The 143082-nt window shown below is 38.4% G+C and overlaps 2 protein-coding genes across 2 annotated transcripts; both read left to right on the forward strand.

Annotated features, from left to right (window-relative positions):
- The first annotated feature begins 8204 nt into the window (after window positions 1–8204).
- Window positions 8205–117075, forward strand: vil1 (villin 1). The gene is made up of 20 exons (XM_028807317.2): window positions 8205–8346; window positions 36717–36813; window positions 39757–39831; window positions 46744–46940; window positions 52866–52974; window positions 55501–55611; window positions 56375–56577; window positions 56696–56774; window positions 58833–58931; window positions 67419–67572; window positions 79818–79918; window positions 82356–82493; window positions 83084–83242; window positions 96245–96424; window positions 98591–98736; window positions 101593–101737; window positions 102898–103086; window positions 105801–105869; window positions 106954–107088; window positions 116768–117075. Exons 2-20 carry the CDS (start codon window positions 36739–36741, stop codon window positions 116879–116881), a joined length of 2478 nt encoding a protein of 825 aa, XP_028663150.2. The 5' UTR covers window positions 8205–8346; window positions 36717–36738; the 3' UTR covers window positions 116882–117075.
- A 14821-nt stretch (window positions 117076–131896) lies between these two features.
- LOC114655971 (ADP-ribosylation factor-like protein 4C) lies at window positions 131897–134707 on the forward strand. Its single transcript, XM_028807318.2, has 2 exons — window positions 131897–133271; window positions 133384–134707. Exons 1-2 carry the CDS (start codon window positions 132673–132675, stop codon window positions 133436–133438), a joined length of 654 nt encoding a protein of 217 aa, XP_028663151.1. The 5' UTR covers window positions 131897–132672; the 3' UTR covers window positions 133439–134707.
- Window positions 134708–143082: the final 8375 nt, after the last annotated feature.

A 143082-nucleotide genomic window follows, 5' to 3' on the forward strand; every position in this document is an offset into this window, starting at 1 on the left:
AGCTGGTGGCTCTTCCATTTTATACAAATCCGTGACCTTGGCCAATCCTGTACTGTTCTGCAAACAAGTAATGTTTCTAGTATTTGCTGTTTTCACTTGCCATAGAAGTTTCACCAAAATTCTGTTTGTTACCTGGCGTCCTAACAGTGTGGTGTTCCTGGCTGCAGGAGGTTGATGACATGACATGTACGGAGAAGCCGAAGTACTGAGCGCAGTAAAGTGATACTAAAATAACAAATACCTCTGATTAAAGGAGGGTCTCAAACCTGCTTGTCCTGTGTAGTGTTCCTGTATGTGTATGTCATTTTGTCCCATTTCAGTGTGCATTATAATATTTTAATAACGGTGGATGCATATTAAAATGCATGCATATAATAAAGGCTCATTTTAGTTTAGAAAAAAAAAGAAACTACAAAAACAGGGTGGGCCTGGGCCTTTGCGGGCACAATAATGGTGCTGCATCAGCTTACCTACCTAAAAAGAAGTGTTGGAATCAAAAAATTGAACCGTAAGGGACAGCATTGAGTCAGCATTTGAAGATAACGTAAGGGTTAACAGGATGTGGTGGCCACTCGGTCTCCTGCAGTGCTCACCACTCCTCTACCACACTTGCCTAAGAACTGTCTGAGTAAAAGGATCATTCTGTCTCAGCTCATGAGGTGATTTCTGAAAATTTACAGCTTTACAGTCTGACTTACTGAGGTTCAGATTTACATAAAGCCTCCTGTCCAAATGTACTGAAGGGTAATAAATCTAAAAAAGAGAATAAGGAGTAATCTATGACGTCCTCAGTGCTGTTACTTCTGTAAAAGGTGCCATCTCATAATGACATGAAGGACAGCAGAGAGGCATTGACAGTAAATAAAAAGAAATTAAATGCTACAAAAACACTGCGCTGATAGAGATCTTCTAAATGACAAACTCGAGAGGTAACATTGGGAAAATGCTGAAAACGTACACTGAATTGATTTGGCCTTATAGCTTAATCTAAAGTGAGTTTCAGCTTCACAACAGATGATCTTGCATATCAGGGGACAAACGTTAATGTTCAACTAGTATAGTAACATTTTTATGTCTTTATTGCTAATTCCTTATACAGTACTATGAGAAATGCAATGACTGAAACTGCAACAAACGTGAAGCAGAACTAAGCTGTTACGCCTGAACTTTGCTTTGCCCCACATCTATATAGTAGATTAAACAGTAATTCACTTTTTTCTGTTAAATGTAGGCTTACTGAGTTGCCACACCATTGCATAATGTCAGTGGGAGTTAATCTATAAAAATCTGGGTGGGAAAGAAAAAGAAAGAAAACACAAGTGTGTAAAGTAATAATACTTATTGTGTTTATAAAAATGGGCAGCATGGGGGCACAATGCTAAGCTTCAGAAGGTGGACTTCAAATTCCAACTTGGTCACCGTCATTTGATATTTACAAATTCTCAATGTTTTCTTAAGATGTTAGTCAGAGCAAAATTGCTCATTTTAAATTAAATGTTATACTATTAAAGGAACCCTAAAGTGTATTTATATATGATACAGTGCATATAAGATACCTAGACTTGCTTCTACCCTTCGGAGTCTGTAGTTGCCATCGTTCAACATGAGGACAAGAGCTGTGCCAATGAAAGTCAAAGAAGCCATTATTAGGCTGAAAAACAATAATAAAACCATTAGAGAAATTGGTAAAAACTTAGGATTACCTAAATAAACTGTCTGGAATTTCATTAAGAAAGAAAGAATGCACTGGTGTGCTCAGTAATTGCAAAGGGACTTTTGGCCAAGGAAGACCTCCACTGCCTTGATGACAGAATAATCTTCACTGTGGTAAAGAAAAAGACCCAAATACCTGTTTGGCAGATCAAAAACAGTTTTAAGGAGACAGATATGTATGGTATGTGTCAGAGACTAATATCTGCAGGAGAACTTGTGAACAGAAATACAGAGGCCACACTGCAAGATGCAAACCACTAGTTAGCCACAAAAACTGGATGGCCAGGTTTACAGTTTGAATAAAATGTACTTAAAAGACCCTGCAGGATTCTAGAACAAGAGAAACCGAATAGCCGAGCATTAGTATCAGTTTATAAATTAACATATTACTTATATTTTAGTACTAATGGCTAACCACATAGATGCAGTATGCACAGCTCATCAGCAGCTCTAGTCAGGGTGTCCTAAACTAAAGTAGCGAGTCTTCAGCCTGTGAATATCTTCAGAGGGTTCCAAAAATCCTTCTCCTTCGACAGCTCCCACATAGTCTTATCTACTGCCTTCCTATCTCTAACTTCTCATGCAGGAAACCCAACATCTTTTATGCTGTACCCAGGAGTACTACTGGTGCCACAACCTTGTACATTTGAAGCACCCCTGGGTAAGGTGAAAGAATATGCAATGCATTATTCTGCAGCTCCATCTGGTGGTACTCATGGAATCACAACAGGGCTGTCTTACGGGACTGCAATTCCCAGCCTGCCCTGAGGTTATCCATATGAGAGTTCCACCAGTGGCCACCATGTGTTCCAGGGGAACATGTAACCCCGGTGAACATACATACATCTTTCGTCCCTATGACCAAATCTCCCTTCTGGGAAAGGTACTAGCTGCCAAACCGGACGGGATGCCAGTCCATCTCTGTCCTTCCCTTACAAATTCCATTCCTGGCATAAAACCATCCTATTTCTGAGTCAAGATACCAGTCCATCCCATATGGCACTCACACAATCTATTTTGGTTTAGCAGAATGAAGGTTATTCAATGCGACAGATTGTCAGGAAACTGCAGAGATTTCATACAAAGGTGTCTGTTGCTGTCTTGAGAGAATAGTGTAAACTGGATCTAACCAGGGCAGGAAAAGAAGGGGAAGACCCTGATGGGCAACTCCGTAAGAAGATAAGGACATCAGAGTCTGTAGTTTGAGTAACAGAAACCATACAAGTCCCCAGTTGTCTGCTTCCTTAAATACACACCAAATATCAGACAAAAGACAATTTCGGGATGTTGGCCTTAGAGACAAAGTTTCAAAGGAAAATTCACATCTGAAACAGACAAATAAAAAGAAAGGCTAAAATGGGAAAATGTACTCCACCTTCCAATGTCAGTGTTCTTGGCCCACTTTAACCTCTTCCTTTACCTATTGTAGATGCTCTAGAGAAGTTCTTTGTAATTGTGGAAATTTAACATAAACATACCATAACATTTTCAAACCCACGTTATTTTCATATTTGCTTGCTGCTGAGCTGAGGGGTGGATGTTGTTCCCCCAGCAGTTGACAGCTACGCTTTCTTTACTTGACTGTATTTCTAGACTATTGTGCTTGTCCCCATGTAACTTTGCCCATAATAAACTATTGGAGTAACAAACTACCTTAAAAACCTCAGTTTTAAACTTGAATGACAATTATTTATTACAGATAAGGTTCAGCACAGTTAGGTTATTTATAGGGAACATGGCAAGACATTAGCTGACACTCCCTTTTCATAAATCAGCAGCAGCAGCAGCAGCGGTGGACTCTCAGAATGACAATGGCACTGTTGAAAATGTTATCAAAGATGGCCACGCAGTTTGAAACACGTCCAAACCCTGTTGATAAATGAAGGTAGAACTTCACAAAAAAAGATTCTCTTGCAATTGAATTTTGGTTTTGTTTAAAACTTTAAATTTAGTGATTTAACTTGAACTTTGACTACTGCTCTTTTGACCTCTAATGAATCAGATGGCTATGTGTGACTTCCCATCTTTAATGCCCCTTAAATTTCTACCATGCACTTTATTATTAAGATCTGCTGCACCAGATGGTCATGACGACACCCTACCCTAGCTCTCATGTCCTCCTTGAGGATCAGCTTGTCTTCCCCGGAAAATACTGTTTGTCCTGCAACCCGTTTGGAGTAAAACTGATCTTTTAATATCCTCGTCAGCATCTAAAGTTAACACAGAGATGCTGGTGATCAGGACTGACTGAAGGTTGCTCAGCTGAAGATGGAGGTCATTAGGCACTCATTGATGCCAGTGGGAACGGAGGTCATTTGGCTGACAGCAAATTCAGCTCTAGAGATGTGCTGATGTTTGGCCTGTGTTCCATTCCAAATGAAGACATGCCTCATCAGATGGACAGATCTCATTTATGTCAAGATTTCCACATATTAAATGGAATCCATAATATTTCAAGTGTTTTTTGTTTTGGTTTATCCTTTGATGATTGAATGCTGTATGGTGATGGCAGCATTGTTCTACCATCTTAGCGTTTGGTTGTTATAACACCACACATTGTTCAGGATGTGGCTTCATTTAGGGACACAGTCACATGTATGCCTGACATTGTGGCAGCCATCTCCTTTTAGACAAAGCTATATGCTCTGTCACTCTCTGTATTTTGTTTCAAGGGGAAGATCTTCTGTTATCTTGATAATCAAGGATTTCTTTAAGACTATTGTGGCATACGTCTGAGACCCTTGTCCATCTCCTTTTAGACAAAGCTATATGCTCTGTCATTCTCTGTATTTTGTTTCAAGGGGAAGATCTTCTGTTATCTTGATAATCAAGGATTTCTTTAAGACTATTGTGGCATACGTCTGAGACCCTTGTCCGGACGGGACGCCTCTCTACTGGAAGGACCAGGGAAGAAAGCTTATTTAGGACATTATCTCCCTCAGAACACTAGAGGGCAGCCCCCGTGGTTGGCAGTAGGGCCACGGGTTTGAAGCATGAAAACTCAACCCTGCTGGGGCTCCTGTTACAGGTCAAAGTCCCTTGTGAACTGCAGACAAGAAGTTTGCTTAGGTTAGGTGGTCGACAGAAGGAGATCAAGGGATAGTTAGGAAGAAAAAGTTACTGCAATAGGATCAGTGTGAAAAAATTTGGAAATTTTGTATCCTGTATCAATGAAGAAACTCCTCATTTTTGAGTGCTTCATTACGGAAGACACCCTCATCAATGCAGAGGCGGTAGAGTCTGAGAAACTATGAAAGAGGTAGATTGCTCTTCTGAAGGTAACTATGTGAGTCAGTTGGCTTGGAATAGACAAGACAGAAGACTGATACAAATGGTAGAATGGTGGTGGAAATGTCAACTGTAAAATTAAGGGATGGATAGAAATATTTTGTTTGTTTACCATATTTGACCATTTTTTTCACACACGGTTTCTGTTTATTTTTATTGAGATAATTTCAACATCATTAGCTTAAGCATATTGTGTTTTTCTCTACTTGTGGCATACAGGAAGATCAGATCCCATTTTATGACCAATTAATGCAGAAAAACAGGTCATTACAATGGGTTCACAAACTTTTATGCAAGCTGTAAATAAATACTATAGAAAATGTAACAGATTTGTAGGGTGCATAGCAAGGAATAGCAATTTTGCTGCTCAATGCACTCTCTTTCAGAATTTCTGTTGCTTTGGGCATCAGTTTCTGCGATATATTGCTTGCTGATAATGTCACGTACACCACTACCATTTTTTTCCTATCAGATTGTGTAACAGGGATTTATTTAACTTGTTTAATTTCTCCAGAAATCCCTCATTTATTTAATAATATTGACTTTAGTTTTTATTTTTATTCTGGATTTTCCTATATTTGCCCCCATTCATGACTTGCAGACTTTGCGTGCCTCTCCCCATTCACACTCAGTGTCACTGGAAAGTGGTACGTAGAGCCTTAGCTCCCATTCTGATTGTTTTTCTGTTGAAAGTAATGAAATGGGTGATATATACAGTATACCTTTGTTTTTTCTTCTTTATAACACTCATTTGGCCTTCTAGTGTAACTTGTACCCCCTTTTTTCTTTTCTATGTCCTGTGAGTGCAGCGGGGATATAAACTGCTCAAAAACATGAAAGGAACACTTTGAAAACACATCAATAGGAAAAAAAAATCCTACTTGATATCTATACTGATATGGACTGGGTAATGTGTTAGGAACGAAAGGATCATTTGATGGAAATGAAAATTATCAACCTACAGAGGGCTGAATTCAAAGACACCCTGAAAATCAAACTGAAAAAATGATGCGGCAGACTAGTCCATTATACCGAAATTTCATTGCAGCAACTCCAAATCATACTCAGTCATTTATATGGCCCCCACGTGCTTGTATGTATGCTTGACAATGTCAGGGCATGCTCCTAGTGAGACAACAGATGGCGTCCTGGGGGATCTCCTCTCTGATCTGGACCAGGGTATCACTGAGCTCCTGGATGGTTTGAGGTGCAACCTGGCAGCGTTGGATGGACCGAAACATAATGTCCCAAAGGTGTTCTATTAGATTTAGGTCAGGCGAGCGTGGAGACCAGTCAATGGTATCAATTCCTTCATCCTCCATGAACTGCCTGCATATTCTCGCCACATGAGGCTAGGAATTGTCATGCACCAGGAGGAACCCAGTACCCAATTGCAGTCGAGCTCCACGGTGCCAGGCAATGAGCACAGGGCCCACTAGAGGATGTCGGGCCCTCAGGTCACCCTCATGAAGTCTGTTTCTGATTGTTTGGTCAGAGACATTCACACCAGTGGCCTGCTGGAAGTCATTTTGTAGGGCTCTGGCAGTGCTCATCCTGTTCCTCCTTACCCAAAGGAGCAGATACTGGCCCTGCTGATGGGTTAAGGACCTTCTACGGCCCTGTCCAGCTCTCCTAGAGTAACTGTCTGCCTCCTGGAATCTCCTCCATGCCCTTGAGACTGTGCTGGGAGACACAGCAAACCTTCAGGCAATGGCACATATTGATGTGCCATCCTGGAGAACTTGAACTACCTGTGCAGCCTCTGTAGGGTCCAGATATTGCCTCATGCTACCAGTAGTGACACTGACTGTAGACAAATGAAAAACTAGTGAAAAAACAGTCAGAAAAGTTGAGGAGGGAAATATGTCAGTGACCTCCACCTGTTAAACCATTCCTGTTTTAGGGGTCGTCTCATTGTTACCCCTCTAGTGCACCTGTTGTTAATTTCATTAATACCAAAGCAGCTGAAACTGATTAACAGCCCCCTCTGCTACTTAACTGACCCGATCAATATCCAGGAAGTTTCACTGACTTGATGCTATACTCTGATTAAAAAGTGTAATTTAGTTTTTTTGAACGGTATATATTACGGGAGGCTGATGATGTGTTTGTTTATTTTTCTGTATCATCCTATTCAGACCTCTCATTGAATAAAACCTGAACATCACCATGACTTCCGTGCAATCCTTTTGGTTTCCTTTTTCACAGCACAGAGTAGTGGCCATGTCTCAGAAGGAGTGGCAGACCAAGGACCGGCTACACTTGAATGTCATACCGTTGTGTTGGGCAGACACGTGGCAACTAGTTTACACAACTGATCAACTGGGCAGAAGATATAGTAGGTGCGATAAAACTGACGGGGGGTATCCTTCACTAACAATTTATCAATAACTGCTAGCTACAAGAAATTAGTAATGAGATAGGGACAAGGGTTTTAGTTGGAATGTTGTGTGTCTGTGACTGGAACTAAACATCATTTCACTGGTTGCAAAACAATATCGATTTGTGAATTTATTTTTGGGGTTAAAACTCTAAGTTTTGTTGTAAATTCAATTCTGTGCAAATTGCTGGCTTATCACTAATCATCCGGACAACCTTTGGGAAGAACTGCTCAGAAACAAGAAAGTCTTCAGAGTAGAGGCTTAATTCATGGGGATAGACGGGAGCCACTTGATAAAGAAGATGATGCCTTCTGCTAGAGGTGTATCAGATATGGCTGACTAACCAGCTAAAACACACTACTGGGATTTAATGTCATATCTGTGGATATTACTAAAGTGGAGGCCCTCACTGGAAAAAAAAACAATGTAGGCCAACACTGCTTAGCTAGCTGCCAGAATGATACAATCTGTGGAAAAACCACGCCATTGTGATTTAGTAGTCCTAGTTCCATAGATTGTGTAACAGAGCATTTGTCCTTGTCTACTTTATAAGGTGAAGACAGGCTTAAGGGTTACAAGGTCAGGTTGAAAATTTACAGATACTTGAAAGCGGGTATAGTATTTAGAAATTGGTCTATAATAAAGAAGGAAATAGGAAGAGAAACATGGCCAAAGGCTGTGGTTCATGTAGGGGGGTTACAGAGCATGTCTGAGTTCCTTACTTGTTCATTTGAGCAGAGCCTGAGTCAGAATGAGCAAACACCTGTACGCAGACGCAGCCCACACTTCCTTATATGGCAAACCTGCAGAAGGCTGCTTACAGCGTCGGCTCAAACTCAGGAGGCAAAGTTCACTGGCTGCTTGAGGACACGCTGCCAGAAGCTCTCCCCCTGGACTCAAGCAGCAGCAGCAGCAACACCGTCACCAGCAGTCCAGTAGTGCACAACCGGTTCAAAACCAACAGGTATGACAAAACATTTGTGAGATTTCTTTAATGCCGTGGTTGGAGTAGGTTTTACATCCTGTCTTTCCTTCATTAGTGCAGTTAGACCGCAATATTTTCATGTTCATTTGAATTGAGGTGTGTCTACACCTGAGTGGACCTTTGAATATAAGGCTGTGCCTGGCAAAGGCTATAAAAATGAGAAGTCTAACAGGATTATTATCTGTCAGAGTCTGCTGATTGATTTAACTGGTATGGTTCCTTTGTCCCCAAGATCCATAACTGTCTAAAATGGGTTCAGTAATGGATGCTGGGTATGCACTAAGAAATGTGACTGGAGAACACAAACTGAGCTAAGAGTTCTTTTTATTTCAGCATGTTTTGCAAAAGTAATTGCTGACTGCACTGCAGAGATTTAATTCCAGCATCTGTTTCTCCATCAACCTCATGACTGGACTCTAAAAATGCAAGAGATCGAAATGTTTCAGAAGTGTGGACATTTCCGAATATGGCTTCTCAGAATTAGCATGTTTAAAGAAGCTGTAGATAGAATTTAAGCTCTTTCAGATGATAAAGCCAACTGGCAGCCCTGGCCCATTCATCAGTTACGAAGAAATGGGTATAGTAGACCTCACCACAGGCGGCCTTCTACTGCTTGTGAGAAAGATGATGTGACTCCCTGAGATGCACTTGCGTCTTGTTGGTGACAGCATCCTGTCTTGTGGTTTAAAATGACTAGATAAGCTCAGCAACCCCCTGCAACTCTAAATTTGTTTAAGTGGTCTTCAGAATGTATGTATGTATGTATATAAGGCAACGTGTGCCTACACATGAATCATCCTTGTACTGACCTGTAGCAAATATGCATCTCATTTTCATCATTTCCTCCTCTTCTCGGCTTCTAGTGAAAGCCACTGACTTGATCATTTCCTTCAAAGCTATTTACTTTCTTAACAAAATTTGAATGTAACCAGAAAAAGAGAATAACGCATAAAAAAAATTTAGACATGCTAATATTAGGAATCGTGCTGCTCTAGTAACAGAAATTTGCTCAGAGGAGTGATTGCTTTTTTATGGGTATATTTTAAATGAGTGACCATCATCAAAAAGTAAGATAGATAGATAGATAGATAGATAGATAGATAGATAGATAGATAGATAGATAGATAGATAGATAGATAGATAGATAGATAGATAGATAGATAGATAGATAGATAGATAGATAGATAGATAGATAGATAGATAGATAGATAGATAGATAGATAGGAATATGGAGTCACAGAGGTTAACACTGCTACATTACAGATCCAGCTAATTCGATTCCAATTTTTTTCTTTGCAATTATTTTTTTATTGCAAGTAAATTCTTCTGAACGTAATTTTTAGAATATGGTAAAAACAGCTTAATCAAGGAGTAGGGATAGCAATGAAAGAAAGAGATTTGAACCCAATCCGACATGACTACTTTCCCTCCCACGTAACTAATCCTCGAGAATGAACAGGAAAGAAAGAGAGGGAAATGGTGTGTGATTTTGACTGAACTCCATTCCATTACTAGAACAGCCACCATCTGTGTGGAGTTTCTGTGTTCTCCCCATGTCTATGTGTTTATTAGATTCTCCCAACATCGGAAAGACTTACAGATTAGAATGATTCAGGACTGTAAAATGCTGCATGAGAGTGTCAAGCGACAGACTGGTGTCCACTTTTGCCCATTTTTCTGCTTTGTACTTGATGTTGCCAGGGTAGAGGAAAAGAGATTTTCAACAAATAAATGGATGGATCCAACTCTTAATTCTGGTTTCAATTTTAATCACATTCTTGAGTATGAGCTTAGCAGGTGAAAAAATCTGAAGATACTGCTGACATCTAGAAAGTGAGCCTTCACACCCTGTGGTCATTACATTTGTCTTTCTGTTTGGGGTAAAGAAAGAAAGGTCTGCCTTATAAGTCTTTCAAAAGATGTAAAAATAGTCTCCTTCAATCTCTTATTCAAATTAAGAAGAAGTTCCCATTTAGGGATGAATTTTTGAGTTTTCCCTGTAGTGCAGAATTGGAAGCCTTCAAGTTTGTAACCGGTTGTTTCAGTACCACTCTCAGTAGAGACTTCCATCCATCCGTCTACCCATTAAGTGAACCTGCGTGTTTCTTTACAGGGTCTTAAGAAGGCAACGCATATCTTAGCATTATTGGGCACAAGGAAGAACAATCCAGGCAGATTAGCAACATAATATATTGAGGGAGCTGTGAGGACCCATAAAATTATATCTGTGACTTAGATGTCACAATCAGTGGGTGCTACTCTTTAAGATAAAGAACAAATGTCACCACTCTGTTACTGTTTAATTATGGTCAGAGAAAGTTAGGAACGGTTAATGTGTAATTACCTAAATTAATGCCCAAATGCAGGAAGGAATTACTGGGGAAATTTCAAAAAACAAATTCTAAAGTTCTTACTGGACCTGACTTCAGTTTGTACATCGACTGCAATGGTGCTGCTCTCACTTGCCTGCATAAATCTGTGATTCTTATATTCATTTCAACTTGATCATGTTCTTTTTTCAGGACAATTCAGCCTACAAATATCATTGATCTTGCACCATGCACAAAGTCATATTACATTCTCAGCCCCCCTACCCTGCCTTTCCCTAAAATGCTTTCAAAAACTTAGAGTACACCATACAAAAAATCTTTTGCAGTGCTCTAGGATCCATATATCATTTGACAATCAGCACACAGGCAGGTTAAGGGACTTGCTGAGAGTCACACAGTCAGCTGGAGGTCCAGTACCTTACCCACTAGGCCCCACTGTCCATCTGAACGTAAACAGACAAAAATAGAAACTACACTCTTAACATCTTTTAACATTTATGCTTCTAATGCTGAAATCAATAACTGAACTCAAAACGTTGCCTTCGTCCTTAAATACTAATCTGTAAACCATTGTCTTTGTACAGCAAGGCAATGTTAAGTTAATACAGTACAGCAGTGAGTGAGTAACATCACACTACATTCAGAGCCAAATGGCCTCAAAGGTAGAGGGACAATCTCATTTCATTTCACAGGCACTTCCCCTCATGATGTCAAAAGACGGGTGGAATCAGATAAGAAAGGCTGAAGGTCCAAAGGCGACTGTAGAGAAGAAGCTTGCCCTTCATACTCGTCAAGAGTTCATCTTTATTAGACCGCTCTTTGCTATATCTTATCAGTCTCTCATTTACAGCAGCAATGTATGTACAGTATGTCCTTTGGAATTAGCACTTGGCACAGGTCATTTATAATGGAGGAGGAAAAGAAAGAAACATGGTGAAAATCAACTTTGCACATGCATAATTACTTCATTGTAAAAATAGAGGGGTGTCTCCAAGATACGAACGATAGATAGATAGATAGATAGATAGATAGATAGATAGATAGATAGATAGATAGATAGATAGATAGATAGATAGATAGATAGATAGATAGATAGATAGATAGATAGATAGATAGATAGATAGATAGATAGATAGATAGATAGATAGATAGATAGATAGATAGAGCAGACCGTTTGCTGTTGCACTCCAAATTGTGGTCAGGTCCTTCCTGTTTCCTTTAATTATCCTTGAGATGTGTCTAGGACTTATCTGGAGTCCACCTAAGGTAAACCAAATTAATGGGACACTGTATAGAAATAAACACGCCTGTGTAAGTAAGGTCCCACAATCCACACTGCATGTCAGAACAAAACCCAAGCCACAAAGACAGTGTGGCAGGCAGTGGTTTAGGCTTTGGACTTCAAACACTGAGGTTGTGGGTTCTAATCCCACTGCTGACATTGTGATCATGAGTAAGTCACTTGACTTGCCTGTGCTACAATTGGAAAAACCATTAAGAAATGTAACCAGTTTTTTCATAAATGTTGTAAGTAGCCCTGGATAAAGGTGTTAGCCAAATAAGTAAATGTAAAGTCCCAGAAGCTCTTTGTAAATATCCACAATCAAATTGTGGTGAGGCATAGAATAGGGCAAGAGGGCCAAACCATTTCTAAAACTTCAGGTGTTCCCAGATGTGCAACTGGCACAATGATTAAGAAACAAGAGAACTTCCTAGGAGAACCTTCCTAGAGTTGGCTGTCCAGCTAACCTGACAAAATGGGCAAGAAAGGCCTTAGTCAGGGAGGTGACCAAGAACAGGTCAATCTACCAAGTTTCAGAAGTCCATTGCTAAGATGGGAAACCTGTCAAAAGGGTGACAATCGTACTAGCACAGAAACAATTATGATAGAATATCTAGTAAGAGGCCACGCATGAACAGAGGGCATATAATAGTATGCCCAAGGATTCTGAGAACAAGAGGAAAAAGATTCTCTATGTCTGGTGAAGACCAGACACTGGTCATCATCTGTTTAATATCATAACTATGGCAAAGCATATTGGTGGCAGCATCATGCAATGTGGGTGCTTCTCACTAGGCTCAAGGAGACTAGTCAGAACACTCAGTAAAATACAGAAAGGTCTTGAAGAAAACCAGCTCTGTAGTGCACACAAGCTCAGACTGGGGTGACAGTTCACATTTCAGTACAACAAAAACCCGAAGCACACAGTGAAGACAATGACAGAGTGGTTTCAGGACAAGTCTATGACTGTCCTTGAGTGGCCCAGAAAAAGCCCAGAACTAAACCCAATAGAACATCTGGGACAGTCTTGAAGATGGCAGTTTACAGTTTCACTGCCCAAATCCTGGTGTGTAAAGCTTGTACAGACTTACCCAAAGAAAACTCAAAACTGTAATTGTTGCTAAAGAGCTTGTACAAAGTAGTGAATTAAGGGTATGAATACTTACATGAGTAAGAGATTCCAGTTTTTGATTTATAAATAAATGTGTTATCCTTTACGAAAACAAGTTTCAACTGTGTCATTAGGTCAACTAATAAATCTAATGGTTCTATCTATCTATCTATCTATCTATCTATCTATCTATCTATCTATCTATCTATCTATCTATCTATCTATCTATCTATCTATCTATCTATCTATCTATCTATCTATCTATCTATCTATCTATCTATCTATCTATCTACCTTCCTGTAAGCCCTCACACTACCCCTTCTTCTTCTCATCCTACCATCTAACATATAGAATAGCTCAACGGTAGATTTCAACACAATGCCTTCAAAAGTTTCCACTCCTTTTCTGGGCCTGCCTCTTTCACAGCACGTTTACAGGCAGCTTATTAGATGCAAGATAGCAATGCCCCTTTGAGAGGGTGCCAGTCCATTACAGGAATCCAAATTCACACACCCACACTCACTGAAACCAATGAACTAAACCTGTCTATCTTTAAGATGTGAGAGGAAGCCATTGTGTCAGGAGAAAATCCACACAAACACAGGATGAACGCTGAATGTAATCAAATTAAAATGAATGCAAAGTTGAATCAGCAATGATAACTTCTACCCTACATTTCCTCTTATTTAAAAACAATTCAGTAATCTGTAAAGCTCAGTTTTCTGCTGTTTCTCTTTGTTTTCACTCATCTTAATTAAATTCTTTCCCACTGCCTTACCCAGTTCCAGTTGCCAGGTTTCCACTGACCACATAGGGATTTGCCTCTTAAATGCTGTAATAATGACACAACTGGTCATTGTAATGACTTTCAGCTTGAGACATACAGACTTCAGTTATGAAGTACTTTCTACTTAAATATGAAACACTGTCTATTTCGGATTATAATTTTTCATTTTCTGTCCCCACAACATACATTGCCTCAGTATATTGAAGTATTTTTTTAGTTCTTGAGGGGTCTGGTTTCAAATCCTATTCTGGTCATGTTTAGGTTATGTGGACACCAGGGGGCATCTCACACCCCAAATCCAGACACAGCTACTCCAAATTCAAATTGAAGGTATCCAAGACAATTGTATTTGGGAACAATACTTTAACAGGTTTCCTTTTTTCATAGCACAATACAATATTCTTCTTTCTTTTCCTCCTTCATTCCTCTCTAGGTGAGTTTTGCTGCAAAACTTTTGCCCCTACTCCACTGCTAACTCTAATTGAGACAGAGACACTTTGTTTAACGTTGGACCCACAAGTACTTCCAGTACATCAGAAACATACCTCAGAAACAGTTTTGGGTCAGAAGGGGCTCCATGAAAACAGGAAATCCTTCTCCCAGTAGCTTCAAAGCTGCCTGGTCAGATTGCATATCCCATACAGCTCTGTAGGTGTCCAAACAGCAGCAAAGCTAGAGGGTATGCTGCCACCCAGGGTACCGAGGGAACATGTATTCCTAAGAGGCAGCCTCTCACTGCCCTTCCATCATTCTAGTCCCTCAACCAGAGAACATACTACCAGCCATATCAGCTAGGATTCCAGCCTACCCATACATGCATATGAACAGACAGCAATGCAATTTTCACATTTTATTTGCAAACTGGGCAGCTGAAAATCATGTTAAACAAATCTTTTTTAATAATTTCATGCTTCCCATGACACATGTGGTTTTTGTTGTGAGGGCTGGTGAAAGGTTGTACCATTTTTTTTAATAACATGACATAACAAATAAAATTCTATCTATCTATCTATCTATCTATCTATCTATCTATCTATCTATCTATCTATCTATCTATCTATCTATCTATCTATCTATCTATCTATCTATCTATCTATCTATCTATCTATCTATCTATCTATCATATAGTGCCTTTTCTATCTATATGATGATGAGAATTACTGCCTCACAATTCCAGACTGTTATGACTGGCAGTACACAAGATGCTGAAATGGGCGAGAAGGCCTCCGAATGCATTACAACCAGCCAGACCAGGAACTCACTGAGTCTGTTTCTAAAATAGGGCTTACCCCAGAAAGCCTAACCCCAAACTCATAATGCAGGCTTCAAAGGCATGCACAAGCCCAAAATGGGGCTCAGACTTTTAAAAGTTCAAAATATTCACAAATATCGTAAATACTCGCGGATATGTTCTCCTGCGGATAAGTTCGGACTTGATTTTACCATACTGTATAATTTACGGTATTTTATGATGTTGGATTGTATAAGTCGAATGCAGAAAACTATTGGTCCAAGTGATTATGATATGCTAACGCCCACCTGAGAGAGTAACCACAGAGCACACAGCCTTTTTTTTTTCTATGTATTATGTGTACATGACCAAACGGTAATACCCGAACTATTCCGAAGCAACGTTTGCACTGCTTTGTGCTTTTTGTATCTCACACCCTCATACACCTTTATCGTAAGAGAATCCCTTATCTACAATGGAGCATTTGATCAAAAGAAAATATGAAGTTGGTTTTAAATTAAAAGTAATTGAAGCGGCAAAAGAAATTGGTAACTGCGCTGCTGCAACAAAATTTGATGTGTCTGAGAAACTGATGTGAGATTGGAGGAGGCAAGAAGATGTAAAACAAAAAATTAACTGTCTAATTTTTGAATGGGCGTATAAGTCGGGGTCTGATTTTATGATCGATTTTTTGGGTTTCAAGACCCGACTCATACGCGAGTATATACACACACAAAAATGCCCTTCAAAGGAGAAGACAACCCCTAGAGCTTCTTGCTTGAGAAGACAAGGCCAACAACGAATCTTTCTTAATGAAGAATTATGTAAACAAAAGAAGAAAAAAATGCTCAAGCAAGTAAAACAGCCAAAAGAGTAGATGCCTAAAAATGCAACCCAAGGTAAACAAGGTCAATGCATTATATGGAAAGTCAGAATCCAAAAACAAGCAAAAATCTGCAATAACCACAAAATCCAATAACAAATTCAGACATAACAATCCTAGCTCTTCAAAAATGAGTGAGCCTCTGTGGGACTCATCTCCTCCAGCAAAATATAAGTTTGGAGGGTGGTGCCTCAGCAGTTACATTATGGTGGCCCTGCCTCTTAGGGTTCTGCCCATAAAACACAAGGAATGTAGCCTTGAGGCTCATTTACACAGTACATAACAATTAAACAATATGTACATAAAAATATTAACATTCTATACAAAAGCAGAAAACAAATAAAAATAATAACAGCAATAAAAGAAAAGTATACTTAATAAATATAACAAAGAGACAATTCCTAGTCTGGCAACTGTCTATGTGGGTTTTGCACATATCTACATATCTGCCTGGTTATTCCAATTCTTTCCATATTTCAATGCCATTCATGCATTATGACAACTCTCAACTTTGTTGGCAGTGAGTACATGTGGGCGTGTTCAAGAGTGGGTCTGGCATCACATCCAGGGTTGTTTTTTTTTTCTTGGGCATGATCCTACCAGGTTAGGCTTCGGCTCGCCATATACTGTATAAAAAGTAGATTTACAAAATGGTGGCTGAATGGACCTGCTGTGGGTTGGCACCCTGCCCGGGATTGATTCCTGCCTTGTGCCCTGTGTTGGCTGGGATTGGCTCCAGCAGACCCCTGTGACCCTGTGTTCGGATTCAGTGGTTTGGAAAATGGATGGATGGATGGCTGAATGGACTACTGGTAGGCTTATTTCACTAAAGAGTAGTCAGCAGGATACATTTTGCTGTTGTTTATTTTAAAACAATGGTGCTGGAGGTAGTGTACAGTATGTTCTAGACACTCCTGAATACAGCTAACTGTTATACTGTATTCAAAAGGCAAGGATACCGAAACATGGTGGCTAATAATTAATTTCTCTTGAAATTGTTTGCTATAAGCTTAAAACATTTTCTTATCTTATCTCTAGTCATAATTGTGAGGAACATCATAAATGAATGAAGCACTAAGTGTTTTACACAACAGCAGCAAGTTGAAACAAGCGTACTGTACACAGGGCTGTCATTTGGCCATATAAACCATTCTACGGGCTAAGATGCAGTCTTTATTTGCCTTTCAAACTCTTGACCTACACAAAAGCATGATATTTTATTTAGTGCTGTTTTATAGTGAAAATGAATAGTGTATATATTGTGGACTGGGTTGGAGAGTGTGCTCATGAGGTGTTCGTAAATCCAAAAAAGACAAAGGAAGTCAAAAGTGTAAAATTAACAAAGATGGATAACTTTGGCAGCATGGTGGTGCAATCGTAGCACTACTGCCTCACAACAAAGCTCATATCCCAGGTGCCCCATGTGTGGAGTTTCCATGTTCTCCCCATGTCTACATGGGTTTCCTACAACAGTCCAAAGACATGTTGATTTGGTGAATTGGCCCTAGTGTATATTCACAACCGACACCCTGTCCAGGTGTTGTCCCTGCCTTGTGTCCAATGACTGCTCGGATGGGCTCTAGCTGCCTCACAACCCTGCCTGGGACTCGGGTTAGGAAAATGAATGGATGGAAGAATGATAACTGTACAGGGAGACCACAAATAATAATAAAAATAATAATTAAGATCCTATGGACCAGACACCCCTGATTATCACGTGGTGTACCACCACCAGTCCCCCCTCCAAATTGATAACTCACTGCTGGTCTCCTTTAAGACAACTCCACACCATGGCCTTTCTTCCTCCCACCTCACCAAACATTCACATCCTTACTGAAAGCTAACTCCAGCTACTATCATAATGTCATAAAACAATGCACATTTGCAGCACAATAGACTCTTCCCAGAGAAGGATAGACAAGCTGTCCTCACAAGAATGCATGTGAACACGTGGTGTTTCACAACTATATAGTGTCCCTCTAGCGGCTCTGGGAATTTCATATGAATTAATACTTGGATCCCATATCTACACCATGGACCAATATTAATTTCTTTGTAGAAAGCACCACGCTAATCATAAATGATCCAGCATCCCATGCCTCTCTCACAAAGTGTGTTAATGTTTAACAACTGGAGGTCAACAAAGTTCAGAAAATCACTCAGTGAGTCAGAAGTACTGCTTGAAGGAAAAGACTCTTTCACCATTAGGCCATACTGTCTGGACACCATAAGCTTATTAGTGTGCCTACTAACTGTTCGGTAGCTAACCTGTGCAGCTGGGTTTTTTCTCCCCTTATGATCTGTGCCCTAGACAAATGGCTAATAGGCCTTCATGGTGGCACCAGCCCTGGACGGTATTTAAAATTCTGAGGAAGCCACAAACAACACTATATCCGCAGAGCAGCATGTTCAAATGAGCACACTGAAATGGTGTCAATAATAGAAACATACAGGTGTTATGAGAAAGTGTTCTTCCAATTAATTCTTTGGCATTTTATTAATTTACCAATATTTATTATTGTTCTTATTTCTATTACTGTATTTTATTGATGAGATTGTTACTGCACCATTTCGACTAGACACCTCCTTTGTTGTTCTTTTGTTGTTGGAAAAAAAAAGCTCATTGCTGGTCACATGATCTATAGCAGCACTGCATGAGATGTCATCTTTTCTGTGCCTATTTATGGAATTGCTAAGGTACTTTTAGCATCCGAGATTCTGGATAAAAGTCAATTTAAGCTTTGCAATTTTCAGTACTTGTATAGGGACGTTTTTTGCACTGGCTTTTTTAGCTTTGTGTTTTGCGCAGCATTACGTGCTTTTATGATAGGTTCTCCATCCTCCCAGACAGAGATAACTCAGAAAGTATATCTGACCATGTTTTTGTGCTTGACCTTTAGTGTTTTCTGTTCCAAATCTACTTTTTCTTCAGTCTCTCTTGACGAGCATTGTCAGTGCTCATAAACAAATGAATGTGTCTGGAATTATTGGGGATAATCGATATCATTTTTGCACAGATGCTCACTATACTTTCTTTATTTTAACCTGTAATTTTGTAACTGTGTCCTTCACACAGAGGATCAAACCGGTCAGAATGGTAGCATGTGTGAGCACAGAGGACTTATTTTATGGCAATTAAAAATGACAGAGCAGAGGACAAATCACTAATGTCTACAAAATGAGCAACCAAAAACAAAAAGACGTGCTAAACTAGTTCCAAGTTGAAAACAACACTGGGCAAAAACCAAAAGTCAAAAAACAAATGTCTGACAAATTAGTATTCTCAACATAACAGAAGGACTTCCACTTGTGAATAAAGTTTGGACAATGGCAGAATATGTGGCTTCGCCTTGAAAAAGATAGCCACAAAATCCACATGAGCACGCCTCTAGCTGTCATGATTTTAGAGGTTTATCACAGTCAGAATTAATTTCTGTTCATTTTTGTATTATGTTAGTTTTATCGTTGTTGTTAAATTTTAGCATTATTTTGTTGATGCCTTTGTGGCACTGTGAATTTTCCCATGATTAATGCCATTTTGTGTTTTACCTTTGTGGCTGCAGCCAGGCTGTTGTTGGCAACAGACCAAAACTACATCACTTCATCGCCTGTATTTGAGATTGCGGAGGGCTGTCTGTCAATTGTCAGTCTGTGAACACAAATTGAAATGAATGCTGGTATGCTAGTGTAGTTAGGGCTGAAGATTCGGAGCTTTATTTTCTGTCTTTTTGACTTTAATGTTTGGGGTTTGTTTGTGGCTAGGCCTTTTTGATCTTCTGGTTTTGACTTCTGCCTGTGTCTTACTTTGTCCATTTCTTTTATCTCCTGATCCTGTTAAAATGTGTCTTTGCTTAGGACTTTTCCCACCACGGGCTTAAGAACAGTCAATGGGTGACATCACAGTGACCAAAATCCAAAATCAAAACATCATCACACGATGTTGAAACTGCAAAAAATATAAGTAAATAAATAAAATACAACAAGACTTCATTATTTTTTTTATATGTGACAAAAGACTCTAAATAAAATAATTCATTATGATTAATACAGCAAATAATTAAATCATTACAGATATTCACTCAGAAGAATTCCTAACTTGCCAATACAGTAATGTGGTAAATATAATGTGTTGCAGACATTTACAACTAACTGTAAGACACTGCTTGTACTCCCATTGCAATAAATAAATAAATAAAATAATAGGTAGGTAAACAAATGTAGTGTACCCTGATCTTGTAACTCACCTTGGGTAAGGATGTCTGCAATAATGATAGCAATATTACTGAAATATAAAGTTCAACACCTATGATGGTGAACCAAACATAATTGTGTAGATGGATGGTCACAGCTAAAATGTACAGATAATAAAGAATATAGAAATCATAGGTGATGGAAGTAATTCAGTCAGTCAGTCAGTCATTATCCAACCCGCTATATCCTAACACAGGGTCACAGGGGTCTGTTGGAGCCAATCCCAGCTGACACAGGGCGCAAGGCAGGAACAAACCCCAGGCAGGGCGCCAGCCCACCACAGGACACTCACACACATGGGACAATTTAGGATTGCCAATGAACCTAACCTGCATGTCTTTGGACTGTGGGAGGAAACCGGAGCACCCAGAGACACGGGGAAAACATGCAGACTCCACGCAGGGAGGACCTGGGAAGTGAACCCAGGTCTCCTTACTGCGAGGCAGCAGCGCTACCACGATGGAAGTAATTGACATTGTAAATAGAAAGCTGGCTTCTATGGAGTACAGCCTAGTAAATGAGTTATGAAATGTATGAGATGCACAACAACCTCTGAAGAAACATCTGCAGTGTCGTGTCTGCTTATTCCTACAAACACTTAAATCCACCCGACTATGGTGATACAAATTTTGATAGACAACTGAACGGGCTGAATCTTTTCAGACACTAAAAGGAACAATGAAGTTCTATACTTTAGTACATTCCTGCTCTCTGTCCCAAAAAGGTCTTTGATATACTTTTTTTTTTTTTATTAATCCCCAAGGGGAAATTGTCTTTTTGCATGACCTTTGGGTGTCAGAACACTGGGTCAGCCATTTTAAAGCGCCAATGGACCAATTTTCAGGTTAAGAGCTTTGCTCAAGGGCCCAATGGAGTAAGATCCCTTCTGGCAATAATGGGATTTGATTTAGCATCTTTCCAGATACCAGCACATATACTTAGCCTGAGAAATTGCCATTGTGCCTAGTGATGTGAAAATAAAATTTTCTCATAGGGATTAACAAAGTATATCCTATCATATATTCTTATTTATCATGATGCTGGAGAGTGGTGACATGGTGAATGTTGATAAGACATGCAAGTAAGAGCTCTGTACACAAGACAATATTAGCACTACTACTTCCTGGCAGATGCATTAAAAACTGAAGGCCGTGATTGCATTTAACTGGCAGCTTTTTGATAAGACAAGCAGCCTGATCTAAAAGTGACATGAGGAGGCTGGATTAGAAAGCAAAAAGAAAAGATTATGTCATAGTGAAATTCTTGTAGAGGTTTCATAACAAACAGTCATAGTTTCTTGTAAAAAATCCAGAGGCCTAACTCAAAATCGTAATGGTTAGTTTCTAAATGAACAAAGAGAGAGCCCTAACCAAAATAAACCACTGCTCACACAAAAGTATTTGTTGCAGAACACACAAGCTGCGGAACACCATCTTAAATAGCCTCCATGTGACGTCACACGTTACATCGACAGTATTCATGAGAAAGCAACTGCAAAAACACTGGGAAGACAACGAGACTGCAGTTGTTTCAAAATACCACAATATGGCAGTGAAAACAGCAAAAAAAAAGTTGTGAATAATGTATCATGGTTATTTTGGTAGCACACTAGCAAGGGTGATTTATTAAAGGAGATTGAAAAGAGTGTAGTCAAAGCCAGGAAAAAGGGGTCAAATCCAAGACAAACTGCACTGTAACCAAACTAAAATGAGAATCAAAAATCTTCTTCAAGGTTTCAGAAGAGACCAAATATGTAGTACAGAAAAAGATTTGTTTTAAACAAAAGACGATCGTCAAAAAAGGCTTTTGGAATCTACAAACACGAATGAGGAAGTGCCTTTAAACCAGTTCATGACCTCTGAGGACACACCCCTTGACAACACAGAGCTGTCCTAACAAAAGGATGGCCAAAATGATGGCAAAATCAGTATAATTCACAACAAAAATAAGCTTTCAGTCAAAAAACTAATAAGAGATTTGGAATCTAGGTTTCCAATCTGAACCTCATAAATCTGTAAAGAAAACTGCATAAAAATAATAATAATAGTAATAATAATAATACAGGGATATGCCATTTTCTAACCCTATTAATCCAGACCAGGGTCAGTAGGGGGATGCTGGATCAATCCAAGCTAGCTGTGTGTGTCAGTCCAACGTAGGGTGAATACACACACACACACCCAACACACATTAAGGACAATTTAGCATCACCAATTCACCTAACCTGCACCTCTTTGGACAACAAGAGGAAACCCACACAGACACAAGGAGAAAATGCAAACTCTAATACTGGGAGGACCTGAGGTGCAAACCCTGGTTTCCTTACTGCAAGGCAGCAACTCCACCATTATACCACCATGCCTCCCGTAAACAGGGCCATAATAGTCATAAAAACCAAAAATAATGAGTGAAATTTTTACAACTAACAAACATAGTAAGATCCCCAGAAAAATAATACAATGAAGAACAGTTGAAAAGCAAAGTTCTCAACAATTTTACTTCAAAATGAAAATATTAACATGGTCATTTGGAGGCAGTTCACAGAAAGTTGAACATCAATGTAAGAAAGTTATTCTCAAACAAATAGTTGTAAATCAAAGTCAAAGTCAAAGTGAACTTTATTGTCACCTCAACCATATACAAGTATACAGATAGACGAAATTGCGAAGCTCAGGGTCCACAGTGTAACAACATGACGTGCAAATAATAAATTAAAAATAGAATTAAACATTTAAATTTAAAATTAAAACACAAACAAGACAAGACATTGTGCAAAGACAAGACAAAGAAGTAGCAGCAATATTGATGTGTAAGATATGTAATATAATAAATCCATCCATCCATCCATTTTCCAACCCGCTGAATCCGAACACAGGGTCACGGGGGTCTGCTGGAGCCAATCCCAGCCAACACAGGGCACAAGGCAGAGAACCAATCCTGGGCAGGGTGCCAACCCACCGCAGAATATAATAAATAAATAATAAATAATAGATAATACAGAAATTATCAGTGTATGATGATAGTTGTTTAAGACATGTGTAAACAATGACAGGTCAGAATGTTTCACAGCAGAAGAATAACAAGAGTGTCAAAATACTTAAAGGTCAGTAGGAGATTTTCAGTTCTTTTCTACCTGCACACTCGTCTTTGCAGGAAAGTGGCTTACATGTATAAAAGTTCTGTTTTTAGAGGTGGTTGAGGCCGTGAGGAAGGTCACAGGGGGCAGCCTGGTGTTAAGGAGTCTAACAGCTTGGGGGTAAAAACTCTCCTGCAGCCTGGCAGATCTGGCTTTGATGCTGCAGTATCTTCTCTTGGATGGCAGAAGTGTGAGAAGTCCATGTGAGGGGTGTAAGGGGTCCTGCACAAAGCTGCAGGCCCTGCGGACACTGCGTTTGTAAAATATGTCCTGTAGTGAAGGGAGAGGCACCCCAATAATGTTCTCTGTTGTCTTCACTATCCTTTGCAGGCGCTTGCGGTCGGATATGTTGCAATTGCCATACCAAACAGTGATACAGCTGGTCAGAACACTCTTAATTGTGCCTCTGTAGAACATGGTGAGGATGGAAGGGGGAAGACATGCTCGCTTCAGCCGCCTCAGGAAGTGTAGTCTCAGCTGGGCTTTCTTGATTAGTGATCAGGGGCCTCATGTATAAACGGTGCGTACGCACAGAAATGTTGCGTACGAACCTTTCCACGCTCAAATCGCGATGTATAAAACCTAAACTTTGCGTAAAGCCACGCACATTTCCACGGTAACTCATACCTTGGCGTACGCAATTTCTCCGCTCGGTTTTGCAGACTGGCGGCACCCAGCGTCAAAGCAGTGCTACTGTTCCTGTGTGATCACCCTTTCTTAGATCCACATCCATGGCGGCGGCTTTATATATACACTGAAATTAACCGCATATCGTTCATAAATTTAATGCATCTGATTGTAATTAACCTGTAACAATATAATGGTCCACAGAATGGTCAAACTACTGTTCCTGTGTGCTCATCCTTTCTTTCTTAGCTCCACATTCCTGACGCGGCTTTATAAATACACTGAAATTAACTGCATATTGTTTATTAGTGTAATGCATCTGATCGTAATTAACCTGTAGCAATATAATGGGCCAGGGAATAGCCATAGTATTCCAAATACCATAACTGCTTTAGCGTTGTTACGCTCACTGCATCTTGTTCTTCTTTTTGCTGTTCCCGTTAAGGGTTGCCACTGCGGATCATCTTTTTCCATATTACTCTCACTGCACCACTCGGAGTATTTATATCACTGTATCTGAGTGTGAATCACAGCAGCAGATGACCGGAAAGAGAATTATCGGTATATAGTTTCAAGTAGCCTACACACTACCTCAACCACGGCAAAAAGCGTCAAAGCCTTTCCTGTACGGACCTCGCGTTAAGTTAAGTACAATCACCTCACTGTAAACTTACACTACAGTTATAATACTGTATTGCACAACCTGCGCTACTTTATAAAGCGCGTATGATGACAGTATCATTTTTAAGATGAAATGCAGCAAAATATGTTGCTTATAGTATACAGATAAAACTTTAACTTCATTTAAATAATCTGTATTGTTAATAATTAAACATGTGAGGACACGGTGCCGCAGCGTATAGCTAGTTCAAGGATAGCTCCTGCCTTGCGCTGGTGCTGACGCGACACTGGAAGGATAGACGAATAGAATAATTAAACATGTACTACGAAGATATTTTAATGTTCCTTAAAAGTTTTGAAGAATCGGCGTTCTAAGCTTACAAATGGCTTAACGTCTATTACAGAACTGATTGTGTGGCGATTGAAGAAAGAAAAGTATGGACAGGAATTGGAGGTTAGTACGTTTGAAAGAGACAGTACTTCTGTAATAAATTATTTCATCGAAGGTCGCACATGGCGCAGCAAGCCTCTTGCGTGAGATATGAACAAGCACTGCGCCACCGTGTTCCCATGTTTAATAACATGCTTTCATTCCTATCATCATGAAAATGATATCACGTATACATCTCAGTATTTTAATTATTCAGAGAGCTGTAATATCTTGAATGCAATGGATTCTGTGTCCTGTCGGAGAAAGAGAAAGAACGGAAGCACGTAGTGATTCACACACAGAGCACATAGAAGATCAAACACAGAACAAAGCATTTAACATGCTACTTGAGAAACTAGTAAAATAAACGATTTTAAGATGAAGTTTATGATGTTCTACTTTAATGGCAAAATAAACTACGTGATTAAAGTGGAAATTTCGAGATTAAAGTTGACATTTCGTGCTTTTTTCCCCACTGTGTGCCTATGTTTTTTGTTTGTACCCTAATACGCTTTCATATGACACTCAGACGGTGGGCTACGACTTGCCTTTTCACGGCGACTTTGATATGTGATTTCTTTTTTATTTCGGGCACTGTGCGACTTTGTGAATTTGATCTTTCGAGTTTTTCCGACACTCTGTCACTCGATCAACTTTCTTTTGTTGCTTATACCACTGTTTAAACCAACAAATAGTACGTTTTTCCTTTGCCTCCACTTGGTATTTGCTGAAATTCTTATATTTTCCCCTGTGCTTTTCCCATTGTCTTTTCACAGAAGGCTATTTATATTGATTTGCATATTGAAAGAGGCGTAATTCTGGGAGGAGTTGGGGCGGGACAGAAGGCGCGTGCACGTGCGTTACTTTTCACGCCGATCGGGATTTATGTAGTGGAAGAATGTGAAATTTTGCGTGCGCACAGATTCCTGCATCTGGATTTTTCTGTGCGTACGCACAATCCCGCTTTTGTGCTTACGCCATGTTATAGTGTGAGTTCTACGCACGGCGTTATACATGAGGCCCCAGGTGTTATGTGTCCACGTAAGTTCCTCAGTTATGTGCACACCGAGGAACTTGGTACTCCTAACAGTCTTCACATCTAAACCATTGATGCTGAGTGGGATGTGGGCAGGACGTGATTTTCTGAAGTCCACAATTATCTCTTTTGTCTTGTCGACATTGAGAGATAGATTGTTGTCTTCACACCATGCGGACAGCCGTTCCACCTCATCTCTGTATGCTCTTTCATCATCCCTGCTTATGAGTCCCAGCACAGTCGTATCATCCGCAAACTTGATGACGTGGTTGGTGTTGTGCCTGGCTGAGCAGTCGTGAGTCAGCAGGGTGAACAGCAGTGGACTAAGCACGCAGCCCTGCGGTGCTCCAGTGCTCAGTGTGATGATGCTGGAAGTGTTGCAGCCCATCCGAACTGACTGGGGCCTCTCTGTCAAGAAGTCCAGGATCCAATTGCAGAGGGTGGTGTTCAGGCCCAACCTGCTCAGTTTTACAACCAGCTTTTTAGGGATGATTGTGTTGAAGGCAGAGCTAAAGTCTATGAATAGCATCCTGATATATGTGTCTTTTTTATCCAGATGTGTCAGGGAGAGATGAAGGGCAGAGCATATGGCATCCTCAGTTGACCTGTTTGAGCGGTATGCAAACTGAAGAGGGTCAAGGGAGGCAGGGAGATTAGTCTTTATGTGTGACATGACTAACCTTTCGAAGTACTTCATTATGATTGGTGTGAGTGCAACAGGTCGGTAGTCATTCTGGCATGTCACTGATGACTTCTTCGGCACTGGTATGATCGTGGTCAACTGGAAGCATGCTGGGACTGACGACTGGCTCAGACTGGCACCAGCCAGTTGACTGGCACATTCTTTGAGCACACGACCAGGTATGTTGTCAGTTCCTGCAGCCTTGCGTGGATTGACTCTGGATAGAGTCCTCTTCATGTCATTTATGGAAAGACAGAGTGCCTGGTCAGTGGAGGGATGTGTTGCTTTTCTCGCAGGCTCTTTGTTCTGTGCCTCAAACCATGCGAAGAAGTTGTTCAGCTCATCCGGAAGGGAGGCATCATCATCGCTGCTGTGTGGGTTGGGCTTGTAGTTTGTAATTGCCTGAATGCCCTGCCATATACAACGTGTGTTACTGGTGCTGCTGAATTGTTTGTTGATCCTCTGCGCATATGCCCACTTAGCTCGCCTTATAGTGCGATAACTGGACCCTTGTGATGCTATCCAGTCAGGCTCCTGCCACCTTAAACTGGATTAATCAGGCTTGTTGATGGATCCCATTGCCGAATTGTGCTTCTTACCTATAGAAGGTAAAAGTGACCTACTATATTCTATTATTTATAGTATAAAATAAGTGAATAAACATTGCTTGCCAGAATGGTCTTTCATGAATAAAACATTTTTCTTATATTCCTCATTTTTTAAACTAAAATGTTTGAAGTTGTGAAACAGTCTTTTACAGAACAAATGAATAAACACATTTAACAATCACAGATAATTGTGTTAAGTTAAATCGTGGTAATTTAGATAACCCAGCATACGTCTGCCGTTGCTTTCTGTTTTGTGCCTGTAAGTGCAACGATTGATTTTGGTTCTCCACATTGACAGAATTTGAATTTACACATTTTAGCCAAGGATGACTCACAAATAGAACAGATTGACACCTATATAGAGGGGCACATCAAAGCTAAATGAGAAGATCACATCAAATTCTCTGATCCCCTCTGTCTGTCTGTGTTTTAAGCTTTGAAGCTCCAAACAAACTTGAACAAGCAATCCATTTGTAGATGGGCAAAAATGAACTCCAAATATTGAAACAGCACAAGTGGCAGGAATAATGAAAAAGATGTGGACATAGGCTGAATCCACAATAGACAGAGGCACCCTGGAGGACAGCTATCTAATTTAGAGTAAGCATCACAATCCTCTGTTCATCCCTCTAAAAATCCATTAATAAAGTGCAGAGTTAATGGGAACCACAGGCTCTCCCAGGACTTTTGGGTGCAAAGCAAGGAGTGACTCTGGAAGCGTGGAGTGGATAAGTACTCTCCATCATAGGGCACGCTCACACATACTGACATGGGCCATGGGCTTTCTCTGGTTTAAGGGTTACAGGGACAAAGATGCCATCACCAGATGTAGGGCAGCAACTAACCATGGAGAGGAGGCTAACTGTACACCTACATCTATAGACATTATTATTATTTTTTAGATTCTTAAGATACCCCAGGCTTCCACATGACCCCAAATCAGTTTAAGCAAGTTTGACGATGGATGAAAATCCTTAAGACTAAAGTCTACTGGAGACAGAAGAAAACTCACTGGCCATGACTTACAAATAACGTAACGTGTTTCTTTTGTGTTGTTGCGGTCCTGTTGTATTAGTAGGCATCATTCCTGTGATCCACCTGCGCTGGGTGCAATGTGAGTAACTCCATATGCAGATCATAAATTAAAACAGAACAGTACTTTTGGTAGGTGTTCTGACAACTCAAAGAACAACAGTGAGGGCAACAAAAATGACCAAACATTGTGAAAATGTGTTGTGGAATCGAATTTAACATTATCAGCATAAGCATTTGCTTATAATCAAGACACTTGTGCGAGCTACGAGTTAATTTCAGTTATTTAGGAAATGCAGATCAGGCCCAAAATGCTTTACAAGGAGGCAACATCAAGTCCTTCTCATAGTCCCAAACTCTTTTTCCTCACTATTAGTGAAATGGTTGCTTTTTATTTTGGCATTTAAAAGTGGAAATCTATTATAAACTTCTGTATGAGGTCTGAAGATAAATTATTGATTGAGTAGGAGTTAGTAGTATCCGTGGACGTGGGGTTTCTTATTTATTTGACAAAGGAGAAGCTTATGAGAAAGCCCTAAACAAAGTCCAAGACAGGCCCTTTTAGGTTCTCTCACGTCTTTACATTTTAAAGAAAGATACATATAGCACATGATACCTTGAAATTCCTTGCAAACATAAGAAAACTGCTAAAGGTAACAGTTGAGTAATTGCTATGGCAGAAAACGCCTGTCATCGAGATGTCTAAAAAGTGAAAGAGCATTGGAGCACAAAGGCCCAAGGAGTATCTGCGCCTGCTTGATAAAACTATAAAAGACGACCTTAGGCTGCTGCTGACATTGTTTTTGGCATGTTGACTTGGGCCGGCTGTTTAAACGATGATTAACTTCTTAATGCTATCTACAGTCGTGATTTCTTTTTGCCTGTTCTGTCTGAGGTATTTTGAGTTGGATTACACTTCTTAACACATTTCCCCTTACCTGGGTACTAAAATATTATCAAAGACAATAATGCTATTACATAATCTATTTTTTTAAAAAAACAATGGGACACAAAGGAGGTCTAGCTTCTTTTTTGGATTACCTCACAGTACAGACCACTCAGTGAGGCCTCCAGGGTGCGCTCTGACCACTGCAAAGAGAACTCATGTCATTGTTATTTCACAAGCACATATGCTGCATGTAAACAACCTGCAATGCTCTAATAATATTAAAGGAGGTTTTAGAGGAGCATATGAAAGTTATTTTCCTTTTCCTTGTTTTAAAAGTGACCCATCAGTAGCCAACAGGATCGTAGTTGGTTGCGTCTTCTTGTTTCAATGCTTCACTGCACAATTGAATTATAATTACACCCATCTGGTTACAGTTTTCTCCAGATTTATATTCTTCCCCTGTGCCCGCCTGATTGTGTGATTTCGTCTTGGTTGGAAAACATCTTTACCTGGGACTGTTCCAACTTCTACGAATATTCACATATGACAGCATCATGGTAGGACAAAACTTCACATAACTTTTACAAAGCTGTTCGCAAGGGATTTCATTTCATAACTACACCACCATCATCTGCATCTGTGAAACTGGACTGCATCATGAGTGTTTATTGATTTGTGCTTAGTATTTTGTTGGATATCTTTTTTATCTGTGATTTTAATCATTTTTGTTATTTATGACCATAAATATACACACAACTTTATTAAAATCAATTAAATTTTGTAAAAAGTTACAGCTCACTAATGAACTGCTGAACTACGCACTTTGTATGGGGGATACCACGCATCTTAGTCTTGGCAGCCAGCAATCACACACGTGATTTGCTTGCAGAGTGATCATCCTATCTCACATTTCTCACAGCTAATATTATCTTATTTAGTGCAATAAACTTAGAATATATAGTAATTATGGGCCCAAAACGTATTCACACATTTTTGGATTCACAGAGGTCCTAGGCTAGTAACCCCCGTGAATCTTAACCGATAACTCTATATATTATTTGTGTGTTGGATTCAAATTTATAAAAACAAACCCTACATATTGTGTTAGTTACAACATTCTTGCCATTTCTGTTTTGACCATGATTCTGATTCTGAATTTAGCTCAGTTCTTTCTTTGTTTTTGGTTCCTAACTCTCAATTGAGAATTTTACCTCGATTCTGCCTGTTTCTTCCAGGTGCTTCCACTTTGATGACAACCACCAGTCACTTTTCTTTCTTGATATTTTTTTATTGTGGAGGAAGCTAAAAACTACTTCCACAATGTTAAGGACAGACTGAATGTTGAGATTATTTGGAGGTCAATGAAAAGAGATTTAAATGGAAGGCTAAATTGCCAGCCAAAATTCTTATATACCAGAATGCAAAACAGAACCAGTGAACTAAGTCAGAAATTTTGTTTAACAAACTTTTAAGCCAAGAGAAGTTTGTAGAACATTTGCAAATAATAAACACGTTTTTAATTCAAAAGCTAGATTGCTCAGAATGACCCATCCTAAATGGCCAACATGTGTTATGTCAGTGTCGATCAAATGGTGGCAGCTGGCAGTGATAAAAACACAACATGGCCTCCGCCTTAAGAAAACACAACCGAATGGCAGCCATAAACAGCAAAAAGCCTTCCAAAATGGCAATGGAATAATATTGTTATGATGATAAAAATTTGATTATTGCAACAACCGTGCGATACCTTTAAATTTACATAAAGAAAATGCACAAGGACTTTCTGTTTCCCCTTGATTTCATTTCCTGGATGTTATGTTCTTCTTGAACAGAATGCTTGATTTTCTCTGTGATGTTAGTTGAGACGTCACAAGGAATCAGAATGAAATGTGATATAAGTTAACTAACACACACATATTATTATACAGCCACATAGTAAAGCACATCATGTGACATACAGAAAAATTCAAAATAATGGATGGATTTTAAAATAACTTTTGTCTTTTATAATACATTTCAGGATTAATAAAGCTGCATTGCATTGTGTGTTTGCTGCCTCGCAACAAGGAGATCAGGTTTGCATCCTTAATGTCCCATGTGTAGCGTTTGCATGTTCTCCTCGTATCATGTGGGCTCTTCTTGTGTCCATGTGTCTCAGCTTGCTGTAGTTTCCTCCCACACTCTAAGAAAACATGTAGTTTAAGTGAACCGACTTCATTTGTGTGTGTTCACAAAGTAATGGACTGGTGCCCAGTTCAGGTGTTGTTCTTGCCTTACGCTCAATGACTGTTGGGATAAATTTCAACTGCCACACAATCCTGCCCTGAATAGTCTGGTTAGGAAAATGGATGTGTGTATTTTGCAAGTGAAAACATAAAATGTGTTTCTTTGCAAGAAGTACTTTCACTGGGGTAAATCATTAAAAATGTGTGCATCTTCTCATATTAATTTCCACTTTATGCTGTATGTGTTGCTCATGTGTTAATAAATGTTCCAAAAATATCAATTTATCCATTATCTGTGTGCACTTAATCCAATTCACAGTCATGGGGGAGTCAGAGCGTTTTCCCAGCAGCACTAGGTGCAAGGAAGGAGCATCAACACGTTATGAAAGCACGTGATAGTAGTACTACAGCTGTTATATACTGTAGCAGTAGGGGGCGCTAGAGCTCCCTTGAACCCTCAGGTACAACGCTAGCCACGAGGTAAAAGTATAATTATTATTTATTAAATAATAATGGTGTGCACCAAGCACTCTACACTCCACACTACACATACAATAATTCACTAATCAATAATCAAACACAAATACCAATCCTCCTCTCCCAGACACTTCGCCACCCTACCTCCCAGCTCAGCTCAGTGTCTGGGCTTTCCCAGAGTCCTTTTATACCCCCTGACCCGGAGGTGTTCCTGCCCAACAGTCCACAAGTCCTTATTACTTCCGGGTCAGGGTCCTTTTCCTCAACCTGGAAGTACGTAATTTCTCCTGTCCATGTGACCAGGACGTACTTCCAGGTTATAGGGCACGTAAGAGTCCACCAGCCTCCCTACAGTGACTCCCGGTGGTCCCCAAGGTATCCAGGAGGGTTGTGCATAGAAACTACAAAGTCCATGAGGCCCTCCTGGAATTCGGGGTACATCCATGCTGTCGGGAGAGCTCCTCCTGGTGGCCTGGGGGTGAGGGCCGGAAACTTTCGCCGGCCATCCATCACAATACCTATAGAGATGGTAGACATGTGTGTACCCCTCACATTGGTGGGTACCAGCACCCCTTCTTTGTCTACACCCCCATTTTTTACTGAAATGAAAAGCACAGGGTACTATCAAATTTCCCCCTGGAGACAAATAACATACGTACTTACGTACGTAAGACGTACGTCCGTTCTATCTATCTATCTATCTATCTATCTATCTATCTATCTATCTATCTAAGCAATCTTATGCCTGGCCTCTCCAGTAGTAGTGCTTCAATTAAAAATGAGGACAAGGTTTGTAATAGCATACATTTTCAAATTATGGATGGATCATTTTGGTACTTAAGCATCTAAAAGTGTCAGATGAGTGTTCAGCATTAATTACACATCTCCAAGTTTTCTCCAATCAGAAAATAAAAATATGTTGACACTTTTTAAAAGATATTGTTTAGGATTAGACCCCTAAAAATGTGTTTAGCACTTAGCGTGTAGTTAGTCCAATGATGTGAGTACCTCTTATTTATCCATGCTCTCGGGCTTAGCGAATATGTCTGCACTGGATTGCAGCACTCATGTGCTGTTTAGAGCAGTTTACAACTGAGAAAGCTTGATGTCTAATAGAATGGAAGTAGTAAATGGAAGGGCGTAATCATCACTTTTTCATGATTAGTATATACAATTAACTGTGCAGCCTTAAAGCTGGGGATACGATTTTTAAAATTCTTGGTCAAGTGACTACTCACACTGTACATTAGAGTCACCAGTCGTATTTGAACTCAGACTGTACAAGCATATCCAGTCCAATCAACATTCGACAATGAAGGCTTAGACGATACAGTATGTGTAAATGGACCCAACAGACAGATTTATCTGTTGACAATTTGCAGTAAAGCTTTACCCTTTCAAATAAATAAATAAATAATATGCCCACAGGCATATCAAAATTTGCTGAACTGCTCTCTGAAACTTCAAAGGAAAGAAAAAGACATACAGTTAGGTCCATAAATATTTGGACAGAGACAACGTCTTTCTAATTTTGGTTCTGTACATTACCACAATGAATTTTAAATGAAACTTTCAGCTTTAATTCAGTGGGGTGAACAAAACAATTGCTTAAAAATGTGAGTCAACTAAAGCATTTTTTGAACACAATCCCTTCATTTCAGGTGCTCAAAAGTAATTGGACAAATTAAATAACTGGAAATAAAATGTTCATTTCTAATACTTGGTTGAAAACCCTTTGCTGGCAATGACAGCCTGAAGTCTTGAACTCGTGGACATCACCAGATGCTGGGTTTCCTTCTTTTTAATGCTCTGCCGACCTTTACTGCAGCGGCTTTCAGTTGCTGTTTGTTTGTGGGCCTTTCTGTTCGAAGTTTAGTCTTCAACAAGTGAAATGCATGCTCAATTGAGTTAAGATCAGGTGACTGACTTGGCCATTCAAGAATTTTCCACTTCTTTGCTTTAATAAACTCCTGGGTTGCTTTGGCTGTATGTTTTGGGTCATTGTCCATCTGTATCATGAAACGCCGCCAAATCAATTTGACTGCATTTAGCTGGATTTGAGCAGACAGTATGTCTCTGAACACCTCAGAATTCATTCGGCTGCTTCTGTCCTGTGTCACATCATCAATAAACACTAGTGTCCCAGTGCCACTGGCAGCCATGCACGCCCAAGCCATCACACTGCCTCCACCGTGTTTTACAGTTGATGTGGTATGCTTTGGATAATGAGCTGTTCCACACCTTCTCCATTCTTTTTTCTTGCCATCATTCTGGTAGAGGTTGATCTTGGTTTCATCTGTCCAAAGAATGTTTTTCCAGAACTGTGCTGGCTTTTTTAGATGTTCTTTAGCAAAGTCCAATCTAGCCTTTCTATTCTTGAGGCTTATGAGTGGCTTGCACCTTGCAGTGCACCCTCTGTATTTACTTTCATGCTGTCTTCTCTTTATGGTAGACTTGGATATCGATACGCCTACCACCTGGAGAGTGTTGTTCACTTGGTTGGCTGTTGTGAAGGGGTTTCTCTTCACCATGGAAATAATTCTGCAATCATCCACCACTGTTGTCTTCCGTGGACGTCCAGGTCTTTTTGCGTTGCTGAGTTCACCAGTGCTTGCTTTCTTTCTCAGGATGTACCAAACTATAGATTTTGCCACTCGTAATATTGTAGCAATTTCTCGGATGTGTTTTTTCTGTTTTCGCAGCTTAAGGATGGCTTCTTTCACCTGCATGGAGAGCTCCTTTCACCGCGTGTTCTCTGTTCACAGCAAAATCTTCCACATGCAAGCACCACACCTCAAATCAACTCCAGGCCTTTTATCTGCTTAATTGATAATGACATAACGACAGACTTGCCCACACCTGCCCATGAAATAGCCTTTGAGTCAATTGTCCAATTACTTTTGAGCCCCTGAAATGAAGGGATTGTGTTAAAAAAAAGCTTTAGTTGCCTCACATTTTTATGCAATCGTTTTGTTCACCCCACTGAATTAAAGCTGAAAGTCTGCACTTCAACTGCATCTGAGTTGTAGGCTGAAAGCACTAGTGAACAAGTGAGATGGTGTGTTTTATGGTGTTTGTTCATTGAAAAAAACTGATATTTTCAGAAAAAGACAAGCACAGATGGGACCTTCTAATAGTCACCCATCATTAGAGCATGTAGTGATTTGAGGGTTTCCAACGATACTCTCATTGAACTTTCAAAATAATGTTATGTAACCAATATAAGCAATGTCAGTGTCCACAAAAAAATTTTATAAGTCATTATTTCTGTTAACCTAGTATGGGCATTGTAGGCTAAATAAACACAACTACATTTTCATTTTTAATTGAAAATGATTTGCATCTACACTAGCATACTGGGCTTTTGGGCTGTAAAATTTTTTGATGGAATGGTAATGTCTCCATCCATGGGATTAATCACAAAACTGTAGCAACTTGTAATTGTTGGCCTTTTGCTCATGTATGTACCACACCTCAAATCAACTCCAGGTCTTTTATCTGCTTAATTGATAATGACATAATGACAGACTTGCCCACACCTGCCCATGAAATATCCTTTGAGTCAATTGTCCAATTACTTTTGAGCGCCTGAAATGAAGGGATTGTGTTTAAAAAAAGCTTTAGTTGCCTCACATTTTTATGCAATCGTTTTGTTGACCCCACTGAATTAAAGCTGAAAGTCTGCACTTCAACTGCATCTGAGTTGTTTCATTTAAAATTCATTGTGGTAATGTACAGAACCAAAATTAGAGAAAAGTTGTCTCTGTCCAATTATTTATGGACCTAACTGTAACTGGACAAGCAGGTGATTTATTCTTTGTTCATTAGTATTGCATAATCTTATTTTTATATTTTTATTTTTTTTATAAAGTTTTCTTCATCTTGTAAAGCACTTTGAGCTGCATCAATTGTATGAAAATGTACTAAATAAATAAATGTTGTTGTTGGGAAGTCGCAGACAATATGTTCTTTCTGTTTTGTACAGACAATTGGAGGTACGTAATCTATGCAATTTATCGTAATGTGTATTTATTTCTGGTCCTTCTACTAAATGTTTCCTAAGACAACTTTTGTTATTGGCTATTACGTGGTATGTGCGTTGTTATAATGCGTTTAGCAAAAAAGTGAAAAGGAGCATAACAAGGGCAATACCCAATATACAATTTCTAGCAACTATACCACAGCATACAGTATTGAAATACAATACCAATCATTATTCCTTGCTGTTATAATTGTTCTGTTCAAAGTGAAATTGAATATGTCAACAGGCTGACATGGATGGATGGTATGAAAGGGTTTCTTGACCTTCTGCACATGTGGTTATTACTGCTTATTGGCAAGCGGATACTCACCATGGTGGCAAAACAATAAATTTCAGGAAATTTGATGGCAACATCAGAAAATCAGCTTGTGAGACTACTCACTCTACAAGACAGCCAAGTGAAATTTCTGAAATGACAGAAATTCTTCTGATCATACGACAGCCCAATTTAAAGATTTAATTGGGCATTGTAACCCCTCTCATACTGCACATGACATGACAGCCGAAGAAGCTGAAATTCAGGCCAACTAAGAAAATCAGTCACAACTGTAAATCAGGCTTAAAATGCAAAGTGTATGCCAGGCCTTACGGAAAAGGAGCTAAAAGAAGAGAGGGTTTTACTGTTCTAATAATGATATGCATAATTGAGACATTATTTTTTCTTTTCAGGGAGATCACGTAAGCAGACACCATGACTAGTGTCAAAACTGATGTATCCAAAGTACTCAACAAAACCACCCCTGGCATCCAGATATGGAGAATAGAGGTAAGAGATTTGACAGTTACTTATAACTGATGAACTACTTAAATAGTAAGTGTCACGGAATGGCGTGCCGAGAAAGACGTTACATGGGTAGAATGTGTCACAGTTAGACACGTAGATCAAGAAAATCTGTTTAGATTTATAAGAATGATCAGCAACAAGCCAGAGGGTTTGGACAACTTGCTGTGAAGAAGGCTGCAGCAGGCCAGTGTATTTGGGATCAGTATGGAGATTAGTGTGAACTTGGAGCTGAAAGCAGCATGTGGAGTTCAATGTTAGTTTTTTTTGAGATTAATACTGCATTCACGCGTCATAGGAGTGTTCAGAGTTCCCATCCAGGTCCTATTTAACTTTAGTCAAGTGAATTTCCAGTTGGACTTTTGGGAAAAACATGGGTTTACTGTTAAATTGGTGCACACAAGAAGTAACTAAAGGTTAGTAGTAATTATTTTGTGAAAATAAAGTGTAGATTATACTCATTAAGAGTGTATTATGTTGATCTGAATACAATTCAACCACAAACATGCCATTTCTGACTGATCGGGTTATTTTGTATTTTAAATTACTGACCAAGATGAAGGGTCAGTGTTATGTTACAACTCAGAGAATCTGAGTTAATTCCCAACACTTTTGTCAATATAAATGCACAATAAAGGTAGCTAAGTATGTCAGCTGCTAAATTTTGCTAAAATAAACCCAAAAGTAATGCTCCATATTTATATTATCCAACCACTTTATCCATAAAAAGGAGGTGGGTAGCTGCAGTGGACAGGAGGAAACTGTGTATGAGATGCCAATAAATCACAGGGCACACCAACACACATGGTAGGACAGTTCAGAGACAACGATAATCCTATCATAGACCAGTGCGGGAAGTTTTGTGTGAGCCAGAAAAAAGCCACGTGGACACAGCGAGAATATGTGAATTGCACACAGGTGGCAAGTAGGTTCGGAGTCAAACCTCAGGACTTTGGAGCTGTGATGTAAATCGGTAGGCTGAAAGCACTAGTGAACAAGTGAGATGGTGTATTTTATGGTGTTTGTTCATTGAAAAAAACTGATATTTTCAGAAAAAGACAAGCACAGATGGGACCTTCTAATAGTCACCCATCATTTGAGCATGTAGTGATTTGAGGGTTTCCAACGATACTCTCATTGAACTTTCAAAATAATGTTATGTAGCCAATATAAGCAATGTCAGTGTCCACAAAAAATGTTTATAAGTCATTATTGCTGTTAACCAAGCATGGACATTGTAGGCTAAATAAACACAACTACATTTTCATTTTTAATTGAAAATGATCTGCATCTACACTAGCATACTGGGCTTTTGGGCTGTAAGATTTTTGATGGAATGGTAATGTCTCCAGCCATGGGATTAATCACAAAACTGCAGCAACTTGTAATTTTTGGCCTTTTGCTCATGTATGCAGCATTCAGACTGTACAAAACTCAATTGAGATACATACAGGTAAGCAACACAACAATGGAAAGTAACTCCTTTATGTCCTTTACATTGGAATATGGCTTTCTTTTGTGATGGGTGATCAGTCAGGGAATGAAATGCAAATATAAGCAGGATCCAGTCAGGGATGGGCTACCTATTAACCTCCTCAGCATTACATTTTTTCTTGAAAAAACATGTAAAAGGTGTTGCATCTTTTGGCTTGAAAAATTAAATTTTTATTAAATCTCATCTCTCTACTGTAAAACGTGCACAATAGTCAGGTCAAGCAGGTTTGCTTTCTAGACAGATCAGCTTTTGAACAGCCCACTGGGCAGGTACAAGTGACACAAGCATCACTTTTAGATTCATCAGAGTCGTTTACGATTTCACTGTCTGTTTCAAGTTCACTGCCTGAAGACAGATTCACTTCATCATCATTGCTGATAAAAGGCTCCTCAACAGCACTGCTTGTATCACTTTCAAGGGCGTGGGCTGCTGAAAAACGCCATTATGAGACTAGAGGAAAACGCACCTACACCATTGCTCGGTTAACACTCGGGCCTGATGCTGTTAGCACTTTTATAGCCCGAGTAATCCTCAGGTATAATGCTTATGTGAGATGCATCTATACTGTTTTGGCACTGTTTTTATGGCCCAAGTGATGCTCAGGTCTAATGCTAAGGAGGTTAAGCACAAACAGATCAGAGTGTGATTAAAGTCTTCATATTCAAATGTCTACATTTTCACTAAACCACATTGCAATGCCATTTTTTGGGTATAAAAATTATGGGGTAGTGTGGACAAAAGGTGAAAATGAGCACCAATGTCTGCATTTTTGAACGAAAATGGTAAATGATCATAGTTGTAGGAAATCTGTTAAATGAAGGGTCATGTAAATTTTAAGATCTTTACTCCAATTAGCATCAATTTACCAGTAATCTCATGTTCTGCCAGTGACTTACTATTTGGTACCACCACAGAACATATTTTAAGGCAGGGATGCTTGTATTAACATCATCCATTTATAATAACCACACACAGCGGAGTTAACAAAACCTGCAAAGTGGAGGGGTCTAGAAACAACAGGGTGGGCAAACCATAAGCCATTTTCAAATTCAAAACGGTTTTGTGGACTAGAGGCAAGTTCCCACGTTCCCTTGAATTTTAGAGTGGCTTGATTTAATTGCGATTGATATCTGCACAGGGGCTTTTTTTGTCCTATAGGTCTTTAATGTGCATAGCGGAAAAAAGGTTCTGTGTTTTCTTTTTATTAAATGGATTGCTTTCTACATGTTTTTTTTTTGTTTCTTCTTTTATTGAAATATAACATTTGTTTGGCAACATTTCCCATGTGGGTGAATCTTTAACTGTATTATATGTTACTGTATCTCTTTTGTTCTCTTAAATAAAATAAAATTTAAAAGTAAGCAAATATGTTATTGACACATTGTAAATGTTTTATTGGAGTAATGATTTTTTTAATTATATTTGGCTCCTAGAAAATGGAAATGGTTCCAGTTCCCCCCAAATCCTTTGGAAGTTTCTTTGAGGGGGACTCCTATGTGATTTTATCAGTAAGTCAAATTTATTTTACATTTCACATAGATAAGAGAATAATTAGAATAAAATCTGAAAGTATACCATAAAGCCTTTACAATATCACATTTGTATCTGCATGGCAACTGCTGTAAGTGTTTTATTTTTGCTGAAATTAGGTTGGCTTTATCAGAATAAAACTCAGTGGGCCTTTTGCAGCTCACTTCAAACAAGCAAAGGAACAACAAAAACATCTGAATGTCAAAATCTTACAAGCCGACAAACACTGTGTGCAGCTCTGGGCCTCAGCAGATGTCACTGTTGTTACAGGACACAGAAAGAGACGGGCTAAGGGGTATTCTTTACATTAAGTCTGCAGTTTTATTGTATTCCATTTTGTTTCTCTTGACACTCTGCAATTGCATTGCTTACTAAATTTTTTATGTGCTTCAGGTTATTTTATTAGTGTTTAAGTACGTACAATATGAAATGATGAGGAGAAGATGCAAACTGCACACACACACAGTGATCAGGAGGTGATTCAAGAGCATTCTCGAGGAGTTGTGAGGCACCACTGAACCACCGTGTTAACCCGGGTGTATTTTAGGAAGCACGACAGGGGGTAACTTTAGTATATGATTTATTTTGGGAAAATATATGATTATGATCCTGCATTTTTTGCATCATTCTGACCAGCTACCACATATTTTAAAAAATCATTAAAAATCAAAATACTGTATATACAGAAAGAGAACAAAAATTTGGAATATTAAAAAAAAGAAATGAAATGAAGCTAAAAATGTAGAACATTAAAAAAATGAAATGAAATGAAGCAGATCTCTTCCTGATTCATTCTAGATATCTGTGTTAACAGGATATCCATATTTAAGTCATGGCTGATTGCAGCTTCAGAAGTCAATTCTATGGTTTACTGTCTTTAGTATATTTACTAAACTATTAGTATATTAGTATATACTGTCTTTAGTATATTTACTAAACTTTATATATAATATGCTACCGTGGCTGTTTGTTCATCTGTCCAGGATTTTAAATTACCTGTAGCTCGCAAACTGTTTCACCTATTGACCTTAAATTTGGAACACAAATACTACGTGATGTCTATTATCCACTTTCGGGGTGATGATTTTTATTACTCTTTTTATTTTTATTTTATTTCATTGTAGAATCAACTCTCTGCACCGCGCAGCAGGGCGGCCGTGTGGCGCATGCATATGTGCATCGTTATCATTCCCTACCACCTTCGCGGTCACTTCCCCTACCTCTTCATATCTTTAATCATTCTTGAGGCAGATTGAACACTTAAATGCCAGCTTAAGTGAAAAATTAAGAAAAACATACTAAGTAATTGCAACTTAATCATGAAAAGATGCCGATGAAAGATGAGAAGCAGTGGGCCATTAGGGTGGAGAACAGAAGAGCTGCTCAGGAAGCAGCAAGTGCATCAACCTCTGAGCAAACGAATGCTAAACATATAGAGAGAGAGTATGAAAACTATGAATGCTCAAGTCAAGTGTATTCACTGCACATTATCGTGCAGTACGCCGTTACTGGTATATTATATAACACATCGTGTTTGATCTTCTTTAATCTGAAATTAATTTAGTAGCTACTGTATCTATGTAACTGGCTCCCTGCCCGGGGTTTGTTTCCTGCCTTGTGCCCTGTGTTGGCTGGGATTGGCTCCAGCAGACCCCCATGACCCTGTAGTTAGGATATAGCGGGTTGGATAATGGATGGATGGATGGATGTATCTATGTAGTAACATCAACAGATACATAGTGAACATATAGACACATTATATACTTTTAAATTTATAAATCTTTTAAAGAAAAAAAGATAAAAAAATGGCAAAAGGGGTTTATCAATTTCAGTACATGTGCAACTAACAAAGGAAATTTCTTTTACGTTTCTGTCCAACCCAGAGATCAGGAACACAGAACCGATAGTGAAAGTGCCCAGCATCGTGACAGCTGTCATTGTAGAGGTGTGCCATTTGTGAATATTTCAGCATTACCTGTGAATCAGGTGATAACAGCACAGAACACGACTTAGTGCCAGTACACTACAGCCCAAGCTACTTGACACTAAACCACCAATACCAAGTGGTCACTGGCCAGCATCATCATTAGAATCAGGGAATTAAAAGGGAGTTATTAAATTGCAGTCAGAGATTTTAGCAGGTGGCGAGTGGAGAGTGCTATATCTCTGTAGTTGTCTGGAAAACATAAGCACTGGACCTGTGAAGACATGTTGCCGGATCCTTCAGTGGGCTTTTTCCTCTGAGAGTGATCTCGGAGGCATTTCTATACCTGTCATCATTAACATTTCACCATCATATCCCATCATAAAGAGAGATGACCTCTGCCGCATGTTCTAGAAAAAGTACAAGTATCCTGAAGGCACCTTGATCTGGCTCTGTCTGGTTGCCTCTTTGTTTTGGTGATCACAATGCTCAGCCATGCCACCTTAATACAGATGCAAGTGTAACAGAAATTTAAACCTAATCCTTTCCATACCTGGTCAAATCAATCTCCTACCCTGGTTTTCATACAAAATGGTCCACGGCTTCTAGGTGCAAGTTTTTTGTCATTAATTTACATTTATTTATTTTATTTGTATTTAGTAATTTGTATCCATGATGTTGCAAATTAACCAAAGAAATGCAGCCCTTGCATTCTGTAAGCAGTTATATCACCTTAAAATTAAGTTTACCTTCTTTTACCGTTTGTCAACAAAAATCATTTTGCCTACTTTACAGGCACGTGCATATTTTCAAGAACAGCTGCATAACATTGTGAAAAAGATTTAAACCACTGGATTTAACCTCCTAAAGCAAGGAAAGGAAAAAATGAATAGAACTTTGTGTCAGGGTCAATGTCCACATGGCGCCCTAGTAGTTTCTAACCAAGATGGGCATAGCAGAATGTGAAAGACAACAACTAGATCCAAATAGCCAAAGTGCAGGTTTATTACATCTCAGTTCAAACAGTAACGTGCAGACAAGATATAATAAAGTCAATAAATAATCCAGTTAAAAGCATTGATACTGTGAAGATTACAAATGAAAAAGTGACACTTTAAAACCACAAACTGAAAAATTCCAAGACTTTAGGTTGTGCTCCTCGGCATGTCTATCATGGCTTTCTCCCCCTCCATCTCCCCAGTTCACCCAAGCGAGACATCTGTGGTCTCAATTACCCAATTCTATTCCCATCTTCCCTCTTCGGCAGCGGCACCTAGCCGGCCCTCCGACCTCCCATATGCTACATTGCGCTTCCTTGATCCATGTAAGTGTCAATCCAAGTCCCCACTCTTATACAACTGCTCAGCAGGGACACCCTTTGTAGCACCAATGACTATGCTCCCTTACATGGGCTCAAACACACTGCCTTCTCTCTCCACCGCACTTACTTACTCTCCTGCAAAAGCCTTGCTGTTTCTTTTTGGCCACTGTGCTCCAACCATTCTGTTCTTCCTTCATGCTGCCCAAACCCTCCTTTTTAAATATTAACGGGTGTAGGTGTATAATTATGCACCCCGGAGTGCTGACAAGGCAATAAGCCTGACCATGTGCATCTGCATGTGAATGCATGAACTACTACTAGCACACGCCTGCACCCCGAGCTTGACCAGACTATTTAAATGAAAACAACTTGTGTCACCTCACTTCATGACACATTGCACACTGACTGATGTGTATTAGTTTTATTGTATACTGTATGTGTTGTAGGGGTGATCACAAGCAGTCCCTGAAACCAAAGAGAACCTAAAAAGGCCAAAAGTGTAATAACAGGAAGGGTTTTAATAATGCTAGAACACAAAATACAAATCACTGGTCTATAAAAAAATATTTTTTGTTTGCTACTGGGAACTTCAGGGCAGCTCTTTATTAAGTTTTTTACACTGATTTCATATATGAAATCGGAATTAAGCTAGCATGTCAGGTTTTTGAAATACATATCATTGATGTTTTGACACTTTTGAATATCAATATTATATATCAACACAATATCTGGAGTTTGGACTATGTCCCACCAAAATTTTTTGATGTGTTTATTCTCAAAACAAACCAAAATACACGTTAAAGCATATTTATGTCAATTTACCTCCATGTAAAAGTGAGGTCAGTTTGCCCAAAAATGTTGGAGGCACTCGTTTTTGCGCTTGTACTGCACATCCGTCTCTATTTGCAAGAACCAACAGTAGTCACCCATCATGCACGGAGTGAATTTTCCCCGATTTCAGTTTTCCATTTCCTTTATATCTTGATGAAATCTTTCCCTATACTCATCACTGACATCGCCCGGATTTGGTGGAAAAAAGTCAAGATGAGAATGTAAAAAATGCATCTTCAGTGACATTCTGGCTCCCGTAAGCTGATATGCTTTCAGCAGGTTCTCCACAAGCTCAGCATTATTCTCTGCTCTGTGACTGACAAGAAAATTCCGGACAACCCGCACGAATGCTTCCCATGCTGCTGATTCAGTGGGCTTCAGTTTCCTTTTAAACTCATCGTCAGGCATCAGTTCATGGATTTCAGGAACTACAAAAAACATCTTCCTTAATTTTGGCTTCACTTTTCTCGAGACCAAACTTATTTCTTAAATGCTGAAAACCATCGCCGTTTCTGTCCATCGCCTTGACAAAATTTTCAAAGTAATGGTGAATCTAACGAACAAAATGTCCTGAAATGCAATGTTATGATTAACATTAAAACCACTACCTACTGCAGTGTCATGTCTGAGTTGTGTCATTATGCTTTAGAGCCCTACAAGATCAGTAACAAATATTTTTTCTGCTAATTAAAAATGAATAATGACAAGGTAAACAACTAACTGCTTTTAGTAACGTGTGGCAAATTCTTTTATCTCAATGGCATGCCTAGTAAAATTACCGGTATTTATCAAAATGGTTATCCACCTTTACTGTCCAGTCACCCTAACTGTCCAAGACCTGGAATATCATAACTAAAAAACGGGACGTGCTAGACGAAAACGATTTTCATATTTGGAGTCAGCAAGTGAAACCTGTTAAAGTAAAGGTGAAAGACTCTCAGTAGCAAAATGCTTATTGACCAGTGAATTAGTAACATTTCAAAAGCCTATTGTCTGATGGGCTTATGTAGAAACCAACAGTTCCTGCCTTCTTCATGTGAAGGCTGATGCACTAGTCACAACACTGCATCAATACCACTTCCTCACCTTTTTTATATACCTTCTCCATATTGACCTTCTACTTCTTCCTGCCAGTTGATCCCTTGTAAAATGCTCACCTCCAGACTCTAAGCTCATACATAGTCTTGTGAGCAGAAGGGGTCTTAACGCTATGGCAAATTATTACTTCAAAGAAAGCCTTTGGAATTACTTAAGGGGTCTGGGAGAGTGTGTAGAAGCCAGCCGTGGGGCTGTCTGTAATGAACAATCTTTAGCAACCTCAGATGCTCCTGCTTGGAGAGCAGTGACATGTTGCTTGTTGGTTGGGCAAACAGCTAAGCACTTCACTGTATTTAGCACACATGACAATACTACTACTACTACTACTACAGCTGCTCTGTAGGTGAGCTGCAAACAGAGGGACCGAGACATATTGTACAACAAAACTATAATGCTCACTATTAACATGGGCAGACTCCAACATGCTAATGAGGGTTCCCCACTGTATTCATTTATCTAGTTCAGGAACGTAACTGACCCTTCTTCTGTCCAGTAGTGTCCCCCTATTAGTCACTGGAATTATCTGGGAACCATCCAAAGGTATCAAATTAAACTTTTTCATTATTTTGCAGTTAATTAGTTTTCTTCTCTGTATTTAAATGAATGAGACGAGAATAAAACAGAGGAAGCAATACTGTACACTTCTTTTTGACATTTGCAGGAACAGAGGATGACAACATATCATTTATAACTAAAGCACCACACACACTCTGTAGACATAACCCATGCAGACATGGGGGGGAATGTGCAGACATTACATGGGCAATAACTGGTTATGGGATTTGAACCCATGATGCTAAATCCATGAACTTGTAGTGGTACATACTGTACCCACATCCACTGAAGTTAAATAAAATATTAAATTTCACACTGTCTCAGTTGTCCTAGTCCAGCTGTTTTGTGCCTTTTTCCCCCAATAACCCATAGCATAGAATAATGCATATTTCTACGTTGCATAAATATTTAATTTCCCTGAACCGTAAATGATACTTAATTACTTAATTAATTATATAACACTTTTCTCACTACTCAAAATGCTCTATAAAGAGGACACTTGGCAATAGATATTATAATCTTGTTCCATGATCTTATTTTTAAATAATACATGGAGTTCTGCATTTTAATATATTCTTGCTTATTATGGATCTGGAGAGGGGTGACACATTGCCTGTTGTTTGGACGTGTAATTATGAGTTTTGCTTTACTCTGTACACGTGATAATACCACTGTTATTATTACAACTATATAAAGTCAACTATTGGCCTTTTAGAGTGTTCGTCTGCAGTGTTCTAGTTTCCTAAAGCTACTGTACATAACGGATTGTCTACTGGCAACTCAACTTTCCTTTGCATGTTCTTCTTCAAGACTAGAATATACTGTGAATCTATTGTCATAGTGAAATGAGGCAGAAGAGGATCAGATACAAGATGAATAACAGAGGAATGTAAATGAAATACACAGTAGTTAAAAGGAAGGACAACAGAAGACAGCAAGACCACCTAGTACATGTGTGATCCAGGACTGCTTTATCATTATCATTCAATGCTGCTCCTCACAAAAAGCTGTGATGGACAGACCCTGGAATTTGCCCAATTTAAATACATAAATGTAATGTAGACATACAGTAAGTGTAAGTGTACAATGGTTCTTTAGTATTCTGTTAGAAAAATGGAATGATTAGGATTATTAACTTTCACATATTTTTTTCTTTTTTAGACTCATAAAGTTAACAACAATTTCACCTATGATATTCACTATTGGATTGGAAAATGTTCCTCACAAGATGAGCAAGGAGCAGCTGCCATCTACACCACACAAATGGATGACCATTTAGGAGGAGTGGCAGTGCAGCACCGCGAGTGCCAAGGATATGAGAGTGAGGCGTTCAGGGCATACTTCAAGCAAGGACTCATGTAACTATATCTTTTCTTCTGTCATACATGAGCTCTGATCTTATATTATCTGCATGGTGAATCTCCAGCCTTATGACAGGAAATCAATAAAATGACAATTCTACCATTAGGTGTTTTGCCTGCTTATGGTGTATATAGCAGTTTCCAGTGCATTGACCTCATTGCTGATGATCACAGTTTGGGTTTGTATATTGCATACCTTGTTTGGGATGCCAGTAGCTCTGTGGCAAATCCTGCTTGTTTCTTTTCTTATGTGTGCTATCTAACATCTCTCTATATATATATATAAAATCCAACGTCTGTCTGTCTGTCTGTCTGTCTGACTTAACAAATTTAGATCAGGTTTTTTTCTATAATTTGCTTGAACATTCCGGTTGATTTCATCACGACAAGTATTATATTTCTGTTGCAGCACTAATTTTTTCACACTGTGACCTGTGAGTCCCTGTCTTGCACCCCTAAAGATGAGGGTGAGTCTCAGTACTTTAGCAAAACCAGCTTTTTTCCGATTTACTGTTACAAAATAACAAAAAAGGGTAACTGATATACAAAAAAGGGTAACTGATAAAAAATATACATATATCAGCCAAAAGAATTGCAGGCTGTTTTCTAAACATTATTTATTGTAGCAGGATCTACCACTCTTCTATACACAGACACAGAAATCAGGCAGGGTCATGGACAAGTAATAGTGTTCCCTGCATTTATGATGTTCCTTGCATCACCCATCAATGACAGGTGCTTATAGCAAGACTGCGGTCGGCTTGAATTTGCTTTCGTGGTGAGCCGCTGCCGCGCTGGGAGCCTGCAGTTGCTCTGGCAATGGAGAAGCTGTCTTCCACAGACATGGCGGTCGTGCTTTTGGAAAACTCTTCGGCGTGTCGTCCTGTTGGTGGGAGTCGCTGAGGGGAGGGGGAGGTGGAACCTCAGGAGTAGGGAGCCGTGCACGGCCATTCTCATTCACGAGCCAGCCTCCGTTCGAGTCGCTCCACCTCTCACCATGTGTTGAAGCAAACCTTGCCTCTGCTTAACTAGCGATACCTGTATCTACAGAAGACATTGTTATCTACAGAGGAGACAAGCTGCGAGCCAAGGGGAGGGGGAAGCTGGACCTCAGGAGTAGGGAGGGGCCATCCTCACTCAGGCACCAGCCTCCATTCGAGTCACTCTACTTCTCGCCTCTTGGAACGTACCTTGCCTCCTCTTAGTTAGCGATACCTGTTTGTTCAGCGGACATTATCATCTAGAGATTGTTAAAGAGTAACGTTTGACATTTTTGAGAGAGAGATCACAGCTATGTGTGTTTTAGAGGGTACCTGCTCATTGGCAGAGATATCACGGCCATGCGATCTTCTCCCCACGCGGGGGACGCTCTCCCATCAGAGCTGAACATGATCAGATACAGTGGCAATGTTTGACGTTGGGACGTACCTACCTTCTGCTTGGCCCGAGATACAAGGCCAACTTTTTAAAATTTTTGGCAAAGAGATAACAGCTACATTCTCGCCCCTGATAGCAAAACCAAAAATATTATGTATCATGAGGCCCTCGGATACGAAAGCTATCAATATAAATTCTTCTCAAAATAAATTAATTTTTTTTTTTAAATGTTTCACCACTATGCGGGCGGAGCCACAGAGGACAGCTAGTACTGCATAAAGCTCAACGTGGGTGGATGTGTTGCTTTTTTATACAAATCCACACCCTTGGTCCAATCTCAACAAAATGTTGCAGACATATCCTACTTTGTAAGGAAGAGACAACAGACTACTTTGTGAGCTGAAATTTTGAATCTGGAGGTACTCTGTTTTTTTTTACCACTTTACTAGATTGAATTTTATGGACATTGCCTTTTTATAGCATCTGCTATCTCACAGTCAGTATCTTTAAATTCCCCTTTACTATTCCTGATGCACTTCACCTTCTACTTGACTGTTCTTTTACTACTAAAATACTGAAATAATCTATGGGTCATCTTTCACCTCATCTGCTACATTCCTCTCTAACCTCCTTTTAGCCTCCCTAATATCCTTCTTAATGGTTGCCCTCATGTTCTCATTGGACTTATTAGTCTTATACGCCCGCATACAGCTGTTTATTCCTTTGCAGCTTCTTTTTGAACTCTTTATTATCTCACTATCAAAGGAAGGAAAGTGCAGTAAGTCCACAGGTCAAAGAGTAATTTAACCCTCCTATGTGGTGTGCTATAAGACACCTAACAAAGTTTCTTATACATATATTTAAAACTAATTTTTTAATAGTAATAATACATTTTATTTATAAAAGCCTTCACAACCTCTATGATGTTGTACATAAATATAATTTAAACAGAAACACATAATAATAATAATAATAATAATAATAATAATAATAATAATAATAATAAAACAAATGAATAAATAAGATAAAAATAATCAAATTACAATCAGCAAATAAACCACAACCTGGGAGCTACAGAACTAAATGTCTACTCACTCAGTGACTTTTGTTTAATGTGGAGACAATAAGTGATTCTTCATTAGAAGACTGTCAATTGTGTTAATAATGATATAATATTGGCGGCACGGTGGCGCAGTGGGAGATCTGGGGACCTGGGTTCGCTTCCCGGGTCCTCCCTGCGTGGAGTTTGCATGTTCTCCCCGTGTCTGCGTGGGTTTCCTCCGGGCGCTCCGGTTTCCTCCCACAGTCCAAAGACATGCAGGTTAGGTGGATTGGCGATTCTAAATTGGCCCTAGTGTGTGCTTGGTGTGTGGGTGTGTTTGTGTGTGTCCTGCGGTGGGTTGGCACCCTGCCCAGGATTGTTTCCTGCCTTGTGCCCTGTGTTGGCTGGGATTGGCTCCAGCAGACCCCCGTGACCCTGTGTTCGGATTCAGCGGGTTGGAAAATGGATGGATGGATGATATAATATTATAAAGGCAGATGGGACCTCAATCATAGAGAAATTAATATGTAAGCAAAAAGAAGTTAATTAGATATATAGTATTTAACAGGAAATCAGTGCAAAGATGTGAGTGAGGCAGCTATATGTTCCCAAGACTTTAGGTGAGTTAAAATATCTATCTGCAGAGTGTTTAACATGCTGTTTGTTATCTGTTCAGTACTTTGCTTGAAGTAAAAAAAGCAAAAAAGCAGAACATCTTCAAAAATCAGAACACTGAAATAGTTAAAATGAGAAGTGTCAAAACCATGAATAAGTAAGTTTCTCTGAGGTATAATCAATAAGACAAGGCCCAACTCACAAAATGTTCTTCGAACTGCCAAATATCCCCCGAGGATAAATAAAGTTCTATCATCTATCTATCTATCTATCTATCTATCTATCTATCTATCTATCTATCTATCTATCTATCTATCTATCTATCTATCTATCTATCTATCTATCTATCTATCTATCTATCTAAACAAAGATCTGGTTAAATAATTCATATGGCAATTTAGAGTCTAAAACGACTGCATGGTTCTGGACTTAATAGCAATACTAAAGTTATCAACAGATTTAACAAGCATTTTAGAGCTTATGACCAGTGTTTGTGAGCAAAGTTTTCTTAACTAAAAATTATTTTCACAAAATCATGTTTTTCATTATAGTGGATCACAATAATTGAGTGGTTTATGCTGATGTTAATAATGAATAAAATATTCATATTTATGAAATAACTATTTTTGCCCTTACAATTTCCTTCTCTTCATCTAACCACCCATGATGGATATTACACTGTGACCAATTTTTCAAGTAAACAAAGGTCACCAAAGAAAATTTGGCTGTGGACATTGTGCTCCAACTTGAATATGTTTCCTTTCCTTTGTTTATTTAATCTTTTTCTTATTTCTGAAATATTATTTTGTATGCTATGTTATTCTGTCTTTGGTTGTGTTCCATCTGTATTCTATTTGTTTAATAAGGTGTTCATTAATTATTTTTCAATTCTGTACTATGTTAAGACTATATTAGCTTTCTTTGCTTTTTGCCCTGCTTCCTGTGTGTGGAGCCTAAGGAGGTAGTGCTACCTAATATTGCAGATACTGGAAGGTTCTGGCCCTTGCTGTTTGTAACCTGAAGATGGAGATGGAGTAGCAGTTTTGGCCTGGTGTCTTTCTTTTGGATTCCTATTTTTGCTCTAGCTTCTTTTGGCATTTGGATTTACTGTCTTTGATCCCTGCTTCAAAGGTGCTGCTTATAGATTCTGTGTTTCGATTTGTTTGCTCCATATTTTCCCTGATAAAACCTATTTTTGCTCTTTTTCCTCTAACTTGATATTTGTGTTCCCTTTTTGAATTCTTAAGAAACTGTCCTAGGAACAATGGTTTCCTTCTCCTATTTTTAAAATTTGCTATTTTAATGTCCTTGTTCCATTTTCGAGTCTGTGCAGGCCAGATGGCTGCCTTTGAGTCTGAGGTTAGGCTACCTGAGGTGAGGACCAGCCAGAGAATTTAAACCTGTGAACAAGGCATTTCTGGCTTTTAGTTGTTCTGAGGCCTGCATCCCTTTTTTGAGATGTTCCTAGTGGAAGGTATTGTGATTGGGGTCTTTTATTTTTTGAGAATTACTAAAAAGGACATAGCAGCACTAGAACTAGTCCAGAGAAGAGCAAGCAGGCTGATTTCAGGACAGAGAGGGAAAGCTCGGAAAAGTTGAATGTTTTCAGTTTAAGCAAACTAATGTAAGAGAAGACAGAACCGATATGTTTAAATTCATAAAAGGAATTAGTACAGTGGATCCAGGCTGTTACTTTAAAATGAGTTCAACAAGAACATGGGGGTGAATTTGGAAACTTCTTAAGGGTAAATTTCTTACAAGCATTAGGAAATTTCCTTCCCACAGAGAACTACAGTCATGTGTAATAAGATACCAAGTAGGGTGGTGGACAGCAGGACTTTAGGTACATTCAAAAATAGACTTGATGTTTATTTTGGAGGAATTAGGTGGATAGGATTGTTCATCTTTGTTGGGCCTATTCTCCTCAAAAGTGTTTCTAATGTTCTTTTTTGTAACCTCTAGCCTTCTGTTTCAGTCTTTAATTCAGTTCCTTCCTATAAATTCAATCCTCTGCATCATATTTTCCAGCAGATTTGTATCTTCCTTGGCTGTATTTTGCATGTGTGCACCATTTAACAGCTAGTTTAGTGATGTTACTTTTTTCCTTCCATGGGTGTGCTTTATCAAACTCTATTTATTCCTCCTCCTCACTTTCTCTTCTCTTCTTTGTGACCTAGCTTTCATTGTCAGTTGCAGATTTTAAGGAAATTTATTAATTCAATTTCTTAATGTTCTCCAAGTCTCCAAACATAGAAATGAACTGCTTGATATTTGATCTGAAAATTATGAGCTTCATTTATAGTGAAATGTTTCTTGAGCCTCAGACATCTTTTTTTGATATTAAAAGATGTTTTGTACTGAAAATACTCGCTTTTGCCTTGTTACCCTCATCTGTTTCATTGTGTAATCCATGTTCACTATACTTCCCAGGTAGTTGAAGTTTGACTGCTGTTTTCTACTGTTATTAGAATAAAGGCTCTACTTTTGATTCTCTTGGCCTTGTTTTCATGTTTATGTGTGATCCTGTTTTGGCTGACATTGTTGTTAGATTATGTCTTTTGTTTTAGCTGTATCTGTTGATATTGTTTCACTTGATTCCACTGAAGAGTCGTTTTCTCCATAATGAGGATGTGTTTGCATTTCACGAATATATTTTTAATTTTGATTTAGCGGCTGCATAAGTGATTGACGCACGTAGTTTAACTTGGCCACCATCAGTCACCATTATATCATTATACCTCCCACAAGAAGGCCACAGACATGGATTGTAAACTTTAAAATCAGGATAAAAAGGCAATTTAATGCACTTCTTATCTGCCACTTTTCAAACTGATATTCTTTGACTGATATTTCGTGACATTTGGTATTGTTTTCTTTTTTTTCCCTAGATACAAGCAAGGTGGCGTTGCCTCAGGACTGAAACAAGTGGAGACCAACGTTTATAAAATCATGAGGTTGTTACATGTGAAAGGAAAAAAGCATGTGGTAGCTGGGGAGGCAAGTTATTTTCTTTGTGTGCAATATACAAAAAAGGGTAACTGATAAAAAATATACATATATGAGCCAAAAGAATTGCAGGCTGTTTCCTAAAGTTATTTACTTTGAGTAATTCTCTGTGCCTTGGAGGCAGTGAGGGAGACAGTAGTAATTGTAGTGTTATGAATTCAGCAAGATGAAGAAAAGAAATGACAGGGAAATAAGATGATCCAATTGAAGGAATATGCAGAACTGTTTAAACCTAAAATCATATTCAAGACAGAAAATGGGTGAAAACCTAAAACAATACAAACTGACTTGACATAGAATTCTTATTCCTAACTAACATTGACAAGCTTTTAGACTTTTTGTACAATAATCAGATAACTTGAAATGCCCACCAACATTTTTAAATAGAAAATGCATGCCAATGGATGTCCTTTAATTGAACCAATAGACGGAGCCCCATGTGCTCTTGCTCAATGCAACATGAAAGTCTGAAGGAATTTAACAGAAAAGCTTCCTTTATCAGATACATTTACACACAGTATAATACAGGTAGCTAGAAAATATACCAATTAGCACACAGATAAATGGTATATTCTAATAACACCCCCCACTGTCATTAAGCCTGATCCTAAGATCCCAAAATAGTTAATTGTTAAAAGACTTGGGCAAATATATATGGTTCTTAGAAATGAGAATTCTTATATGTACTGTAAATGTAAAGTTAAAATGTTATGATCTCATCTATATTTATAAATGTTCTGGTATAAATAAAGTCAGGATGTCCCAGTTTAACAGACTTGTAGTTTCAAGCAACAACAAAAAAAGGTACAAAAACTGTACAGATAATATTACCATGTGCAATGTAACTTGATGGTGCTGCTGTCTCACACATCACCCGGGATTTGGGCTTGATTTCCAGCTCAGTAAATGTCAGTGCGGATTTTGCATGCTGCCCATGTCTATGTAGCTTTTCTCTGGGCACTCTCTGACTACTCCTTCTATCTTTTGAAATACATTCCCACCTTACCTCTTACTTATTTTGATCAAATTGGTCATGATCTATTACAGTTTTGACCAAAAAGGCAGTTAGTAGCTTTCCTCCATTAAAATGTTTGTTTAATGTGAAAAGCACTGGAATGAAAATGCATGAACTAGAAGCAATAGTATTAACTTTGGACTATGATGTTGTAGGAATTATGCAGTCATGGCTAATTGAGAGTGATTGAGCGGAATATAATTTTAGTGGCTATATATGCTTCAGGAGAGACAGACAGGGAAGGAAAGGAGGACGAATTGCATTATGTGTGAAAAATAATCTTCAGGCCTATGAATTTAAAATGGAAAAAGGGAACACACCAAAATCACTGCGGGGTTAAGCTATGTAAGGAAGAAAGCCAGAGATTTAGTTATTGGAGTGTTCTACAGGCCGTCAAATTTGCATATTTTAGGCAATAGCATATTATTTATTGAAATAAGACATGAGTGAGGACATAGTGGTGAAGATTGATTTTAATTTTACAAACATTGACTGGGAAACTGCAATCAGTAATACAAAAGAGGAAACTCAAATGATGCTAATGGCAAACAACTGTCTTGGCACTCAGTTTGCTTCAAGCCTAACACGTGGTGATGTCAGTCTAGGTCTCACCTCTTCAACCAATAAAGACAGATTAGTAAAAGAAAAAAAAAAGTTATTGATACTGTAAGCAACAATGATTACAACATGGTGCAATTTGAGATAATCTTTGAGAACAAACAAATGTATACCAAAACAATGACATCATTCGTGGAAAGCAGATCTGGCAGAATTCTTTCAACTTAAGGGTAAATCACATAATCGAGGACACCAGTGGAAACTGAAGGGAACAGCATTTATGACTGAAGTCAGGAAGCACTTTTTTACTTAAAAACTTGTAGGAGTATGGAACAAACTACTGAGGCATGTAGTTGAAGCAGAAACCTGGACAACCTTTAAGAATAATCTGGATGATATAGTGGGACAGCTTAACAAGCTTGATGGCCTGAATGGTCATCTTGTCTGTCAAATTCCTTATGTTCTATGTGTGATGTTCCTTATTTATGATTATGAAATTCCTTATGTATGATCTATCTGTTCTTGACTACTCCATGCACTCTTCAATTTCAAGTTCAAATTCAGCTTCTAGTTTACTGTCACCTAATGTATTGAACTTAATGTTTTATATGTTATATAAGGTGTTGTTTTTCTTCCTTTTGAATAAAGTTCTTTGAGTTAAGTAATTCAGTCTCACTATGAAGAGTCTTATTATCATGTGATACTTTCAGCTGGATTCCCTGTTTATTTATACATAGAATATCCCTCAGGCGACAAACCAAATCTTACTATACATAGCAGTCGAACATTTCTAAGCCAACGGAGGTTTGTGCCTCTGCCTCAGGGACAGACCAAGCCTTAGATCAACACTGCTGTCAAAAACAAAATGGCTAGAAAGCTTTTTTTATTTGAAATAATTGCTGTTTCCACTTGTATCACATGTCACACTTTTTACTTTTCAAAAGGTTGAACTGCACTGGAAAAGCTTCAACAAAGGGGACGTGTTTCTGCTTGATTTGGGGAATCTGATAGTCCAATGGAATGGACCTGAAAGCAATCGCATGGAAAGGTTGAAGGTACACTATGTCTCTAATAAATAATATATACTGAACTAAAATGAATTGTGTGACCTTTTTATGTAACAGACTGTTTACAAGCAAATAGGCTTACAGTAAGTTGGGTTCCGATACTGAAACTGTGCCCGAAGCATTCCTTTCATATTAGGTATATGCTGCAGGCAAGGTAGGAGCAGGAATGAAGAGGGGATTTCAAATTTCATTTTATAGCATATGAATAACAGAGTTGCGCAATAATAAAGTGAAATAGCATGTAAAATGTGTAATTAAGTGCAGCCTTTAGCATGAGTAATACAGTATAAATATTCTCTGCACCTCCTTTTATAGTATATTCAAAGTAACTTTCACAAGTAACAGCAAATCACTGACGTAGGCAGCATTTTATCCTGCTGTTGATTACACCCTCTCGCCCCCTCCAAACTATGGCTTCCTTCTCACTCATTTCCAACACGTATATTCAGCTGTTGAAGTGCTCCCAAGCTTGACGCCCTTCTTGTCTGAACTTGTCCTCCTTAGTGATTCAGTTGCTTGTTTCTGTGACAGGAAGCAGCCAACACAGTTCAAACGTCTCTAAATGTACAGATTCACTGAACACAAAATTAATCCCAGAACCCAAAGTGTCAACAAAAAATATTTCCTTCAGCTGGATTATTTCTTTCAGTATCAGTTGGCCTCATGTTTTTAACCACTTCCTCTTCTTTGCCCACATTAATGATTCTACAACCTTTGTGCCTGCTGCTATCTTTGCACTTGGCTTTTGTAGGGGACTACACTGGCCAAGGACATCCGTGACCGAGAACGAGGGGGGCGGGCCCACCTGGGAATTATTGAAGGTGATGATGAAAATGCATCTCCTGAACTCATGAAGCTTATGAACCACATCCTAGGAGAGCGAAAGGAACTTAAGCCTTCCATTTCTGATGATGTAGTTGACAGCAAACTAAAAACATCCATCAAACTTTTTCAGTAAGTGTTGACTTTCTTTTCTGATGAAATGCATAACAAAAGTTTATTTTGTTTCTTGAATTAGTGATGACATCAATACTCAAATTACTGGAAAACATTCTAATTCTGTCTTTTCTAGTGTTTCAGATGAGCAAGGAAATCTGGTAATGCAGGAGGTGGCAGTTCAGCCTCTGACGCAAGACTTGTTGAATCATGATGTACGTAAAAGAACTGGGTTAGAAATGAATGAAGCAGCTTAGCTACTCTGTCCCTGACTTTGCTCTACGGATATAAATAGTGACAGACAGAAACAGGCATCCATGAATTTAATAATATTTTCAAAAATCTTTCCACATGAAAAACTACTTGAAAGAGTGATCTAAAAAATCCTCATCACGGGCATATTACACATATCCCTGTTAAGCAATCGATTTGCTATACAGCATCAGAATGTGTTGAAGCCAAATAACAGTAAGCCAAATACAAGAACAAGGAGTGTCTTACTAATTCTATGAGTCCTCCACTTTATTTTATCTTAAATGATTTCAACTCCATACAGTGCCTACAAAACTATTAATTTTATTGTTATTTAACATTAAGTCATAGTGAATTTACATTTTTGATAATGATCAGAAAAGACTCTGAATTTTGCAAAGTGGTCTAAATGAAATACAAATATAAAAAAACATAAAGTAATTGATCTCATAAGTATTCACCCCCTTTAATATGACACCCCTAAATCACCACTGGTTCAGCCAGTTAGTTTTAGAAGTCTCAAAACTAGTTCAATGGAGATCATCTGTCTGTAGCCAAGATACTTCATTTGATCATAGTGTGGATGCACCTTATCTAGAAGGTCTGACTTCTGGTGAGTCAGTATGGTGGCCTAACATACACAATGAAGACAAAAGAATACGTCAAGCATCTCCATGAATAGGTGACTGAAATACACAAGTCAGGGGATGGAGAGAAGAAAATAGACAAGTCACTGAATACCCCTCCAGTCCAGATTAATCAATCATGAAGAAATGGAAAGAGTATGGCACAGCTGTGAATCTGCAAAGTGCAGGCCATCCAAAAACGGAGTGATCATACAAGAAGAAGATAAGAGTGAGGGTGGCCACCAAGAGACCTATGAGAACTCCAAAACTGTTTCAGTAGCTGAAATTGAAAAGACTATGCATACAACACCCATTGCCCAGGTGTTTCTCCAGTCATAGTAGAGTGCCATTGTTTAAAAAAAAAAATTTAGCTAGAGTATGCCAGAAAGCACATGATAAATTCTGAAATCAGTTGAAAGTAAGTTCTACAGTCTAATGAGGCCAAAATTGAGCTTTTTAGCCATCTGACCAAACGATGTGTTTGCCATAAAACAATACACATGATCAAAAACACACCATCCCCATCATAAAGCAAAAAGCATCGCGCTGTGAGGATGCTTCCCTGCAGCAGGCCGTGAATGGCTTGTGAGGTAGCGGGGCAAAATGAATGCAGTAAAATACAGGGAAATCCTGGAGGAATTCAGTCTGCAAGTAACCTGCACCTTAGGATAAGATTTTTGTTTTCAGGAAGTCAATGACCCCAAGCATAAAGCCAAAGTAACACAGGAATGATTTAAAAACAACGTCAATGTCCTGGAGTGACTGAGTAAGAGTACAGATTTCAATCCAAATGGAACTTTGTGACTGGTGTTAAAATAGTTTTTCACTCACCATCACCAGGCAGCCTCACAGAGCAGTTGAGCAGTTTGGCAAAGAAGGAGGGGGAAAACTGCACAGTCCAGATGTGCAGAGCTGATTGAGTCCTGGGCACAAACACTCAAGGCTGTCATGGCTGCCAAAGGTGCATCTGCTAAATACTGAATTGAAGACAGTGAATATTCATGCAAGCAATTATTTTGTGTTTTATATTTGTAATTAATTGAGATCACTTAGCAGAGATCTGTTTTCACTTTGGCATTAGATGATCTTTATCTGCTGATCAATGTCGAAAACATCAAAATAGATCCACTGTGATTCATTGTTTTATAAAAATAAAATGTGAAAACTTGCAAGGGGGTGAATACTTTTTACATGCACTGTATAATGGAATACATAGGCCAACAAACAGTAAATGTAAAGAAATTGTTTAGAATTTGCATAAGGCAAAACTGATCTCAAGGAAAAACAACATGCTCTTCTGAACTTAACTGACTTCAGCTAACATACTGTACTTACTGTGATAACAGATTTCAAATGTATAAAACTCTTTTTGAAAAGTTTACAATTGCTCCACAGGACTGCTACATTTTGGATCAAGGTGGCATCAAGATTTTTGTATGGAAGGGCAAAACTTCTTCCAAATTGGAGAGGTCTGCAGCCTTTGAAAGGGCAAATGTAAGTTAAAAAAATTATAATAAAAATAACTTGGAATAAATAAATTAGAAAGCGCACAGATTTCTAAACAGAAAAACTAAAAATGGCTATTAAGATGAATAAATGGTCTGACTTCCTGCAAAACTCATCAAACTGATAGATAGATAGATAGATAGATAGATAGATAGATAGATAGATAGATAGATAGATAGATAGATAGATAGATAGATAGATAGATAGATAACTTTATTGATTCCAGATGTGCAATTCACATACTCCAGCCGAAACATAGAATTTAAAGTTCACAGACAGTAACCATCCATCCATCCATCCATTTTCCAACTCGCTGAATCCGAACACAGGGTCACGGGGGTCTGCTGGAGCCAATCCCAGCCAACACAGGGCACAAGGCAGGAACCAATCCCGGGCAGGGTGCCAACCCACCGCAGCAGACAGTAACCACAAAATGCAAACCAATACACAAATGATGTACACACAATGTCCTCAGTGTACATACAGTATACACTATATATGTCTCAGAACAGAAACTGAAAAATATGTAATGCCTGCAAATAATTATTGTCCCTACTCCAATGTGAGTGGTAGGATGATACATAGGGTAGCACTGCTGCCTCATACATCTAGGGTCTTAGATTTGAACCTACTTAACAGCCTTTGTCTATGTGGCCATTGCACCTTCTCTACTTGTGTTTTGGGGTTTTTCCATTTTGCCATTTTCCTCCCACATCTCCGGAGAGTTGCAGCTTACGTTATTTGACCCTGTGCGTGTGTGCATAAGTGGGCCCCTGTGATAGACTGGTGCCCCATCCAGTATGCTTCATGCCTTGTGACAAGTACTGCTGGAGAGGTCTTCATTCGCCAGTGAAATGGAACTGATTTAAGCAAGCTTGATAATGTTAAGTTATGCTGTTTCAATGTGTCAGATATGACTTGCAAGAATGGCATAATGGGCTTGAAAATGGTTATGATGCATTATAACTGTCTCTTAATGATTATCACACCCCTTTGCCCAGTATGATGCATTAGCTCTACAGATTCAATGCTAAAAATCAGGATGTGGACAGGTTGTTTTACTTACAACACTGCCTCAAAGCCACAACACAAATCCCTCACAATACAAATAATAATAATATACTTAGCTTGCATTAAAGAATCTTTCAGTGTACTAATCCATAAAGAGCATCTGCCAGGAGACCTCCAATAAAACTTGACAGAGATGAACAAATCAGTTAGCTGAGGTGCTGTCATTGTTCCGGCCATTACATTCCTCAGGTGCAGTTGAGGCGTGCAGATGTTAAGTGTGTGGTAGGTTATGGAGGGCCGCAATTCAGAAGTCCTAGGGTTGAAGTGTTCAGCATCTGAGGTTCAGCAGTTTTTAATGCCAGGTTGTGGTAACACTTTTTATAACTTTAAGAAAATACTGTTTTGGAACAATAAACCAATCAAACTATACAAGAATAGGACTATATAATGAAGTGAAAGCAAGCAATGCAACATAATAATAAAAATACATAAAAATAAAATTTATGCTGGATAGTACATGAAAGAATAATATGTCATAAGCAAATTATATGAGTGCAAAGCTTACGGAAAAAGCAGACCACAGCGACCGATTTAATATTGGTTGACATTCATTCCTATGGTAGCTACAATCACTATTGTGTAATAAGATGTAGCAGAAGAAAAAGTATGATTTCTTTTGGAGAAGCAACACAACTTTTATGATCCATCATGGAACGAGTATATGTGCTGATTATAGTCTGACCTGACCCGTGGCAAACAATGCATTCATGCACTTATTTCCAGCCAGACTGAGCTTCTGTTTACCATGCTGAGAATTTAGGCAGTGATCAGTTTAGCTCAGATTAGAAGCATTTTGGAAAGTGTAACTACAATTTTTGTAATTTTTATATCACTTAATGATGAAGAAATGGCTGTTGCTAATTACCTATGCTTACCACCTACTGTACATACGTGGCTAGAGCATCGCTAAAAATTCTTGAAAAACTACCATATATACTCGTGTATAAGACGGTTCTTGAAACCCAAAAAATCGATCATAAAATCAAATCCCGACTTATACGCCCATTCAAAAATACGACACTTGATTTTTTTTTTACATCTTCTTGCTTCCTCCAATCTCGCACCAGTTTCTCAGGCACATTGAATTTTGTTGCAGCAGCACAGTTACCAATTTCTTTCAGCACTTCAACGACTTTTAATTTAAAACCAGCTTCATATTTTCTTCTGATCAAACACTCCATCGTAAATAAGGGATGCTCTTATGATAAAGGTGTATGAGGGTATGAGATACAAAAAACACAAATCAGTGCCAACGTCATTTTGGAATAGTTTGGGTATTACTGCATGGTCACGTAGGCACAATACATAGAAAAAAAGGCAGTGTGCTCCGTGGTTACTCTCTCAGGTGGGCCTTAGCATATCATAATCTCTTGGATCAATAGCATGAGTTTTCCGCATTCGACTTATACGACCGACTTTATACGGTAAAATCAAGCCCCGATTTATCTGTGGGAGAACTTAAACATGAGTATATACAGTAAGTACTGGTTAAAAGTCATCATTAACTTCATACTTAAAATACTAAAATAGTAGAAAAATGTCAAAAAGAGAATATCATAGCGTGAAAAAACTATGATCATTCCATTAATTGACAAAATGTTGGTATTTTGCCATTTATCATGAAAGCCTACAACATACAGCGCCAATAGGACATATACATTATCTGTATTTTTAATATTAAGTAAACTGGATGGAAAACACAGTTATGCATCAGTTATGGGATGCATTATGGACTCCCTGGAGGTAGTAGCAAAGGAGAGAATTAAAACAAAACTGAGTGCCATTATAAACAATATTGTGCATTGTTTTTCTGACACATTAACTAAGGACTTTCAGCTAATGAATTATTCATCAGAAGTGTGTTAAGAAACACTACTGGGGGCTCCTTTATATCAACAGCAATATGCCTGCATAATGCATCATTGTGACAGGGACAGTCAAGTCAGAAGTTTTATTTCTTTACACAATTTTTTTCGTTGTATTCTTTCTGGTGTGTGTGCCATATATGTTTATTTTCCTACCTAAGCATTTATCGAGTAGATAACCTCCCAGCAGTAAATGGGACTACTAAGGAGGTACCGAGGGATTTAGAAATTGTGGAAGGAGAAGTACTGCCTAGAGTAAATAAGCTGAAATCAAACAAATCACCAGGACCAGATAATATTTACTCTTGAGTTCTTAAGGAGGTTACCAAGTACATATATATATACAGTATGCTTGATGCATAGTTTTAGGAAGTCACTATGCACTGGGAAAATTCCGAAGGATTGGAAAATGGCAAATATTATCACATTATATAAAAAGAGTGACCAGGCAGATCCAAGCAACTTTAAGCCAATATGCTTAACGTGCATCACAGGAAATTAATGGAAAGAATTATTAAGGATAAGATTGAACAACACATGACAAGAACAGGAGTTTTACTGAATAGTTAGAATGGGTTCAGAAGTTTAACTACGATGCTGGAATTCTATAAAGAAGCAACATAAGGTTAAAGTGCAGCTTATGATATTATTTATCTTGACTTTCAGAAAGCATTTAATAAGGTGGCACATGAGAGGTTGGGCATCCAACTTAAAGAAGATGGGAATTTAGGGTGATGTTTGTAGATGGGTGCAAAATTGACTCAGACACAGGAAGCAGGTGTGTGGAACCTTAACAGTTCCACAGGGGTCAGTGCTAGGGCCGCTGCTATTTTTAATATATATAAATGAAATTTGGATACAAATATAAGCAACCAGCTGCTTAAGTTTGCAAATGATACCAAGCTAGGTTGATTGGCAGATAATCGGGACTCCATTAAATCATTACAGAAGGACCTGGACAGCATACAGGCTTGGGCAGATTTGTGCCTGATGAAATTTAATGTCAGTAAATGTAAAGTATTACACATAGGATGTAAAAATGTTAGGTTTGATTATACAATGGGAGGTCTGAAAATCAAAAGTTTTCCTTATGAGAAGGATTTAGGAGTCGTGGTGGACTCTACACTATTAACTTCCTGTCAGTGTTCAGAAGCCATTAAGAAGGCAAACAGAATGTTCGGTTATATAGCACGATGTGTGCAGTACAAGTCCAAGGAGGTTATGCTCAGGCTCTATAATGCACTGATGAAGCCTCATCTGGAGTACTGTGTGCAGTTTTGGTCTCCAGGCCACAAAAAGGACAATGCAGCACAGAAAAAGGTCCAGAAAAGAGCGACTAGGCTGATTCCAGGACTACAGGGGATGAATTATGAGGAAAGATTAGAAGAGCTGAGCCTTTTCAGTTTAAGCAAAAGAAGATTAAGAGGAGACATGATTAAAGTGTTTAAAATTATGAAGGGAATTAGTCCAGTGGATCAAGAATGTTATTTTAACACGAGTTCATCAAGAACACATGGACACAGCTGGAAACTTGTTAAGGGTGAATTTCGCACAGACATTAGGACGTGTTCTTTACAAGCAGAACCACATACACTTGGAATAAGCTACCAAGTAGCATGGTAGACAGTAAGACTTTAAGGGCTTTCAAAACTCGACTTGATGTGTTTTAAAATAATTAAGTGCATAGGACTGGTGGGCTTTGTTGGGCGGAATGGCCTGTTCTCATCTAGACTGTTCATCTAGAATGTTCTATCTAAACAGCTTCAATAAAAAGCCAAATATCTCCCTGAGGATGAAGGAAGCTCTGCCTATCTAACTACTAAGGTTTTTTTGATGACAAATGTTATTATTTATACTAACTGTGACCATTTTCATGTATTTTACTGTTATTATTTCAACAAATGGGGGTAATTTTGCTGGGCCAGAGAACACTTCAAGACTTGTTCTATTTAAGTTAATGGTGGTTATGTATTCACACTATGAAAATTCACCTTCTGAAGAGGTTTACAGAAATGAGTTAGCGTCACAAGGCAGAGTAATCCTTTAATGGAAAGTGAATTAATTTGCCAGTTCATATTGAAGTATTGTTAAGGAGTTTATTCCTCTCCTACCATTTTAGCTACTTGACATTAAATATCTCCCTACCATTGTAGTAAATAAAAGTTAATACTAGAAGACACCCACAGTCACACCTTTAGCCACATCTCCCCATATATTTTCTTTCTAGACACAACCAACAGCATGTTCTTTGCCACTCACATAGCTATTGCAATTATCTGGCAGCCATATGAAACTTGGGATGCCTTCACTCTTTGCTCAGTCTCCTTTTTTCACTTCCTTTGTAACGTTTTTGTACTTTTATAGATTTTAATCTTAGTTGTGTTCTTCAACTATGCTTTTTTGAACAATTTTACTTGATTTCACCTCCTTAGTATCATACCTTTATAAATTAGTTTTTGCAAGTGTCTTAATCTGCTCTTTCTGCTCTTGTTGCCTATTTATTTTTACTAACTGCCGACTACTAAATGATGCATTCCTGTTATGAATATGTCTCCTTGTTTTCTGGCTGTCAGTCTCACTGAACTGATTCAATCCTTTAATTATGCTGCTAGCTGCTCTTGCTTGCTCAAGCAGAGCCAAGTGGCTCACAATTTACTGCAGCTTTAAAGAGGGGCTAATCATGAATAAGATCCATTTTTTGCTGGATGTGCAGTGACATGACTGTAATTGCCTGTAAGAGCTGAATATCCATTTTTAAATCTACTCAGTTCTAAAACCTGAATATACTCAATCTATCCACCATTTGTGCTTACCTTTATTAGTTTTACAAAATTACAATTTAATAAGAATGGTACAGGACAATCGAGTCTGCTATAAGTGAAATCATCTTCATCATCATCATCATTTTCTGAAACTGCTTTCTCTGGTGAGGGCTGCAGTGGCAGCAGACCAAGCAGGTCAGCCCAGACTTCTCTGTCTCCAGCCACAAATCCCAGCTCTTCTTGGGTAATCCCTAAACATTTCCACAGCCAGCCAACAAATATAATCTCTCGAGTTCTATGTCTCCCGCAGGGTTTCCACAAAGTGAGACTTGCCCAGAGTAACTTTAGGAAGAGACGCCAGGGGGGCATCCTTACGACATGCCCAAACTACCTCATCTAGCTCTTCTTGATCTTCTGGAGGAGCAGCGACTCTGCTCTGAGGCTCTGCAGAATCACTGAGCTTCTCGCGCCCTATCATGGAATGTCACCCCAGCCACCCTGCAAAAAAACTAATTTCTGCCACTTATACATGTGATGTAATTTTATTGGTCATTATCCACAGCTCATGACAATAGGTGAGGACAGGGATGTAGATCAACCAGTAAACCGAGAGCTTGGTCTTTAAGACTAGTACAGCACCCACAGAACATCTGCTGCCACTTCAATTTGCTTGCTTGTCTCATGCTCCGTTTTTCATTACTTAGTAGAGGAGTTCAAATATTCTGGGATCTTGTTTTATAAGTGATATAATTTTAATTGTACATTCAAGACAGTCTATTCATCCATTATTTTTTAACCAATTTTAGGGTCACAGTATCATGCCCTTAACTTGAATTTAGGGCTTTGAAGCTGTGAAGAAGCAGCATGAAGCACTGAACCAGCATTAAATTAGTTAATGTCAAATAAAACTAAACAATAAGAAGCAGAGTAACATTATGGTATGTAGGACTAATGAAAGAAATTCTTAAAATGATCTGTCTACATTCAAGGTAATCATTTATTATGAATTAGGTTGCCTGACTCCTGTATTTAAGGATGCCTTTGCTTGCTACCTATTGATATTGACTAATAAATTAAAGTTGTGTACAACCTAAATGATAATCACACAACCCAGGATTGCCTACCTGTTTAAAACAATCAAACCCTTCACCGTTCATGCAGTTGTCAGTAACTGCAGTACATTTGGCACACCTATATCATATTCTGATGATTTATATTTTTGTTGCTAGCAAAAGCAATTTTGTAAATAACTCCTCATCTAAAAATGTCACATCCACTGGCTTCCTTATATTAAAAGAACAGAAACCCTTTCATGTGGCCTTTGGTTTCTTTAGGCAATTTCAATACAAACAGCCATTCAAAATCATTCAGAGGGACTCAGTTAAACATAAAGTTACTCTTGGAAACCCAAAATAAGTAATCATTTCAGTCACTCATGAACTAAGGCTACCCATGCTTAAAACAACAGCTTTGATCATTACCCTGTAAAAATATCCTAGAATCTTTGAATGACCAAACAACCACAAATAAAGTGTTGCTGCCAAAATACATAAATCAAAAGATACAGTATATATTTTTTTGGTTTATTTCATTTTGATGCCGAAGTTCACACAGAAAGCAGCCTGAGACTGAGGTGACAGTCCAAACTCAAGTGCAGTACTCTGAAAGTGCCACATTGGCTCCAGACTTTCATTGCAGCTCACACCGTAATGTCCCCTTAGTCTATGATTCAAAATAAATCTGCAGTATGAAAAATAGAAAATATGTGCATTATTGTCAAGACTTTTAGTGCATAGGATTCTAATTCTTTGCATCTTTAATATTTAATATACGGTTTCATTTTGTCCTAGCAGGCTTTATAAAGTAGGTAGTTTGCAATAAACAATGCCATGACTGAGCTGCTCTGTTTTTACTACTGGAAATTTTTGAGTGTTACATTTTTTATAGCAGTACTTCTCATTTATTTTTTTTTGTGCATTTCTGGTACAAAAGTAAGGTGCTGTTGTTTTACTGATCAATCCACAGAAAAAACAACTAAGGATTAGCTTGATTTTTTGGGGGGAAAATAAAGAGCAAAGAAAACACATTATGGGACAATTTACTGCTCTGAATAGAAATCTAAAAACGCCTTCTGGCTAAGCTGATTATTATTTTTTTTAATTGTAACAAAAATTGATGAGAGGTCTGCATTATGTTATAACTTGGAAAATTCAAGGTTATCTCCAAAATGTTTCTATTGGAGGCTGCCTCTTCCAGTTTGTATGAAACCTGCCATTGGGGAACTAATGGTGTCTGTTCGTCCAAAAGCACTAAAACACGTTAGAAATGATTTTTTTTGCTCTTGTGTCTGTTCATTAGAATTAGTTATCATTTTATAGAAAAACCATGTCAGGAAGATGGCTTTGAAAACAAAGTGACTGGAACACTAATCACATTAAAAAGAAAACCAATTTTAAATTGAAAAAAGAAGTGTGCAGACATCATATCACCAATTAGGAATGCTAAGGAGTTAGAACACACAAGGACTTTAAAAAGAAAATCTAAAGACCACCTAAGACAAGTGAGCCATTTAAGCAGGGTCACACAGGCATGTTGTCCTCAAAAGAAATTAAAAAAAAATGCAAAGTTTGAAAATTTCAAGCCTTCAAACATTCTAGGTAATGTGAAAATTATGTGTATGAAGACTATGTCATTACATCTCATTGTTTTGTTGCTAGTCACAATTCAGTTATCTGGCTGCTGTGGCTGGTACTTACCTTCACTGTTTTATTTAACAGGGATTCATAAAAGCCAAGGGATATCCAGCATCAACCTACGTGGAAACAGTAAATGACGGAGCAGAATCAGCGGTATTCAAACAACTCTTCCAAAAATGGGTTGTGAAGGATCAAACTGTGGGTGTTGGAAAAACACACACTGTAGGGAAAGTGGGTAAGCAGCTTGAGTATTTTTCAAATTCATCTATATAAAACAGCATACTTATTTTAATTTGTTATATTTAGTAAAAGCACATTTGGTGAAGCCAAATATAATCACAGCATTATGGGGAAGCCATTCTTCTGAGTTCTTGACAGTTATAGACATCTTCCCCTGTTCTTTTTAAAAGTAGCTGACTTATTATTGTCATTTCTTCTGTTCAGTCACTGTTCCTATTGCAGTAACTGCCATGTTCTAGCAGACTGTTGCAGCAGAAACGAGGGAAGTGCCATGCTTGGTGTTATGATAAGAACATAGGAAAAGCAAAACATTTTCAAAAGCATTTACAAAGAGGATCTTACGAGCTGGATCACCCTCAGGGAAACGCACCACATGGCCTTAGAGCCATAAGTGATGCTCCCTCACAATGCAGGTACTGTGCCTCATTCGGGACTCCATGAGCAACCGCTCATTCGGTACCCAAGAATTTTCCGGAGAGACACAGTACCAAAGGAGTCCAGTCTTCATCTCAGGTCACTGGATAGCGTCCATGTCTCGCAACCATATAGCAAAACAGGAAGCACCAGGGTCCTCATGTATAAACGGTGCGTACCCACAAAAATGTTGCGTAAGAACGTTTCCACATTCAAATCACGATGTATAAAAGCTAAACTTGACGTAAAGCCACGCACATTTCCACGGTAGCTCATACCCTGGCTTATGCAAGTTCTCTGCTCGGTTTTGCAGACTGGCAGCACCCAGCATCAAAGCAGTGCTACTGTTCCTGTGTGGTTACCCTTTCTTTTTTAGATCCACATCCCTGACACAGCTTTATAAATACACTGAAATTAACCGCATATTGTTTATTAATTTAATGCATCTGATTGTAATTAACCTGTAACAATATAATGGTCCACAGAATGGTCAAACTATTCCAAATACCATAACTGCTTTAGCATTGTCACTGCACCTTCTTCTTTCAGCTGCTCCCGTTAGGTGTTGCCACATCGGATCATCTTTTTCCATATTACTCTCACTGCACCACTCGGAGTATTTATATCACTGTATCTGAGCGTGAATCACAGCTGTACAGCAGTTGATCGGAAAGAAAATTATTGGTATACAGCATCAAGCACACGCTGCCTCAGCCATGCTGTCTATTGAACTGCTCTCATATGACAAACGCTTCAGAGCCTTTTCTGTACTGACCTTGCAGTTCAGAAACAGTTTCATCCCAAGAACTCTAAACGCACTCAATCAGTCTCAATCAAGTGCTCCTTGTAGAACTGTTTGTACTTATAAGTACAATTACCTCACTGTAAACTTGCGATACAGTTATAATATTGCACAACCTGAGCCACTTTATAAAGCGTGTATTTACATACAGTGGTGTGAAAAACTATTTGCCCCCAAGGGGGCAATTACTTTTTCACACAGGGCCATGTAGGTTTGGATTTTTTTTTCTCCCTAAATAATAAAAACCACCATTTACAAACTGCATTTTGTGTTTACTTGTGTTATATTTGACTAATGGTTAAATGTGTTTGATGATCAGAAACATTTTGTGTGACAAACATGCAAAAGAATAAGAAATCAGGAAGGGGGCAAATAGTTTTTCACACCACTGTATGATGACGATATAATTTTTAAGATGAAATGCAGCAAAATATGTTTATTATATTATACAGATAAAACTTTAACTTTAACTACACGGTGCCGCAGCACTAGCGAGCCTCTAGCGCTCCGTTCAATGATTGTTCCTGCCTCGCTCTGTATTCTTGCTGGTACTGACGCGACACTGGAAGGATAGATGGATAGAATAATTAAACATGTACTACGAAGATATTTCGATGTTCCTTTAAAGTTTTGAGGAATCGGCATTCTAAGCTTACAGATGGCTTAACGTCTATTACAGAGCTGATTGTGTGGCGATTGGGTATTTAGAGAAAGAAAAGTATGGACAGGAATTGGGTTTTAGTACGTTTGAAAGAGACAGTACTGCTACAATAAAGTATTTCATCGAATGTCGCGCATGGCGCAGCAAGCATCTTGCGTGAGTCATGAACAATCACTGCACCACCGTGTTCCCATGTTTAATAACATGCTTTACCTCCTATCATCATGAAAATGATATCTCGTATACATCTCAGTATTTTAATTATTCACTGTAATAATTATTTAATTATTACCTTGCCCAACGCCCAGTCCATACAAGCTTTAATATCACGAATGTAATGGATTCTGTGTCCTGTCGGAGGAAGAGAAAGCCTGGAAGCACGTAGTGATTCACACACAGAGCACATAGAAGATCAAATACAAAACAAAGCATTTAACGTGCTAGTTACGATGGGATTGAGAAACTAGTAAATTAAACGATTTTAATGACAAAATAAACTATGTGATTAAAGTGGAAATTTAGAGATTAAAGTTGATATTTCGTGCTTTTTTCCCACTGTGTGTCTTTTTTTTTCTCTGTACCCTAATAAGCTTTCATATGACACTCAGACGGTGGGCTATGACTCGCCTTTTCACGGTGACTTTGATATCTGACAACTTCTTTTTTATTTCGGGCACTGCGTGACTTTGTGATCTTAAGCTTTCAAGTTTCTCCGACACGCTATGTCACTCAATCAACTTCCTTTTGTTGTTTATACCACTGTTTAAACCAACAAATAGTAAGTTTTTCCTTGCCTCTACTTGGTATTCACTGAAATTCTTCTATTTTCCTTCTTGCTTTTGCCATTGCCTTTTCACAGAAGGCTGAGGTTAAGGGCTATTTATATTGATTTGCATATTCAAAGAGGCAGAATTCTGGGAGGAGTTGGGGCGGGACAGAAGGCGCGTGCATGTGCGTTACTTTTCACGCTGACTGGGATTTATGAAGAACATGGAAGTTGCCGTTCGCATAGATTTATGCATCTAGAAAATTATTGTCCTGATAAAATTTATAAGAGCTGAGAGCGCAGGAAGTGTGTCTGCCAAAAGCATTCATACAACTGAGATGTTAGATGTCTTGCTTCTAAAGGTTGTAAGTATGACGTGACTTGAAAGAATCTCATAAAAGTCTCTTCAGAAAGTCACGTCTTGTCCCAAGATTTTTTTATTATAATATAGAGATTTATTATTTAAAAAAATCTCAATATTCAATACATCAAATGTAGGTCCACAAAATGGGTGTTGACTTCAAAAGGTCAAAAATAACTTAAATCTCCCAAAATATATCAAAAATGCCTCTTTGTGTTATAATTTGACTGTCCTTCTATATGGGGATTTAAGGCACCCTAAAAGCTCCACATGCCTTCCCAGCCTGACTAGAATAGGCCCTACGCCATGCAGTTTTATCTCAGCACTCCACAGGAAGGATTTGGCTCACTGGATGCAAATCAAGGAACTGACTTTAAAGTTCCAAACAAACTCTATTTATAAATTCCAAAAATCTATAAAATACACAAAAAATGCCTTTTAAGGGAAAGGAACCATAAAACCTTTGGATAGAAAGGACAAGTTTCAGAGCAGAATCCTTATTAATGAAAATATTTATTCAGAAATTCTCAAAAAGGACAAAAATGATAAAAAGTTGCCTAAAAGGCAACCTTAGGTGAACAAGTCCCAATAAACAAATCCAGCTGTCAAAACCCAGAATAAACCAGAATATCCAATACTCATTGTAATACACTCAATGAACTTCAATGGACCACTGAAGGATATGCTCTCAGCCTCCTGATGTTAAAGGCTGAGGGTGACATCAGGGTGGTCCTGCCTCTTGAGGCTTCACTTACAAAATACAACAAATATAGTTGAACAAATCGTAACACATAGATATTAAACAAGCAATTTTAAAGGATCAGAACATAATATGTAATAAACAAAACCTAGAGAAATAACAACCATTAAAAATAATAATTCAAATTTAATAAAAACAAAAGAAAAACTGAAAATAAATGCAAGCCAAAGAATAAACCTTGGTTGTAGTATAACACTTTGGGGAAAGAAAAACATAAACCTATGGCTAGAGAGACAAATCCAAGGAATCTTTATTTGTATTTGAAATGTGCCAAAGGAGAACAAAAATGGCAAAAAGATTAAAATTTATGTTTAAAAAGACTACCCCCAGAATACAAGTCTAAATCCAAAATAAAAAAAAGAAGCCATAAATCCAAAAAAGAAAAGAATACAATGAATGAAGTGCTCCTTGAAAGGCAATAAACCACTAAATAATCCACTCCCCTGCCTCACAATATATAAACTGAGGGTGGTCCTTCAGTCGTAACATCAGGGTGGCCCATCTCTTGGAAAACAAAAGAACATGTCACACATAGATAATGAATGATAAATAAACAGAACTATGTTTACAAATAATTCATACATACAACAAATATCTGAAAAATAGCACTTTACAACAAACAAAGAAGACGCAGAAAAGGAAAATAAATGTAAGCCAGTGAACACACCCTGGCTGAAACATGACAACACTTAGAAAATATTGCTCACTATTTAATGCATTTCACCAAATCACAATAAAGACACAGCAGCCACTAAGTTTCAAATGTTAAACATGGCTGTAGAGCTTCTTGTAGGCATTCAGCGCCATCCTTTTCAGTCCCAGAGGACATCAGTAACCTGAACAGAATATTAAACAAGCCTCACAACGAATCCCAAAAACCTCAGCAGCCAGCAGTCACAGTAAGGAGCAGTGAGATTCACATATCTATGACAGATACACTATTTGGCTTGGCTGAAATGATATGCATGCGACAAATGCGATTGTGGATTGGCCAAAAGCAACTCACATACTTATAGACATTGTGTCAGTCAAAGCAAGGTGTTTAAAACTGTTTTTTAGTGGCCAAATACAATAACCGGGAAATGGTAACAATGCAAACGCATGGTGTTTTAACAAAACTGTAAGGAGGCAGTCAAAAACAGTCATCACAGTACAAAACACAATGCAAAGGTTAAAATCAAGTAAACAGGCAAAATGTCCTCACACTAACTTGGACACATGTCCCTAACGATCTCAAATGTTCTTTATTGTTTTCTAGAATTTATCCAATGCACGGATAGAATAATATAATGTGCAATCATTTTAAATAGAGTGACATGATGGCATCCAGTCATGTAACTTTCAGAAAACACCATAGTAGTGTGATGATTATGGCATAATCACCCCTAAGATAGTTCTACGGTGAAATCACAATTATAATGATCAAGAAAACAAACAAATGTCAAAGGATGCTCCAGACTTCCACCAACAGACAGTTAAATCTAGTTGCCAAAATGAACATTTAACACAAATGTTTTATATTATTAAGAAAAAAAGAAATCTGCATGGGGATAAAATGTAAGTTTTGGCTTCAGTATACATTTTAACTGAGGAACCACAAAGCTAAAACAGCATTAAACCCAGCTTTGGAACTGTGGAAAGACTACCACTAGAAAAAGGTATCTGCTAAAGAAAGTTAACTGGAAACCTGATCTTTAGTATGTCAGTAGCACAAATTTGAAGATAGCCAGTTTATGTAAAACACTTGAAACTCCCATGTTAAGCACTTAAGTTATTTGGTAGAAATCGGTGGCTTACGCATGTCAAGACAATTCAGCAATTTCCTGGGTCAACAGTGTTTACACATGACAGCCACAAGTGTGAGGGTGGGGATTTTGAATGGTACACAAAAGGTCAAAGAGCACTGGCGTCAATGTCACTGCTTTTTGTCTAAAAGAAATATGCTGTTGTGCATCAGTGCGTAGCTATGGTGTCTGTTTTACTTTCCAGACTTTTCTTTTCATGCACATTAATAAAACTATCCATCCATCATCCAACCTGCTATATCCTAACTACAGGGTCACGGCAGTCCGCTGGAGCTAATCCCAGCTAACACAGGGTGCATGGCAGAAAACAAACCCTTGTGCAGGGTGCCAGCCCACCGCAGGGCACACACACACACACACACCAAGCACACACTAGGGACAATTTAGGATCACCAATGCACCTAACCTGCATGTCTTTGGACTGTGGGAGGAAACCCACGTAGACACGGGGAGAACATGCAAACTCCACGCAGGGAGGACACGGGAAGCGAGCCCAAGTCTCCTAACTGCGAGGCAGCAGCACTACCACTGCACCGCCGTGCCGCCCTTAATAAAACTAATGGTACAGAAAAATAGTATAAGCAAATGCAAAGTGGCAAGGATGCAAAGATATTATTTAAAGCTCAGTGTCAACTGGGCAAGCGCTGTACACCATCCCTTTATTTCCCCGCTTCACTGCTCCTTAAATGGATGACTACACTGCTTCATTTGTTGTGAATGTCAAGTATTATGTCCGTGTTATTTAATATTCGCAATCTATGATTTGCATTGCATTTTGGGATCCCAAACAGTATATACAGTTTGAGAAAGTAGTGGGTCATTAAAAGAAATTGTTGTACTTAAAATTGGTCCCTTCAGCAATTTATTTGTATTTTTTTGGTGATGGAAGAAACACAATAAAAAAGTGGTGACAAGAAAGTCCGAATTCATGCAAATTGTGTTAAAAATAATGAAAAAAAAAGAGGCCGCAAGTATTTGTATAGTAGAATAATTCATTGCAGGGCTAAAAAATGATCAGAACAATAAGAATTCAATGAGATCCTAAATGACACAATATGAGATGGGTTTGTTTGTTTGTATCTGAAAAGTGGGATGATCCTCTCAAAGGGCAATTTAATTAGGGTGTATGTGGAGTGTGGATCCAAGTTTGAGTCTCGGGGAGTCCATTTTGAAGGTACTCTGAAGGCAAAGCTGCCCAAGCAAAGAAAAACAGATTACAAGGACTTTCATGAACTGCCTCCTAACTGTGTCAGTCAGTGTCCTCTTGTGAAGTGCCACCCATGGAAGTGTCTGAGCCTATGTGGGCAAGAGATCAATGATAGCACCTTTTTCATCTCCGTCACCTGTTTCCTGTTCCATGAACATATGCCTGGCTGTCATCGACAGACAACATACTGTACATGTCTAGATTTATAGTTACAGCCACCTCAAGAATGACGAGGTTGGTAGCATGCGCCAGTAGCGCATTGCCTCACCCACCACACGATGAGTCACCTGGATTGGGACTTGAGTGCAGCGAGTGACACCTCAGCACCACACTGTGTGAGTGGGACAGAATAATTACTTGAATCAAGGGATATAGTTTAATTTTGTCCTTTAGCAACATAAATAACAACAAAAAAGAAAATGGGAATAGGATATTTGGTATTAGTTCAATTGATTGTATTCTTAGCAAAATGTGCCTGTCTTTGTTAATAAGGGAGGAGAATGCTATATATGGTGTTCTGTTGTTTAATATTCGCAGATGTTTTACATTGTATTGTGGCATACAGGAAAGTATACTGTATAGAAAGAGTTGGTAATTAAAAGAAAGTGTTGTGCTTAAGCATGGACCCTGTAGTTATTTATTTGTTGCAATTGGAAGGAATACAGCATTGGAAAATGGCAAATGCAAAGTGAAAAGAACCTTGTCATATCTGATAGTATCAAAGCTTATCTTTTTCATCATTAAAAGTAAATCACCTAACGTATTTCAGAATTCTTCCACTTTCCAGACACATTTTAAACAGAGTAAATAAAATTTTGCTATTGCTTCTGAAAGCTACTGAGTTAGTGATAAATTTTAATACATTATTTCTTAAATTTTATATTACTGGCATTAATGTATCTAACATGAGGCCCCTGGTTACAGCAGTACTCACAAATAAGTAAATTCACAGGAATTTTCCTAGTTTTTGCAAAATTGGTTGGGTTGGGATGCTCCCTAAGATGCTCATCTCTGGCCTTCTTCACGCAAATCCCTGACCAAACAGCTTAGCATGAAAATTTCTCACATAGTCTCCATGTGCTCGGAAAGTCACTGGACAAATCCTAATCTATCAATAAGTAAGTCTCGTTTGAAACCCCAACAATATCAATAGCTCAGCAGATACAATGTAATTAAAGGTGAGAAGCAGTTCATGAGCCCTGACAGATATGTTAATGATTTTGGATCTAAAATCTTAAAACTGAGGATGGCAGACAAACCATGAGATGAGCAGAAAACTGCATAAAGCATAGACATCATTACTGCTTATGTTAATGAATGGTGTCTGTTCTGAACTGGCAATAAATATGATTATAAATAGCTTTGTAAGGAATGACAGTAAAATGTGTACTTATGGTCAGTCTTTGTATGGAATAAGAGACTACCCTGTCAAAAAGGAAGACCACTGCAGATGCCAGCAGCGCCAATGCCATGGCAATCTCACTATTGAAAGTTTTCATTCTTAATTGTACTAGGGGGCTTTGCCCCCTGCTCGCTTCGCTCGGCCAACCAGGGGGCACGCTGCACACCGGCCACTTCGCGTCTCTGCTGCTCGCGTTGTGAAGGTGGGGGACAGAACGCACGGTAAGGAGATGCAGATGGATCAGCTGCTGTCTTGCTGCTGCTGAGCTGTGTGTTCTGCTTGTTGCACTGTGCATCGATCATTGAAAAGCGTATACAGCAGCTGTCCTTTTGTCTCACTGCATTGTCTCGCGGGACGTTAAAGTGTCTTCCAATAAGATCACGTCTCGACCCAAGATTTTTTATTATAATACAGAGATGTTACAAGGCAGTTACCAGGGTAATTCAAACTGTATTCCAAAAAATGTATTAGCAATAGCAACAGACTTCCAATATGTGAGGTAAAGATTGAATAACTATGCATAAGTGTGTATTCAACTGATTAATAATTAAGCTTAGATGTACGTGAGAATGTGCAGAAGGTGCATTCTTGCTTTGTGGGAACAACTAACAGGATAAACTTCTAAAGAATTGCAATATAAGTGTTAAAAGTTAAAATAAAACAAAAGAAATGTCAATTTACTGACTAAAACAGATCAATAATATCAGCAACTCGATTAACTTCTCAATAAAATTAATATTTACACATTAACAGAAACTGTTTCTTTCCTTCCATTGTTCCTAACAGTAGAAGTAAGTTGTTTATAGGAATAAATCACATTTTTACTTTCACTTTTTTTAAAAAAAACCTCTGTTTATATTGTGGAAATAAGCAGATAAATCACTTTATTTCCATTCTCATTCTCTGCGGAAACCTTTTTTTTTTTTTAATATTGCGTATATGTATGTGTGTAAAAAGTTAAAATAAAACAAGAGAAATGTCAATATACTGATTAGAACAGATCAATAATATCAGCAACTTGATTAACTTCTCAATAAAATGAATATTTACACATTAACAGAAACTGTTTCTTTCCTTCCATTGTTCCTAACAGTAGAAGTAAGTTGTTTATAGGAATAAATCACACTTTTACTTTCACATTTAAAAAAAAAACCTCTGTTTATATTGTGGAAATAAGTAGATAAATCAAACACTTTATTTCCATTCTCATTCTCTGTGGAATCTTTTTTTTTTTAATATTGCGTATATGTATGTGGAAAGAGCTATTCTATAACACTAAGGCTAAGGTTATTTTTCAATTTAAAAATGCAGTCTTTTTTAGGCATACATGCTGCAGTTATTTCAAATTTATCTTGAAACTGTAGACCAGTGTATGAGGTTCCCTCATTAACATATTTCAGAAATTATGTCATTTTATTCCAGCATGTTCACACCCTCTGGTAATAAAAGTGCCTGAGGTACATTACAATTAAAATAAAACACCAAAAAGTCCCAGCGCTTACCACGTTTACATTCTACTGTAGTCATACTGTCTTCTAACTTGTCAGTGCATGAGTGAAATGTTTTTATTTATAACAATACGTAAACACTAGACAGTCTAGTAAATTTATCATCAGTCATACTTTTTTAATCAGAATTTTAATTAATTCCCTTTATTTTTGTACAAACGTAGACAAATACAGGGCTTTGGTTTGGACTATTCTAGACGTATCTGGCATGATTCAGCCGTAGACAGAGTACCAGCTCATCAAAGGGCACATTCAAGTACACACTCACACAAGGTCTATTTAGGGATACCAATAAAGCTATCAAATACACAAAATGAACACACAGTCTCTGAATGTATCCTGTTTGGGATATGTGAAGGAACATCACTGATCATCATACAAGCTTGAGGAAGTAACCAGAATAATTATAAATGAAAACACAAAAAGTGATTCTAAATGAGTATGGACTGTCTACACTTAACTTGAAATACTTACATTTCTTTCACTTTTATAATAAATTTATTGTGTTAATGTACACATTTTCACTTCTTTATCTGTTATCAAAGCTCAGACAGAGTAATACTGCCTACCTTGCTTGTAAAAAGAAAAAAATGCTTCCCTTGACTTTAGCAGTGCATATATGCTTGTAGATGGTATGATGATCTAGTATATAATTTTTTTTTTCAGTTGTTTTTTGGCCTCAGTTGTTTTAACATTGTCAAAAATGATTGGGGTGCTGTCTTGATTTCCTTGTGGATGTACCCGTGTTGGAGGCTGATTTCTAGGACGTGAGGCCCCGTTGCTGGTAAGCAGTTACCAGAGGTCAAAGTCATGACATCACTAGTGTGATGTTTTACAAAACTGGCACCACATGTACCTAATCATCCAATATTTGAAACTATGAACGAAACACATTTGTATTACAATTATACGTTGAATTTACTGGCTACAATTTTTTTTAAAAGTTATCGGATTTGATTTACATCTCATGTTTCTTGGCTCTGGTTACGTGTATTCTTTTCAGCTTACGACTTACTCCTCTGTTCTCTGACCATTATTCGGAATACACGTCCTGAGCTTTGTTATTTAATTATTGTCTTGACAGTTACAACCCTGCGTGAATTCTATCTTCTCCATACCATCAACTAAATTTCATTTTCTCTCAAAACTGCTGTCACCTTGAGCAAGTCGTATACCTAGCAATAATAATAATGGTAGAGGAAAACTATTTTCATAATGAAAGTTATTATCAGTGCCTCAAAATTATTAAATAAATATATTCATAAAAACAACTAATTCCAATGCATAAATAATGCAGAAAAAGTGCAAAATCATGTTGGAATGGTAGGCTCAATTGCATATATTCTATGGTATATTTTGTTGTGAAGTTCTTTTATGTTAATATAATTCTGACAGCCGGGGCTAAGTTATAAGAACCTGCTTAATATCCATCCATCCATCCATTTTCCAACCTGCTGAATCCAAATACAGGGTCAAGGGGGTCTGCTGGAGCCAATCCCAGCCAACACGGAACAAGGCAGGAACCAATCCTGGGCAGGGTGCCAACCCACCGCAGGACACACACAAACATACCCACTTGGGCTAATTCAGAATCGCCAATCCACCTAACCTGCATGTCTTTGGACTATGGGAGGAAACTGGAGTGCCCGGAGGAAACCCACGCAGACACGGGGAGAACATGCAAACTCCACGCAGGGAGGACCCGGGAAGCGAACCCAGGTCCCCAGATCTCCCAACTGCGAGGCAGCAGCGCTACCCACTGCACCACCGTGCCGACCCCTGCTTAATATGCAAACATTTAAAGCCTACTATAAACCCTTTGAGGACAACAGAAGTGCCTGGAGATTATTGTGATCTTAGAAAAATATCAGATGATAATAAGTACAGTATGATACATGGTCAGGCAAAGCAAGGGTCTGAACTGTGAGAGGTCCTACCAAGAACAAAAGAAGAAGACAATACCCAAGAGTCAAAGGCAAAACTATCTTCTTCTTCTTCTTTCAGCTGCTCCCATTAGGAGTTGCCACAGTGGATCATCTTCTTCCATATATTTCTGTCCTAAGCATCTTGTTCTGTTACACCCATCATCTGCATGTCCTCTCTCACCACATCCATAAACCTTCGCTTAGGCCTTCCTCTTCCCTGGCAGCTCTATCCTTTATATCCTTCTCCCAATAAACTCAGCATCTCTCCTCTGTACATGTCCAAACCAACGTAATCTCGCCTCTCTGACTTTGTCTCCCAACCATCCAACTTGAGCTGACCCTCTAATATACTCATTTCTAATCCTGTCCATCCTCGTCACACCCAATGCAAATCTTAGCATCTTTAACTCTGCCACCTCCAGCTCTGTCTCCTGCTTTCTGGTCAGTGCCACCGTCTCCAACCCATATAACATAGCTGGTCTCACTACTGTCCTGTAGACCTTCTTGCTGATAGAGAAAAAGATAAAGTAATGCTTCTCTTTCCATTACACTAGCAAAGCAAAGGAGTGAATACAGTCTGCACTGAACATAAGGCACAACTATCATGTCTTTTCATTTTTTTTCCACAGCTAAAGTCGAACAGGTTAAGTTTGATGCTGTATCTATGCACGCAAGGCCAGATATAGCCGCACAACAAAAGATGGTTGATGATGGAACAGGTGAAGTAGAGGTAAAAGTTCTATGGGACCTTATTTCAATGATGTAATGATGTAATAATGAAATTTTGTAAGGTGTATATATTTTAATTGTGGGTTTGGACACAAACAGAACAAAGCTGTCTGAAGTTGTGAGTAACTTAGGAAAGCTGAGTTATGTAAAATTAAAACTGTACCAACTACAGTGTATATACAGGCTTTTGGAACAATGTCTATTATGTTTCCCAGATAGCCGAAACAAAGAAAAAAATAAAAGCTTCTAAGAAAAACTTATGTGTTATACATTTGCTAAAAAAAACTGAAGGTAGAAAGTCAATGACAAATTATCCTCTTTCACTTTAGCACATAGTCTTCTTATATAATATGCCCTCGTGGCTATAGCTTGCAAAACGTTTGACCTATTGACCTGAAATTTGGTACACATATAGTACGTGACATCTACTGTCCGCTTTCGGGGTGATGATTTTTATTACTCTTTTTATTTTAATTTAATTTTATTGTACAATCAACTCTCGGCCAGCTGGGCGGCCATGCGGCGCATGCGTACGGGTGCCGTTCTCATTTCCTACAACCTTCACCATCACTTCCCCTACTTCTTCATATCTTAAATCAGTCTTGAGGCAGATTGAAGACTTGAGTGCCAGCTTAAGTGAAAAATTAAGAAAAACATACTAAGTAATTGCAACACAAAAACTGACTTAATCAGTTTTAACGCGAAAAAATGCCGATGGAAGAAGAGAAGAAGCAGGCAGCTAGGGTGGAGAAAACAAGAGCTGCTCTGGAAGCAGCCAACACATCAACCTCTGAGCAAACGAAAGCTAAACGTACAGAGAAAGAGAATGAAAACTATAAGTCAAATGTATTCACTACACATTATCGTGCATTATGATGTTACTGGTATGTGATATTTAAATTAAAATGCAGAGGTCACTGAGGATGCAACTTTGACTATCAGATATGTCTTGGTCAGAGTTATGCCTTTACTCTACTATGTGAGATGATAAACATCTGTAAAGTGTGACCATACATCTTAATCTTATATGTACAAATATTCTGCATTCTTTTATTATTTCCCAAATTGATCGGTGCAGTTATTTTCTTGCAAAAAGAAATCAGCTTTGTGAAAATGCTGCTACTGAAATCCCAACATGCTCAATACCTTGGCTGCCATTCCATTTCAGGATAATGTTCACAAACCTCTTTAACATACACCCATATATCATTTTGAACACTTTTATATTAAAGTCTCTGCTGTTAAATCCTTGCAAACCTTCTGATGCAAGAATTCATACTGTTGCATAGTCTCAGTTTACCACCCTTGAAATCAACTTTCTACTCTTGTCTACCATTAAAATGACTCAATTTCTATCATTCAAATCCATAATAAAGGCTCAAGTTTTCTGTATTGCATTCCCAAGAGTTACTTATGAATGCTTTGAAATCACTTCATTTTTTTTTTGCCCAGCACTTCCTGACTCACTGGTATAAGAAAAGCCCCACATATGACACACCATGCAACTCATTGTAATGTCTAGCTATGCAAGATGTTGAGCTTTTTAGAGTTACCGCTATGTTTGGCTCTCTGGACCCAAAAAATCCTCATTTTAGGCCATTTTCTGACCATATATTATGCAGGAAATTACACCTTTATGATAAAGAGTAACCTAATGGGTGTTTATAAGAAAAAATTATCAAAAGAACTTGAAGTTGTCAATGCCACGTCAACTGGCCCAGGGAGTTCATCTCCTAATGGGAAGCAATAAGTCAAAGTTATTCCTTTTTTCACAAAGTTTTAAAAAAAGTGGTATCTGTAATATAAAAAGTAGAATGTCACTTTATGCTATTTTGAGGTTGCCGATCGGGAATGTAATATTTTTGACATTACTGGTGGTCCTAGAACCTCTAAGAGCCACACCCAGAAGGTTAACAATGACAAATTTCAAACAAACAGTAAGCATGTTGGGTATTGTTTCAGACTATTTCAAGGTCAATGATTATGAATATTAGGTTATTTTTGATTTTTGATCCTCTACTGGGGATCTATCCCTCTATAGATATCTATCAGAGGGTAAAAATGAGAAATGTCATTTAAACTGAAGCACACATTTAAATATTTCAAATAGTTGATGCAATTATTCTTGTTTATTATGTACGCATACCTCATTAAGTGAATTATTACATTTCTTACGAGCACCCAGAATTAGGGGGACATATGCTTATTCAGACTTTTTACATTCAGAAACTGAACAGAATTTATATTTAATCTGCCATACCTAATTGTTTAATGTTGCCTTATCCTGTCTTTTCCTGCTCCATCTTTTCTCTCTGGATTTGTACATTTTTTACTGTAATGCTAATAGCAATGCAAATCACTCTGTAACAGTAAGCCTTTTTAAGATTGATTATGGATCTTAAGAAAATCTTTGTTAATGCTTTTTGATTTCATAATAGGTATGGAGAATAGAAAATCTAGAACTAGTCCCAGTTGATAAGAGGTGGATTGGCCATTTTTATGGTGGAGACTGTTATCTCATTCTGTACAATTACTTGGTCAACAACAAATTAAATTATCTACTTTACATCTGGCAGGTGAGTGGACTGCAATTAGTGTGCTGTAAGTAAGATTTGCTTTAATATACGGAAATTTTATTGACTTTTATGGAAAAATTCAATGATGCAACTGCTTTAAACAAAAAGAACACAAAACCATTTAGACAGATTTGTAAATTGAAAAATACACGCATTTTGCATGTTGCAAGTATATGATTGGATGACTTGACATGTTGATTATGTGACAAAACCAATCTGAATTTTTTTCCATGGACATTTTTATATTATTTTGGTGGGCCACTTTAGGCTCACATTCAGAAACTTTGCTATCTCCTATCTCTACAAAAACATGACTTTTACATTTTTTCTAGACCATCACTACAGAAGACTAAAGGGTAGGTAGCATAAACAAAATTACTATTTGTGTGTAAAGTGTTCCTTTAACACACTCACACTTACTTTGGATTGGCTTCACCATTTAAGAGGCATTTGGTTTATTTTGCATTGTGAGAAAATCTGAGCTGCGATAATCATAATTATAATATATAAATTAATTTGGAAAGTCAGAAGGAGAGAATGAATATAGAAGTGTTTTTAAAAAAATCACTCAGATTAATAAACATTTTTAGGGTCGCCATGCCAGTAAGGACGAAATCACAGCTTCTGCATATCAAGCTGTGATTCTTGATCAGAAGTATGATGGGCAACCTGTACAGATCAGAGTGTCAATGGGCAAGGAACCTCCTCACTTCATGGCCATCTTTAAGGGGAAAATGGTAGTTTATGAGGTAAGTGCTATTGTTTTTAGTTTGTAAAACAACTGTTAATGCTAGTCCAAGGCAAAGAAAACTGCAGTTTCAATATTATTTAGTTTCTATTAAAATGTATTTTTTGCCTTTTGTTTTTTTTCCAGTCATTTATGCATTAAATGGTAATATTTATGTTCATTAATTTTTGTGATTTATTAATTTCATTACTAAAAAATACAGAGTGAGTTAAAATTATGTTAACACTAATGGTACTGCTGTGTATATACTTGTTTTGTCTTGGTAGAGTAATATATTACTCTACTTCCCCCTTTTGTATTATTAATATGTAGCCTTTGTCAGAATGATTCACATCTCACAGACTTACCACTGTTCATAAGATATTGTAGTATATAACTTCTCCCCACCTTCCCTTCTACATTTATAACCTCAGGCAATTAGGTGTAGTAAAAGACAAGCAGGGGTTAAGTTACAATTTAAATAGTGTATTATTGATAATATTCATAAATAATAACAATATGATAGATAGATAGATAGATAGATAGATAGATAGATAGATAGATAGATAGATAGATAGATAGATAGATAGATAGATAGATAGATAGATAGATCTTTATTATCATTGTCACTTTTACAAAGGAACAACAAACTTGAAGGTGCAGTCAACTCAGTGTGAGTCATAAGAGTTTAAAAGAGAAGAAGAGAGAAAATAATAACAAACCTAATAGTAATAAAAGTACTTTACAAAATATACGAATTGCACTTGTTATATATATAAATTGCACTTGTTGACTTAAGGTCTATTTTGCACATTGGGAGAATGATATGGAGCAGTTTTATTCTGAGTTCAGGGCCATGATTGCTTTTGGATAAAAGCTGTTGTTAAGGCGGTTTGTCCTGGTTTTCATTGCTTTGTATCTCTTGCCCGATGGCAAAAGCTGGAAGAGGCAATGACCAGGATGTGATGAATCCTGTGAAATGTCTATTGCTTTTTTTCAGCATTGGGAGGTGTTGATTTGTTCCAGAGTGGGGAGGGTACAACTAATTGTTCTCTCCGCTGTCCTGATGACCCTGTGGAGAGCTTTCCTTTCTGAGGAAGTGCAGCTGCCGTACCACACACACAGTCCATACGTGAGCACACTCTCAATGGAACAGTGATAAAAGGAAAGGAGCAGATTTTGGGGAGATGGTTCTTTCTGAGGATTCTCAGAAAATACAGTCTCTGCTGCACCTTCTTCAGCAGCTCCTTGGTGTTGGCGCTCCAGGTCAGGTCATCCTCCAGCTCAATACCCTGAACACCAGGACCCTCTCCACACAGGCCCCGCCAATGATGGGTGGCTGGATGTCAGTTTTGTTTTTTCTAAAGTCAATAAAAAGCTCCTTCGTTTTTGTGGTGTTGAGGAGCAGGTTATTGACTCTGCACCACTCTGACAGCTGCTCCACCTCGTCCCTGTATGCCAGCTCACCCTCTTTGCCCAAGATCAGTCCAACCACCATCGCGTCATCCGCAAACTTTATGATCTTGTTGCTATAGTGAGTGGGGACACAGTCATATGTGTAGAAGGTGTAGAGGAGCGGGCTGAGCACACAACCCTTCGGCATCCCGGTGTTGAGGCTGAGAGCAGTGGAGGTGTGGGGACCCAGTCTGACCCTCTGAGAGCAGTGGAGGTGTGGGGACCCAGTCTGACCCTCTGGTAGTGACCAGGCAGGAAGTCCAGTATCCAACTGCACGTGAGTGATGAAAGTCCCAGTTTTACCAGTTTGGACACCAGTCGTTGTGGGAGGATAGTGTTAAACGCCGAGCTGAAGTCCACAAAGAGCAGTCTGGCGTAACTCCCCTGCTGCTCCAGGTGGGTCAGGGCAGCATGAAGGGCTGTGGCCACAGCGTCCTCCGTGGATCTCTTTGATTTGTAAGCAAATTGAAATGGAGTCCAGGTCTGCTGGGAGGCAGTTGATGATATGACTCCACATCAGTTTCTCAAAGCCCTTCATGATGACAGATGTGAGTGCCACTGGGCAGAAATCATTCAGACTGTTCGTGATGGATTTTTACAGCAGCGGAACAATGATTGAGGACTTGAGGCAGGATGGGACAGTGGCCTGGGACAGGGACTGGTTGAAAATCCTAGTGAAGATTCCGGCCACTTGATCCGCACAGTCTTTCAGCACCCATCCAGCCACAGGTACTGCAGCCTTCCTCGGGTTCACTTTCCTCATCACCCGCCTCACCTCACACTCTTTCACTATGAGTATGTTGCTGTTGTGAACAGGCGGCTGTGATGGAGCTGCTGTTGGTGTCTCCTCAAAGCAGGCAAAGAAGATGTTCAGCTCCTCTGCCAGAGAAGCGTCTCCCTCAGCAGCTGAGGAGTTGCTGGATTTGTAGCCGGTGATGTGCTGAACACCCTGCCACACCTGCCTGGTGTTGTTGCTCCTCATATTGTCCTCTATCCTCCTTCTGTACGCTGCCTTGGCCTCTCAGATGCTTCTCTTTAGGTTTGCTCTGGCTACACTGTAAAGAGCCCCATCCCCAGACCTGAAAGCAGTATTCCTGGCTTTCAGCAGACTCTGGACATTCCTCATCATGCAGGGCTTCCTGTTAGGATAAATCCCTATGCATCTGTCCCTGGTGACATTGTCCGTGCAGAACCTGATGTAATCCAGGACTGCCCTAATGTGGTTCTCCAAGTCCTGGTGATCGAAAACCTCCCAATCGGTTCTCTGGAAGCAGTCCTGCAACTGTTGGGAGGCCTCCTCGGGCCATATGGTAACAGTCCTGGTCATAGTGGGAGCTTGTTTCCTGAGGGGGGTATATGCAGCGATCAGAAGCAAGGATGTGTGATCAGACTGGCCAAGGTGTGTTAGGGGTTTAGACCTATAGGTCTGTCTGATGTTTGTGTACAGCTTGTCCAGTGTTTTTACTCCCCTGGTTGCACATTTTATGTGTTGATGTTATTTGGGGAGAACTGCTTTCAGATCTGCATGATTAAAATCCCCAGAAATGATATGAACAGCCTCAGGATACTTGCTCTGTTTACTGCTGATGTTCATTTGAAGTTCATTTGAATGTTGGCAACCATACAACCTGATAAATGGTGATGTGTTGTTTCACACGGCACACAGACTTGTTAGTTACTTAAAATGTCTCTAGTTAAGGCATCATTTGTGGTCAGCTTTCTTCAGAACAGGCCACATGCCATCTCAACATGGCTTCCAAGCTGTGCTCTTTATTGTGTTGTCCTTTTCAGTTCATGTTGTGAGATGCTCCTTTATCTGTTGGTAAGAGAGAAAGAGGGGTAAAGCAAGCAAATTTATAGATTTTCTGTCCAACCCCTACAGCCAATAGGGCATCATGGTGCTTCTGATGCAAGCCAATTCCAAGCAGTCATACTTCAGACCAATCGGGCATAGAATACCTTTCACACCTGCCCCCAAAACCATGTGTTAAGGTGAAGCTTGCCAGTTTGGCACTCTGGCTTTCCTGTGGGGGTTGACTGTCAGAGTCCAGCAGAGAATCACTTGCCAAACTTGTTTGAGGCACTTCTCCCAACCCTGTTGTAAAATTCACTGTCCTGACTTAGTCCTAGGGAGTAAACACGAATGCTTCTCACTGATGTAAAACTAATTACATTGCTTTGCCTAAGTTACAAATAAAGACATACAAAATATTTACCAACATGTATGCAAAGTTTCACACCACAACAATACTTATGTACAATTTTTGTGGACAATTTATGTGCCACATGTGGTTCAAGTGTTGAACGTGATAGCAAACAGGTTAAGACATTCCTCTTAAATAATCTTGCACATATGAAGTATGTTTTGTGAATAAATTGTTTCTGCCATTCAAATGTTAACATAATTTTGACTCACCCTGTATATTCAAGAACAACAACAAGCATATGATAAAATAACTATGGCTTCATAGTAACACCCCTGGCACCTTCCTACACTCAACCACATAGACATCAGTCCCCTATCATTAACCCACCCCAAAATCTACGTACTCCCACCTACAGCTCTCAACATTCCAGAGCCTCTGATGAGTGCCTGAAGAAAATGAAAAGAGATTTGAGTTGAAGGAAAAGTCAAGAAAAGAAATATCAGCACTTGATTTCTATAACAAGATAGTGACCTGCTGCTAAAACATATTAACGAATTTGCTTAATTTATCTAGAGATCAATGGATTTCATGGGTGAATTATTGATTTTAGCAGTTCAGTGCTTAAAGTGGTTTAAATTATTTAAATATTGGCACCTAGCCCCTGAGCTCACCAATTTTGATGGTTAGCATCTTGAACTAAGCTAAGCTTTTTTAGATACAGACAATTTGGAAACTTAAAATAACTTAAAGGTCATCGGCTACGAAAAAACAAGCACAGGAGCAAAGTGACGGTAAGTGTTAGGGGCAAGGTGGGAGAAAGTGATGTAGTAAACAAACAGAGAAGACCTAAGGGCATTACCAGAACAGAAAAGATGCAGAGAGAGCAAACATGAGCAAAGGGATTATGGCCAAAGTGAACCTTATAATGCTCCTTGGGGATAAGGTCTAATCGGTATGAATTACAGGTCAATTAGTATGGTCTTACAGCATATACGAACATTGCATAATATTGTGTGCCAGTAGTTTTTCCTGTTTTGCAGGAGGATATATAGGAAGTCAGGATTCATATGATTTTCCAAGTGTAAGGAGTGGAGACAGCAATCTAGCTGTCTCAAGGAGATATCAGTGGTGAAACAACACCACTTTATAATAACTTTCATTAGTTTCATTAATATTTTTAATAATATCAGAACAAAATAATAACACTCTAAATTGGCTTTAATGTTAGCCAAATAACAGTGAACGGCAAAAAGGAATAAAAGATTAACATACAGTGGGACAAAAACAAACACAAAAATTAATCAGCCACACATTCCTGGCAAAGACCAGTAGTGCAAATTAGAGAAAACTGTTTCAGCTGGGATGTCTGAACACTCACAATGAATTAGAATGAGCAGTTTTGCCAATAAACTGGTGCAGATGAGTGGATAGAATGTTAATTTGTTAAGGGGCAGCTAGCAAATTTGTTAAAATGTGGGAGTATTTTCATTATAATCTCAGAAATACAGTAGAGTCTCACTTATCCTACCTTCGCCTATCCAACATTCTGTATTATCCGACGTCCCACTGCAAAAAAAACCCAAAATCGGCAACAAGAACTGCAAGTTGCGAGTGTGAGCGTAGTCTATTTTTTGTTGCTCCCGACTCTAATTACAGTGGAACCTCGGTTTGCGAGCATAATCCGTTCCGGAAATGTGCTCGCAGTCCAAAGCACTCGTATATCAAAGCGAATTTCCCCATAAGAAATAATGGAAACTCAGATGATTCGTTCCACAACCCAAAACTACTCATATGAAAATGATTAATACAAAATATAAAGTAAAAATAAATAAAACAAATTAACCTGCACTTTACCTTTGAAAAAATCATGGCTGGTGTGAGTGAGTTTCTAAACTCTTGTGGGATTCCATCCAACGGGACGACCAGCGGAAGAGTGTCCCAAAGCAATCGCATTCTCTCAGCGCTGTAGCAGTTCGCCGTAAAAGCGAATCCAAAAAGATCGCGGACATGCTATAAGCGCCTGTCGTCGATGGGTGATACAAGGAACAAGGAACATTATAAATGCGCAGGGCACAGTATTACTTCGCCACGACCCTGCCTGACTGCTGTGTCTGTGTATAGGCAGATCCCGCTACAATAAATAACCGCGCTGTTGCTGTTTCAAGCTGAATAAAGCTGGTGTTGCTAAAGTACTGAGACTCAGCTTTGTGTTTTCGGGTGCAAGATGGGGACTCGCACGTCACAGCACGCACGTCACAGCACAAACACACATACACACACACACAGTCACAATGCTGTAGTAAACAGTATACGCTTGTACGGATGTTGACTATATGAGTGACGGAGTTAAGGCTCTAGAAACTGAAATTAAATACATTGAGCAACAAGAAGAAGCTACAGGAATAGACATTATGATGCTGCAAAGATGGCAGGACTTTGCAGCGAAGAAACGGCACTCATCAGGAAAGCAGACTACGATCAAAAATTTCTTTAAATCATCACAGGACTGAACTTTTTAAGTACAGTAATACTGTATTTAACTTCAGACAATTCTGTAACTGTAAGTTCATTTTTTCAATTAATTTTTTCTGTTGTTTTGTTGTAAAACATGATTATTAGGTTCGTAATGTGTAAAATTATAACATAGTTTGACATTTAATAGGCTTTTTCTTAACACCTCCCATTATCCAACATTTTCGCTTATCCTACGTTCTGCCGGCCCATTTATGTTGGATAAGTGAGACTCTACTGTACTGTTGTTCTTGCCATATAACTGAAGCCTGGTTCACCAATAGTGATATTTAGTGAATTATCTACATATTTATAGTAGAGCCATTTCCATTAATTTTCTGAAGCTGTTTAATCCAGTTTTAGTTACTTTCAATTTTTCTGTCAATGTACTGGCAAATACATTTTTCTGACCACTATTGGAAGATGCCCGACATAAAATGAAAAAGGAATTGAGAAGAAAGGAAATCAAAGTCAAAACAAGAGAAAAGATTTGAGGTAAACGCAAGTAGAGTTTTGCACAAGGTTTTTTTTGAGAATTATGGTATTCACAGAACAGAAAAGAAAATTACTTTCTAGCTGTTCTTTTATCCCATCATGTTGATTAAGCACAGGTCACAACCTCAAAGGATACAGCCCTAAAAAAGCGTGGAAGTGGACCTAACAACAGGATAACAAGATGGTGGGGACTAAGGACCTAAAATGGAGTCCAAGACATTGCAAAACAAAACACAACAACTGAATCATTGTGAAATTCAAACAAATAATAAAAGGAATAGAATCCTCAACCTCAATAACCCCCAATACAAGTACAATATTATAATAAGTAGCATAAACCTAATCATGACATTAATGATTCAAGTTCAAATCATCCACCCATTTTCTTAAAGCTGTTTAATCCAATTTTTAAGCGATGGTCAAAAGCCTAATCTTGAAAATATTGTGCAGATTGTGCAACTCTTAAAGGTTTACCAGCCCAGTACAAGGTAAATCCATGCACATACCCACAATCTCTCTAGCCAGGCCGACTGATGTAATTCACAAGTCTTTGGATATGGGAGGGAATCCTGGAATATCTAAAGATTACCCACACACTGACAACATCCAGTATTCAGAAGATGTGAGGCAGTAGCCTTAATTACCATGCCACCACTTCCTAGTTAATAAACCCATAAACAAGTTGCTTATCATTCAGGGAATAAACTCTTATTGGTAGTTTACATAGAATGAACTGAGTCGGGAAGGTCATTTACATTTTAAAGTAGTTCCAGTACAAGAAAACCCTTTTGCAATTTTTTTTGCTCACACTAATGTTAATCCAGAGCATACTTACCGACAGAAGTGATAATTTTAAACTCCACTGAGGTATAATTTAACCTTTTCCATGTGACACCTTTTCCTTGTTGCTCTGAATACAACTGTTTTCAGAAATGGTAAATGTAGGGCTTTTGGAAGGACACCTTTGAATTTTTAGGCCAGCCGGTAGCCAAAGGCACCGCTTCAAATTACAGACAAGGAGCAGGTAATGCAGGTCTTCTGGTCGGATGTGTTAAACAAATGTCATTTATCTGAATACACATTTGAATGGCCATTTCAATTAAATTGTCAAAACTGTTTTCCTTATAACAACACAGACTTTACCTATTAGCACATGCAAGTAACAATTTTACTCAAGTCTGCACATATGACAATATTGACCCTATGAATTTATCAACCTATACACACCAATGTGAAACACAAAACTTAATACTTCATTGCTTACTTAGTATTTATTTCATAAACAATTTCAAATTGATAAACTTCCCCCTGTTTATACTCATTGCTTTAAATCAAGCATCTTAAGTTCTATAATAGGGAACCACAGTACAAGAGAAAAATGGAACAAAAAAAGAGAGTACCAAAAATAATTTCATAAGTTATAGCATAAATATCAGTACCAAATAATTACATCATTTTGCAAAAGGAAACAAATGTATTGAAAAGGTTGAAATTTAAAATGAGTAATGTTGACTTTATCTACTTGATTTTTATAGTTAGATATATTTTTAAAAGAGGTCAAACAATTTTAAACTATAGTATATACAGAAACCGAAAAGTGCCATTTATGCAACTCTAGCAGAACAAGCTCTGGAAATTCCCCAATCCCGCAACCCTATGGACACCAAGGGATGCCGTTTTGACATCTGAAGGGATGCGTACTCCATACACCGAGATGAACCCACTCCTTCAGTCCTCAAAAACAAATAATAACAAATGTGCGCTATTGACAGCAAAAGGCACCATTTTGGTAGCTCAAGGGGCATGTGCTCTGGACACTGAAGGGGACACAAACCTAAGGCTCCATATGGACTGAAAGTATGTTAATTACAATATAACAAAAGAATATAATCAGTATAAAATGAGAAGGTACCAAGTATAGTCAGAAACTATCAAAAAATGTCTCATCTTGTTTAAACTCCAAAAGCCTTTGTGCAGAAACTCAGATGAGCCAGTAAACAAAGGTGTGGGTAGAGGAGTACACTGGTAGGCATCACTCCGCATGTAGGATTAGGACATTGTTGACAGGAAAAGTTATCATTGTCCAAGGACAGGGCAAGGCCTTCAAAAGCAGAGGGAATCTTATACTGGCAGGGCTGACCCACTTCACTATACTAGTGCAGGAGGAAAGGCGCTACCCTATGTGTTTACTGAGCTCCTACAAGGCCTAATGATGCAGCACCGGAGAGGTGGAGAGTGAAAGGTGGCCTTTGTGGAAATATGAAATGTTTCTCAAGGACACTTGATGACAAGCAACCCAGCAGTTGCCAGGAATGCACAGCGTATTCTAAGTAAAAGGTCAAGGGGAGCTGGGAGAAGTTTAAAAGATTACCAGGCAGACAGAGGGGAACACATGGTCCCATGCAGGAAGAACAAGGACCTAATTGCTCCTTTAAGTGGTGAGGCAATGAAAAGGCTATCCTAGAGCCTTGGTCATCTTATAGTAACTAATAACTAGAAGGTATAGGGTACCTGAACCTGGAAAGAAGTCCAGGGCTTGGCAGAGATGCAGTGTGTGGGAATGTTTTGTGTCATTTTGTGATAGACAAGTAAGCAAGTTATTCTGACTTATACACCCAGTTTTGGGATTTATTAGACCCTTAGAAGCTGCTTGTTTTACTGTTTTGTCTTGCTGTTTTGATTTCTCTTAATTTTTAATGCATACCATATAATTTTCTAAGCCTGCTCAATTGTTGTGGGGGGCTGGAGCTTATTCCAGTATACATAAGGTGCAAGGCAGGACCAGTCTCTGGACAAGACGCCAGTCCATCTCAGGTTGAACACACAGACACACACCCTCACATTATGGCCAATTTAGTGTCACAAATCCACCCAACTTGCATCTCTTTGGAAATCGGAGCACCCGGAAGAAACCCACACAGACTTGGGGAGAATAAGCAAACTCCACCTAGGCAGGACCTGTGCCGCAAACCCTGGTTCCTTTACTGTGAGTCAGCAAAGCTGCCCCTGCACCATTGTGGTACCCCCATTTTCAATCCTCTCATCAGTTTAGATAATCCAAAAAATTAATCTACTTTTTTGTATTTAATTCCATTGCCCATTTTATGGGTTACTACAACAGTGACAGGGTATTTAATATTATGAACATTTTTATAAATAATGTGAATCTGATATTATCTGGGTTTCTGTTGTATACCTCATTGATTATCAACCAACCACCTTTAAACTCAGCTTCTGACATCATAAACCAAGATGTGCCTTTAAAAAAAAAAAAATATTATTATTATATATATTATTTCTCCGCTGGCGCCCTGCCCGGGGTTTGTTTCCTGCCTTGCGCCCTGTGTTGGCTGGGATTGGCTCCAGCAGACCCCCGTGACCCTGTAGTTAGGATATAGCGGGTTGGATAATGGATGGATTGATATTATTTCTCATTCACAAAAATGCATACAATTTTCTTTGGGACAAAAATAAAATCATCACATGATTTAAATTCCTCAAGAAACTAGTTTTTAGCATGAAGTTAACCTTCCATAACAACTCATATTTTAATAATAATAATAGTTTGCATTTATATAGCGCTTTTCTCACTACTCAAAGCGCTCAGCAATTGCAGGTTAAGGGCCTTGCTGAAGGGCCCAACAGAGCAGAATCCCTTTTGGCATTTATGGGATTTGAACCGGCAACCTTCCGATTGCCAGTGCAGATCCCTAGCCTCAGAGCCACCACTCTTTCTTTACAACAGAATAGAAATGTGCAGGTGGAGTTTTGAGCGATGAACAGGTATGAATAGCACATGGGAAAATATGTACACATTCAACACAAAACAACCAGTTGAACCAGTTGGATCAGGATTAACTTTATTGGATTGTAATTATTTGAATTTTAAGAATTCTAGCTAACAAAATAAGAATATCTGCGCTCATATGTTAAAAAGACCTCTAATTCTGACCAAGAATGGGTTCTTTACAGTGTCTTTAAGTACACAGTAATTAATAACAACTACCACTATAAACACAGCACCTCATAGAAACTCAGGGCAATCAGAGAGTTTATCTTTTCCATTGCTGAAAGTGATGTAGTTAGTTTTTCCTCATAAACTGTAGCATCTAATAAAGCTGCCTTGCAATGGATAAGATGAGTCAATATCACTTTAAAGAGCATATTTCATTAAAATGCCTTAAGGTTGTCATTGAATATGTTCACCCTTTTGTTGCTATTTTAGTCAAATGAAAAAATTCCGGCAGTAAAGTAAACTCCAGTTCAGATTTTGTCTAATTTTAATTCTGTCTATTTTTTAAATAAGGTAGACCTTCCATTTTCACTATAGAAATTTTATTTTTATAAGGCTTGTCAACCACGAGAAGCTGAATATTTCCCAAGCTTACCTACTACCTACAGTACCTACTTTCTCAGAAATTTTGATTCTGTAAGTGTGGTTGCCTGGCCACTGAATTATTTGTAAAGGAAACTAATTGATAAAGGATTGCGAAACTGCACTTTTTCAGGAAAGTGTTATTGAACTACATGTTGAAGCCTGGCTTTAGACTAGAAAGACATGCAGCGTGGTTAAGTAACTTTTAAAACCAGAAATTTACATTATTGATAGTTTAGAGCCAGAATCAAATCTGAAGAATAACTGATAATTACACATATTGATATTAGAACACTGGGTTGTATGTCTATAAGGCAAGACAGAACATTATTTGAAAAAAACGTTAGTAGAAGATGAGCAGTCAATCAAATTAAGGTTAGCGAGAAAATGTCTTTGCAAACCTGAGATATTAGAAGAGGATAGGAGTCAATACAGGAGAAAATAAACATAAACTGGAACTACTGTATTGTGTTAACCAGCCCATCCTCCTACCCATACCATCTATATCCAAACCCAAGAGAACTGAAATGATTGAGTTTCTCCAAAAGGCATACAGGGTACCTTATTCTGTACCTGACAGCACAGGAAAATGGCAAAGGAAAAAGTAATCACATAAAATAAAACTGCCTCCTCTAAACAGACAGAACCAATGGCATTTTATTAGTCTGAGCTTAACGTACACCATAAAAAATCCTTATAGTATTTATAATGCCAGAATAGCACCAGTCATGCAAAAATCTTCTAATTTCTGTGAACAGAACTGAGAGGAGTTGAAGACCTGATGAGATGTTAAAGTTAAACTTTAAAAAAAATTGAGTAGTTGTGCAATACTTTTTTAGTCTTGAAGCTTCAGTCATGTGGGGTAAACACTTTGATCTTCTAGGGTTTATGGCTGTGGAAGTCAGGGGGATGTGAAATCATGATATTTAATCATTTCAAGTTTGCCTTTGGTAAATTAGTATAGCTGAGTAAACTGACATGTTTGATCTCAGTGGATTGTAAATATTGAAAGACCACATAATCTCAAAGTCTCTGCAAAAAACTAATGGAAGATACTAAGGCAGTTTGAAGCTGGTGGTCTACAGGGTTATATACTGTACATTGGTCATCTTTTCTTTGTACTGACTGGATCAGTTTTTATTTTAACAATCTCCGCAAAGATCAAACTAGTCACATTTAGGATGGTGTTACAGAAGACTGAAGTTTGTTCCAAGATTTGGTTTCTTAACTCCATCTCAGCATCTGCATCTTGGTGATTACTACCAAGCATGAGCCTCAAAGTCTTTTTTGGCAAGACAAACATTGTAGTATCATCTATTATCCAATGCTTCTTAAAAACACTACATAACATTATTTTGCTTTTGCTTGTAAATTTCAAAACATGCTGCAATAGGGATTAACCTGTATATCAAAATGAATTTAGTAAAACATGTACAAGTAGCCATTTGAAATCTTGATGGTGTTGTTATAATTATTATTATCATTGTTAACAATAATATTAATAATAGTAATAATTAATTTAGTGTATGTCATTATTTAAGGTGGGTTACAAAATCAAACCACAATTGCACGTACAATTGGAGAGACAAGAAATTTAAAACAGAACAAAAGTAGAGTACAAGCATGTGAAGTGTAATTCTACAATAGTCCTAAAGCTATACGAAAAACCTGAACTCAAACAAAACCAAAGTTCCTAGATGGTTGACTGGGTCAGTACAACAACATATATCCAAGAGGAGAACACAGGGATTAAAAGACTAAGCAGTTCTAAGTCACATAAATAAGGAACAGAGGTCAAATGAAAGTCACTTTACAGCTTTGGACAAAACCATTCTGCAATTTTAGCTTATCTGGTGAGAAAACTATGTCTTTAGACAGGATCGCAGTAACTCGTGGCTAAGTGTGAGTTTAGTTATGAATCATGGTTCATCTTTAGTTGCACCTTTTCTTTGAGTGCTTCTACATCATTTGTTATTTTCACCATTTCCATATAAAAATAATTGTTTTTGAATTAATAAACTTTCCAACATTTTTTTCTTAGGGTGGTACTTCCCGGAGTGGATCTCAGGAACCACAGCCTTCTGTGCGTCTCTTCCATGTCCATGGAACCAGTGAATTTAACACAAGGGCAACTGAAGTACCAGCTCGGGCTGCTTCTCTCAACTCAAATGATGTGTTTGTGCTAGCATCAGAGACATGCTGCTTCCTCTGGTATGGAAAGGTAGGTTGACTAAATGTATGCCAGTATTACATAGAAACATGTAATGTATCTCTACTTTTGCATTTGGTTATCCAGGGCACCAAATGGTTAAACATTGCTCCTGTATTAACCAATGTCAGTGTTTCCCCTAACTAAAAATGATGATAAAGATTTACCAAAAGAATGAAGTAAAACTTTTCAGAAATCGAGTACTTAACATGTAGTCTGCATCTCTGATGAAATAATCGCTTAATGTACACTTCATCATGCAGTATATGTGGAAAAGTTAGGTGAAGCATGAAGAAGGTTGTCTGATTTCCTCTCCAGCCTCCTGGCTCAGGCCGACTCCTCATAGGTGTTTGTACAGTGACACAATTCTCTTAATTTTGGCTCTATACGCCACCACAGTGGATTTGAAACGAAGAAATATTTACATGATTGAGGTGTAGGCTTTCAGCATTAATTCAAAGGGTTTAACAGAGATATCATATGAGCCATTTAGGAATGACAGACATTTTTATTCATTGCCCCCACATTTTCAGGGGCTCAAACAACTGACTGGCAAGCACCGGGCTATGGAACAGCTTGCCAGTCTGTTCCATAGCCCGGTGTAAGCAGGCCCCTCACTGGTGTTTATTAATGATAGGACTACGGACAGAAGTTGCAGGATGATTTCTAAAGTGTACAGTGCTATACTGTCTCCTCACATTCAGAAAAATGCTGCAAAACTGATAGGACAATGCACCATAGTACAGATGGTCAATGAGCCAAAACAAACTGTGACAGCAAACCAAGTGCTTTTCAAGGCAAAGAAGTGTAATATTCTTCAATGACCAAGTCAATCAACTGACTTCAAACCAATAGGACATGCATTTCACTTGCAGAATACAAAATTGAAGGCAGAAAGTCCAACAAACTAGCAGCATCTAAAGACAGCTGCAGTAAAGGCCTGGCAAAGAATCAGCAGGGTAAAACTCAATGTTTGGAGAAGGCCATGGGATCCAGACTTCAGACAGTCATTGACTGCAAAGGATTTTCAACCAAGGATTGAAAATTATTGTTACATTCATGATTATGTTAATTTGTCTAAATACTTTTCGAGCCCCTGAAAATGCCCCCCCCCCCCCCCCATGTATAAAAATGATGGTCATTTCTAAATGGCTCATACAATGTTTTTTGAATCAAATCTTGATTACTTCATTTCAAGTCCATCATAGTGGTAAACAGAGCCAAAATTATGAAAATTGTATCCACTGTCCAAATACTTATAGACCTACTGGTATATCCTGTTTTCCTCTCTGGGTCATATCCCTACTAATGCACTTTTTGCATAATTTACATATTTCCCATTGGGATTAATAAAGTATCTATCTATCTATCTATCTATCTATTAAATGGGGTAACAAATTGACTCCAGACAGTCACAATGGTTTGGGGCAGCCACTCCTATAATATGATCCTGGCTGCAAAAGGTTTGAAAAAGTGAGTTGTTTAACAAGACAGAGTCCAAAACGGAACTGATTAAGTGGAGGTAAGATGGCAGTTTTAAGGGCTAGAGGAGGAAATTATGTCATCCATGCCGGAAACTGGAAGTGGTGTCTTTGGGTCCTGAAGTGACATCTTCCTGGGCGCCTGGACCGGACGTGATGTCATCAGTGGCACCAGAACCGGAAGTGACATCATCAGTGGTGCCGGAACCTGATGGGATTTCCCAGGAATGGTCTGCTAGAGACTGAGAGAGACAGTCAGCACACTTCACCACCCCCTGGTCTAACATGGTATTACAGTTACTCACGCCCTTTAGCTGCCTCCTAATCGCACATGTGTGACGATGGTTATCATTGTTTCAAATGTTAGGCTTACTAAAATGAGATTAAATTATTCCAAAATCTTTAAATGTATATATTTTGAGTCACTCACTTACAAGAAGGCATTTTGTCTCAAATTAATCTTTTCTCAAAGGAACATATTCTGTGTAAATAGTGAGTATATACTGTACTTATTTATCAATTACTGGATTAAGCAAGGTCAGACAATGGATGGATGTATTTATGAATAATACCATTGATCCAAAACTACAACTGTTTGGTTTCTGTTCATATTTATTAACCATACAAAAGACAATTTGTGACTATTAAGTAAAATCAAAACATGTAGGTTTATTTGATAATATCTTCCTATTCATAGGGTTGTAGTGGCGATGAACGTGAAATGGGGAAGATGGTAGCTGACATCATTTCAAAAAGAGAGAAAATAGTAATTGCTGAAGGACAGGAGCCAGCAGAATTTTGGGCAGTGTTGGGAGGAAAATCGCAGTATGCCAACGACAAAAGGTACTGTCTTCAATCACCAGCTAGAAAAATAAATGAATATGGCTTTGGCTGTTTTTATTACATTTCATTTGAATCATGTCTACTCTTCTCTTTGTACATATGATAGGAGATTTTTTGGCATTCATGCACCTTTCCATTTTTGTGAATACACCATTTCCTGTATATAAGTTCAGGACCATTCTAATATCAGTGTTCACAAAGTGGGAATTATCCCATCATCACAGAATGCCAGTCCAATAGTGGCCACTTCACCACTTGTGACCAATTTGTACAGTATGTTTTAATTAAATATATTTTAATGTTTACTTAAGGTGGAAATTCTCCATTTTAACTCACTGATGAGTTATGATGAACCAGTAAAAACAATTCCAACTACATAAAGCATGTAATATTTAAAAAATACCACAAAGTATATAGCATACCATTAGTAAACCCACCTAATTCAATTCAGAGTCACTGAAGCTTATCTAGCAGCATCACATTAACATAGGAGCCAGACTTGGGTGGTGCAACAAACCAATATAATACTCTAATGCAACTCATATATTATTTAAATGTTGCAAAAAAATGAAGGATTCCAAACAATATTCCTTATAACTTCTGTTTCCATTTTAAACATATTGCTGACAAATCTCCTGAACATATCTATTCATTAAGAACATCAGTAATGCCACATGTTACATGATAAAATAATTGTAAGGTATAATACAAGGCATATTTTTAAACAACTATGTTACTGTAGCTAGCACAGGTGTTTTCTTATCAGTCACCAGCATTAAGCCAATGTTGACAAAGGAGTGTTTGCTTAAGGGTTTACAGTGTAGTTGTACTATAGTTTTCTGAGTATGCACTAGTAAAGATGTAGCCATTTATTTCAGATTTACTTTATGTTGCACTCTTCAATGTTTTCAGTGTGTTAGTGGAGATGTTAGTAATGTTGCTTTAATAATGGCAGTCTGATCTGCTATATACAGTTTCCAAAGTCAAAAATACTCGGTTTTCTACTTAATCTTTAATCTGTTGCTTTTCCACTATTTGAGTAAAAGCCTTCAGTTGTAGCGCCAGACACTTTGGTCAATATTATAATTAGTTTGAGAATCATCACAGTCACCACAGTATACTTTTTTCTGCATTCATATTTTTGTTGTAATATTTTTTAAATATTTTCCTGACATCATTGTGGTGCTTTTAGAAAGTTGATTCAGTTCATCTGGACATAGTTCTTTTCCAGGGAGATATGTTACATCACTCATCCAAGTGACTTCCTCAGTCTCAGTTGACTGCAGGTTTCTCCAACCTTATAAACAGTACCTTTGCATAATGACCGAAACTAGCACCACTGACTAACAATGGGCCGTGTGATCAATGATATGCAAATTGTCCATTGATCAATGACCATGAGTACCATTCACAGAGAGTTGGGGAATGGCTGGAATCACAGCATTGTAAGATGGTGCAAGATGTACCCTTAGGTCCCCTCCTCGGTTCAGAGATGGTTGTTCCTTTTTCATGTAAATGGCCTCCTTGACTCCTCGCTCAAACCAGAGTTCCTCCCTGTCCAGGATATGCACACCTTCATCACTGAAAGAGTGACCACTGTCCTGTAGGTGTAAATAGACTGCGGAGTCCTCGCCTGACGAGGTAGCTCTTCTGTGTTGTGCCCCAGCACAGACAGAGTAATATAGTTTACACAGTTAAATGCCAAGAGGATTACCGTGAATTATACAGTACATTGGGGAAACCAAACAACCACTGGCAAAGCGGATGGCACAACACAGATAAGATTCGTGATATTAGTCCTGATGGACCAGTTTATTTAATCAAGTATCTAAGAATTTATGGTTAATAATAAAGAGAAGTCACACATAGCTAAAGTCAAACACAGTAGCACAAGAGATCATTGAAACAATGAAGGAAATGTAAGTGTTTAGAAGAAAAATGCACCACAAATTGCATTGTGGGTGGCACGGTGGCACAGTGGGTAGCACTGCTGCCTCGCAGTTAGGAGACCCGGGTTCGCTTCCTGGGTCCTCCCTGCATGGAGTTCGTATGTTCTCCCCGTGTCTGCATGGGTTTCCTCTGGGTACTCCGGTTTCCTCCTACAGTCCAAAGACATGCAGTTTAGGTGCACTGGCGATTCTAAATTGTCCCTAGTGTGTGCTTGGTGTGTGGATGTGTGTGTGTGTGTATGCCCTGCGGTGGGCTGACGCCCTGCCCCGGCCCTGTGTTGGCTGGGATTGGCTTCAGCAGACCCCCATGACCCTGTAGTTAGGATATAGTGGGTTGGATAATGGATGGATGGATGGATGGACAAATTGCATTGATGTCACAAAAAAAAACATTAAAAAAAATTACAAACTCAAAATAACTTCTGAAAATAAAAATACTAAAAGAGAAATAATCACCACAGTTCCAAAATATGTTCATGACAGTTTGAATTGGGTGAATGGACAAATCTAATACAACTGGAATCCTGTCAAAGTTGGTTTACTGTTTGGTGCAATGATTTCATTTGAGAGCCTGGAGGATTATTTTGTGTTCTTATTTTGACTAGAAATTGTTATTTTCTTATTTTTTACCTTTATTTTGTTTACATCATGCTAGAGTTCAATTTTTATAGCAACATCTATATTGTTTATGGCATTCACTTTCTGACCAAGTAATGATTAACATTTGCAACACATAGCATCATCTTGACTGTTTAAGATGGTGGGGTGATAATGTTTTGATTGAGTCAGAAAATTAATACAAATCACATTGAACCTTTATTGCCTTAGGAATTTTCAACTCGTTGCCACTAACCATTTATGTGTTCCTCACTCTTTCCTTCTCAAATTATCCACACCCCACTTGAAGGCTACAGGAAGAGCACTTGGACATCACACCCCGTCTGTTTGAATGCTCGAATCAAACTGGAAGGTTCATTGCCACAGAGATTGCAGATTTTAATCAGGATGACCTGGATGAAGATGACATAATGCTTCTTGATGTGTGGGATCAGGTAGATCTGTTTGCCTTTTCATTAGCAGAACAAATACAAAATATCCACAAAAGCATGAATTCAGAAAAGGTCTTTATATCTAGATAAACATCTAAAAAAAGAGTTAGCCCTTCAATAGCAAAGTGGCAAGTCTCTATGTCTGAAATAGGGTTTCTTAATTTTTTTTGTTTACATTCTCTTGGCCCAAAAACATTAGCATAAATGGCAAATCTAAACAGACCTGAGCCAGTGTGTTACTAAGTGTAATTAAAGTTTACGCCCAGAAACGTAAAATTTATTTAAAGTAGCCTCTTCATATTACAGTATTCAACAATATTGGGTTTGATGTGGATTTCATCGCATAAACAAGTATCCTAACAAACAACCCTGGCAAGAAGGCAATGAGTCACTAGTTGTAACTTGAAACTGACAAAAGCCCCGATAGGATTAGCAGTTGTAAAACATTAGGAGGAACAAATTCAAGCAATGGGCAAGAAAGAAAGAAAGAAAGAAAGAAAGAAAGAAAGAAAGAAAGAAAGAAAGAAAGAAAGAAAGAAAGAAAGAAAGAAAGAAAGAAAGAAAGAAAGAAAGAAAGAAAGAAAGAAAGAAAGAAAGAAAGAAAGAAAGAAAGAAGTTTTCCCTTAGTCATTTGAACTGTGCACTTATACATTTGCTTCACAACTACCACAGTCGTCTGTAGGTCACACATAATGAATAACAGTAGAGGCTGTATTTGGTTTATGCTTTTAAATTCCTTCTTAACAAGGTCTCATTATCAGTCTAAATAACCCCCTGAAAACAACTGATAATATTCATATATTCAACAGCTATAATAGATGTAGAATGAGTGTAATAACTAACAATGATGGTAGGGGCACCATGATCTTAATTGGTGTCAGCTTTTCTATAAAAAAAAAAGTCATTTTACAGGTGACTGCTTGGTTAATAATGTTGCAAAAATGATTGTTTTATACCTGTAACTGCATTCAAATAAAATTATTCAAAACATTACATCTGTCCCTTGGCAACAATGTTACAAAGGACTCTTGCCCCCTTTGGGTTAGTGCTAAACAAAATTAAAATGGCAATGGATTTTTTTTTGTGGCCTAAGGATTTGGTTGCATTGTGAATGTTGCTAATACTTAAATGTTTAAAAAGTGGTTAATCATTGTTTTACACAGATATTCCTGTGGGTGGGCAAAGGAGCCAATGAGTCAGAAAAAAAGGAGGCAATGAACACATCCCAAGACTATCTGAACACTCACCCAGGAGGCCGGGACCCAGGCACACCCATTTTCTTAATCAAACAGGGCTTTGAACCTCCTATCTTTACTGGCTGGTTTAAGGCCTGGGATCCACACAAGTGGAGCGTAAGTCGAATTACATTTCATACCTTCCACTTAACAACTTTGCTTGTGTATGAGTAGTGAGTAGTACTTTAATATGCAGTTATAAATATATCACAGAATACTCTGCGACAAAATACTTGAAAAAAGGCAGAGGGTCAGAGATGAAAACAGAACTAATTTCAACTTAACAGATGGTTAATGTTTCTTGAAGCATTATCATACAGTAGGTACAGCTGCAAGGTATAGGCTGAGCTGACTGCAAACTCTCTGTTTGCTATAACCCTGTTAGACAGATCTAAAGGCTTTTTTTCTGCCAGTGGTCTCATCTATCTATCTATCTATCTTCCTAATGCTATATGTTTTTAAGAGAAAAAATACATTTAAAGCCAATTCACAAAATGCTCAAAGAGAAATGTTTTTAATTGTGTCAGGTCCAACAAAGCCCAATGTTAAAATGTATACATCAGGGAGAAGTAAATCCTTGTCTGATCCCACAATTTTTAATGTGTATTATATTTGAGAAATGGAAATTGAAAGATATTTAAATGACTAATGATTGCCATGCCTTTAGTCCATAACAGTACTTAATTCTGTTTATTAATGAATTCTAAGAAACAATGTTTCAAAAGAATGAAAGTATCAGATTATTGATAAAAAATAAACAGATATTTAAAGCTAAATCCATATAATAGAAAAATAATGAACACAGCCTTCCAAAATCCTTGCCATTAAGGTTCTTCCAACCTATTATATTAACATAACAAATCTGGTGGGATCCTGTCGGCATCTCCACTGCTTTCAAATACCCTATAGAGTATTTCACACCAGTAACATCCAATCCTGCCAGCCAAGTTTTCATTCATATTAGTATCACTGCAATGTGTTTAAAAAACACCCTTCCTACCCTCTGGCAGCCAATTTCTCAATGTCTGTCTGTGAACCTCTTTCATTCAGAATATTTCAAGGTAAGACATTGTCTGCCTTCCTTTGAAGTACTTTCTTGTCAGCTTTCTTCTGCTGTATATATTGTATCAGCACAGGCCTACTGGCATAAGAATATCTGACACGTCTTGTGATAAGGCCTCCCCATGGGTGGTGATTTATAAAATTAAGACTGATATTCATCTACCAATAAAAGAAATCATGACCAAATTAGAAGATAACTTGTAAAAACAACCCATGTACAGCCCTGTAAATATATTATGGAGTTAAATGTATATTTTTAAAGAAGATATTTGTAATAATAAACAAATACAAGCATGATGAATGGGCTACTTGAATCTTGTTGCTAGTTACTGTGTATTGATTTAGCGGGTTGGAAAATGGATGGATGGAAGACAGTGGTTCTCAATCTGTGGGGCGGGGCCCCCTAGGGGGGCGCGAAGATGTGAAAAAAAGAAAACAAGAATGGAAAATATGAAAAATACATCTATTAAAGCCAAAACAACTTAACTTAAACTACATTTTGATGCTAGAAAAATAAATACAGAGTTAGATAAATGTCGATAAAAGTTAAGTAGGTATAACAAAATATCCATCCATCCATCCATTTTCCAACCTGCTGAATCTGAACACAGGGTCACGGGGGTCTGCTGGAGCCAATCCCAGCCAACACAGGGCACAAGGCAGGAACCAATCCCGGGCAGGGTGCCAAACACACAAACACACCCAGCACACACTAGGGCCAATTTAGAATCGCCAGTCCACCTAACCTGCATGTCTTTGGACTGTAGGAGGAAACTGGAGCGCCCGGAGGAAACCCACGCAGACACGGGGAGAACATGCAAACTCTATGCAGAGAGGACCCGGGAAGCGAACCCAGGTCCCCAGGTCTAACAACTGCGAGGCAGCAGCGCTACCCACTGCGCCACCGTGCCGCCCCATAACAAAATATGCATCTATGATATATCATTAATTAAAAAAGTACAAATTGGTATTAGTGGGCTCCTTTCAAAAAACCTTAGGGGGGGCGCGATTAAAACTGTTATGAAAACTCAGGTCCCAAATACTTAAAGGTTGAGAAGCGCTGCTCTAAAATTAGATTAGATTAGATTAGATTAGAGATTAAAGATCTTTATTGTTACATATACTGCAAAAGCATGTTGAAATTCTTGTGCCACAGTTGCAGGGAGAGGAGATGGGAGGAAGGGAAGTGTGTACAGGCAGTAATATAAAATAAGACAATAGGATGATGATGTATAAATAAATGCAGAAAATAAATAAGAGTAGCAGAAGATACACTTACTAAATAAGAGAAAAAAGGTGAAGTTGTTTGTTGGATTTACTAAATTAAACTTTTTGCACATTTTACATATTCCGAAAATTTTAATTATTCAGTCATAACCCTGACAGGGTTGTATAATTATATTTCAATAAATAAACCTCTTTCTATTTGGTATTAGATAATATGGTGGATTCAGAGAGAGGCACAAGCTAATACATTCATGTAGGAACTGAGTTTTTTCAAGAACAAAACTTCTTATAATGCTCCTTAGGGTTCTGATTTCTTTTAGGAGACCTAACATGCTGAGGTTTGGGGACCATCTTCAACAATGGAGTCCTGTTTATTTATTTGTTTGTTTTACTGTTTATTTATTTTTCTGATTAAAAAAAAAGTTTTATACAAAATATTGAATTTCTGTTTATTTTCAATTTTTTAATTTGTTTACCTTTTTTCCGATGTTTGTACATAGCTTTAAAAATGAAATATCACAAATATCTCTCTAACTTTACAGAATGGCAAGTCTTATGAAGAACTGAAAGCTGAACTTGGAGATTCCTCTGCCATTGCTCAATTAACAGAAGTAAGTCCGTATACAATTAAAGGCATTAAATTTGATTTTATATTTATTAGAAGAGCAGCCATAGTTAGTGCTGCTGCATCTCAGCACCAAAAACCTGGGCCCTCATTCTGTGACTTTACAGAATTTGTTCATATGAATTTTTCTCCAGTTACTCTGTCTCCTCAGACATCCCCAACAAACACAGATCAGATTGATTGGTGACTCTAACCTGGCTAAAAAGGAGTGAGTGCAGGTGTCTGCCAGTGGTCTTTGATGGTCCTACTTAGGGTTTGTTTGAATCTTGCAAAGACGTTACCAGGATAGGTACTGTTTTAAGAGATTTCATAGAAGCAGAAATGTATTCTCCATGTATAAATTGAGAAAAATTCACACATTTCAAACATTTGGACAATCACTGAAAACAAATGTATACCAAGTAATAAAATACAACTATATCCACCTGGATGTAAGACACACAAGAAGAATACTTCCTCACAATACAGGTAATAGAATGTGAAGTAAAACAACATTTTTCATAATGATTATTTCTGTCATTGTCAAAGTTCCAATACAAGGCTTTATAACTTACTGTGTTGGATGAGCACTGGGCATACAGTGCATCATATTAGTCAATATAATGTTGTCAGTATCTAGCGAAATGCAACTGAAGTCTGTGCCACGAATGTGGGAAACCAAGCATGGTTCTTTCCTGAACTTGTATTTTGTACCTCATTGGTCATTGTTAGTTGCCAGACAGTAAGGCATAGAACTTCACAAACTAAAAAATAAAAATCACTGTGAAAGATAAATGGAGTGGAATGGAGGATACTGCTGATGATTTTTACATGTTTTTTTTTTTTATATCAATAGCAGTTTTAGAAAACATTTATTGTCTTATAAAGTATAATTTACTTATAATAACATGTAACTTTAATTCATGTTGAGTATTATTAGCAGGAAAATAACATAAAACCTTTAAACTCATGCTGTAATTTGAGTTTTCCACCTGAATGGAAAATAGACAATAGATTTTATTTAAAGTGCTTTGAGATAATGTTCGCCCTAAAATGAAAAATGAAAATTAATGAACATCCTTTTTTTCAAGGAAATGATGAAACCTGATTTTAAAATGATTAACGCAAATGAGACAATGGGTCCACTGCCAGTAATTCCTGCAGATCAGTTAGTCAATCGACAAGCTGATGAGCTGCCTGAAGGAGTAGATCCTACCAGGAAGGAGGTAAAAACATTCAATTAATTTTAGTACTATTTCATTTATGATTTTCTAAATGGCAATCTCAAAAATGCAAGTGAAACAATGAAGCTTTATTAGTAAGGAAAGTATCCTCATCAGTTTCGTTCTTGCACAAATGCTTGTGTTTAAACCCTGGTTTCTCTTAACTGCTTTATATAAGTGGCAGCTAACTGAGCTTCATGGATGTGGTGTCCTGGTTTTGAACCTAAGTGAGGTCATTGTCTCAGTGATCTTTGCATGTCCTCAACTCAGTCTTCATTGGAGTCTTCTGGATACTCCATTTTTTTTCCCACATCAATAAAGATGTACATATTAATAGGCATCTCTGAACTGGTTTGCCCTGTGATGGACTGGTGCCCTATCAAGGGTAGCTTCTTGCCTTGTTCCTAATGACAAGGAGGTAGGCCCTGGCCACAACAACTGTAAACTGGACAAAGACTGTTTGAAAAAGTGTGTACATTTGTACCTTCTGTGTGTTACACCTGACTAAAAAAGCAAAATATTGAGTATATTCCTGATTTGTGCCATAATTTCATCCAAAAACATTGTATTGCCATATCTAACATATCCACTACAGCAGTGTTTCTAAACCACTGTCTCTGGACTACCACCAATGGGTCGCAGGTTGTTGTTGTTAGGTGTGCGAGTTTGTCGCCTAAGGGATTGACAGTGTTTCACGATATTTATCTCTTTTTCATCTGTGACCTACTCCCCCAATGCTCTTTCATTTGTAGTTGGTTTACCAAGGGTGAAATTAGGTAAAATAGTGTCATTAAGATGGTAAAGGTTGAGAAACACTGCACTAGAGGAAAGAGTTTGCTTTAGGGTTGCTTTAGGATTAAGCCTTTCTTTCAAGAGAGTAGGCAAATGGCACCAGTGGCTAAGGTTTTGGACCTCAGACCCTGAGGTTGTTGTTACAAATCCTGCTACTGACACTGTGTAGCCAAGAGCAAGGCAGTTCATTGGCCTCTGTACCAACTGGAAAAACAAAAGAGATGTAACGAATTGTGTCTCTCAAATGTTGTATGTCGCCTTAAAAAGAGGGAAGCCAACTAGTAAGTAATAAAGTAAGTATTCAAGACTGTATATTTCACAGTGGAGATGGGAAGGCAGAGGAAGACCATGCTGCTCAGACCAAGTTGGTGTGGACTCTATCACGTTTTAAGGATATTGTACATGTACCATGTGCCGGACAAGTTATTATAATCCAAAGTAAACTGTAATAAGTAATTTCAGATGCAATACTTTTAGTCATAACTTTGTAAATTCTTTCAGTCATCCTCCTGCTGTGTGAACAAAGTTAGAGCTGCAAATCATTAATACTTAGAGGGCTTTTTATCAACTAAAATAAGTCTAAAATTCTCTATAATGTGACTTTCCTTATCACCACTATTTAGAAATGCTTTAACTTTGTAACAGTTTACAGCGTGATCAAACTCATATGTTGTGTCTGACAAATTAATATGCAGAAGTAACTTATCTGGGGCATTTGGTACTAAAGAAAAACAGTCACATGTGCTAAACTTACAATAAAAATACAAGTTGAGTATCCCTAATCTGAAATTACAAAATCCAAAATGCTCCAAAACGTTTTGAGGACTGACATGATGCCACCTATGCTGCCTCTAATTTTTTTTTTTTTTACTGCTGAGTGAATCTGTTCAACAAATCTACAAATTCAAAATGGATTTATTCCGAATTTGATCCCCTGTGAAGCATCAAGCTCCACAAAGCAACAACACACAATCAATGACCAGGTTGGGGACGGTTGTCCTCTGCGATGCACTATGAAGCTAGAACACATGATTGACTATCGGGGTTGGGGTCTTCTGTAAAACAGTGAGCACCGCAAAGCACGATGACTTGACTATCTGTCCCCCATTAAGTGATGCAATGTGGGTTAGATGCTGCATGCCAGTTTCAATATGCTGCATGGCACCTGTAAAAAAAAAAAAAAATTCCACACCAGGGGTCTCATTTATAAAACTTTATATCAGGAGAAATGGAAATTGCTGAAAATTGCCTTTTTATGTTCGCAAAAACATGCTATGTTTTATGTACAGTATGTATAACCATTCCCTAAGAAAACTCATATGTAGCACCTTGTTCAGTTAATGGCTTCCAGGACAGTGGGTACAACATAGTGAAGGTTGGCTGAGGTATTCCTGACCTGTCAGCCAGTTCCCTGAGAAATGACAACAGGTAGCCAATATAAACTAACGAAAATCAAAAAAAAATCCTTCAATGCAAACACGCAGCTTTATTCCTTTTAAAAGGGAACTACAATATGGTCTGTGAAACATATTAATCACTTTTGAGATTTAATATGTCTGTTACATCCGAGCACATTATAATAATGGCTCGGTGATATGAATTATTATACGTGTGAATCATCATTAATCTGGTTTGTCTGCATTTCCTTACTTAATCACATGTGTCAAGATCTCTCATTTTAGATTAGGGAAACTCATTCATAATATATTACATAGGAAAAAATTATATATAGTGCACTGGAGAAGCACATACACAAACAGAAGATGAAGCTGAGTAATATAACAAACAGACCACTTTAGCACTGTGTGTATATTTAAAACAAATATTTATAATTTTCCAAATGAATAAATAATAATATCATACAAAGTTATTGAAGGAAGAATGTAAATGACTTTTTGTATGATCTGAGTGCTAAAAGACAAAGGTAGCAATAATACTTATTTTATCTAATGATTTTTTTAACAGATATTTTACAAACAAAGAGTGGTTTGAGCAAGCTTTTCCATAGGCATAGGTTACACTGCAACAGACAAGTCTTTCTTTTAAAATGAAAATATTGTGAAAGCTCTTGGTTTGGATTTTTTTTTTTAACTTTTGACTCAACATTGACCTTGTTTTGTCACATTTGTATACTAAACAGTGTTTTTATTTCTGAACTGATTCATTGCATCTTGATTCTAGGCTGAATTATGATATGATCCCTAATGACAATCAACCTTAATACAAGGACAAGTGTCATCTGTTGGGGGCTATGCATCTGTTATATGCCATTTGGTATGGGATTCGTAAAAGCAGTGCTAATGTTTGTGATATGCCACCTATAGGAATGAAAAAAGCAATGCATTTTATTACTACATGCATTACAAAATGCATTCCAATGGATGGTGCACTGTATATGTTATATGAATATGCTGAGGTCTGTGTTGATTAATTAGATTTCAATGTATCTTAGACAGGTAGCACAGCTAGCACCATTTAGGCTGATAAAAATATGTAGTGGATTTTTTTTAATTCATTCTAATTTCTTAAGAGAAGGTCCCACGCATGCTATATGAAGTACAAGAAAATATTATTGTTTTTTTTAATCATCGCAGTATTTTTCGGTGTTAATTTAGTTATCAAGATTACTTAGTCCCTTTACATTATATAAATTCAGAAACTGCAGAAAAAGTCGAAATTATGTTGTCAGCGTCCTCTGACTGTTCTGCTCAATTGCAACATTCAGGACAATTTGAACATGGTTGTATTATCGGATTCATTTTAAACAAATAAATTTAGTATAAAGACCAGCGCCCTGCATCACTGATCATATATGTAACCTTAGAATAGAATGTAGAACGACTGGCCGTATTTGAAATAGCTTTAATTATAAATATACAATGATGTTATGCAAGATTTGTTCATTAAATTTAACAATATTGTTAAGTTTGAAAGAGTGGACAAATTCTGTGAGTACAAGTGAAGCATATGAGAAGGTTTAATTTTATGCAAATTAAATTGCCACAAATGGCTTGCTTCACTTAATAATGTTGCATGTTAGGTAATACTTTAGATTAGGAATTACCTACAATGCATTTATCAGTCTAATAATGTTAGATAACAAAGACTTCTTTTTGTCTCAAAAACAGAAAGAATCATAAAAGTGCTAAATAATCTCTGTGCATTGTGACATATTAAGCTTCGCTACACTGGTAAAATTACTTGTGAGCATTTCATTTTGATCTTAAAAAGCATTAATAAGTGATGCACTTGTCTTATACTTAAGTATTTCAATGCCTAGGAATTTGTACTGTATAATATTCAAATATGTTTCCGGGTAAGCAGTCACCTTTCTGGCGTGTTAAGGAAGAGGGAAGCAAAAAAGAGTGTGTGAGGAGTGGTGTTTAGTACATAGAAGTCTGATTCTCTTTTTTGCTTCTTTTGAAAATTAATCAAGAAAAAGAGATTCCTGCCAATGGCCCACTCTGTGTGTATTTCTTCTTCCCCTACACTTTGGAATAAATAAAGAACCCTAAATGTGAGTAGCACTATTATTAGTGTACACTGGTGGCAGCGGTGGTTTTGAATAAACACAAGATAGAAAAAACAGGAATCATTGTACATCGTCTTGAGCTGTGTCTAGTAATTAGGGCCTTAAGTACAGTTTTATTCAAAGTCTGCAAATAATATTTGAAATGACAACAATCAAACCATGATCGCTGATGAACAGCAGTGCGGTGAAAACTCACAGCTAGCAGCAGTAGATGCTGTACCGCAAGGACTCCATTTCTCTGTTGATCTTCCTACTCCATTTACAGGCAAAAGGGTTGAATTGTTTATCTTGTGAATTATGAGGCTAGAACTAGGGTTAGATGCATCTTCATTTAGTTTTGGTACAGCAAGATTATATTGGGCTGTGTTTTCCTATTAGAAAAGTAAAGAATGACTATGGGATGAAAGCCTGTTTTGCCTCCATTTTCAGACATACACAGTATATTGAAACATTACCAACCAACGTGATTGCTCGACTTCGAAAAGTTAGCAAACCATTGGAGATCTTATTAATTCTATGGTTAAGTCACAGTCCTTAAAATCATTTGTCTTTGCATATTCAGTGAGTGGACACCTTCTTGATAGGTTTAGCATCCTGAAAGCGCAACTATATGTGGCCAATTAAATTATTCATTTGATGTTCCCTGTTGCATGCACTGCAAGGTTTCCAGTTGTTTTGGGCTGGGATTTCCTTCTGGAGCACCAAGTATTAAATGAATAGCTGTTGCTAAAGCACTAACAGCCTGCAACAATTTGCCTTCCGTCCAAGTGATCAATACTTTTTCATCTCCTATAAATATAACTAAAGGACATTGTTTTGGATATTTTCACTCCCATCACAGACTGCTCTGATGAGAAATTTTAAATTGTTTCATCAGTTGCTGAGTGGCTATCCCCAAAGTGCTACACCTTCACTAAATGTTGACACTTCATGTCTAAACTTTGAAGAAAAAAATCATCAGCTAAATCCTTCTCCTTGAAGAATGTTCTGATATCATTGGCAGGCATGATTGTGATTACGATAAGACATACATGAACAGAACATCAGATTCAAACAGGCTCTGGTCTCTCAATCAAGTTATGCATATATCACACCTCAGCAACTAAACAATTTGTTTTGCAGGCAGAATGAACTATTGGATAGTGGCATTTTTGGAAGAATAAAAAGACATGGGATGCGCTGCTTTTGCATCAATTACAGAAAACTAAATGATGTAACAATTAAGGACTCACATCCTCTTCCATGTATTGATGATACTATAAACAGACTTTCAGGGGCAGTTATTCTCACCACCAATGGTCTTACATCTTGACACTGGGAAGTCCATCTTAATCTGAGTGACAAGGGAAAAAAATTCAGACGTGAGCATCAATAGGCTTTGCACCCTAGGATCCAAGCTACACAAACTATTCTATAACATTTCAGTAATTATTTTATGCTCTGATGCTGATCTTTCTGATCATACAATTAGGTCATTACGATAGCAATTGACAAGAAGAATTCATAATTAATTGCACAATTACGGAATTTGAGGTTTCTTCTAGAGTGCCTCTTTCTCTGGCACAGTTTGGTTCAAAAACTAATCAGCACATCTTCATGTCATAACTGGCTTAAGGTTTGACTCTTTTGGTATTAATATGGTATTTTTCTGTCCAGCCATTTTAGCTCTGGACCATTATGAAGAAACTGTGATACACAGACACACACCCATCAATGAGATATCTATGTTTTTGGTGACAGGGAACCCTAAAACATCGAGATCTGTTGAAAACATGAGATCGAAATTTTGGACAAATCCAAACCTTTCACTCCCCCTCCCATAGATGATAGGTTATGGTGGAGGAGGGTACAAAGCAAAAACACCTTTTCTATAGGTCTGGCTTGCATCAATTTTGTGTCACGCCAATGAGCATCTGCAATGCACCACCAAGTTTTCAGCGCCTCATGGAGCTTGTTTTGAGTGGATTTCATTGGAGCTTTTGCCTAATATATTGGGAGGACGTAATCATTCACAGTGTTGATTTTGCACAACATCAACAAACACCTAAGTGAAGTTTTTCAAAGTTTTCGTTCTGAAGGATTAAAGCTTAAACCATTTAATTACCACAGTGCACAGTCCACAATGACATTCCTAGGTCATCTGATTTTAAAAGATGTAACACAGACAGACCTGAACATGGTGCATATTCAGTCTACATGGGATATTGCCACATTGCAACATTCTGATCCCAATTTGCAAATTGTTTTAAATGGATGCAATGCCAGACTAAACCACAATGGTGCAGATTATGGCATTCATCATGATACCTCAGGAAAATGTGGACTTAGTTTAATCGTCTAACTATAAAGGATAGCCTTTTGTGCCATACAAGTTACCATACACTCCCTAAAAGTGAGATATTATAAATTCTCATTCTAAAGACATTGATTCAAGAGATTTTACAGAATGTTCATGTTCATCGCCATCCTACATCTGGACATTATTCCTTTTCAAAGACACTGGTACAGGGGACTAATATATTTTTTTTTTTACTCACCCTTTATGTCTTCTGCCATTTTCCATTTTTGCTAAAGTGTCCAGCTTGTCAGTCTTGCAGTTCTCCTGTTCCTCGACGCCAGGCACCTTTAGTGCCAATGACACCATTAAATCCTTTGCACATCTTTGAAAGGTAATTGCTATGTTTTAGTGGTAATGGACCTTTATACAAACTTTGTTAACCTATATCCACTTAAACATCAAAATGACTAATCTGTGGCATGGAGTATTCATTGAATGATAAATTAAACAAACATTACATTCAGACCAGTAATCTGAATCTGAATCTGAATCTGATCAATAACTTTTGACATTTCTTATCAATCCATAAATTTTGCACATCTCCATATCTTGCACAATGTGATGGAGTTGTTGAGCATTTTAATTGGACATTAAAAGATGAAGTTGCCAAGTAGTTATTCAATAAATGCGAGATGATAACCTCCATCTCATTGAAATGGCCTATAATACCAGTAAACATGGAAGTACTGGTTTTACCTCATTTTATTTGACCAATGGCAGAAAAGCAAGGATAACACTTCATATCCTCTCCCAGGACATCAGCTCTGTAGGTTCACCATGTCCTGGTACTCCAGTTCCATATGCAGCATCTGTAAAACAGAGGTTGCAACAGGCTTTCTAGTAAGTTTCCAGATTTAGTGAAAGAGTCGGGTCTGAACAAAATGCTTATTATGATAGATACGAAAAGTCATTTCTTTATACAGCAAGGGATCTGGTACTTATTGATGAGCCAACACAAAAGCACAATAAACTTGCTCACCGATAAAAGGACCCTTTAGTATTACATGTCATGTGAACTTTAAAATTTGTCACAAATAAACTCCAAAACCAAAAATTATTCATTACAAGCATTGTCTAAAGCCACATTTCCTCTTCATGGGACTATTTAAATCAAATAAGAGTCCATATCCTTTAGATTCTGTACAACCTCCTTCCACTGCTTTATCTGGATTTTTACCCCCACCTTCATTATATCATTGGGTCAGGTGACAGTCAAAGACAGGAAGCACCAACACACCACCTCATGGGCCCTACAGAGCAAAGTTCACAACAGCTGCCATTGAAATCAATGCATACATGCGAGAGCCAAGATCTTCAACCTTGTATGCTGCAACAGCAGGCATTGCTGGGAGAACTTATTTCTCTTTCAGCTTCTGCTCGACCTATCAAATAATTTGGCTCAATATTTCTTTCCATAATTAATAACATAATTAATATTACAGTGTTTAGTTTTCTAGTTCTGAAATATTAATTTCATAAATGAGGATATTTCTTTGGGGCAAAGGAAATGACAATGTAAGGTTAAATGTCTGAATACAGGTTTGTACTGTATAATATTCAAATATGTTTCTGGGTAAACAGTCACCTTTTTAGCACATTAAGGAAGTGTGAAAGAGTGTGTGAGCAGTGACGTTCCATACGCAGAAGTCTGGGTCTGTTTTTTATTCATTTTCAAAAGAAAAAAAAAAGAAAGAGGTTCCTGTCAATGGTCTACTCGTGTTTATTCTGAAGTGTAAAGGAAGAAGAAATAAAGAAACATAGATGTGGGTAGTACTATCATTAGAATACACCAGCACAATACAGAAACAAACCAGAATTTGCATTATCTTCACCAATTTAGGCACAACTCAAGTATAAATCAACACAATGAATCCATCCTAGCCATATGTTATTGCAGAATAAAATTAGCTATGCTGAATTACACAGACATTGATAGTGTTGTGTTTGTCAGCTTTTATTTTTCTGTGGTTTCAAAAATGATTTCTTGAGATTTCAAAATATTCTGTCTTTAAATAAATTATAACATTAGGTTGTCTTTTCAAAATACAAAATATACAGAAGGTCTCAACATTTCATTCTATATGTTAATACTGTATACCACAACGCAAGGAATCAATATCTTAAAGAATGGCAATACATGCTTCTGCACATTTTCAAAAATAGCTGTAGAGACCTTCCTATGATGTCCACAAAAATATTATGATAGATCATTGGCCAAATTGTCTCATTTAGAGTACAACAGGTTAAATTTATTTGACTAAATAAAGAAAATGTGATACAAATACCATATTCCCTTAATGCTATGCATAAGGCAGGAAACTAAAAATGTTCACATTTATTGTCTTAGAATTATATGATACATATTTCATTAAATCTGATATATGATGGTGTGGGTGGCACGGTGGCGCAGTGATAGTGCTGCTGCCTTGCAGTTAGGAGACCTGGGATCGCTTCCCGGGACCTCCCTGCATGGAGTTTGCATGTTCTCCCCATGTCTGCATGGGTTTCCTCCGGGTGCTCCGGTTTCCTCCCAGAGTCCAAAGACATGCAGGTTAGGTGCATTGGTAATCCTAAATTGTTCTGTGTGTGTGTCCTGTGGTGGGTTGGCGCCCTGCCTGGGATTGGTTCCTGCCTTGCACCCTGTGCTGGCTGGGATTGGCTCCAGCAGACCCCCGTAACCCTGTGTTTGGATTCAGCGGGTTGGACAATGGATGGAAGGATGGATATGATGGTGTATTTACTGATTATTAAGAAGAACAGGTCTATTCAAGAATAACATTCTTGACAAACAGTGCACTGCTGAGCATATTGTTATGCATTTCTGATTAATTTTATTAAATGAACTTCAAATTATTTACTCTTTAAAAATGTTTATAATGGACACTGCAACCTAAAGTTTTAAGGAAACTTTTTTTTTCTGGAATTGTTCTCATCATTTTTTAGTGAATAAACCCATAATAGAAATGAAATATGGGTTATCTGATGATATCTAAAATAATTTCATTTTTATCTTATTTCAGGAGTATCTATCAAATGAAGATTTCGTGGAAACTTTGGGAATGACTCGCTCCAATTTCTATGCTTTACCTCTTTGGAGACAGCAAAATTTGAAAAAAGCGAATGGTCTTTTCTAGAAGAATGTTTGTTTTTTCTTGCTCTTTCTGTCTTTACATCTTGAAACAGTTTGCAGACTCACAATAAATGGAAGAATATTATTACGTGGCTAAATTTTGTAACATATTTGACTCTGAATTAATATCCATCTGCTTACTTTTAAAGAAGGTTGAACATAATAAAAATAGAAAGTTTCATACAACTATTAAAACAAGTGATTATCCTTTTGTGCTTTTCACAAGATATTCTAATAATTAAGTTACAATTACATTGTAATTGGAATTTTATATCATTATGATTATATTGAAACTAAAAAAAAAACAACAGATTAAATTTTATATATTCAGTCCTGAGTGAATATTTATCAAATATAGCTTCAAGACTTGAGTCATTACAGTTCGGTCTACAGTAGCTCTTCATGTCACTTCTTCTTTCGTTTGCTTATTCTGGTGAGTATTACTCTGGGTAGACCAGTTCATCCTATCTTAAGCAAAAGCCTCAAGCTTCTTCCAAGTGTGAGACATAATATTTCCAGCACACAACAAATCTGCACCTGTATCTGCTCTTAGTGGGCCATGCCCGATTCATCTCTGTGTGAGACAGTAAAGTAAGTGGGCATTATCACTATGTGGCCAAACCAACTCAGCAGGCTCTGCTCAATCCAGAGAAGCAGCACTCCAACTCTACTGCTGAGCTCCTCAACCTGTCACAGGGAGTTAGCCTTGCAGAAGAACATGATTTTTTGTCACTTGTACCAAGAATGTAATTGTTTCAGTCACTATATAGCTTATAACCAGGGTTGAGGATGGAAATGTACACCGAAAGCTTTATTTAAGAATATAACTCCAACGTTACCACCAAAGTTGAGTACAATGTTTGCAAGACTGCTATCACTGCACTTGACTGTTGGTAAAACTTACAACCAAAAATCATTGGTGCATTTACAATTTCTGATGTCACAGCTGTGGAGATAGTTATTTCCTTATTGTAGCGACAAAGTCTTCAGGACCTCTCTAACTATAGACTCATTTTTAAAGGCTATAACATAATAAAAGAATAGAACATAATCCCAATATTAATACAATTGTCTCATCTTTTCTCTACTTCAGTATTATTGACTTTACTATGCTTTGGTAGATTTTTCATGTCTTTTAATCACCTTATTTCAGATTTCAACATTTCTGTGTCACCTTATTTCAGATTTCAACATTTCTGTGTTTTGATTATTGCATTTTTGTTAGAACCTATGCTAAACCCTGAGTGGGACTCACCAGAACTGGTGAAGTAGCTGCATTCAGCCTAAATCATTTGAAACATCTTAATTACACAAGTAAACTCTGCTCAGCCACGTACCTTCTGAAGCAATTGGTTTATTTAGTTGTTTAAATAGGATAATTCATAAGGAACCGCTAATTGGTTGTTTTATATTTATGAATAGTTTGAAAAGATACGAAGAACCATGTTTTCCATTTCTCATTGCCAAATTTTTTGCTATTGATAAATTAAAAAAATAATCAATGCTTAATTTCATCCATCCATTATCCAACCCGCTATATCCTAACTACAGGGTCATGGGGGCGTCTGCTGGAGCCAATCCCAGCCAACGCAGGACGCAAGGCAGGAAAACAAACCCCGGGCAGGGCGCCAGCCCACCGCAAGGCACACACACACCTACACACCAAGCACACACTAGGGACAATTAAGAATCACCAATGCACCTAACCTGCATGTCTTTGGACTGTGGGAGGAAATCGAAGTACCCAGAGGAAACCCACACAGACACGGGGAGAACATGCAAACTCCACTCAGGGAGGACCCGGGAAACGAACCCAGGTCTCCTTACTGCGAGGCAGCAGCGCTACCACTGCGCCATTGTGCCGCCCAATGCTTAATTTTTTTAAACAAAATAAAAGTTAAAAAGTTCAAGTTGAAGGATATTTATTCGAAAAATTTAAAACGTTACATTAAACATTTAGAGAACGCTAGCCAAACAAATTGTTCAAGCCACAACAATAAAGATTGTTTAAATTTTCTAAAAACATCTTTATAATAATAATGTTTGATTATTTCTTCATGAGTTTTATATTTTGGCAGCTCTTTGTTTAAAATGTATTAGTGATCAGGTTTTAAATGATCAACTTATGCCCTAGATATAATTAAAGAATGCAATAATTAAAATTTATATTTTAAAAACCATTACAGCTAAAGTAAAGGTTCACTTACTTTTGTAAATATTTTTAACTACATGCACCAATTCATCTGTGATACAATAATTTGTAAAAAGATAAAAAAGACACAGTGGAACACTAAAAAGGATACAGATGATGACACTAATAATTGGTTTCATCTGTGAAAAAAAAATATAAATAAAGACACAGCACAGCAGCCTTCACAAAATATGTTGTATGAGTACAAGCAAAGTTCTCATCACTACATTTTAGAACCAATAGTACAATGAAACAAATTAAAAATTGAATTTGTGACATTGATCAAAGTATGGATAGGCACAAGCAGTATTTTCTCAAAGTTTAAATAAAATAACTTTGATCTATTACGGCTTCAAAGGACTTCTTCACAAACCTTGAATTTCCTGGAGTAAATGGGTCAGGGGAGATGTGCCATTCACACCTCAGACAATTCCCGCCTTGACAATCAAGGTCTCAAGGCAAGAATTGTCTTCCCAGTTAATATTGATCACAAGGTGTAGCTAAAGATTTCTACTTACATCTGAGTCTTCATAATTCAAAAATATTGATGAGTTAAAAAATAAGATAATTGTATCTGGCAGAACTTTGTATATGAGCATTTCACATTTTGCAGAGCCTTATGTCATTATACACCCATCTCAAATCCATCATGGTTCTCTGGTTTAACACCCACTTTAGACACAGAACTAAAATGGTGTAAAGAATCATTCAGCCAATTTCACACAACAAGTAAAACTAATTTCTTACAACACAAAGGGACCACTCAAAGGAATGAAAGAGGAGAGATGATGCTGCCTTATCTTGACTGATTTTGCACTTCTCTCCCTTTTTGTTCACTTGGCATCCATGCGACATGTTCTATGTTTTTACCTATTGCTCCTCAATAACCTGATAAAAGAATGAGCAGGTTGAGAAAAGACAAATGAAAACACGGGGCATATTTAAAGTATAGAACAAGCATATTTTCCATTTTAATATATTTATATCAAAATTACTTAGTATTTCATTTAGAAGCGTGTAATGTAGAATCATACTCATCTTATAACATTATATTGCATATCATATAGGAGAATTTATAAACAGAAACCAATCAATTGTTGCATTCAAAAAATAAATAATGTTTAAAAGGATGTTTGAGTTAATCTATGAGTTCAAGTGTGTAACCAAAGCAGGTAAAAGGCAGATATGAATCATTTGCAAGTGCATCCAAAGCATTAATTGCTGAAATAGCTGGGCAATACATGTGAAACCTACAATACAATACAATACAATACAATTTATTTTGTATAGCCCAAAATCACACAAGAAGTGCCGCAATGGGCTTGAACAGGCCCTGCCTCTTGACAGCCCCCCCCCCCCCAGCCTTGACTCTCTAAGAAGACAAGGAAACCCCCCCCCCCCCCAAAAAAAAAAACCTTATAGGGAAAAAATGGAAGAAACCTTGGGAAAGGCGGTTCAAAGAGAGACCCCTTTCCAGGTAAGTTGGGTGTGCAGTGGGTGTCAAAAAGAAGGCGGTCAATACAATACAATACAATACACAGAACAGAACAAATCTTCAATACAGTATAAAGATTAAAATTTTATAAGTACGGAGTAGAATTTAACAGTAGATGATATCACATAATATGATTTGGATTTGTTTAGAGTCCTGGAGACCTCATCCATCAAGCTGCCTCCCCCATTTGGCCATTCCACGGCTGAAACAGCGCTGGGCTAGCCAATCCAATGAAAGGACCCCTCTTTCCCACAATTCCTGCGATCCTCAATCAGGGATGACTTTACCTTAGGCAGACAAAACAACTTGGCAGGTGGGCCTTGGCATCAAGTGCCACATTTGAGTACCGAGAAGAGAAACAGAATAGGTGAGGGTTAGTATCCAATTATAACTATCATGTTACTTATGTTTTAGTGCTAATGACTAACAACAGAGATGCAGTATGTACAGTTAATCAGCAGCTCTAGTCAGGATATGCTAAACTGAAGTAGCGAGTCTTCAGCCGGGATTTAAAAGCTGAGACCGAAGGGGCATCTCTTATAGTAGCAGGCAGACCATTCCACAGTTTAGGGGCCCTGTAACTAAAAGCTTGACTTCCCACTGTTATTTTATTAATCCTTGGAACCATAAGCAGACTGGCATCTTGAGATCTTAATGTGCGCTCTGGTTTGTAAGTCATGATAAGTTCAGACAAGTAAGCTGGACGTTGGCCATTTAATGCTTTATATGCTAAAAGGAGGATTTTGAAATATGCCCTAAACTTAACCGGGAGCCAGTGTAAGGATTTAAGAACTGGAGTTATGTGTTCATATTTTCGTATTTGCAGCATTTTGGATTAACTGGAGGCTATATAAAGAACAGTTTGAACATCCAGTGAACACCACATTGCAGTAGTCAATCCTACTAGAAATAAATGCATGAGTTAATTTCTCAGAATCTTGCTTATTTAGAAAGCGCCTTAATTTCCTAACATTTTTAAGATGGAAGAAACATGATTTGGTCAACTTTGTAATATGCGCTTTAAATGACATGCTAGAGTCAAAGATAACTCCTAGATTGCGGGCTGATTCAGTGAAATTAATGGGGATTCCAACTGAATTAAATGATGACAAAATATTGTTGTGATCAGCGTCATTCTCTCCAACAATTAACATCTCTGTTTTATCTGTATTTAAAGACAAGTAGTTCTCATCCATCCACTACTTTAAATTACTAATACAACTAATTAAAGACAACATTGGAGAAACGTCATTTGATTTAAATGAAAGGTTTAACTGGGTGTCATCTGCATACGAGTGAAAATTAACATTATGTTTCCTAATGAGAGATCCCAGTGGAAGCATGTAAAGTGAAAACAGTAAAGGTCCCAGTACTGAGCCCTGCAGGACACCATATTGAACTTCTGTGCATAATGATGGAGTACTGTCAGCACATTTCTGTACATATTGGAATTGATTTGATAAATAAGAACTAAATCAAGCGAGCATGGTGCCTGTAAGCCCAACATCATTTTCTAGCCTGTGCAGTAAAATAGAATGGTCAATGGTGTTAAATGCTGCACTTAAGTCCAACAACATAATTACAGTGGAGTTTCCTTCATAAGAGGATATCAGAATGTCATTTACAACCCGCATTGATGCTGTTTCTGTACTATGACCAGTGTGGAAACCAAACTGGAATTTCTCAAATAAATTGTAATGCGTAAGGTGTGACTCAAGCTGATTGGTGACTACTTTTTCTAATATTTTAGAGAAAGGGGGTAAATTTGAAATAGGCCTATAATTATTTAGTATGTGTGGGTCTAGGTCTGACTTTTTAAGTAATGGTTTAATGACTGACACTTTTAGTGCTTCAGGTACTGCGCCATGCAATAATGAACTATTGATAATGTTTAGAATAGGCGCTGCAACCTACACATGAACCTTTTATCCTTACTAATACGGTATATTCTAAATGTAGCACAATACTGTAAATCCATGCATTTCAAAGGTTGTTACTAACACTAACAATTTTGACAAATTCATATCTTTTGTTTTGCCTAACTGTATGTGTGTAATATTTTCTAATGAGGAAAAGAAAAAAATTTTGAATGAAAGTCATTGACATCCCGAAAGTAATGTGAGAATACATTGTGCACAGCTCTTTAGCCCCTTACCTACTGCTACAAAGGCTTTTAATTGGATGTTAGTCATGTGGCATTTAAAATCCATAGGACATCTAGATTCAACTCTGGAGTCAACATACTGAGAGCAGGTATTAACTTGATCACAATGAAGAATTCTGCTAATGTAGAAAGTTAAAAAAGTCTGATAATGACACAAATTTGCATACTACTAGAAGGGCATGAACACGTGTGTAAGGTTTTATGGGCTTACGTAGTGTATGCAATTCTGAAATGTGATGTAATGAACCTACTGTCTTCCTCAATGTTACTGTATGTTTACCTTTATTTTGGGAGCATTATATATTATGCAGTAAGGCAAAGCTCTCAGTTTACCAGTCGATCTATGTTCCTACCCTCACCTATGGTCATGAGCTATGAGTAGTGACCGAAAGAACGAGATCGCGAATACAAGCGGCTGAAATGAGTTTCCTCCGCAGGGTGTCTGGGCTCTCCCTTAAAGATAGAGTGAGAAACTCAGTCATCCGGGAGGGGCTCAGAGTAGAGCCACTGCTCCTCCGCATCGAGAGGAGTCAGATGAGGTGGCTCGGGCATCTGATCAGGATGCCTCCTGGACGCCTCCCTGTTGAGGTGTTCCGGGCACATCCAACCGAGAGGAGGCCCCAGGGAAGACCCAGGACACGCTGGAGGGATTATGTCTCCCGGCTGGCCTGGGAACGCCTCGGGATTCTCCCGTAAGAGCTAGAAGAAGTGACCGGGGAGAGGGAAGTCTAGATATCTCTGCTCAAGCTACTGCCCCCGTGACCTAACCTCGGATAAGCGGAAGAGGATGGATGAATATATATTATGGGTATATATATATATATATATATATATATATATATATATATATATATATATATATCTTATTTTTCCCTATGCTGTGTCCTTCTGTCAATTTCATTTGGTAAAACTCATAATACAAAACATCAGTGGAAGGACACAATATAAAAACACCAACAATCAACATTCCTTAATTTCCATCAAAAATCCAATTTTACAGCAATACTTGGACTTACAGTTTATCAAAACTAATTCAGATGATGCTATACTCAAGTTGTTAAACTCCTTATGCCCTTGAATAAGATAATAGAGATGGTATAAGAAACAAAATATCACCTGGAAAATGTAAAATAATGGGGACTTACAAAGCCCCAATTTAAATTCTGTTTATTTTGCAACAGAATAAAATAAGGATGGCAGGGGTGAAGTTGGATCTAGATAGCACTACAATAGAAGAAGGTGAAAAACAACCGTTATTTGAGCTTTTAAATGCTGTAATTGTGGATTGGTGATAGCAAGGGTTGCTAGACAAGCACCATTAGGTCCACTCAGGTAATGTTTCATATGTTTTCAGGAAGGATAATGAATGTCTGTCACTTGCAAATGTTCTCAGGTGTAAGTAAAAGGAGGAAGTATTTAGAGCTTTGAGTAGTGAGAAATAATGTTCATAATTAGGAAGGTGCTGTGTGGTAGAGAATAAAGTCTGTAATTGCTTAAGAGTTTCATGGTACTTGCTGTTACATGTCTTCTTGTATACTTTCTAGTTCACCTGCTATCTTAAAGAGCTATATTTTTTTGTTTGTATTTGTACATGTTGTTTTGGTGTCAAAGTGGTTAACACTACTGCTCCACAGATCCAGAGTTCAAGGTTCAAATCCTGGCTCAGGTACTGTGTGTGTGGCATATGTATATCAATCCAACCCAATAAACCTAGATAAAAATGTACCCAGAAGGATAACACTAATTGCTTTATTTATATTGGCTCTGTGCTTGCTTGTTCTCTCAGGGATGCTTTAACCACAAGTCAATTAAAGAAATCATGTAGGGCATGAAAAAGCTTAATGAATATAAATCTGAAAGGCATACAGTGGTGTCACGTTAACATATTTGGTGCTAAGAAATTTTTCTCAGTCTTTGCTTCCTTTTAGAAAGGATGACACATCTCTGGATGACTTCTTAAATAATTATCTTTTTATTATTTTATTTTCAAACTACATACATTTTCATGTGATGGCAAGTAATACAGTATGTTATTTATTACAATAAAAAGTTAGTGAAGGCATTCAATGTGCACTTTTTAAATGTTTTTTCATAGATTCACATTACTTGTGCTCTTATATCTTAAGAAGACAACCCCAAATTAATATAAATTAAGAATTTTGTTATTACTACAATATTAACATTTAAAAGTAAATTTTGCTTGTGCACTAAATCCCCTTGTGCCAGCTCCCAGTATATTTATCCCCTATTCGGGTGAGTATTGACCGACTCACTGAAAAATAAACAAGATGTTTAATTCCCATGCTGTTTGCTTTCCAGCATTTTTTGAACTGCAGTGATGGCATTCATGTCAAACTAATGGACTGCAAGTCAAAAATTTGCTTTTTTGCCCATCAATCTACACTCATAAGCCCATAATGATGAATTAAAACATGTTTTCAGAAAGATTTGCAAATTTACAAAAGATCAAAAATAGATAGATAGATAGATAGATAGATAGATAGATAGATAGATAGATAGATAGATAGATAGATAGATAGATAGATAGATAGATAGATAGATAGATAGATAGATAGATAGATAGATAGATAGATAGATAGATAGATAGATAGATCTCATTAATCGTATTCCCCTCCTCGAACCGCCACCTTATTGTGGTGGAGGGGTTTGCGTGTCCCAATGATCCTAGGAGCTCTGTTGTCCGGGGCTATATGCACCTGGTAGGGCCACCCAAGGCAAACTGGTCCTAGGTGAGGGATGAGACAAAGTGCGGTTCAAAAGACCTTCTATGATGAATAAAAAATTTGGACGGCGTTTTCCCTCGCCCAGACGCGGGTCACCGGGGCCCCCCTCTGGAGCCATGCCTGGAGGTGGGGCTTGATGGCGAGCGCCTGGTGGCCGGGCTTGCACCCATGGGGCTCGGCCAGGTACAGCCCGAAGAGGCAATGTTGGTCCCCCTTCCCATGGGCTCACCACCTATGGGAGGGACCAAGGAGGTCGGGTGCAGTGTGAGTTGGGTGGTGACCGAAGGCGGGGACCTTGGCGATCCGATCCTCGGCTACAGAAGCTGGCTCTTGGGACATGGAATGTCACCTCTCTGAAGGGGAAGGAGCCTGAGCTAGTGCGTGAGGTCGAGAGGTTCTGGCTAGATATAGTCGGGCTCACCTTGATGCACAGCTTGGACTCTGGAACCAATCTCCTTGAGAGGGGCTGGACTCTCTACCACTCTGGAGTTGCCCCCGGTGAGAGGCTCCGAGCGGGTGTGGGCATACTTATTGCCCCCTGACTTGGAGCCTGTACATTGGGGTTTACCCCGGTGGACGAGAGGGTAGCCTCCCTCTGCCTTCGGGGTGGGGGGACGGGTCCAAACTGTTGTTTGTGCGTATGCACCGAACAGCAGTTTGGAGTACCCACCCTTTTTGGAGTCCCTGGAGGGGGTTCTAGAGGGCACACCTTCTGGGGACTCCCTCGTTCTGCTGGGAGACTTCAATGCTCACGTGGGCAATGACAGTGAGACCTGGAAGGATGTGATTGGGAAGAATGGCCCCCCCGATCTGAACCCGAGCGGTGTTTTGTTATTGGACTTTTGTGCTCGTCACGGATTGTCCATAACAAACACCATGTTCAAGCATAGGGGGGTTCATATGTGCACTTGGCACCAGGACACCCTAGGCCTCAGTTCGATGATTGACTTTGTGGTTGTGTCGTCGGACTTGCGGCCACATGTCTTGGACACTCGAGTAAAGAGAGGGGCGGAACTGTTAACTTATCACCACCTGGTGGTGAGTTGGCTTCGATGGTGGGGGAGGATGCCGGTCAGGCCTGGTAGGCCCAAACGTGTTGTAAGGGTCTGCTGGGAACGTATTGCAGAGCCCCCTGTCAGAAATAGCTTCAACTCCCACCTCTGGCAGAACTTTGACCACGTCCCGAGGGAGGTGGGGTACATTGAGTCTGAATGGGCCATGTTCCGTGCCTCTATTGTTGATTCGGCTGACCGGAGCTGTGGCCGTAAGGTGGTCAGTGCCTGTCGTGGCGGCAATCCCCAAACCCGTTGGTGGACACCAGTGGTGAGGGATGCTGTCAAGCTGAAGAAGGAGTCCTACCGGTCCCTTTTGTCCTGTGGGACTCTAGAAGCAGCTAATAGGTACCGGCAGGCCAAGCGGAATGCGGCTTCAGTGGTTGCTGAGGCAAAAACTCGGGCATGGGTGGAGTTTGGGGAGGCCATGGAGAATGACCTTCGGACGGCTTCGAGGAGGTTCTGGTCCACCGTCCGGTGTGTCGGGAGGGGGAAGCAGCGCAGTGTCAACACTGTATATGGTGGGGATGGTGCGCTGCTGACCTCGACTCGGGACGTTATGGGTCGGTGGGGGGAGTACTTCGAAGACCTCCTCCCACTAACATGCCTTCCAATGAGGAAGCAGAGCCTGGGGACTCGGAGGTGGGCTCCCCCATCTCTGGGACTGAGGTCACCGAGGTGGTCAAAAAACTCATTGGTGGCAGGGCCCCGGGGGTGGATGAGATACGCCCAGAGTTCCTCAAGGTTCTGGATGTTGTAGGGCTGTCTTGGTTGACATGTCTCTGCAACATCGCATGGACATCAGGGACAGTGCCTCTGGATTGGCAGACCGGGGTGGTGGTCCCCCTCTTTAAGAAAGGGGACCGGAGGGTGTGTTCCAACTACAGAGGGATCATACTCCTCAGCCTCCCTGGAAAAGTCTATTCGGGGGTTCTGGAGAGGAGGGTCCGTCGGATAGTCGAACCTCGGATTCAGGAGGAACAGTGTGGTTTTCGTCCTGGTCGCGGAACAGTGGACCAGCTCTACACCCTTAGCAGAGTCCTGGAGGGTGCATGGGAGTTCGCCCAACCAGTCTACATGTGTTTTGTGGACTTGGAAAAGGCGTTCGACCGTGTCCCTTGGGGAATCCTGTGGGGGGTGCTCCGGGAGTATGGGGGTACCGGACCCCCTGATAAGGGCTGTTCGGTCTCTGTACAACCGGTGTCAGAACTTGGTCCGCATTGCCGGCAATAAGTCGAACCCGTTTTCAGTGAGAGTTGGACTCCGCCAGGGCTGCCCTTTGTCACCGATTCTGTTCATAACTTTTATGGACAGAATTTCTAGGCGCAGCCAGGGCGTTGAGGGGGTCCGGTTTGGTGGACTCAGGATTGGGTCACTGCTTTTTGCAGATGATGTTGTCCTGTTTGCTTCATCAGGCCGTGATCTTCAGCTCTCTCTGGATCGGTTCGCAGCTGAGTGTGAAGTGGCTGGGATGGGAATCAGCACCTCCAAATCCGAGACCATGGTCCTCACCCAGAAAAGGGTGGAGTGCCCTCTCAGGGTTGGGAGCGAGATCCTGCCTCAAGTGGAGGAGTTCAAGTATTTCGGGGTCTTGTTCACGAGTGAGGGAAGAATGGAGCGTGAGATCAACAGGCGGATCGGTGTGGCGTCCGCAGTGATGCGGGCTCTGCATCAGTCTGTCGTGGTGAAAAAGGAGCTGAGCAGTAAGGCAAAGCTCTCAATTTACCAGTCGATCTATGTTCCTACCCTCACCTATGGTCATGAGCTATGGGTAGTGACTGAAAGAAAGAGATTGCGAATACAAGCGGCTGAAATGAGTTTCCTCCGCAGGGTGTCTGGGCTCTCCCTTAAAGATAGGGTGAGAAGCTCAGTCATCCAGGAGGGGCTCAGAGTAGAGCCACTGCTCCTCCGCATCGAGAGGAGTCAGATGAGGTGGCTCGGGCATCTGATCAGGTTGCCTCCTGGATGCCTCCCTGGTGAGGTGTTCCAGGCATGTCCAACCAGGAGGAGGCCCCGGGGAAGACCCAGAACACGCTGGAGGGACTGTGTCTCCCGGCTGGCCTGGGAACGCCTTGGGATTCTCCCAGATGAGCTAGAAGAAGTGGCCGGAGAGAGGGAAGTCTGGGCATCTCTGCTCAAGCTGCTGCCCCCGCGACCCAACCTCGGATAAGCGGAAGAGGATGGATGGATGGATGGATTAATCGCATTCAAATTCTTTGCAGTGGCACACCAAGTTACGGTCAGATGTATCCTGTTTGTTTTAATTATCCTTGAGATGTGTCTAGAACTAGACTGGAGGCCACTTGTGGAAAATTGAATTGATTAGGTTTAGTTTAAAAAGGCACACATCTGTGTATATACAGTAAGTTCCAACAATTCACACTGCATGTCAGAAGAAAAACCAATCCATGAGATCTCTGTGATAAAATTGTGGTGAGGCATGGATCTGAGCACATGTATAAAAATATTTCCAAAGCTTTGAGTATTCCCAGGGTCACAATGGCCTTAATAATTGTGGAAATCCAGCCAAACTGAGCAAGCGGGCAAGAAGAGCCTTAGTCAGAGAGGACACCAAGAACACAATAATCACTCAAACAGAGCTTCAGAAATCCTCTGCTGAGACACGAAAACCTGTCAGAAGGACAACCATCTCAGCTGCACTCCTTCGATCAGGTGTGTATGGTAGAGTGGCTAACTTCATATCATACAGTCAAAACATGCCAATGTGGCTTTGGGACAAGTGTCTGACTGCTCTTTAGTGGTCCAGAATTAAATCCCATAGAACATGTGTGAAGAGACAGAACGATGGCAGTTCACAGACAATTCCTGTCCAATTTAATGAAGTTTGAGAGAATCTGCCAGAAAGAATGAAATAAACTACTCATTTCAGGTGTGAAAAGATGATAAAGACTTACCCAAGGAGACTTGAAGTGGTTGCTACCAAAGGGGCTTCTACAAAGCAGTGTTGAAGGGTCTGAAATCTTGCATTCATACAAGTATTCAATTTTTGATTTTAAATAAATTTTGCAACCTTCTGAAAGAATGTTTTCTCTTTGCCATTATGGTTTATTGGGTGTAGATTGATGGGCAAAAATGGTAAATGTAACCATTTAAAATGAAACCTACAACACAATAAAGTGTGCAAAAATTGCATAAGTCTGAATAGTTTCTCTGCGGTGGGCTGGCGCCCTGCCCGGGGTTTGTTCCTGCCTTTTGCCCTGTGTTGGCTGGGATTGGCTCCAGCAGACCCCCGTGACCCTGTGTTAGGATAAAGCGGGTAGGATAATGGATGGATGAATAGTTTCTGAACCCACTGTAATTATATCAAGCCAAAGAGTTAGTTTCCATTTATCTGCTTCTTATGGTGTTATAGGTTAGTAAAGCTAGCACACTATAGATCACTACTCTAATAGCAAAGGAAACTAAAGACAATGATGAATCAAATAAAACAGTGTGATTATGCAACACGTTTGGCACAACACACCACATGGGATTATGTGGTCTCAGGAATTAGACGAAAGGATCAATAAATATAATGAATGACTTCCTTAGACTTATTAACTCTGTACATCTCTTCATTTTTGATCTGCGTCTTCCAGTATAAAGACATGGACAGCTGAAATGTGTTCAAGCACCAGAAGGAGCAGGCATGGAACCTGTCCTGGAACAGTTTACGGGAATTCCTGGTTAGGGAAGCTAGTTCATTACAAACAACATATGCACACATATTCAGCATATTGTTTTTGCAAAAGTATGAAAACAGAGTTCTTAGTGAAAAGCCAAAATTGTTAATTAAAAATTATATAGAGTTTTTGGAGGTTACCTGAAAGAACAAAAACAGAATATTCAAATACATGTAAAAAATTTAACAGTGTTGTGACAGTGTCAATCAATTTTTCTTCAGGTATTCTATATCCAGTTTAGCAATGTGGGTTGATCAGAGACTAGCTGGTTTCACCTGATACAAGGTTGTAAACCACCCTGGACAATGGCATGAGTCCATTGCTGAGCATAGATATTTATACAACTAAACGGTTACCAGCTATCCTAACACATACTGTACATACTGTACACATTCTTGGACTGCAGAATAGGCAGACCTCTTCCAGGTATTGACAAGCAATGTCAATTACTCCATTTAGCTTGCTGTAAAAAGAAAACTGACAAGTGAGTTTGAGTCATTGACAATGGATTAAAATTTGTCGTAGATAGGGTAGTGTAGGATTTATGTACCAAAATGTTAATTTGTCCAATATAGATTTATCCAACTGACTTTTCTTTTTTTTTTTAAAAAAAAAAAAAGAGAGAGAAACGTGTCTATACAAGAAATTTATTAAACCTCCTTGGTGGGGGGAGTTCAAAACAGTACACTCAAAAAAAACCCACAAATGGTATGTTAGAACAAACAGTAGGAGAAAACTAAAACTGATTAGAATTGGGGCGCCATTGTAGCACGGTGGTAGCGCTGCTGCATTGCAGTAACGAGACCAGGGGTTGCGTCTCAGGTCCTCCCTGCATGGAGTTTGCATGTTCTCCCCATGTCTGCATGGGTTTCTTCCTGGTGCTCTGGTTTTCTCCCACAGTCATTAGACATGCAGGTTTGGTAAACTGGCGATCCTAAATTGGCCATAGTGTGTAGTTGTGTGTCTTTACCCTGCAATGCAATGGCACCCTGTCCTTTGGTTAGTTCCTGCCTTGTGCCCAGTGCTAGCTGGAATAGGCTCCAGCATCCCCAGTGACCCTGTTCATACTAAGTGGGTTAGAAAATGACTGACTGTCTGCTTAGAACAGAGGTGTAGCTAGGGTTTTCAGAGCCCGGGGACAACTGAAGATTTCGCGCCCCCTCCTGTTTGCCAAAATGCAATGGGGAAGGGAAATTTGGTGCCCCCTGGATTCTGCGCCCGGGGACTGATGTCCCCCCTTGCCCCTCCCTAGCTACTCCACTGGCTTAGAACTTAAAGGTTCCTGTGTTACAGATCCAGACGATCAGCTATTAATTCTCTTACAGCAAGATAGTAACTCAGAAAGAGTTACCTGTCACAACTTAGTTTACATGTACAGTATTTTATTCGGAGGTACTGTAATTCATACGTTTTTTGTATGGGTGAGGAAAACCAAACACCTGGAAAAAAGAAAAAATTGTAAAGCACACGTGGGAAGAACTTATACACTCCACACGGACAGGAACCAGGTGGCCACCTTTAATATTAACATGTATTGCAAAAGAACACTGAAAAAAACTGTTTAAGCCACAGCACTGCGTTAGTTTCTTGACGTGGCTTAATGCGTCGCATTCCTGTTCATTTGTTAGAGCAAGCGATAAAGGGTGGAGCTTTGTGTAGCCTGTTGCATATTCATCTTTCGATGTCAGTAGGGCCCACACGGCCATCACTAACCCGTCCTCTCTCCATCTGAGAGTCTCTCTTGAAAGTAAACGGGAGCCGGCTTGTCCTCGGACGAATGTAGGATGTGGGTGGGGCTGTTGGCCAAGCCTGCAAGCAGCTGTAAGTTCATGAAAAGATTTGCAGCGTCTGGTTTCGTCCGCATGCGCAAAGGTAAAGAGGCGGAGTAAGTGACGTTGCACCTACCTGATTATCTATGCATGCCAGGAGCTCAAGCAGCTGCTGAATGAGGGAAGTTGGGAGTATGAAAATGCACACGGAGATATAACGTAGTAAATTAAACCTGGCAGAAAAATGGTACTGCTTAATGTTGGATGGACATTCCTTAACAACTCATCATTCCATTGATCCGTTTCTATTTTCTTTTTTTGGAAGAACACCGACCAGATCGTACGGAATTGAGGCACAAAGGCAGATGCGGCTCTAGGTTGTGTTGCGGTTGGACTAAGAGTGACCGTGGGAAATTTGTTTTATTTAATCTGCAGTTGGATAAAACGGGCTGGCCGTGATTCGGAGTCGGATCTATCTTGTATTGCAGTTCTTTTACACCTACACCGAGTGAGCAGAGATCGACGCATGGTGAGATGCCAGTTTGACCTCGCTCAGTTAAACATTTAATGAAATGGCTGGCGCGGTTGAAATATTCTGTACGTTTCACACAACCTGCTGTTTTCCAAGGGAATCCTTGAAGCAAGCGGAGTGATCCTTTCACATCCTTTCATAACAACATCAAAATATACATAAAAAATGGGCAACAGTCTATCGAACATGTCCGCTTTTCAGTCCTTGCACATTGTAATGTTGGGTTTGGACTCAGCCGGCAAAACCACTGTGTTGTACAGACTAAAATTCAACGAGTTTGTGAACACCGTGCCAACGATCGGCTTCAATACCGAACGAATCAAACTGAGTAACGGGGCCGCGAAGGGCATCAGCTGCCATTTCTGGGATGTTGGGGGACAGGAGAAGCTGCGGCCGCTCTGGAAATCCTACAGCCGCTGCACGGACGGCATTATATACGTGGTGGACTCCGTAGACGTGGACAGACTGGAGGAGGCGAAAACGGAGCTCCATAAAGTCACCAAATTTGCCGAGAATCAAGGGACCCCGCTGCTAGTAATCGCAAATAAGCAGGACTTGCCCAGATCCCTGCCTGTTGCGGACATTGAAAAACACCTTGCGCTCCACGAGCTCTCCCCCTCCACCAGCTACCACGTTCAACCGGCTTGTGCCATCATAGGCGAGGGGCTAACCGAAGGCATGGACAAGCTATACGAGATGATCGTGAAACGAAGAAAATCGCTGAAGCAGAAGAAGAAGCAGCAGTCACAGCCGCCACCGCAGCGGTAATGCGTTTTTTTTTTCATTTTCACACTACTGCGGGGCGCCTAGAAAGACACGCGTCCCGTGATCTGATCTACCAAAGGTGCCTAACTGGATTTTGTTTTTATTTTACAGTTCATACTGCGATCGAGGTGCTGAGGATTTCAGTCGCAATGAACTTTCTGAATGAAGCATTTCTAGACCTGCAAACATTTGTTTAAACATTGAAAATATCGGGGAGAATGAGGAAATGGGATTCCGCACCCTTTTAACCGATAGTCCGAGGTTTCGTGCAGCAGCAATGGGAATGTCATTTTCGGGGAAGCACACGCACCCCTATATTAGCAGAGCAGACGGCGGAGTAATCGCAGGACGTGTTCTGCTGTCCATTGATTGCTTTATTAATGGTATTCATTTACTCTGCAGTGATCCATATTTTGTTCCTGAAATTATTACTGACGTCACCCCCGAGTCACTGTCCATTGATTGGTGGGATGTGTGTTTACAAATCAATTAAAATAATAACATTTTATTTATTAAAATGTGAAGATAATAGATTTTCGTTTTTAGCATAATTTATATAGGATGCTTTATTTTATTTTTTTACAGATTGAGAATTTCATTGTGAAGAGTTATTCTTGATTTGCCTTTTTATCTACCCTGTTATGTATCCACTTGTTTACTTTTTCACGCAGATAACTTACATGTTACATTATAAATCTCTGTAAGTTATGGTGTGCTGCTTGTGTAAAGAGCCTTGTGGTGGTCCCCGCCATTTAAAGGAGTGATATGAAAAAGAAATTGTCACAGTGATGATGCCTGTATATTACACAATCCAGTAAAAACAAACACATACCAAATCCTATGTGAATGTTTAATCCTGTAAGAGGTTATAGGATTTACATATACTGTATATATTTCACATGACTCATTTTAATCTTTTTGAAATCCTGTTGGATTTTATGAGCTGGCAAAGATGATTTTTTGCCAGGTAACCTAATGGAGGTGGTATTCTGTAACTCACTATTGTACTGTACAACTGCGTATTGCCCGGGGCATTCATGAAACAGAGTTTAATGTCCAAATACTTGCAGAAAAATATGGTATTGACTGTGGCACCATTTCTGTGTATTGATTATATTATTATTATTTTTTTTTTTTTGCACTTTTGTAGTACAACACTGTAAAATGAATAGTGGGTCAAATGATCCAAAAAACTACTGCAGTATTTTTTATATTAAAGTATTTAAAATGTATACACATACGTTCTAATGTTACTGTCTGAAACAACTGTAAGCATTTCTATGTTTTTCATGTTTTGTACCTGGTAACTGGGCTAATCCTGATTACCTTAGCTTGTTTTCACCAGATGCCATTAAGTCATTTCCTTTTAAGGCATATCATTTGATTTGTTTTTTCAATAAAAAAATGTTTTAGGATATTATACATATCATTCAAAGGACTCATGCTTGTTTCAATTTGTTCATACAATACAAAGAAGAAAAATATTGATTACATACCCAAACCTGAGTGTTTCTGTGCATTTACACTGAGTTTCCATAGTCACCCTGTGAAAAAAAGGCCATAGGGAGCAGTTAAATAAATGTACACACATTACAGAGGAACCTTTTAAAAATAAGCATGTTAGTAACATTTAGATTTTCTTACTTACATTGCATGGCTATGAAGATTAATGTTTTCTAGGCAAATAATAAAAAAAATACATAGCAGTCCTCTGTATGTGTTACTTCTTTTTTAATCAGCCTGCAGCCCTAGTTTTATGTTGAAAGGAAATGCCTTAAAAATAAATGCATGAAAAATTCCCAACCAGAAGTCCACCTGACTTTGTTAATTTCTTCTTTTTAAAAAGATTTTACTTATGAAAAAGTAAGAGAAAAAAATCATACAGATTAGAAAAGTAATTACAGTATAAGTCAGGGGAGCTTAGAACCCATCTGGGGACATTGGGAGCCAAACAGAAATCCAGTTTTGGATGGAATGCCAGTTCTTGGCAGGACACAATCCATACACGGTTGTACTAGGTCAGTCTAAAGTCTTCAGCCAGCCTGGCCTGTATGTGTTTGAAATATAAGGGAAAAAAGTTAACCTATAAAATTGGAGAAGAACTTGCACACTCCACACAAACAGTGAACAAATAAGGATTTGAATTGAGAACTAAAGGTGTGAAAGAGTAGCACTACTAACAGATTTGTTATAGCACCTTCCTTATATTAACATCCATTACTGTGAAATTTTAGAATTAAAACTGAAGACCCATGATAGAGGAAAAAGAGAGTACAATTTAACAATTCATAAATCTCCACTTTTTGGTGCCCTATTTTAGGAATAATGTGTTTTAGCAAGGAGTATTTGTTCTTACACAGGAAGTTTCCCACTGATATCCCCTGTAATGTAAACAGACCCCCTATTGTTCTTAGGGTTTCTTATCAGGGGTATTTTGTGTTACCTTAGAGGACATGCTGTTATATGTGTTTTTAATGGAAATATGTTGTAATCATCTGTTCCCAGGCTGGCAATAGATTGTGTGTGTATATTGTACGGTCTGGTGTCGTACCGTGTTAGCCATTATGGATGCAATGAGAAGTGAAGCAAAATGACACCTTTTATTGGCTAACTGAATAGATTACAATATGCAAGCTTTCAAGGCAGCTCTTTTGTTTTGCTTCACTTCCCATCGTATGGTATGTAAGAAAAAATTAAAAATACACTAGATATGAAACATAAATAAAAATGTATTGGTTTACAGTATGCATAAAAGAAAAAAAAAGTATTGTTTCCTACTTCCACTACACCTCTTCTAGTTATTTAGATAATATGCTGATACATATAAAAGAACACATTCTTTTATATGAAGTATTCTGCTTTGTTTCCTTAATTAATTATAATTTTCTAACTTAGTGTTTAATTTGCTTGCTTCATATGAACAATTCTGCAGTTATTATTTAATGATTTACAAAGGCTTTTTTAAGTGACAGTGCTTAACAGAATGCCTGTAGTAAATCTTATTTGGCCAGTTAGCCTCCAAGGTGCACTGGCTTTGCTGTCTGTTTTGGGTTACACTGCATAGTCTCACTTATGCTAGCATACTTGGACTGTGGAGAAGTGGGGAGGGTGTAAAATGTGGCACGTTGCTTAAACTCGGCAGCATCTGCTGGCTTTTGATCATGCTCAGTGATTAATTAGAAAGTCATTTCCTCTTCTAATTGTCTTTTAATTTATAGTAATGTGTCCCCTGGTTCCTGAAATCAATCTGTAATTAACATTCTTCCACTCGTTAGACTTTTGTTTTTTTAAGGTATTTACCAGATTTTACTGATTATTTGTAAGAGTTTTTTGTCAATACTTGGTCTCAACTTAAAAGAAATCTGCTTCCTGATTTGTATCTAACTGATTGCAACATGTGATTGCTGTAGCCTCTTAGAAGTCTGTTGCTGACTGAGTGAAGTTTGCAGTTTGATCAGTCTGTGCGAGTTTTCCCGTTTCTTCCCACATCCTAAGGATGTCCATATCAGCTTAACACCTCTAAATTGTCTGAGTGAGTAAGTGGCTAAGTGTTGGCGTGCGCCTTACAATACACTGGTGCTCCATTCTGTGTCTGCATCTGATGTTGCAGGGATAGGCAGCAGCTCCCTGCAACCATGTAACTGGATTAAGTTAGGAAAATGGGTGAATGAATTTTTCCAACATGGTGGCACAGTTGTTAGCAATGGTGCTACATAGCTGCAAAGACCTGGTTTCAAATCCTGACCTATTCGCTGCCCATGGGGTGTTTGCATGTTCTCCCTGAAGGAATGGGAAGATTTTATCCTGGCGCTGTGGTTTCTTCCGACATCCCAAATGTGTGCATTAAGTTAGCTGGTAAGTGCCCTGGTGTGAGAAACAGTGGAGTTTGTGTCCGGTCAGCTACTCTCATTCTCTTCAAAGGTTGATTTCTGCCATTGCCCCAAAAGGCGTCAGATTAGGGTTTGATTTCCATGACTTGAGTAATTCACAAATTAGATTGGAAAGATTTCTTAAGTAGTCAGTGCACTATTTGGCAAAAAAAGGTTTACAAACACATTTATTATTCAGAGATATCATGCATAACTGAATAGGAAATAGACTTCTTTTAAAATGTGTTAAGAGTTTTCCCAAAAAGTAAATAATCTAGGATAAAGAAATTTAAACAATCCACTTCACTGTTAACAAGCATAGATCTTGTATTGGGGAAGAACCAGGATAAACAATGTTAGGAGTAAGGACTCCCACTAAGACTTTAGCTGGATTGAAAGTGGTCTGCACACCATTCTTCATGGTTTTGCACTACTACAAGTGGTTTCAGTGCATTTTTGTTTACTTTAGTTTTGCAGGAAAATAGCCGTTCAAATTCATTCTTAAGTTACATAGATATAATAATAATTCTTTGCATTTATATAGCACTTTTCTTACTACTCAAAGCACTCAGTAATTGCAGGTTAAGGGCCTTGCTTAGAGCAGAGTCCCTATTGGCATTTACGGGAATCGAACCGGCAACCTTCCGATTGCCAGTACAGATCCCTAGCCTCAGAGCCACCACTCCACCTTAGTATAGCATTTCACAAAATCATAATTTTCACATTTAATAAGTTTTCCTATTAAGAAGCTTAAATCATTCTTAATCGGAAGTACATTATGGCTTGTAATGTTTCTGGGTAATAAAGCAATCATGTGTTCTGGATCTCATAGCTTAAATTAAATGTACTGATTGAAATCGACAGTTTATATTTTCTTCACTTGGTGACTTATTGTCAGTCATTTTCAGTTATTCATTTTCGGGTTAATCTTAAAGTTTACATATAATGAGACTGCACACTAGACAACTTGATAATATGTATGGGAACAAGCAGTAGAGAACAGCAGCTAAACTTCTACAGGCAGTGTATTGCATTAATATTTTAGACATTGTATTTAAACATCCATTTAAAACATATTAAGATTACTGTTCTTAATGTTAAGAATTTGTTTCTGATTAATAATTGGCTACAGTTTTATCTGCAGTTATTCAGGCTTGAAAGGGCTCTGTCAGAGATACCAGTTGTAAAGTTATACCTGGCTGCCATGAAGTTCACTGGTGCAAGATGGCAGACAGCATCACAGCTTAATCCTACTTTAAGATTAGGTCAGTTGGAGCAACACTGAGAACTAGACAGGCACTGGATGGGCTCTTTATCCACAACAGCACTCCTTTACTGAACCTTCATATTCTAGTGCACAGTCAGAGAGGCTTAAATCCTCTCCTGGCATCTGGCAGAACCCAAACCCATAGATGGAGTTGCAGTTCACTGTAGGGCAGTTTAGAGATGTCAGTTAGCCTAACATGTAGGTCTTTCTAACATAATGGAAAACCCACTCAGAGAGAAGGAAAAGGCAAAGTCCACCCAAACAGTCACTGGACCGGGAATTGAACTAAGAACTGTGAAACCACTGTGTCTTTACAATGAACTTGTTAAAAGGGTTCATGTTTAATGTTTAACACACACATATTAATTTGCAACATGAAAAAGGATCCTTAACATTAGACTCTATGTTCGACTGTGTATGATTTCAGTTATATTTCATGGTCTTGCTGAACTGATGTGAACCATGTCATATTTTTTCAAAGTCTAAAGCAACCTTTTTAAAATATTGCATGTGCACAATAAACTGTATACATGGAAGACTTTGTCTTTTGTTAATTTACGGAATGGAAGTACTGTATTAAAGTGATGTTTCTAAATTACAATATGACTTACCACCAAGTTCTCTTTTACAGTTGTCAGTTAATATCACAAAGATCAGACATAGGTCAAATTTCAGACTGTTATCATATTTGTAAAATTCATATCGGGATGTCTTTTTAAGATATTGAAAAGAATGAGACATGCTACACATGAATGTTACAGTAAACTCCACTGCCTCTTAGATCATGGAAGCAGAGTAGTATTTCCAGCCAGGCAACGTACTTGTATCTATAGAGATGGACTTATATTCCATTTAGAGTTGCTTTCTTCTTTGTACCCAATGATTTTTGGGTGGGGTAAGTTATCCCAAGTGTATGGATTAGAAAAATGAATGGATAACATTGTGCAACATAGCTAATATATTCTGAAAGCAGATTCAATTCAAACGTGGGTACAACCTTGCAAAATGTCATTATATCCTATCAAATTTGGTGGGAATAAAGCAATAGTCAAAGAACTAATATAAGACAATAACACATTCCCACAAAACAAATGGTACATATTTATAGTAGATAGATCTTTATTGTCATTGTCACTTAAATAAAGCTTGCCTGGAGGGTCTTTTTATTGTTTTGTATGAGATGTTTTCAGTTTATGTTTAGAAATGTGTTTGATAGATTAAACCCTTTCATGTCCTTGCTTTTAATGTGTACATGCATACATATGAAAGGTAGTGTCCAAGCCATGATGAATGTAACTGAGCAGATTGGTAAATTTGTTCTTCCATGTTGAGTAACAACTGAATGCAAAGCACTTTGAGGCACTCCATTGTAAGGGAGCTCTTCTTAAAGGTTGTAATTTGAGTCATTTGTTTAATGTTTTATATTTTAATATGCTTAGAATTTTTTTCAACAGACAAAAATTGCAATGATAGACATTAAAATAATACAAAGGCACTGTGCTATCTTTCTATCAACCCTATTCAACCCAACATGTCGTTTCAGTTTCTACAAACCTAACATTTCCAGTGTAATGTTGACATTTGAGGTTATGTTTTTGCTGCTTTCAGCCATATTGTTTGGTGCCTTGTTCAATGGTTAAAGAGATATTTTGTCACATTTGTGCAAATTGTACCTCTAAACAATATACATCTATGCTTCTTTTGGAGAAGTTTAATTTGTAGTAGCCACTGACATCCAACCTAATGATTTCCTTCATGATTTTAAAAACTTCTCTGATGTCACTCCTCACTCTCAACCAGTTTCCTTAAAATGAAAATATTCAGCCCCTTCAGGATTTTCTCAGATCTCATATCCCTGCAGACTTGGAATAAGTGTATTATCTCTTCTAGGACTGTTATGGCCGTTTTGTAATATTAAGGCCAAATCCTGCTCACAGTATTCCTTATGTGGCCTTGCATTATACATGTTGGGAGTAACTCCCTCACAGAGTGTACTGTTTACTCCAGCATTCTACATACTAAACGTTTCCATCTCCTGCATTTACTCTATTTCCAAATCTGAAATATGTCCACATTTCTTGATTGGTATATGGTACAGTAACTTCGTGTTATATACCAATTTGCTTATTACAGTTTTATCTAAAAAAAGATAATTCCACATAATTGGCTTGATTAGATTTGGAAAAGGATGGGAGGATGAATATTTGTTTAAATAAAAAAAGATGCACCTTTAGAACAGAGTCTTGGTGATCTCACTTTTTAAGATCAATATGCTTAATTAATTTTCATCAAACAAAAAAAATGAAACCATAATCTGAACTTAAACAGTGCAACACAGGCATATAAGACCTATATTTACATGGTGGAGAAATCCACCATCAAATTCTGAATTGGGTAATAGGTTAGTGAGTGGCAAATTATTACATCTACAGTAGTACCCCAATTTTTTAATTTGACTCTTGAAAGACATTGCGTAATGTTATTAAATATGTATTTTTCTGTTTTAGATATTCAACTTGAACAATAATCATTCCCTTCTCACCTTCCTTACCACTAAACATGAATCTATAAGCGATGGTCTAAAATGTACGACTGCTCTCAAGAGTCTAAACAAAAAAGAGTTGCCATGTTTCGTAGAACAGCTTGGTTGATCCACATTGCTTGTTGGTTAGCACATGCAAGTAAGAATTTCACTGTATTTTGTGTCAGTAATGATTCTGTAAACCTATAAATGCAATGTTTTCCAATTTAAATTGTGCATCCTTTTGTAGGGCACAGAGTAATACATGGTTTTTATTATTGAGCAACATAAGATGAACAGCTGGTAATGTAACAAAGGAAAAGTATATTAGGGTGCCTGCTGAGTGAGTGCCTTCCATCCAGGATCAACCAGAGAAATGTAATAAGTTGACAAATTTTGAGACTTCAAGTAAAAACAGATGTCCAGCAGATTTTGGGGCCTGGTTCCATCTTTGGCAAAATAAGTTTAATCCTGAACAGATGTTACTGTAAATGCTTTCTAAGACAGAGGAGTACCATGTAGAATTTTAAATGGTGTTAAACCTTGCCTAGCAAAAATCAAGAAAGAGTATATTCTTTGGAGAATGGTTTTCCAATTATTGTCTGTGAATATGAATGTTAGACCTTCATCCAGCACTGTTTTAAGTAGTCCTTTTCTGGAGATTTGTTTCTAAATAGCAGTGTCTCCATATTACACAAAAGGGTTTGACAGAAAAAACTAAATGATATTATAGAAAATGAATAATTTGGGAATAAAGGAAAAGTGTTTTTGCAGCAGAATGTATAAATCTTGATGAATCTCAATATCATGCATGTGCCAAAAGGTAAATGCTAGATACTTCAGTGAAAGGATTCTAAGCATTTGATAATCCAATTTCAGAATAAATATTCATTCACTATACCCAGCTGTTTTCTTTTTTTTAAACCAAAGCTGTAACTAGACTCTCACTAGTTGCCACATCAAAAGCCTTATGAATGGCATCTTAAATAATATTGTACTTTCTACTGCTATGAAATGAAAAAAAAAATACAGCACATTAATAAAACAGAATACCTCCTGCTGAAATTAATGTACTCAATATCTAATATTCAACTCTGTCTTTTTACATTTAATTTACCTGTCCCAAGTAAGCTGACCTGAAATTTCCTGGGTTTCTTAGATTACCTTTGTATATAATTATAGTGGTAGGAATATCACATGCACAGGTTTGTTTTAATTTCGCCACAACTTGTATTGACTGGAATTCTCTTTATCTATCCTCAGCTGGTAAAGTATCTTACTTTATTATATACGTTATACGATTTATATATATACATATATATATATATATATATACATATATATATATATATATATATATATATATATATATACATATATATATATATATATATATACATATATATATATATATATATATATATATATATATATATACACACACACACACACATTACTATTTACTTATTATTGATATTCAATAATTCATTCATTTTGATATCTTCTTATTCCAATAGATTGCATTTTAAATACATTTATATGTTTATTTATGCATATATTCGAGAGCAAGTTGCTACCTTGAAACCAGTGGAATCTGGGTAGGCTCTGACTAAGCCAGGTTTCAATTTATTTCTCTTTGTAGCGACATCTATAACCACTGAAATATAATGTATTTTTGCTATAAATATTGCATTGTATTTATTTGTTTCATTATAAAAGGTGTTTTTTTATATATACTGTAGGGGGCATTGCAGCAACCCAAATCCCAAACACAACCTCACTACATAAGTCCTGGGTTCAAATAAAACAGGCTTATTAACAAAAGTACTTTATAGTAACAGGTATGTTGGTTCTTTACCAATAATCTCGTCTCCTCTCTCTTTCTCTTGTTCTTCCACTCCACCCAGGTGAGTGTTGTTCAACTCCTCTCCAGTTCTCTTGTTCTTCCACTCCACCCAGGTGAGTGTTATTCAACTCCTCTCCAGTCCCTGACTCGCCAACAATGCTGCCCCATGGGACTACAGTTTTTAGCATGCCTTGTGGGTGTCCATACAGGTAGTGCCGCTCACGGATGCTGCCACCTAATGTGTTGGGGACCATGTAGCCATGACCAGTTGTCTCCCCTGGTTCCTCTATCACACTGGCCTTCTGGC

The sequence above is a fragment of the Erpetoichthys calabaricus genome, chromosome 8 (assembly GCF_900747795.2).
Source record: "Erpetoichthys calabaricus chromosome 8, fErpCal1.3, whole genome shotgun sequence".
Taxonomy (NCBI): Eukaryota; Metazoa; Chordata; class Cladistia; order Polypteriformes; family Polypteridae; genus Erpetoichthys; species Erpetoichthys calabaricus.

Excerpts from the sequence above, each read along its gene's own strand:
- vil1 (XM_028807317.2), top strand. The coding sequence starts at position 36,739 with ATGACTAGTGTCAAAACTGATGTATCCAAAGTACTCAACAAAACCACC. Across the intron at positions 55,612-56,374 it reads ATCGCATGGAAAGGTTGAAG|GGGACTACACTGGCCAAGGA; the intron begins GTACACTATGTC and ends TGGCTTTTGTAG. Across the intron at positions 83,243-96,244 it reads GGAAAATGGTAGTTTATGAG|GGTGGTACTTCCCGGAGTGG; the intron begins GTAAGTGCTATT and ends TTTTTTTCTTAG.
- LOC114655971 (XM_028807318.2), top strand. The coding sequence starts at position 132,673 with ATGGGCAACAGTCTATCGAACATGTCCGCTTTTCAGTCCTTGCACATT. Across the intron at positions 133,272-133,383 it reads TCACAGCCGCCACCGCAGCG|TTCATACTGCGATCGAGGTG; the intron begins GTAATGCGTTTT and ends TTTATTTTACAG.